At 44.2% G+C, this 144,179-nt stretch overlaps 1 long non-coding RNA gene across 1 annotated transcript; it reads right to left on the bottom strand.

Annotated features, from left to right (window-relative positions):
- Positions 1 to 29,875: 29,875 nt before the first annotated feature.
- On the bottom strand, positions 29,876 to 132,111 carry LOC120892055 (uncharacterized). Its single transcript, XR_013429710.1, has 3 exons — positions 131,829 to 132,111; positions 31,392 to 31,499; positions 29,876 to 29,997 (listed from the first exon to the last, which is right to left on the bottom strand). It is a non-coding gene; the product is annotated as an uncharacterized LOC120892055 (long non-coding RNA).
- Between the last annotated feature and the right edge of the window lie 12,068 nt (positions 132,112 to 144,179).

Below are 144,179 nucleotides of genomic sequence, written 5' to 3'. Positions count from 1 at the left end.
CTGAGACCCAGAGCCAGGAAGATGAGTAGGACTGGGAGCTCAGCTCCAAAGAAGAGCCTGGTTCTGTGGGGAGGTAGTGGAGAGAGGTATGGGGGACCCAAGGCAGAAGACACCCTGAGCCAGTAAAGACAAGTCCAACTGGGCTTTCAAAGGAATGACATCTGCTGTCCTCTTCACCCAAAGTCTTTATTCCAGCACGATCTTAAATTATTTGATGCACCTGCATCATGAATAGGGAACCAAAAATCTGTCTACTACATGGGGGGAAATTAACTTGGTGGCCAGCATAAGATGACTCAGAGCACTAAATAACAAATGCTAAAGGAACATCCAGGGGTGATTATAAATGCCCAAGTTCCAAGGAATGGGAACGCATAATAAAGAGAAAGGGAGGAATAAGAATAAGTTAGATTCTGGAAGAAGATCGAGAGTCAGGGAATGCTTACACACAACAGTGCAGGAGGAGAGGGCGAGACTCTTGGAGAGCAACCAAGAGCTTAGAACAGCTTGTTTAACTGGCAATGGGGACAGATGAGGTGAGAATATGTGTGTGTGTGTGTGTGTGTATGTGTGTGTGTGTGTGTGTGTGTGTGTGTGTGCACATTTGACAATTAGAACACACTTAGCAAATGGGAATTCTGTTTGTTAACCAGACAGGAAACTGATAGAGTGAGAGAGTCCCAATACAAGGTGATACAGAGTGACAGCTGGCAGCCTCTGCCTTCATTAAATAACCAAACCTTTTGCAGATGAGCTTCCCCAGCTCCTGCTCTCAGCTCAAGAAGTACCAGTGGGCTTAAGTCCAAGTCTCTCCCCATCTCCAGGGTCTGGTTCATTGCCAAGGATCTTTATGCTAAACTATAATTTCTCAAAGAGGTGAAAACAAAGGCTGATCCCCAGTTTGAGTTTTTAAAATTAAGCTGAACTTCACCACTTTTTAACAAGAGCAGCCCATGCCTTTGCTCCCGAGAGGAACTGTCCTGATCTGACGATCCCATATGTGCACACCAGAAATGAAAATGGTTTGCAAATCAATCCTATTGGCAGAAGAGTTGTTTTCTTCCTTTGAATTAACAGGATGATGTGGGCATTTTTGTTTACATTATGTTAGACTCTGCCGATATTAAGTACCAAATTAGCAAAGAGGCCAGTTTCCTTTGACTTGAACTACACAGCAGGTGTCTTGTCATGCACACAGCACTCATCCCAGAGAGAAGTCTGCATGAAGCTCCCAGGAGAGCCTCAGTAGCCAAAGTCATTCAATAAAAACATCACAAGAAACCAATGGTAACATCCATTCTCCTCTTTTCCCCCTAAATAAGAATCATGATTCCCCTCTCTGAAAGTGTCCAAGGATTCCTGACTTGTCCAGTATTGCAGGTCTCGTCTCCTGATGCCCCTTCCATCTCCCCTGCCTCAGGCTCTATGGAGTCTGTGCACACAATCTGCATAATCATTTCTTCTATTTTTGATGTTTCTCTCAGTTCTTAGAGATGTCAATCCACAGTGATGGAGCTACCGAGGGAAGGTAATTTAAACAACATCCTCTCATAACTGTCACCTTTCATCTTAAAGAAAAATAAATCAAACATGAAGCTTATGCATAACCCAAATGGCAATGTAACTTCATATTTAAGATATTTAATAAATGTCAGATTCAGAAACTAGGATCTTCAAGGAGGTAACATAAAAAAAACCTGCTTTTCTTGTGAAGGATAGTTACAAATGTTTCAAGTAAATATCTTATAGGATGTGAGTAGAGGGGCACACTATGGGGAGACAAGTCACAGAAACTTTTGCTAGTAGGACTCCTTTCAAATAGAAATGAAGATGAGCCCTGTGCATTTGCAGAGGTGCAGAGCTTTGTGATAGACTTGAGGTCTTTTGAGCATCCCCAGTGTAACTCCAACAATCCTTCTGAAGGTGACCAAATTAAATCAAAGAAAATAAATCATCACAATTATGTTACACAAAAATAATCTGACGAAGAGCTTTGCCTTCAGCGGCATATGCTGCTCTTGGGTTTTATCGTGGTCATTGGTCAGGGACTCCCTGGGTGTAATTTTCTGTAGGACAATTACTCATACGAGAGAGTCATTCTCTAATAAATTGGAAGCAGTAGGTGAAACGACCTGTCAACTATCTTCTCATTGGTGCACTCACACTTTTTTTTTTTTTTGAATAATGATGCCAAGTTCAGAAGGAAGGAAGACTCTAGTACCTGACTGCCGGCTACAGCACAGGCAGCCACACCTGCCAGTCAGCGATCACAGAAGTGGCATGTGGCTCTGCAAACAGGGATAGGAAAATGAACCTGAGAAACCACAGAGGAGGCTGCAGCCTCTCAACTCATTCCAGACCAACAGGGTGACCAAGAAGGTGAGGCAAGCCCTGTGAGAGGGCATCGGACACCTGCCGGGTTTCTAAGCCTGTGGCCACATGCAACCCTCAACCCATGTGCCTGACAAAGATATCCCCAGTGGTAATCAGCAAAGACCTTTATAGAAGATGAAGAACATGGACAAAGACAGGCAGGCAGCCTCCAGTGGCCCTGCCCAGAAGAGGTGATCACCCCACGTCACTGCACTCGCATGCTCTAGGTGAAGGGGGACTCTGGGCTCCAGGAACCCTCCCTCCTCTTTGGCTTTTCCTGCAGTGACTTTGGGCATTCCTGAACCAAATCCTGCCCAGGACCTCCCACAGCCCGGCTGTGCCCAGCTCAGGGTGGCACCACAAATGAGCCCCCTCCCCCACAACTCAGGGGCTGCATCTTTCCCGGGTACCAGTTGCACCAGGAGAGAAGATAGAGGCATGGGACCTGCCAGAGGAGCAGGCTGGGAACAGGCAGGTGTGGCTAGCACAACGGGGGCGGGAGGCCCAGGGACACCATCCAACAAAATGCTCTTAAAAGCTTCTCTGTGGGGCCTGGCGCGGTGATGCAGGCCTGTGATCCCAGCAGCTTGGGGGGCTGAGGCAGGAGGATTGAGAGTTCAAAGCCAGCCTCAGCAACAGCGAGACCCCATCTCTAAATAAATACAAAATAGGGCTGGGGATGTGGCTCAGTGGCTGAGTGCCCCTGAGTTCAATCCCTGGTAACCCCTCCTGCCTGCAAAAAGCTTCTCAGTAGGAAGTCACATGCAAAGGGAACCAACAGCTTCAGAGGATTAGCTCCCAGACCAGCACTGTTCATATACATAAAGTGTGCACAGATGGAGTGACCAAGGTGCCCCATGATGTTACACACACACACACACACACATACATACACGGATACACATGGACACTAATGGACACATATCCACTAAACTCTGCTTCAGATACAGACACTGCAACACAGAGCTTGACTTGGAAATATCCTACACAAAAGGGCTCAAATCAGGTTGCTTAAAAACACTCCAACACACTTCCAGATATGGAGGAGAATGGCTCATTCTGGTGAGAAAGAAGTTGTGCATTTTCTAATAGGACTTGGCAGCTGTCTTGCTTCTTGAGTGCATAGCATTCCACAGGTGGGTGTGGTCTGCGGCTCTGTTTTGCTTTCCTTTCTTCTCCCACTCAGCAAGGCCAGTGGCTCTGCTGCGCAAGATGTCTCTGCAGCTGGGCTCCCAGGAGATGAATGCCTGGCTGCAGACTGTGGTTGAAGGAACAGCCTGGGAGACAGAACACCGGAAAAGAGCATCAGTCCCTGAGGTAAGGTGGAAGAGAATCAGCTCCACACTGAGGCCCACACACAAACTCAAAGCCAGCAGCTGAGACTGCAGAGGTGAGGGCCCACGCAGCCTGCCTGCCCACTGATGCTCCACTGAGATGCCCAAGACTGAGTGTTCCCTGGCATCTCAGAGCATGTTTATAAATGGAAAACCTTTCCAGAAGTGGAAGGGTTGTTTCTAAAACCAGATTCCCAGTTTTAGGAAGAGAAAGAACCATGTTGAAAGTCCAGAACAGAAAGAAGCCATTCAGCCCAAGTTCCAAGACAGAGCTGAGTTTATTACACAAAAACATCAGGGGAAACCTTCACAGTTAGCCCTGAGTTACCTACTAAAATCCAGAGGCAGCAGATAGCGTTTCTGGAGTTACCAGGCACAGGCGGTCACCATCTGGAGGGACAGCACCTTCTTCACTTTAAAAAATGTCCTTTACTTTTTGGCCTGGATTCTTGCTGCTTCTACAATCTAGCAAGGTGAATGTGTCTGGAGACATTCCTTCTGATGTTCTTGGAAGTCCACGTGAACCGTAAAAAAGCTCAAGCAGCAGACGGCTGGTCTACCTTACCCATCCCTGCACAAGGGACAGACAGACACCTGGACACAGGTCGCTGGTGGATCCTGCCTCCCAGGATGATGTTTCTTATGCTTGGCCCACGTCAAGATGGGTGGGAGCTGTTCTTTCTCCATGAGCAGTTTCATTCATTCCTCTTATTCATCTACTTTCTTCTTAACTCCATGGGAGCAATCACTGTAAAATTGAGATAAAGCTTTGACTTTCTGCTAAATTATGAAAGATAATTCTTTGCAAAATAAAGTTAAGGTTGCGGCATTAGACAAAGGGTAAAGTTGATGGCATAAAGCAATGTCTGACTTGGAAGAGTGACACTGAACAGAATCTTAAAGCAGGTGACTGTGATTCACAAAGGTGAATTATCTACATTTACCCCTAAGTTCTCCTTGCTGAGGTTGGCTTTCTTTTTATCTCCTTCCAACCTTTCTATAGAAGACACCAACAACTGCAAAGTGTATTTTTCAAAATGCAATAAAGAAAGAGATGTTCTATCATATTGTTCTAGATATTTTGTCAATAAAAAGAATATTACCATTTACGTTGAGATTCATTTAACACCAAGCCTTCAAATTATACCAGAAATCTACTGTCTTGCAGGGGATGAATCATTTTACATGAACTAAGTGACAGCTAATAGGATGATAATAATAAATATGAGGATAAATAGTAAGACCCAGATAAAAGGCAACAGGAATCACAGAACACAGTCATCATTTGAAATGTCAAGGTAAAATGATTATGTTGTCAGAGAAGCTACGTCTTCAGTACTATCATTTCTGCCCCGCTGAGTAGATTCTGTACAGAAGAGGCAAATCTTACCTATTTTTCAGTTGGGGTCATTAATCTTCACAAGATGTTAGCAAGTTGGGACCCCAGGATTAATTGCATTAGCTCGGCCCAGGATCCCACACCACAGAGGGAATTCAGAAGGGGACACATATGTCATAAACATGCTCTGACCTTTGCCCCTGAGACAGGGAACAGGTTGCGAAGGTGCCTTTGTTTAGATGAATTCCATTTTCAAATTGAAAGGTAAAGAGAGCAGTGACTGCCGCAGCCTGGGCTGGGAACAAAGCCACAGGTCTTTACTTCTTGCTTGTTCTTTTAATTTATTTTTCATCAAAAAAAAAATTTTTCATTCAACTGTGCCCGGCTAAGGAAATAAAGGTAGCTTTGCCATCCTGAATAGACACTGTTGACTCTTTGTCTCTTCCTGTCACTGAGCGAAGGCACCCACTGTGAGAGAATCACCCAGGGCCATCCCAGAGCCTGTCAGCCAAGGCAGGGAGCAAAGGGACTCCTCTGCACTAGCTAGAAGCTGCTTGTGTGAGTTCATTATTCAGACCTTCCCCCCCGAATTCGGGAGATCCCTGCTTGGTAAAGAGGACAGGCTGTGTGGACTCAAGGGGTGACTTCCCTTGTTCCCCAAATGTCACTCACACAGTGGTAAGGTGACTTAATTTTAAGAAGTCACCACACCAAGACAAAGAGATGGTAGAGGAGAAACAGGAACAGCATCTCAGAGTCACTTACCTGTGTGTCCAGGATGCCACATGGCCCACCTTGACCTGCACAACACCCCCTCCCATTCAAGAGCTGGTGGCACCAGGTGGGCGACCAGCAGGTGATTTGAGGTGTCTGACTCCCAGGAAGGAGGCCCAGGCAGGGTTCACAGCAGCCGCTGCCTCTCTCCCACTCTAGGTAAAGTCAAGCATTACAGGTTGGTGTCAGACACCGTGTCCCCAGCCTGGTGGTTCTCAAAAGTGCCTTCGCAGCCGATGATCTTGAGTAACATATTGAGAGCCTTTCTCTGACTCAGTGGTTCCCAAATCAAGGTCCCAGGGACCACAGGGATTACCAGGAAGCTTGTTAGATACAACAACCCCAAGCAGGCCTTTCCCCGGGGACAGGCGGGGCTCCACAGGTGGGAACTGCAGCCAGCACCTGTGAACTTCCAATTCAGGTGGCCACTCAGTCTGGAGGAGGAGGAGGAGGAGGGCTTCACCCTGCTGGGCACAATCAGGAACAAACTGAAATGAGAGCCAACAGGAAGGTGCCCTCAGAGGAACCCAGGAAGGGCAGAGTCGTGTGTCTAGTGTCCACTGCACCTGCTGGAAACTGCCTGCTCCCTGGCCTCCTGAGCAGCTTCGGGGGCCTTTTAGTGATAATAATCACAAGTAAATTACAGCCAGGAGCCCATTAACCATTAGGCCTAACAAAGTGCCTTTTCAAAATAATGGAAATGGACTGCAAATTTTCCAGCCCAATGAAGGAGACAGCTTTACTTTTTTTTTTTTTCATCCAACTTTGAAGAAGTTAGAAAAGCTAAAAAAATAAGAACCCAAAGTTAACGCAAGCACTTTGGCAGCAAGAATCCTAAGGAGGAAGCTGTATTTTGCAGGGCACCAAGCAGGTGGTCCTGGGAAAGCCCTCTGCGGGGAGCGCCTGGCCCTCAGCTGAGTGTCTTTATGCCAATTGAAGCTGCTGGCGCAAGCTGCTCCCGTTCTGCACTTGCAAGAGGTTACCAGCAACACATTCAAAGCATAGTTCAGGCTCAATATTTAAAGAGTGGCAGCAAGAGAACCACTGAGACTAGCAGAGGGAGCGGGTGGCATCCCTCTCCTTCCCTCCTGCCCTCCTCCACCTGCAAGAGAACCCCTAGAAGGGCCTCACGGTGCCTTCCAGGTGACAGAGTCTTGGGAGGGCTCTGAGGAATGGAGTGTTTCAGGTCTGGGTTTATAGACTGCACAGCAAAACCAGCAACTGGGAAGTGAGAATCTGAAAGCCAAAAGGACCATTTGAACATGAGCCTCAGAAAATGTGGAAGGGGGCGGCATCCGCCTCAGGGGAGGGGACTGGACCCACCTGGCCCAGGCCCCTGTGCCAGGAGCTCCATGCTCAGTCAGGTTGCAGGCACTGGACACAGGACACAGTGCAGGGCAAAGGACCCCACGCCAAGCTGAAGGGACCTGCTCCTCAAAACAGGACTGTGGGGACTTCTCAGCTTTGTGAGTTTGTCACTGTGAAAGATTCACAATCTTATCATGATCAGGTCACATTTAATTACATATTTAATAAACTACCACCATTTAGAGGATTGATTTCCACCAGATCAGGACAGTCTTTAAGAACTGAGGAATATGGAGTTAGATCTTTTAAAGTTCATTCCTATTGATTAGTTTCCTTTCCTCTTTTCTTTATTTGGTTGTGGTACTTTATAATCCTGTGGTATATAAACTGATATAGATGGTGACAGTAATTGCTGAAAATCTGAAGGATTATTGGCTTTGAACTGAATGACTGATATGCTGTAATTAGTTTGGGGACACTTTTAAAATATTATGCCATGTTTTTAATCCCCACTAATGAGAATTAATAATTCTCACTATGAAGATTTTTAAATTTTTAAAAATAATCTGAGCTTTATTATTAGAAAAGAAAGCAGGGGAATCTTAAGATCAAAAATCTATGTATTCAGGGGAAAGAAAAATAAATATTTGTAAGCAAATCAGCTGAGTCACACAGTAGGAGGCTCAGGCCTGGCCATGCATAGATGAGGACAGGGATGTCTAAGTCTCTCTCTCTCTCTCTCTCTCTCTCTCTCTCTCTCTCTCTCTCTCTCTCTCTCTCTCTCTCCACTTTTGTTCTCTCTCCCCATGAGCTGCTGGGGGGACACTGTTCCAAGTTACCTCTTCCTGAGGCTGAGCCACCTCTTGCATGGTCCCTTTGGCCACCCCTGGTGGATGAGAGGGGAAGCCGTGGAGCTTTCTGGGCAACATGGTTGCTCTCTGATAATGAGGGTGCTAGGAGGACTCTCCTCTCTCCTCCATCTCCTGTCTGGGGCTTGGGCTTAGGGTAATCCATGGACTCCTACAGAGTATCTGCCTCCTTGGGGACACAGGGACAGACTCAGGACTGAGGGTTTGACCACACAAGCCCCAGGAAGGACAGCCAGGTCAGTGGATGGGGAGGTGAGCACTGCAACCCACACACATTCAATAATGAGCCCTGTGCTCCATCTGTCTGCCTGTCCATCAACCTGGTGACCTCGTGGGCACTCACTGGGTCATTATCAGGTAGAGGTGGCTTCTCGGTCCTCTCACTTGGAGTTGATGATTTCATTCTGACCAGCCTCTCACTTTCAAAGGAACCCTGAATGAGAAGATATCAAGTCTCCTATTTCTCCAACCACATCTCTTGAAACTCCAAATAACTACTGGATCTGTTTTCAAAATGTTATCTTAGCCTGCTGCCCACGTATTCCATCCTCAGTGTGGTGACAGGCTTTACAGAGAAGAAGGAAAAGTGGGGAGATGGGAAAAGAATGGAGTTCAATGACTAACTGGACACAGCTGTACCTGCAGCCTGATCTTCCTGATGGTTCAATTACAACAGACGGGGCGTGCCTTCCCCTGGCCCACAAGCAAGATCATCCAAATTGTTTACTTAGAACATGGAGACCCCAGTGGAGGACTCCCCAGAGTCAGAACCATGCATTCACTTGACTTCCCAGGTACTTAAACAAACATGCGAACACTCTGAGGGAAAGAGAAAGGGAGAGAGGGAGAGAAGAGAGAGAGATACAGAGAGAAAGAGAAATGGAGGAAAGCAAGAAGACAAGAGTAGTGTGGGTGTGAGAGTGGGGTCAGGGTTTATTTGAAAAGCCATGTTGCGGTCTGATCATCTTCATGACCCCCACTCCCACCCCTTGAGATGGTTCTCATGAGGTGAAAAGCCTGGTCTCTGAGGCTGACCTCTCTGAAATGTCACCGCCACTGTCACCAAGACCCAACAGCTGTAACCAGAGTGGTTTTACTTAGATTGTAATTATACGGATCAGTGGGCTTCTGAGACAATCTCTCCAAATACTGGGCTCTTTTTTTCCAGAAAAGAGCCTCCAATGACACCAGGGAGCAAACCCACAGCATGACAAGCTTTTATTCAAATGCCTGGGGCATGGGGAGCCGGCAGTCTGTCAATGGATGCCCCCTGCACAGTCAAAAAAAGAAGTGAGATTGTCTAGACTGACAAGAGGGACCAGAGGCAGGCAGCGGGGAGGACAGCCTTGGATCCACCAGGAAGCCTCCACTGTGTCTCCAAGAGCCCTGCCCTCCCCCACATAACCAACCATATGTGGCCAGTCCCAGTGCCATATAAGCTGTAAGCTGCTGTGGTGGAGATGGGTGCGTTTATTATTCAGATGCATTAAAACTCCTTTCAGGAGCCCTCCAAACCAGCTCAGACCCAGTAAGTTTTGTGGAGTCCAGCCTCTTCCTTGCAGACCTCCCCTGGGTCATCCATCTTGCTTTTCCATGGACTCCATGTATCTTGCATCCCTGGTGCAAATCGTCAGCACCCTCAGCACATCAGTGATTGTGCAAGAAGAAGGAAAACAGGGGTCAGTCAGGAAGAGAAACTATAAGGCCTCAGAAGGGGCTCAGGAACACTCTGATGAGGAAGCTTGTCCTAAAATCACACACTTGAAAAGAATTCTGAAACACTCAATAGTGAATTGTATTTCATACTTCAGGTGACGGATGGACATCTTCTCGTCTTCTCTGGATCAAGGTTAGTGCATGGTTACAACATCAGGAAAGTTGACCAATAGGAGACCTCATCCACAGAACAGTGCTTCCTTCTGACTGCCCAGGGCGAGGCAGGAGGGAAAGATTCGGAGTCCACATGGGACGGATTTTCAAAAGAAAAAAAAAATCATTAAGTTTTGTCATTCTTTGCTTTTCAAAGAACCAGAGGTCACAACACAAAGTTGGACAAGAAATGAATCAAGAGCGTGTTTTGTCAACTTAAGCAGAATCTGAACTCCTTCTAAAAGGTGAAATGGCAATTTGGAATCCCAAGACTATCTTGAAGGTGGTGACTGGTTCTCCCTGGACATCTTGTCACTGCCAGTTAGAACTGGAGTCCTCAGCCACTGAAACTGGAGGACCCAAAGCTGAGGGAGCCTGACTTGCTGGTGGTGAGCTGGGGGACTCAGTTGTTTCTGGACCCCTGTCACGTGGCTGGTCAAAATCCATCAGGTGTGTATGTAGGCTGAGTGTTTTGAGACTTTTTTCAAAAGATGCCACAAGTTAATATTTTATATAAAATTTATGGAATTCTAAATTTTGTAACAACTCTAAATTTTTTATTACATTTTTCTGGCCCAAATCAATACTTCAGATCCAGCTGAATATTGCCTGATTGTACATTATGCCCTACAGCATCTGTGGTCCCAAGGGAGTCTTCGATAAAAATGCCAAAAGGACATGAGACCACATGGTTGTATGGAGTGGGAGAGGGCCCCATGGACTCATGGGTCAATATGAGAGGACTGTTTTATTTCTTGCTCAGGTCACCATTCAGGAGAGAAGATGGAGGCGATTCCTCTCCAGGAAGTCACTCTGAGAATCCAGCTCTTTCCATCTTGCAGCCTCTTGTACTCCTGGCCTTTGTGCTTTGTAACTACATCCTGTCTGAGAACAGAAATCTGTTAAGACACACAGCTCAACTGCTTCCATGTGTGGATTCTGTTCCTGTTACTCAAATGTCCAGACTTCTTCCATTTTGGAACACTGACATCTTGAATGCGTGGCCTGCAAGTCAATCAGGAGAGGGAAACCATTAACCCACAACCTCAAGGAAATTTTGGAATCAAACAATAAGAAATTGGTACCAGTTTTCCCATATTCCCCTGGCCAGAACAGAACATGTGGTACCACCCACAGGGAGGCTGAAATTATAGCCCCACCCTATGCAAATGAGAAAGAGCCAGTTTTTTTTTTTTTTTTTTTTTTTTTTTTTACAAACAGAAAGATCAAAGAAGAATGGGTCTTTAATAACTGTGGCAAGATCTGTCCAGTGGTGAGAGAGGTGTGTTGAAGTCTCCCATGATTATTGTATGGTGATCTATTAGACTCTTGAACTTGAGAAGAGTTTGCTTGATGAACACAGCTGCACCATTATTTGGGGCATATATATTTATGATTGTTATGTCTTGTTGGTGTATGGTTCCCTTGAGCAGTATGAAGTGTCCTTCTTTATCCCTTTTAATTAACTTTGGCTTGAAATCTATTTTATTAGATATGAGTATGAATCATAATCCTGCTTGTTTCTGCAGTCCATATGAGTGGTATGATTTTTCCCAACCTTTCACCTTCAGTCTATGAATATCTTTTCCTATCAGATGCATCTCCTGTAGGCAGCATATTGTTGGGTCTTGTTTTGTGATCCATTCTACTAGCCTGTGTCTCTTAATTGGTGAGTTTAAGCCATTAACATTTAGGGTTATTATTGAGATCTGGTTTGTTCTTCTAGCCATATTTTTTTATTGATGTTACTAAACCTGATTTGTTATTCTCTTTGACTACTTTCCCCCCTTTACTGTCCTACCTCCCATTGTTGGTTTTCAATGTTATTGTCCATTTCCTCTTCCTGTAATGTTTTGCAAAGGATTTTTTGAAGAGATGGTTTTCTAGCTGCAAATTCTTTTAACTTTTGTTTATTGTGGAAGGTTTTAATTTCATCTTCTATCCTGAAGCTTAATTTCGCCGGATACACGATTCTTGGTTGGAACCCATTTTCTTTCAGTGTTTGAAATATGTTATTCCAGGATCTTCTAGCTTTCAGAGTCTGTGTTGAGAGATCAGCTGTTATCCTGATTGGTTTGCCCCTAAATGTAACCTGCTTTCTTTCTCTTGCAGCTTTTAAAATTCTTTCCTTATTCTGTATGTTGGACATCTTCATTATAATGTGTCTAGGTGTGGATCTCTTATGATTTTGCACATTCGGCGTCCTGTAGGCTTCTAGGATTTGGGATTCTGTCTCATTCTTCAAGTCTGGGAAGTTTTCTCGTATTATTTCACTGAATAGACTGTTTATTCCTTTGGTATGGAGCTCTGTGCCTTCTTGTATCCCAATGACTCTTAAATTTGATCTTTTGATATTGTCCCATAATTCTTGGATGTTCTGATTATGGTTTCTTAGCAGACTTGTTGAGCTGTCTATGTTCTTTTCCAGTTGAAATACTTTGTCTTCATTGTCTGATGTTCTAAGTTAAATAAGGAAACTATAGAACTCAATAACACAATTAACAACCTAGACTTAATTGACATATATAGAATATACCACCCAACATCAAGTAGTTACACCTTTTTCTCAGCAGCACATGGAACCTTCTCAAAAATAGACCACATATTATGTCACAGGGCAACTCTTAGACTATATAAAGGGGTAGAGATAATACCATGCATCTTATCTGATCATAATGGAATAAAACTGAAAATCAATGATAAAAGAAGGAAGGAAACATCAAGCATCACTTGGAGAATGAACAATAGGATGCTGAATGATCAATGGGTTTTAGAAGACATCAAGGAGGAAATTAAAAACTTCCTAGAGTTAAATGAAAACACAGACACAACATATCGGAATCTATGGGACACATTGAAAGCAGTTCTAAGAGGAAAATTCATCGCTTGGAGTTCATTCCTCAAAAAAAGAAGAAACCAACAAATAAATGATCTCTTACTTCATCTCAAAATCCTAGAAAAAGAAGACCAAAACAACAGCAAAAGAAGTAGAAGGCAAGAAATAATTAAAATCAGAGCTGAAATTAATGAAATTGAAACAAAAGAAACAATTGAAAAAATTGACAAAACCAAAAGTTGGTTCTTTGAAAAAATAAATAAAATCGACAGGCCCTTAGCCATGCTAACGAAGAGAAGAAGAGAGAACTCAAATTACTAACATACGGGATGAAAAAGGCAATATCACAACAGACACTTTAGAAATACAGAAGATAATCAGAAATTATTTTGAATCCTTATACTCCAATAAAATAGAAGATAGTGAAGGCATAGATAAATTCCTTAAGTCTTATGATCTGCCCAGATTGAGTCAGGAGGATATAGACAACCTAAACAGACCAATAACAATAGAGGAAATAGAAGAAACCATCAAAAGATTACCAACTAAGAAAAGCCCAGGACCGGATGGGAATACAGCAGAGTTTTACAAAACCTTTAAAGAGGAACTAACACCAATACTTTTCAAGCTATTTCAGGAAATAGAAAAAGAGGGAGAACTTCCAAATTCATTCTACGAGGCCAACATCACCCTGATTTCGAAACCAGACAAAGACACTTCAAAGAAAGAAAACTACAGACAAATATCTCTAATGAACCTTGACGCAAAAATCCTCAATAAAATTCTGGCGAATTGGATTCAAATACATATCAAAAAAATTATACACCATGATCAAGTAGGATTCATCCCTGGGATGCAAGGCTGGTTCAATATACGGAAATCAATAAATGTTATTCACCACATCAATAGACTTAAAAATAAGAACCATATGATCATCTCGATAGATGCAGAAAAAGCATTCGACAAAGTAAAGCATCCCTTTATGTTCAAAACTCTAGAAAAATTAGGGATAACCGGAACATACCTCAACATTGTAAAAGCAATCTATGATAAGCCACAGGCCAGCATCATTCTGAATGGAGAAAAATTGAAGGCATTCCCTCTAAGATCTGGTACAAGACAGGGATGCCCTCTCTCACCAATTCTGTTCAACATAGTCCTGGAAACACTGGCCAGAGCAATTAGACAGACGAAAGAAATTAAAGGCATAAAAATAGGAAAAGAAGAACTTAAATTATCACTATTTGCAGATGATATCATCCTATACCTAGCAGACCCAAAAGGGTCTACAAAGAAGCTACTAGAGCTAATAAATGAATTCAGCAAAGTGGCAGGATGTAAGATCAACACGCATAAATCAAAGGCGTTCCTGTATATCAGCGACAAATCCTCTGAAACGGAAATGAGGACAACTACTCCATTCACAATTTCCCCCCCAAAAATAAAATACTTGGGAATCAACCTAACAAGAGAGGTGAAAGATTTATATAATGAAAATTACAGAACCCTAAAGAAAGACATAGAAGAAGACCTTAGAAGATGGAGAAATATACCCTGCTCATGGATAGGCAGAACTAACATCATCAAAATGGCGATATTACCAAAAGTTCTCTATAAGTTCAATGCAATACCAATCAAAATCCCAACGGCATTTCTTGTAGAAATAGATAAAAGAATCATGAAATTCATATGGAATAATAAAAGACCCAGAATAGCAAAAACAATGCTAAGCAGGAAGTGTGAATCAGGTGGTATAGCGATACAAGACTTCAAACTATACTACAGAGCAATAGTAACAAAAACAGCATGGTACTGGTACCAAAACAGGCGGGTGGACCAATGGTACAGAATAGAGGATACAGTAACCAATCCACAAAACTACAACTACCTTATATTTGATAAAGGGGCTAAAAGCATGCAATGGAGGAAGGATAGCATCTTCAACAAATGGTGCTGGGAAAACTGGAAATCCATTTGCATCAAAATGAATCTGAATCCCTATCTCTCACCATGCACAAAAGTTAACTCAAAATGGATCAAGGAGCTTGATATTAAATCAGAGACACAGCATCTGATAGAAGAAAAAGTTGGCTACGATCTACATACTGTGGGATCGGGCCCCAAATTCCTCAATAGGACACCCATAGTGCAAGAGTTAACAACTAGAATCAACAAATGGGACTTACTCAAACTAAAAAGTTTTTTCTCAGCAAAAGAAACAATAAGAGAGATAAATAGGGAGCCTACATCCTGGGAACAAATCTTTTTTTTTTTTTTTAATTTTTTTTTTTTTTAAAGAGAGAGTGAGAGAGAGAGGGGGACAGAGAGAGAGAGAGAATTTTAACATTTACTTATTCTTAGTTCTTGGCGGACACAACATCTTTGTTGGTATGTGGTGCTGCTGAGGATCGAACCCGGGCCGCACTCATGCTAGGCGAGCGCGCTACCGCTTGAGCCACATCCCCAGCCCCGGGAACAAATCTTTAATCCACACACTTCAGATAGAGCCCTAATAACCAGAATATACAAAGAACTCAAAAAATTAGACAATAAGATAACAAATAACCCAATCAATAAATGGGCCAAGGACCTGAATAGACATTTCTCAGAGGAGGACATACAATCAATCAATAAGTACACGAAGAAATGCTCACCATCGCTAGCAGTCAGAGAAATGCAAATCAAAACTACCCTAAGATACCATCTCACTCCAGTAAGATTGGCAGCCATTAGGAAGTCAAACAACAATAAGTGCTGGAGAGGATGCGGGGAAAAGGGCACTCTTGTTCATTGCTGGTGGGACTGCAAATTTGTGCAGCCAATTTGGAAAGCAGTATGGAGATTTCTTGGAAAGCTGGGAATGGAACCACCATTTGACCCAGCTATTCCCCTTCTCGGTCTATTCCCTAAAGACTTAAAAAGAGCATGCTACAGGGACACTGCTGCATCGATGTTCATAGCAGCACAATTCACAATAGCAAGATTGTGGAACCAACCTAGATGCCCTTCAATAGATGAATGGATAAAAAAAAATGTGGCATTTATACACAATGGAGTATTACTCTGCATTAAGAAACAACAAAATCATAGAATTTGGAGGGAAATGGATGGCATTAGAGCAGATTATGCTAAGTGAAGCTAGTCAATCGTTAAAAAACAAATACCAAATGACCCCTTTGATATAAGGGGAGTAAACAAGGACAGGGTAAGGACGAAGAGCTTGAGAAGAAGATTTACATTAAACAGGGATGAGAGGTGGGAGGGAAAGGGAGTGAGAATGATATATAAGAGGAAAGGAGGGGTAAGACAAGATAATACAAATGGAAGAAATGATTTACAGTAGAAGGGGTAGAGAGAGAAAAGGGGAGGGGAGGGGAGGGGAGGGGGGATAGTAGAGAATAGGACTGACAGCAGAATACATCAGACACTAGAAAAGCAATATGTCAATCAATGGAAGGGTAACTGATGTGATACAGCAATCTGTATACGGGGTAAAGTTGGGAGTTCATAACCCACTTGAATCAAACTGTGAATGATGATGTATTAAGAACTGTGTAATGTTTTGAACGACCAACAATAAGAAAAAAAAAAAATAAATAAATATGCCAAAATAAAAAAAAATGTAGTGCACACGCACAATGAAATATTACTCAGCCATAAAGAAATTATGGCATTTACCAGTAAATGAATGGAACTGGAGAATATCATGCTAAGTGAAATAAACCAATCCCAAAAAAACCAAAAAATAAATAAATAAATAAATAAATAACTGTGGCAATACAGCCAAGGTCCTTGACTACCTCCATCCTTTGACATGCATAAAAATAAATTTCAGTTGTGGGATAGGCAGGCACTGTCCTTAAGGGTTTAGTGAGCTAATAAAAATTGATACATAATAAAACTTGTTGGCGCATCCTCCCCAGCAACTACAAGGAAGCAAGAACTGACTTTCTTGTGGGGAAGAAAAGCACTTGCAGCTGCATGGCCTGCCAGGAACCAAGATGGCGCTACCCAACAGCAGCCCTGGAGCATCGTGGGGATTTGGGCACACTGTCCTCCAGCAATACCAAGGCTGAGCTACTGTAATCCTCAGGATGTATCCCTTTAGCAGAACTCTGAGTGAGAGCTGTAGGCATGGGCTCTGCAGAGCCTTCACACAAATCCAGACATCTTTTGCATAATGACTCTTCAGTACATTCCAACACAACTTCTCCAAAAGGAGGAAAGACAAATTGGTAAATGAGTGCAATGTCATATTATAGAATTAATTTTTTCTAAGTTATAAAAAATGATGAAGGAATCAGAAATTCAAAGAAAGGTGCAAGGAGAAATTAGTAAATCACTTACACCATCCATAAATATTTTGGTATTTGTGCATTTTATACAAAAATAAAGTTGCCTGTATATATATAATTGTGTTCCTTTTATTATTAATCTATCTTCTCAAGTGCACCACACAGAAATATAACATCCATTTTATCATTTTCATGGAGACATCATTTTTATTTTATAAATGTGTGGCTATTTATTTTTTCCTAATTCATATTGATAGTATTCATGAGACATTTAATCAGTCTCCTATTTAGAGACATTTTCCCTCACTGTAAGAAGTATACTTAAATAACTGCCATACAAATTCCCATTTTTAACATATTTCCAATGAAGCAGAATTACAGGATAAAAAATCACACTTAATTTAAAGCATTCAGATTGCCAAAATCATTTCCTGAAAATCTTACTTCAAATAGAAATATTTTTAAAAGATGTATTACTTCCAACATTTAAAGGTATTATCAAAGTGTTTGGCTCAAATTGGTATTTGCTTATGCATTGTATCCGTCATTAGCGAGATAATACACTTAAAATATATGTTGATTTTTAGTTCAAAGTTTAGAAACTGACTTTGTAATATATTTTATAAATTTTGTAATGATGTGGCTCATCTTTTTTCTGATTAAAATATGATCAGATTGCCCATAAATATTCACATGTGGCCTTGGGATGAAGACACATGTAACAATATGTTTTAAAATAGGAAATCAAAGCTCCAAGTGTTTAAATATTTTTTTCCAAATTCTAATAAATTCAGAATCTTTAGGATTAAGGATAAGAACCCAGGACTCTCGCTTCCATCCCTTCTGAAATTCCCACCATAGAGATAAACTTGGCCAGCAGCAGGGGAGTGGGGACAGGATGTCAACCACCCCCACCTCTGAGCAGGACCCTCTATGTGTGCAGAGGCAGCAGAACCTGGGGTTGACTGACTCCTGCCTTCACTCACTTCCTTGGCTGTGCTTCCTTCACATTGAACACGGTGATGCTCACTACTCCTTCTGTGACATCCTTGTCCCCCTTGCCTTGAGGATGTCCTGGTGGTTAGGGACATGGATGGGAGATAAATGTAAATGCTATTAGCAAAAATGACAACATTATCCTACTACAAGACACTCTTATTAAAATAAAGAGCTTACCCCTACATAAAAAGGTCTTAAAAGTTTGTAAAGTTCAAAGCCAATATAGAGAATTAGAATTGAATGGTTTCCTCTTAGGGTAATGACCCAGGGTTGCTTCTAACAACCCAAGTGAATTTGCAAATCTTAGAACAAGCTAACGCATCACAAACTCATCTTCAGAGGCAGAACTTAAAAACTTATGTGCGGGATCAGGCACAGACATACTCCCCAGGTCTCGCATCTTTTAGTGAAAGTACAGGACACAAAATCTGTGCCTCTGGCAATGACACTTCTGCGCTTCGTGCCTGAGGCTTTCCTCCATGTCTGAGCAAGTCTCTTTGAAGAGCAGAACCAGGCTTCCAATACCACAGGGATCTTTTAAAACCTGGTGTCCTGAGTGTTATCTTTGAATCCAGATTGTTCCCAGAGAACAAGGGCAGCTCAGGCATCACGGCATGACCCTGAGGATTGCTGATGAAATTGGAGAGAAAGCCCCCAGCAAGTGACTTAGGAGTGAGTCACTCAGCTCTGTGCACTGCTTCTCTTTCCTCAGGAGACAGGTGCTTCTTGTGGGGGTGGGGACATTCACCCCACCTCCAAGCCTCCTGCTCAAGTGCAGATGGCAGGGCTCTGACACTCAGCAGGCCCTTCCTGCAAATTAAAATGAAAATGGACATAAATGATATTACTCATGGTCACATCAATGGAGTAAATTTTACCTTTATATCTCCATTAGGTGGTGAAATCTGAACAAATGCAATTAGCTCTGTGAGTTGGGGCTCTATTTTATCAGGCTTTGGTAAATCATGGGTATTTAATTCATGTGTTCTCAGTGAATAAATGAAAGGATCAATTTTTTAACCATTTTAACATATCAATTCTTAAAGTGAACAGATATTCTCCTTTGTCAAGAGAAGCCAGATAACACTATTTCGAGCAATGAAAGCCCTCTTTTTTTTCCTTAAAATGTCAATTTTTTTTAATTTTAAAAATTTATTTATGTAATTTAACTTGATATATATAACAGCAGAATGCATCTCAACTCATAGTACACATTCAGAGCACAAGTTTTCATGTCTCTGGTTGTACACAAAGTAGAGTCACATCATTTGTGTCTTCATATATCTTCTTGGGGTAATGATGTCCATCTCATTCTACCATCTTTCCTACCCCACTGCCCCATTCCTTCCCTTTCCTCCCTTTGTGAATCTTTAAAATATTATTGGGTGGCCCAGATTAAACTCTTTCATAGCCATGTGTAGCCTCTGTGAAAGGTGTCTGTCTCTTGTTCCAATGGTTTTGGTTTTCTTTATAATAAACAGGCTATCGTATTGTTTTTAATTGTAAATCACTAGGTTTGCTCTGGTACAATAGGGAGGTATTATTAAGGAATACCATGAAATTTGACCAGTTATTGGAAATGGGAAAGGAGATTTGAGATTCAACTTCCATGAACAGCACTCAGAGGCCTTCAGCTATAGTGTTGGTATGTGGGTCCTAGGACACACACATTCAACAAATGTTGAGGTTCAACCTAATCACCAATGTCATGGTATCTGGAGTGTGGTCCTTGGAGAGGTATTTGGGTCACAAGCATGGATCTTCATGGATGGGATGCACATTCTCATAATAGAGGCCCCAGGGAGCCCCCTCCCCAATCTGCCATGTGAGGTCAGAACCAGGAAGAAACCCTCCCTGGACATCCCCTCTGCAGGCTCTTTGTTCCTGGCTTTCAGCCTCAGCACTGTGAGGAATCAGTGCCTGTTGTGCAAGCCACACAATCTGTGCTGTCTGTCATAGCTGCTTACCAAGGCTAGGACACCTTCCAGGAAATGGCCAGGTGGAGAAGCACAGGGATTCTGCAGTGTGGAGAAACATGTGAGTCAGCTTGTCAGTACTGGAACAAAATACCTGACAAGAAAAACCTAGAGAAGGAAATGTTTGTTTTGGTTCATGGTTTCAGAGGTTCAGTCCGTGGTCAGCCAGCTTCATAGCTCCGGGCCTGAGATGATGCAGAACCTCACAGTGGATGGTGTAGCAGAGAAGAGCAGCTCAGGACATGGCTACAGAGAGGAGAGAGAGAGAGAGAGAGAGAGAGAGAGAGAGAGAGAGAGAGAGAGAGAGAGAGAGAGAGAGAGAGAGAGAGAGGGGCTGCAGGAAGAACAACCCTTCCAGTGTAAACCCCCCAGTGACCTGTCTCATCAACCCCACCACATCAACCCACAGTCACCACCAGCCATTCCAACCAGCATGGAATGAAGAGGTCATCTAACCACTTCACCTCTGAATATCCCTGCATTAACAAGAGGTTGTAGGGGACACCTCACACTCAAGCCATGATAGGAGTAGACTGCCACCACCACTGGACCAGAAATACTGGACTTCTTCAACACCTGTGTCCAGACAGTGGTTCCTGAATCCTCCAGAGCCTGATGCACATATCCATGATCAATTCTTACACAGCAATGTGTGAATGGTGGGCTCTATGGTCCACGTCTAACCCCCATGGCTGTGAGTCTGCTAAGGTACTTTTGTGTTTTTCAGTTCATATTATCAAGGCAGGTAGGTTCTCTATGAAGAGAAGTACTAAAATGTGCTACTTGATAGATCTGTGAAACTCAGTTTCCTTCTCCATGAACCTGGACTTGAACTACATATTTCATTCCCACTGCATTCAGGGAGTGTCATTCAGGAAAAGTCAGGGTTCCAGGAACCAGTAGACTATAGAAAGACATTGTATACACTTTTCCTGGGTTTGAGACATGTAATACTCCTACACAGTCTTGTTCCTTTTCTCTCTTCATCTTCTGATCAATAAAGAGGACATGGCAGTATCACAGAGGGCAGTGGAGCCATAAAGTGAGAGGATCTTGGTATCCTGAGTGACTGTATGGAGCTGAGCATCCAGCCTCCCACTCAGCCAATCAGCCTTTATCTTGACCATGAGCTATTTCTCTGTCTTGTTTTTCCAGCTGGCATTAAGGGACTTACCAGTTCCTACAGGTGACATTGAGGGATGTTGGCCATGAATAAGATATGCCCTTCCAAAAGGGGAAAATACAAGGGTGCATTAAAGTTCTTTCCTCTAAGAAAGAGAGAAAAACAAAAACAACAGCAAAGAAATCCCAAGACAACACAACATGAAACAAAACCAACTTAGCCACTCCAGCCATCACTGAAGAGATAATTCCAGCACCCCCCACACAGGTGTTCCAGCCGTCCAAGTTTAAGACTCATCCTGTCAGTGGCATATGAAGGTGGATGTGTTACATAGTGTGAATCAGTTAAAAAAGCACTTTGCAGAATCTGATGAAACCCCAAACTTTAAAACCACACCCCAATCAACATTCCCATATGAGCCTCTCTGCCCAGGAGATGCACCAAACTGATTTGACTGCCTGCTCTCTTCTGTGAGTATTGCATATTTAATATATTTCTTCTTGTGAAAAAAAATATGTGATTTGTTTGTGTGGATGCTTTGCTCTGTTTTTAGGTCTTGAAAAACAAGTCACTGGTCCTGTTAGTGTGGACGTGTGCCCTCCAAAATCCTCTGCTACAGGTTCCAGCCCTTTGTACCAACCCTTCCAATTGAAGCTATTGGTTCAATTGTTCTCTGTCTTCCCAATCCCAACTGCTTATCATCTTTTCACATGCTAAGAAATGTCCCAGGAGGTTAAACTCTGTTGATGGTAGTTAACCATTCAATTGATAAAATTTTCTAAAATGGGATCAAATACAAGGCAGGAAACTATTAGATCGGATTGGCTTTGACCTTGTGTTCCCTGATCTCTGTGTGTGGTGGTAAGAGGAGGGAAGTGGTGTTTGGGACTTCTCTGGGTTGCTGTGCAGGTTTGAGGGTTGTGGATATCGATGAGGGGGTGTATCCTGGATCCATCAGTTGCCTACAGTGAGACCCTGTGGGATCTACGCACACCGTACTTTTCGAGCAGTAGATTTCAGCCCTTTCCTATAGACGTGCACTGGAGCCTGCTCTGTGCCAAGCACAGGCAGCACAGAGAGGCTGCCTAGGTGTTGCCCAGCCACAGCACAGTGGGTGGAGAGGGGGGAGGTGTACGTTCCCCAGGGAGGTCCCTCTTCCACTGGGCCCTGCCTTTGATTTTTCAAAGATCAGATTAAACCTGTCTTCAGATAAATATTACATGGGCTCTGGAGGGTTAAAGGCTGGCTGATGTGCTTCCCACCCCAGGAGAATCTGCTTTTCTGGAAAACCACAGACTTGGCATAAAGAAAGTATGAATGGCCACTCAAGGTGGGACCCTGAACATCATGAAGGACGGGGTGGGGGTCCTCCTGCTGAACTGCAGAGGCTGATACATCTATCAGCTGCTGAATAAGTTCCTGGGCCAGAGACCCTTCTCCATGGGCAGGCAGACTTGAATGAGAGGCTTCCGAAGGGGGCTGACATGCTCTTAGATGGGAGTGATATAAAGTGATGGACTTCTGAGTTTATAGGACAGCTAAAGAAACAGACTTTCTCTCCTCTCGGAAAACTCTTACACATGCCTCTAGGCCCGCTCAGTGCTGCCTCATTAGGGTAAATGTGTGGTCTTGCATGAGCGGATGTGTTGGGTGAGAAATTTAGCAAAGATTCCTTTGAAATGAGGGAGGGAGCTGGGAAGAAGTTACAGTGGAGATGATGGAAATCTTACATTAAGCAGAATGATGGCAGCAGACATGCTGTGCTCAAATGCATGGGACCTCAGCAATTTTAACATATGCAGACGGTTCTCTCGTTCAAGGTACTGGTGACAGAGAAGTGTTCTGGGCCACTAAGTCCTCCATTAAGCCTCTCAAAAATAGTTTACTGGCTGCTTATATATGCCACAACTTCTGCTAGGAGCTGAAGTATGGCAGTACAAATACACAATCCCCAGTCCCAAAGGAGAGACTGGCCCTGAACAAGTCACACAACTATAGGGAAAAGCACAAACATGAAATAGTTAGGAAACTACACACATGGTACAAAGTGTAGGACTTGATCTGCTTTTCTGAATTGGCAGGTTTCCCTCAGGAGGCGAAGCTTCTGTTGACCCCTGGGGTGCACCAGAGTTGCCAGGCAAGGGTGGAGAGCCCCCAGACACAGTGTGTGGACAGGACTGAGATGGCAGCCCACAGGGAAGTTTGACTGCCTGTTGCTTTGGTAAACAGTGTTGTAGGTGAGCCTTCTATTCATGCCCCCTCCTTTTCTATGTTCCTGAAGAGGAGAGTGTGGATGGATGAGCAAAGAAGCCTGTGAATTTAAAACAGTTTCTTTGTTGCAAGGCTTTTCAGAGTCTTGGCTAATTTGTTTCTACTCACAATGCTGCAGCCTGGATCTGTGGACCAGTTGCAGCTGGCTATGGAAGATGTGGGTTTGTCCAGGATGCTACTCCACCACAAGGTTGCCACAAACAAGTGGGGAGCTTGGGTTTACCCCAGCCTCTCATTTCACCAACAGAGGAAAATGGAGTGCAGAGGCAAGAAAGACACCAGTCCCAGGTCTTCATTGCTGGATACAAACTAGAAACCTTTGTTGCATTCACTTAAATGCATGATTTGATTCATTTTTTTTTTGTTTAGCTACTCATTTTTGTTTAGCTATTTCAAGAGCAGCAACCTCCACCTACTAGGTTCTGTTGCATTAAAACCACAACTCATAACAAATTAGGGTATATCTCTTATTTGATCCTTAACAAAATGCCCTGTGCAAGGAAGCCATCCTCGGAGCTGGCCATATTCCAGCTCTGGGATTCCACAATGGAGACCCCTGTTCTGTGCAACTTTATACTTCAAAGAAAGCAGCCATCTCTTGAAGGCACCTAGAGGTGCCCTGGCACTTGTCCCTTGCTAATTAATGCTCTGCCCATGCCAAGGTCAATATTCAGTGTCTCCTTTTGGTGTTGGAATAGTAGACAGTACACAAGATTTTTTTTTTTTTTCCTGGTGCAGGAGAGAACAAAAACATGTGAGATCTAAGAATGTTAATTAGAATTTCTCACACGAAGACTCACTGTCGCTGCTCCCTTGGGGCAAAGGGAAGGGAGAGACATTTACAAAAATATAAATAGATAATCCAACATAAGAGTGTTCTATTATTTATAATCTCTGTAATGACGCCTTGGATTTAAGAGCTATAATTAATTATGAGCCATGATGAATGGTCAAGGAAGAGCCAATGACCATGGCCCTGGTGGTGACAGCCTACTCGGATATGAGGACATCTTGTCACATTCAGGCTGCTGATTTATTAGGCACTCAGTCTTACCCAATCGATCTTGCAAAGAGAAATTGCTATAAATATAGAACAACTACAGAGAAATCCATCCGGGGTAGTAAAAAGACAGAGGCAACGGCCCCAAATGTGGATTTTCAAGTTTGTTCAGGGAGCTGCTTCCCTGTGCAGTGAGCACACTGGGGCCCATCCTGGGCCTGAATTGTCCCCCCAGCCTAGCACAAAGCTGGGCCAAGGGATGATGCCTTCAATTATTTTGAAATAATTCTTTGAATTAAATAGAGCCAAGTAGGATCTAATTAAGTTTAAAGAAAAAGTGCAGAAAATAATATTCCCCCAAACCTAGGTGGAAAGAAATTCTCCCAAATTCTGGAATAATCAAGGTACAATTATTTAACCCAGAAACCCAGAGTTGGGAAGGCATGTGCAGTGCATAGGAACAGAGAGGGTCAAAGGGACCACACATTCCAGACAGCTCATGCTCCCTCCAGAATCCAGGAAGCGGGAGTAGGAATGGATTCTTTACATCTGAATTTGAAGCACAGAACAAAGATCTGTCCTAGGAGATGCTGTTTCCATTTTAAAGCTGGAAGAATGCTTCTGACGATGACCTTCCTTCCTAACCTGTGAGACTTAGAGACCGGATCATTACCCTTCATGGGCAAGCTGGTGTGTTTCCCACCTTCCTGGACCACCCAGAATCCAGGCAGTACCTTCTGTTCTTTGAACCCACAAAGGTGGCACCATGGCACCCAGGCACCATGAGACTTGCCCTGCAGAATCCTGTGGAAGGCCAGTCTCCAGGACAGGAGTCAGACTACAGCTGTCCTGGCTGTGGCAGGGGACCACGGACACTGAATGCTCAACACCAGGACTTGCTCCAAGGTGGCACAGCCACAGCAACTCTGGAAGAAGGAGCCCAGTGAGGGACAGGTGATTAGGGCCACAAGACTAAGCTGGCTGGGAGGACTCACACCAAGGGAGGACCCTCCTCTCCCACCTGTGTCCAGAGGCCACATCCTCCCACCTCCTGGGATAAAGATCAGGGAGCAGGGAGGAAGCCATATTCTCAAAGGAGAAGCAGGGCCGGCGGAGCTCTGATGAGGGTCATCAGCCCCTGGTGATCAGCCATGCCCACTGCCCACGCACGTGCATGCAAAGAGGTCCCTGCAAACCCTGAGAAAACAAGCTCCAAACAGACACTCAGGGACACCCAGATGAACAGAACACCCAGGAACAGAACACCACTCTCCCAAAGGAGTCAGAGGCCACCTCTGCGTTAGGTGCTAGAATCGTTGAGAGAGACAGAGTGGGGTTAAGGTCAAAGTTAGAATCTAAGATTTTGGCAGATATTGAAAATTTAATTTTGCCTTAGATCATTTAGGTAGTTCTGATGCAATTAAACATGCATTTAAACAGATTCTATCATGGTAATAATAACAAAATAACTATTGCTTGGGTACAGAGAAATACAATCAAAATGTTTGCAAAGTCATTTGAAGATGGCCCCAATAATCCACAGGTCTCCATGACAAATTCAAGCCAATAATCATCATTAATTATTTTGCAAATTCTATAAAGCCACATTAATCTAGAATCCATTATTTCTGCAGAATGTGTGATATTTATGCTAAGGTGGAATTAATAGCACTTTCGTCTTGCCTGAGATGAAAGGGTTCCCTATGGTAGGAACAAAGAAGTGGAGGATTTAAACTGAATAAGGATGAAAACATGTTGGAAAATGGCATGTTATTTGTTCATAAATGATAATCATAACTGGAGAAGCAAAAGGTTCTGTTCATCCTTCTCCCCAAAAGCATTTTGGGGTTTTCTGCCTGGATACATTTATTAATTTATTAATGCACATTCAGAGTCTTAATGACATCTTAAAGCTCCCAGCATGCATTTCTCTATGCAATTTCCCTAATTCAGACTTTTGCTCATTCAAATTGGCCTTCTGATTTCATTAGTCTATATGTTGTACTCACAACCCAATCTCCTGGAAAAGGCAGTTGCAGGCACTGTCTGCTGCAGGACAATCCATAGAAGGTCCTTGTTCCCTCCCTTTGGCTTTGTGACCTGGAGCCACACATCTGAGGTCTCTGTGCCTCAGTCTCTTCTTTGGTTAACTGGGGGTGATGATGAGCCTCACCCTTCAGGTTTGTTATGAGAGCTAAACAGCTGATATTAACAAAGAATGTCTCTGCCCATCTTCTCAGGAAGACTCAATTAAGATCAGCTTTGCTGGGCATGGTGGTGCATGCCGGTAATCCCAGCAACTCAGGAGGCTGAGGAAGGAGGATTTCAAGTTCAAAGCCAGCCTCAGCAACTTAGTGAAGCCCTTAGGTAATGTAGTGAAAACCTGTCTCAAAATAAAAAGTGCTGGGGATGTGGCTAAGTGGTTAAGCACCCCTGGGTTCAATCCCCAGTACAAAAAAAAAAAAAAAAAAAAGATCAGATTCATTGTGTTGGTATCCTTTTTCATCTGCCAAGGAAACACCTCCGCAGTGGATCTGCTCTCTAGCATTTGGGGATCAGTGTTCGGGGACTGTACCATTTGCCACTGCTGCTCTAAGAAGTCACCACAAACTCAGTGGCTTTTGCCGTTCAGTTATGGAGGTCAGAGATCCCTGGACCACAGTGTAGGTTGGGCTGCTGTCTTCTTAAGGCTCCAGGGAAGAGACCCTTTGTTTGTCCTGCCAGCTTCTAGACCTCAGTGTCCACTGCCAAGTGTCCTTCTCTGATGGGCCCTGCTGCCTTCCTGTGAGAAGGACCTTAAATCAGACTGCCCTCCCTGTTGCCTCTGGAAGATCTCCCGTGGACAGGTTCTCAGCTTAAGCACATGGGCAGAGTCCTATCTCCCATGTCAGGGAGCACACTCACAGGTTCTGGGGGTAGGAAATGGACATCTTCAGGGATCCTTAAATGACCACTTTCAGTCTTTAGTTTCACTCCTGTCTCCCAACCTGCTCCACCCTCCCCCAGTCTTTCTCCTCTTAGTGAACAGTAGTGACTTTTAAAGATGTATCTACAATGACAAAAAGATGGCTGTGCTACTGATAAGCTTCCCAAGTCATATCAGTCTTGATTGGCATTAAAAAAAAACTTGCCAAATAAGCAAATACACACACACAAAAAAGACGACGACAAACAAGAGGAATAATGTCTCTCATTAGCAAAATAAGGGATTTTATTTTTACCAACTTTACTTTTCTTTCTTAATGCTCATCCATAAATGAGATAAAATGAAGGCTTGGGCTAAATAATGAAACCTTCAAGCTTCCAGATGTAGGGGACAGCAGAGTTGAGACAAAGGGCACAGCAGCAGGCTTCACTCTGGGCAAGACAACAATGGCCCCTATGAACTTGCTCTGGGGTCACGTGACCTTCTGACATCTTATGCATATAAAAGAATTTCCCAAAGGGGCCTCCATGGATTCCCAGGGAAAGCAAGTCACAGCTTTGACCTTGTCCTGACCTTGTAGCCACCAACATTTCTGCCCCTGGTTCCAGCGCTCAGATGATTTGCAGTGATGGTCCTCACTGCCTGGACATAATCCAGGTTTGTGCAGGGGCCACATAGGTGATGGGAAGGGGTGAAGCTGGCTGGGGAACCTCCTCTGGCCCACACTTATATTTATAGTTTAAATACTTTCCAAAGCAAGTGTGGGCTTTCCCACTCCTGTAGAAATACCTGGCCCTCTCAGCCTATGTTTGGCTTCCCCACTTTGGATAAAAGCATAATTCTCAAAAAAGGTCTAACCTTCCTCTTAACCCTACCCCAAGAAATGAGACCACAAGAAAACCACAGCATCTCAGCTCCAGGTAGATGATGGTGGATGGTGGGAGGAGGGACTGGGCATTATGGAAGCTCCCCTTGCAAAGGGAACTTGGGCTTCTCACCCCACAGTTGGTAGCTGGGTGATAGGAAAGAAGGTAGCAGAGAAGGGCATGGAGAGTCTGGTGGCCATGAGTATTGGGCGTTGTGCCCATATTGATGCTAAGTGCTGGCAGTGAAGGACAGGCATGTGAGGACTCCCATCACTGCCCCCCATGGAAGCCTCTTTCTAGCCATCCCTCCCTACTAAAGGAGCTTCCTTCCTCCATTCTGGTGACGGTTCCCTGTGCCCCCTCTCTGCAGCCACACAGAGGAAGCCAGGTCTGTGCTCTGAACTAAGACAGGGCCAGAGGGTCTCCTCTCTGGGGAATCCCTGGACCAGTCAGGAGTAGGGAGCTGGTGTCTGAGAAAAGGCAGACTTGGGCTTGGAGGTGACTGTGAGAGCCCCAAGCCATGGAGAGGAGACAAACCAGAGCAGGGGGGAGAGTGGCTGAGAGATGGAAACTAGACATAAATCCTGGGTGACAATGAGGAGCATGATGGGAATTCAACATTAATGACCAGTCAAACCCTCATCTGAGCACCAGGCCTTACTCTTACCTGGTGAAACCATCTCTCAGTGCTTGTCTTCTTGAAAGAAAGATTTCGGTCAAGAGCCTTAGATAGAATAAGCACAAAGTTGATGGAGTGAAATGGAAGTGAGGGCCTTGCTGGGTCCTCCAGGGAGAGGAGGCAGGACAGGTTTTCAGTTTGGTCTGAAAACTTCCCTCCTCAGGAGCTATTTGGGCAGTTCCTCCCAGGCCTGGGCCTCGGGCTCTGTGGGTGCTCCAAGAGGAACAGGCCTTAGACTGGTCAAGCTCTTTCTCACCCTTCATTCTTTTCTCTCTCCCTCCCTGCATTATAATCACACATACTAGTGGGACTCAGGATGCAATGATGCTCTAATTTTCACAGGACTTGACCAATCTCATCCTTTTCGGTTTTATATCCATCTGTGAAGGAGGTGGTTTTATGGTGGGTCTTTCTTGCCACCTGAGGTGAAGTGATCTTCGTCACTCAAGATGAAATGAGCCTGATTTTTTTCTCCGTGTGTTCCCCTGTTCACGTCTAACTACCTACTTTACATTAAGGCACTAAAAAGTAGGATTGGATAATAGTAAAAACTATCACAACCCTCAGTTTACAAATAGAGAACTGGCCACTGAACCGCAGGGAGCCAACATTGTCACCTGCTTAGTGCCACCTCTGTGGCACATCAACTTTGTTCCTTTAGTATAGCTTTTTCTTTTATTTACCAAGTTATTTGGCCTCCTATAATCAGCCGATGGCCTACCATGCTGGAAGCCCTGTAGGTGATCAGATTTTAAACAGTGGAGCCGAGTCTGTTTGTCCAGGGTGGGAGTTTGATATCTGAGTGATGAGCAGCTTCCCAGACAAATAGATTTGTTCACCACATGCTTTATTCAATTGAGGGCTACTCTCCTCTCCACTCAGTTACTTAAGCTGAATATGATGCTCCTCTCTTCCTCATCCTGTTATTAAATTTCAGCATAACACACAAAGGGCACCCCAGCAGGAGCCGCCCCCACCCCACTGAGCTCCTGCACAAGCTAAGGAGCCGCGACGGAAACTCCTGCTGCCTGACACGGGAGACAGAAAAGCTTCGTTTTCATAAATGACCTTGGATTAAAATCATTAAGTTTCCCAGAACTTCCCCTAGGGGTTCAAATGTGGGAAAAGCGGTTCATGAAAGGAAAGAGATGCAGCAGAGGCTGAAAAAGAAAGGGCAGGAGTCTGACTAATGTCATTTATTTTTCATCTCATAATAAGGATGAGGCATTTAAAAAAAAATCTAACAAGTCAGAGAAGCTGCACAAATGAATGAGAGTTGCAGTTCTAACTGTACCTGGGTCCCATGCAAGACACTGGGGGCCTGTGGCCATGCCATGTGAACCAAAAGTAGCCCCTGCCCAGCCTTCCTTCCAGAGAGCTCTTTTGTTAGGAAAGGGTTTACGGGAAAATTAAATGTCCAGAGGGAAGTGTTTCTAAGGTAAAGCTGCATCATGCACGGACTGTATATGTTCAGGTTATGCAAAGGCAAGACTTAATGATATCTGCTCCCCAAAAGCCAACTAACTTGTGTTCTCAGAAATAATATTTTAATGTTTTATAGGAGGGTCATGTTGTGGTTAGAGATCACATCTGGGCTCTTGGCAAAGCTTCCATTGTGTTGTCAGGGACATTTGCCCTCATCTGAGGGAGAACCAGGTTCCCTTGGGAAACAAGAGTGAGGACCCAGTGTCCCCAAGACTCTGCTCTATGAGGCTCAAGGCTCACAGTACTGTGGAGAGGGAGACTGTTTTATATTCTGTCACAATTCAAGACTTAAAAAAGGAATCATAGTAAATTTGACACCCAATTACCTTTTCATTCTTCTTATTACATTAACTACAGTCTCAGTTTGAAGCTGATACCTCCTTAGCACCTCTGTAACAACACTCTCTGGCAACCAAATGCCAGATTTGGCTAGACTAACTGCATAGAACTAGAACTTAGTAACATTGTTCACGCTCATTGCATATTTGGAGAGGGGTGATCTTTTCCAGGTCAACTGGTTATATTTATATTTCCACAAGACATACAAGTTTGTATATGAACTACACACTCAGATAATGCCACGTTTCCCTTTGTACTTACTTTCCTTTATGCAATACATTTGGCAATTCATCCTCATCGTGTCCCCTTCAGTCATTCTCCTTGCTGTGCAGAATTCCCCTAAGTGAACACCACAGGTGATTCACTTCTTCTATAGTTGATGGGCCTTTGATGCTTCCTATTAGGGAAAGGCAAGCATGCCCTGGCTGGGGTGGGTTACCCAGAATTCTCTTAGGGAGCATTTGTGCACTTTGGGGTGCATGTGCACTTATGGGTAGAGTTGCAGTTGTAGAGCCATGAGGTGCACACATGTGTGACACCAATGGATGTCTCCAGCGTCAAGGGGGCTGTTCCCTTTCACTCTCCATCATGGATGCAAGGAGCCTGAAGCTCTATGTCCTGGCCATCCCTTCCCATGTGCCTGTATTCCCTGTTCCATCATTTTCAGGGGCATTGCTTTGCATTTTCTTGAGGACAGCTGAGAGCCACCCTTGTGTTCTTGGTCACTTACCCACTTTGGTGAGGAGGCCATTAAGTCATTGGCTCATTTTCCCATTGGGTTGCCTGTTACTTCTGGAAGAAGCTTGTGTCCTTATAACCCCATCTGTGTATAGCAGATCTGGAAACAAACGTGAGCAAAAGGGAACATCAGCGGGTCACTTTGAGCCCTGGTAGTGTTCTGCATTTTTATAGGAATGTGCAGATTTTGCAAAATTCAAGATGTAGACATTTTCTATGTAAACTGAAAAATGTAAAGGAAGGTGCAATTACCAAAAAAAAAAAAAAAGAAAGAAAAGAAAAGAAAGAAAGAAAGAAAAGAAAATAACTGCAGAGGGTGTGCACAGTAAGTCCAAACTTGCATGGGTGCCCATGAGAGGAGGAGTGGTGGAGGCAACAGCTGGGGCAGCTGGAGGACCAGAGCCTGCTGGAGAGCCTGAACTCGTGGTGAGCAGCACCTTGGCCCTGGTGTTCAGGAGGGATTGGTACTAGTGTCCCTGGGGACACTAAGATTTAGGATGCTCATGTCCCTTACATAAAATTTAGGATACTCAGGTCCCTAAGATGGAAATAATCACCAAAGGAGAAGGAGAAGGTGAAGAGAAATGCTGTGGATTCTTCCCTCACATCTTCCCACTTTCCACTGATGACCCTGACACCTCTCCAGCACGGGGATGGAAGCCTGGGAAACAGAGTCAGCGAGAACCAGCCCTTTCACCTGGGCCAGAGCAGAGGAGCAGGGGATGGGTCTGAGAATAGCACGTGGGAAACCCAAAGATCGGCCATCAGCTTCTGTCCAGGGGCAGGTGAGTTTGAAGCCACTAGCTTCTTTCCCAATTCCAGGTTGGGCTCCCACTGCACAGAGCAGGGTGGGTATGAAGCCCCATCCCATGGATGGGATGCCCACTCCCTCCGTCCCTGGTATTTCTAGGCTGTGAAATGTCTCTGGAGTGTGTCAGGAGTGGTCAGATGCAGGAAGGACAGGTGAACACAGGGAGGTGATTCTGGTGACTGTGATGCGTAGCCAAGACCCACTGTAGCTCACATCACAGCCCCATGGGAAAGCAGAGCCGGGGCCTGGATGTGTGGGGAGCCCGCCCAGGTGCTGCAGGGCCTCTCATCATCAGCCTCCCAGTCTGAGGGCAGAGGCCAGGCCGCCAGAACTCCTGAGCTGACAGTGGTGGTGGATGACCCCACTGAGTGCACTTCTCCCACTTAAACGTGAGGGTTAAGAACTTCAAACCTCAAAACAAAACACTCAAAAGGAAAAAAAAAATCCTTAAGAGTGAAGACAACCTTCTAGTTATTTATCTTTACCAGGGTATTAGTTCTCTCCAAATTACATGAGAGATAATTTGAGCATGGAGAAGGAATTGGTCAACCTGAGTGGGGCCCACAGGAGTAGAGCCAAGTCGACACCCGTGGCCTTTCCCTTTAGCCCCGTAAACCACAAGAACCTTTATGATATTTCCCAGGCCAATAGCCTTTATTAGATAAAGAATTCAACTAAGAAGAGACTCCAGGGCACTAGTGGCACATTGTAGAAGAGAGTGCTGTGCTGGCGTGCCCCAAGGGAGAAGAAGAAGGGGACCCCCTGTAGTAAGGGAATTCCCTGGATCTGAGTCCCATTCCATCTGTCTTTTGTTTTCTCTCCTGGTGCTGAGGATTGAACCCAGATGTGCTAGGCATGCTACATCCCCAACCCTTATATATTTTTTAAATTTAAAAGTCCCTGTCTCCACTTTTTGTGACTCAAGATTTATGACAAGTGAGTCCACTGGACCACCAGCACGCGCTCCCCTCCTTGCCCCTCTCAGGCAAAATACTGGTTTCCGTTCAACTCATGGGTGGCTGGAAAGATGGGAGGCAGCCGGTCCAGATGCCCAGCAAAATGCAGCTGAGGATGTGGAGGGAAACGTCACTAGAAGTATTTGTAATTCTCCGTAAATGTCCTCCGAAGGCCTCCTAGGAGCGCATGTGTGGGTCTGCTAACTCCCTCTCCAACCACACAGAGCAAGTGACAGAAATTTTATCTTCAGTCATAAATTAACTTGGGAAATTTGGAGATATCCCAGAATATCTGTGAGTTGGAGAGGTCTATGAATTTCAACCTGTTGATATTCACAAATAATCCTGAAACATTAGAATACACAGCCTTCGGAGCCCAGGACATCTGGCCCACCTGTCCTCTTCTGGCTCGGCCGTGGCTCGTGTCCCCTGGTGCCACAGGCAGGAGCCTTGTGGATCCCCGAGGGCAGTGAGCCTTCTGTCCAAGCTGGACTCATTGAACTCAATCAACGGAGCTGTTGTTCTGAGCCCGAAAAGTCTCTGCCTCATTTCTTCCCTTGGCTTCTTCTATACACAAGTATGATATTCATTTTCAGCTCTGAGTGGCAGATTCCTCCCAGCACTACAAATGAGATAGAAGAAAGGAGAGGAGTGCTGTCCGGCATCCCCGGATGTCCCTTCTCATTTCATTGGCCTCAGAGCAAACACCTCAGGAGCTGGTGGTCAGATTCTCACCAACCCAGTCAATGGCAAATGGTGGTGCTCCCATCCCCAGGTCATTCTCACTTAGCACAGGTTTCTTTTGTAATGTTTATTGCCCCATTCCTTGTGTCCTGGATACACTGAATAGGGACCTAGAAGGATGGGGGATTCCTTAGGCGCCCCCTAGAGCACACAGGGCTTGTACACCCAGGGTGACTGAGGGGGACAGTAACAATGGCAAGGCAAATGGAGCTCCTGATGGAAGAAGGATGTTCAGGTCCCTTCTGTACGGAGCCCCTGATGGAAGAAGGATGTTCAGGTCCCTTCTGTAGTACCCCTGGGCAAGCCTACATCTCCTAATAACTTTAACCCTGGAAGGAGCGGGTCACCTGGGGCAAGGCACCCTAGAGCTGAGACGGGGCATGTACTCTTCACTGATAAGAGTCCCGGCCCCAGCGGTCCCAGCACATCTAGCTAACTGCCATTGAAGAGCAGCAGTGTGAAGAAGGAGAACCTTGGGATGCTGGGCATCTGGCCCTCCCACCACACACAGCCCCTGAACCTGTGCATTGTCTCTAACTATCGCACCTACCCAAGCACTGCTGGGTGGTTTCCTTGTGTCCAGGGAAAACTGGGGCCTCTAGAATCTAATTTCAGGGGAAAAATAAGGAAGGAACAAGAAACAATGATTTATGTAGTTATGTCACCTCCTCCTCCATCCTCTCCCCCCATCCAGGCCCCCATCTACCTGAGATCAGAGAGCAGTGTGCCCCTGAGCAGTCCACATCTGGCTTTCTGAACAGTGACCACCCATACAAACGTCAGTAGTCTGTTTCCCTGGGGAAGTTGGGTCCACCCTAAGCCCTCCCCCCTCCAGTGGGAAGGCCCCAGCAACCACCTACACCTGGCTGTGGGGAGTGGTGAGCACACACAGGAGTCCTTGCTCTCTGCCTTTCAGCCTGCTTATCTGCCACAGCAAAACCCAGACCAGGTGACTTAACAGAAAGGTCTTTCTTGCAGCTCTGGGGGCTGAAGTCCAGGACCTGGGTGCCAGCATTGCCAGGCTCTAGTGACCACCTCTTCCTAGTTTGCAGGTGGCAGCCTTCCTGCTGTGTTCTCACACAGAGGACAAAGAGACAGAGCAAGCTGTCCTGTTGAGAGCCACAGCTGAAGGGGCCCCAGTAAACTTCCAGCTGCCAGCAAACTTCCAGCTGCCAGCTGATGATTGGCTCACAGCGGCCCCAGCAAACTTCTAGCTGTCAACTGATTGGCTCCTCTGCGGTGATGCTCATTGGGCTGTTTCCCTGCTGTTTCAGACCAGGGAGCTGCTCACTGGGGGACTTTTTTTGTGGGGGGGGGGGGTGAGAGGCTTGTGGGAAGCTGGTGGTGGAAGTTGGGCTCTGAAGGTTTTCCTGAAGAGCTGTGTGGTTTGGCGTGTGTGGTTCTAAAAATAAAGTTCATTTCTTTTGACAAGTGGCTCCTGAATTGTGCCCAGCCAGACTGCAGCACTGTCCCTTCTTAGAAGGGCAGGAATCCTGCCACACAGTCACCACACTTATGACTTCATCTTAACTTAATCACTTCCCAGAAATTCCATTTCTGAATACCACCGAATTTGGAAGCAGGACTTGAATACACAAATCTCAAGGAGGGCACAGCTTGCTATTGCAGCCCCAGATACTGGCATGTGGCAGGTCATTCAATAATCCATGAATGAATGAAAGAAAGAGAGACAGTCCCTAACTTGCTTTTCCTCTTTTGTTGGGACAAGCACATCTGTGTTAGGTTATTTATTTATTTTTTATTTTTTGGCTGATTTTGTCCCACCAATACTCCATTATAAACCCAGTGACTACTTTCAGAAATCCTTCAACGATGGGAAATTAAATGAGATGTCTATTACAAAGCAAAATGATAACCGTGCTCACAGAGACCATGCAGGTAGAAGGGCAGATATGTGGACTTCCCCTCCTCTCCAAAGCCCAAGGCAGCCGGTGAGAAGGCTCTGGGAGCCAGGGCTTTCCACTGTTTCTCAAGTCAAGGGTAATGGTTCCTCAGACCCCCTGCAGTTCCCAGACCTTCCCTCTCTAGCACACCTGTGGTCTAACTCCAATGTTAACCTGGTGTGACTTCAAACACCTGTAATGACTGCAATGACTCCCTTTTTCTTGATGGAACCCAGGCAGATGCTCCACCCCAAGGGACACGTTTTGTATACATTATGTAACATGTTTGTTCTACTGGGGTCTCCTCCCAAAATAGTCTACCCTTGACCTGTCTGCTGGGACTAGCTGTGATGCTAAGGTATGAGCTGCTATTTGTATGAATCAGTGGGAGTGAGACCATGTCAGTGGAAAGCACTGGATGAGCAAAGATAAACACTGGGAATAAGACCGGACAACAGACTTCACTGTGCACACCTGCAGATGCAAAGTGTGGACACCTCTATCAACAGTCCCCTAGACCAAAAGCATGTGCAGTATTGAATTTAAAAGTCTGAAGGTGCATTCAGAACTGCTTTAGACCCTTGCCAACTTTTGGGTCCTCCTTCGCAGAATGACCTTAAAGGAAGGATGGAGGAGGGGGTCCTAGCGGGAGCCCTCTTACACTACAGTTATTGCCAAAGAGAAAAATGTTGCCCAGAAGGCCGTGGAAGATATGCCCTCATGTCTGATTGGCCAAAATGAATCTCATGCTCCAATCCTTGGCCATTTAACAGCAAGGGAGTAGTGTGATGTCACTTGGATGAGGCCAATTGCAGCCTTCCCCTGGAGTGCCAGCAAGGCTAGTGCTGCCCTTCACTGCAGGCTTCAACCTGCTTACCTGCAAAGGGGACAGCACTACACTGGGACTCAGGTTACAGAAACACTGGAGCTTAACCAGCTCCAAGTCACATGGTGACAGTGACAGCTCTTTGCACAGGGCTTTGTGTTCTTCTGCCCCACCAAGAAGTAGTCAGATGATTTTCTATCTGCAAAGCCTCCCGATCCTCCCTTCTGACATAAAGGAAGCAGAACTCTGGTCTGAAGGTGGAGGTGGCTAGGTAAGGGTATTTCGTGATCATCTATTGCATTTATCTATTTTTACATATTAAAGTGGTTAACTCACATTAATTATGTAGATGAACGGGCTTCTCTGAGACACTCTGCACATGCGCACCTCCTGCTTTGTTCAATGAAGGGCATTCATTTCCATAATTACACCCTATTCTTGACAAGTGATAATGGCTTCCCATTTATACTATTGATGTAGTTTAAAATGTCTTTTTTGAATAAATTTAAGTAAAATGAGACTTTTAGAATAAATATTAAGGAGATAATAGTACAATTATGGTAATTGTGCAGAAATTATAAGAATGTTTAATCAAAGACTGGGAATAGGAAAAGGCTATTTGAGGAAGAGTGGGAGAGAAGGTTCTGGAGGGTCCTGGACTTATGGTGTGAGTAGACCTAAAGGATAGCTGGAAACTGTCTCTGATTAATTTCTAGAGCAAAGAATATGAAAAAAAAAACAAGCCTTGTTCTGGTCTTTCTTCCCTCAAACAGCATTTTGACACTCCACTATGGATCCCCCAACACAGAAATTGTTGTGATTTTAATCATCAAAATATTGGGTTTTTTCAAAATTTATTTGATCCAACATTGGCAGTTTTTGTTAACGGCTGCCACTATGGCAGGATTCTGACAACAGCTTGACATGCTCCAAGTCCTATCAACCATCTATTGATTTCTTGTTTTCAAATTTGGAATGACAGATGAATCCACAGGCTGATCTTTGTGTGTATACAACGTGTGCCTCTGCAGACATACACAAGCATGCGATTTTAATCATGTTTCTTTAACTTTGATACTTCCAAACAAAATCTGTATAATCCATGGGCATCCTTAGTATCTCCTGCCCAGGAAAGCCTTCTGCTTTTTCACACTGTGGAACTGAAACAGGCCTGGAGGCATATAGAAGTTGGCTCTGGGTAGGATCATGCTTACAGTGTTTCCACTGGCAATGTGTGACAGCACCTCTGGAAATGCCCAGTCTCACTTGGGGATGGTGTGTTTTACCACTGACAGTCCCCCTTTCCGGTGACCAAGGGCATCACAGCGGTGGAGACCAGGACCCCTGGTCTGGAACTGGCCCAGATACCTTCTTGCCCTGGGTAAAGGCTTCCCAGCAGAAAGGACTGAGCCATGCAGAATGGACTCAGCACCACCAGCGCCTGGAGAAATGTAATTCCCGTGGCCAAGGGCGCTCTGTGCATGTCTTTAAGTCTTTCTTTCTTAGTCAAAAACAGCTTCCTGGGCTTCAGACATCAAATCCATTGTCTCCCAACTTTGAAAAGAGTGTGCCTAGAAAAGGTGAAAGGAACGTTTTCTGGAAAGACCTGTCTTGCTTTACTTGCAGGCTTTTTCTTTCTCCTGGTTGCTTATGTTGGCTTCTCTATCTGTTTTAATTTTGTTTTTTCTTATGATGGTTTTTGTCTGTTTTCCTTCCCAAAGTGCCACCTGTGACTTCTTCTTTTACCTCATTGATCAGTACCAGGTCACATGCCCGCCCTTAGGCCAATCCCAGACAATGGGCACCTGTACCACATGTCTGGCTCCAACCAAACAGGTGTCATCTCTTGGGGCTGTTTGTTTGCACTTTATTTTCCATTTATGAGGATGATAGAAAGCAGAAGAGCCACTGATAGAGTCTCAGGTAGGATCCTTGAAGTCCAACTCCTAGTTCTTGGCTGTTAGAGCAGAATGCAGGACAGAGGAGGGAGAGAAGACACTTAGAGTTGCCCTTAGCTCTTCTGCATCTCCACTGAAGGCCACTCAGCCCAGGCCAGATGGAGAAGTGGCTCTGCTTAGGGCATAATTATGTACCGTGGGGATGGCCATTGCTGTGCATGTGCCCCAGTTAACTTGCCCCCAGGGCAAATGACAGCTCAGTGCTCCTGTTTGGAGTGAAATCCTGATGCAAAGCTCCTTTTTTTTTTTTTTTCTTTTCTCTTTGGTGAACAGGAGCGCTCGTTGGCCATCCAACCCAGCTCAGAGCACCCTTTCCTTGTCTGTTCACTTTCATTTGTTCAGTGAAACCTGTGTTGAGAATTGAGATTAGAGGTGTAATGAGATTCCCTGCCATTCTAATTGATGAAACATTAATTATCTATTACTTGTAATTTGAATTATTAAAAATTTGAAATCAAATATAGAATAATAACTCAAATATGGTACCTATTATATCTCAAAGAAAATTAAAAACATCACACCACATTAATTTTTTATAAACCTGTTTAATGACTAGATAATGTGAAATTGTCTCTCTTACCATATCAATGTAAGGTCAACATAATTAAACAGGACTTGTTTATTTACACCCTGGAATTGTTGTGGTACTTCTATGCTTTTTACATTTTATCTATGAATTTGAAAATATTTTCTTTCTTATGAGATATTTTCTTGGTTTATACCTTATCCTTATGCAAATTAGTATTAATTTCAAATAAGAGGCATCTGAATTAGCAAAATGTGTGGATAACAGAGAAATTTTGGGGAGCAAATGAATCTGTAATCAAGTCTAGGTGTGTATTGAACTCTGTCTGGTGATTCCTCAACTAGTCTACATTTTGTTTCTGGTAGAATTCACCAACTGAATAGGCTTTCCAAATTCCTTGGTTAATGCCTATGACAGATGCATCACAAAGGTACCTGTGGGGAAATTTCCCGGGCACTTCATGTTGTTTCATAATTCATGAGAGATACATGCAGAAATCTGACTTTGTCCTTCTTTTGAATGTTCTTGTATGAAGATACGTTGCTGGGAGGTCTGGCAGTCATTTGGGGGCAAGGACCAAGCCAGTAAAGGACCATAGCTAAAGAATATGGAACAGAAGGACGGAAAAGTCTGGGTGCCTGAAGACATCGCAGAGCTTCTGGAAGAAACCCACAGTCAGCCGGCTTTAAATGTCTTGTCATCTGAGGTCATAGAACCCTGTTTTGTGAATCTTTCTATCAGAATAGCTGTTTCTCAGCACTAATGCTCGATTGCACTGGAGGACTTCCAATGCACCTGAGTTCTGAAGGTGAAATTTCAAGTACTGTCGCATGCAGGTGTGGAACGTATTTTGAGTTTCCATGCAGCTTCCCTAGAGACCTTAAAAATTGAAGAGGAATTGTAACAAATAGGTATGTAGAGCATCTCCTCCAGCTTCAGCACCAAGGTGACCGTAGCCCAACTGTGCTCTCCTTGCCTGGGTAAAGTCCACCATTGGTTTCTCAAACCAGCCTCATGAGTAAGTATGGAGGTTCCTCGCCCTTTTCAGGCACGTGCAACCTTGATTACTTCAGGGTGTTTCCTGCATCCTGCATTGTCCATTCTATTCACCACATCAGAGGTCTGACCTGGCTGTGTGAGGCCCACAGTTTCAATAAGGAGAGGCTAATGAGTATAGTCAAAACCATAGGGATCTGCTACTGAGTCATGGGAATGAGACATCTGGCCTATTTCTTTCTATTTCCAGTGAAAAGCACAACTTCCACAATATTTTGGAATCTCCCATAAGAAAAATATTTTTTAAAATACATTTCTTATTGTCAGTTTTGGAAGTGGCCTACAAACAAACCCCAAACTCCTTTAGCAAACTGAAAATATAAAAATCATATTCTAGTTCTAATATATCCATTCTTCCCCTAAGAAAAGAAAACTTAAAAAATAAAAGATGAAATGGAGCTTTCTCAATATTTTCTATGATTTCACTTTATTAAATGTAGAGGTTTTATTAAACTATAGACCATGGCAGACAAAGTATGATTTAAGGAGATTAAATGAGCTGAATGTTATATACCTCTTGTATTTAAGGTATTGAAAAATATCAAATTAATTGGAAAATGATGTCTTGTGGACACCAGGCTATTTTTCAGCTGAGCAGCTAATAATCAGTCTTCACAATGTTCCAGATGTGTGTGTTTTCCTCTAATAATGGGGAGTTAAAAATAACACTTCTAATCCTTCCTCCAAATGATGATGGGCAGGCCCGCTGCCACAAGGCCAGTCCCTGGAGGGAGTGCCATGGGTGTCTCTGAGCAGCTCCACAATAAAATAAATATGCAGACTCATCACATTATTCAAATGCAATCTTAATTACTCCAGAACTTGCTCTAAACTTTTCCAAGTGAGCTCATGATAATGAGTTCCTGGGCTCTTGTCTCCCCGCTCACGCTTTCGTTGCTAAATGGGCTGCAACTGGACGCACTGCTTGCTGGAATGTTGATCAGTCCTGAGTCGTTTTTCCATTCAGGGCCTCGGGACCTCTGGGCTCAGCTACTTTCCCTGCTCTCCTTCCCGCTCCATTTTCTGGGTGAGTGTGTGAGGCTGGCACATGCTTCTGAGCTGCATCCAAGGTTTTGTGCCACAGATGATTGACCTTAAGGTTTTTGTTACTTGGCGGGAGTGGAAATGACCCCGTCCCTTCCTCCAGCAAAAGTGCAGCAACTCTCCTCCCCTATCCTAAGGGGGATCTGCCTCTGGCTGGGATCCTGCTGTGGGAATATATTTGGATTCTTCTCTTCTCCAACCTTCAATCTTTTAGCTCTTTGTTGGCCCCTGGGCAGGGAGCTGAGGGGCAGTAGGGTGGTGGGAGGTTGTACTTAAAAGCATTGGGATGACACAGAGAAGGAAGCCACGGCCCTGCACTACCTTTCATAGCTGAAGCAGCCTCATCCTCCTGTCTAAAGGGCAGAGATGTGACCTGCATTTGGGGTCACTGGGATGAGCCCTGGGCTGGGAGGAAGACTTAGATCCTATTCGAAGTTCTGCCAGCCACTGGGTGGAGGGCAGGTTCTAGGAGCCAGTGTTCCCACTGCAGATCTAAACAATGATATTCCGACTTCTTTGAAATGAGAAAATACAGGACATGGAAAACACTGCACATGTTAAGAAGAACCTGCGTGTTCAAGTGGACCTCTGCCCTGCCAATAGTGAGGTCACACCTCGAGGACAGGCCAAGCCCTCCCTGAGAGAATAACAAGTAGATCAGGGCTTCTGGAACAGTGCACCTTCAATCTGCTCCCCACCAGTGACAGGAAGGGCAAGAGCACCCTCCCTGTGACACAGGAAAGAAAACTAATTCTCTTTTCTCTTCCAGGTCCCTCTCCAGTTTACTCAGTGGGGAACTCTACTCTGCCCTGACATAAATGAGGTTCCCTTCTCCTGGTTGAATAATTGACCACTGTGGAGTAAAGGATTCCCTTTGGAGGAGGCAGGTCTGTCCTTTGCCCTCATACCTGAGAGGCAGCCCCTGAAGTGAGATTTCTATCTCAGGAGTGATCAGAGTATCTTGGTTTTTTATATTGGCCCATTGGACCCTCTGATAGATTATGCTGTCGAGTTGACTCATGGAAGGGCTAGGCCAAGCCAAAAAGACCAGTGCTTAAAGGTTTGGGATTTGGAGCTAGGTGACAGCACCGCACTCCCTGCAGGGTAGGTGCTGGGAGCTGAGTTCCTTCATGGTTCACTAAGGCATGCAGACAAAATGAAGCCCCAGGCAATCTCTAGACCAGAGGCTCCGGTGAGCTTCCTGGCTGACAATGGCCTCTGTGTATGGTCACATGCCAGAGCTGGCAAGGGGGACCCTGCCCAGGGCTCCAGAGGGCACGACAGGAACTTCCCCCTAGAGCCCTTCCTAAGCATCTGTTCCTTGGAAGGTTCTGCTTTGCATCATTTGCTCTGATCAAACAGCTCCTGGGACTAGCACTTTTCCTTTTCTGAGAACTAAGCATCTCTCCAGTGAGCTTTCAAAACTGAGAGTGGTTCATAGGTAGCTGGCGTCTGGTCTGAAGTATCATTGAGGACAGGCCCCTCAACCGTGATGCTTGCCTATCTCTTTATTCCCATCCATGGCCAGCGTCTCCCTGGGAGTCCCCAATCAGCCTGGCGCTTCTGATTTCACAGCACCCCCCCACACACACATGCCTCGTTCTGCCTCTGGGCCAGACCTTGTAGTGGGAGGACTTCTTGATTCTTCTCTTTTCTAGTCTGTGGCCTTTTAGACATTTGTTGACCTCTAGAACTTGTGCAGGAAACTGAGGGGTAATAGGTCAGGGGAGGACTTCTTTAAGCTGTTAACTTGGTTGAAGAGTCTCAAGCTCTAAGAATCTAGCATGTTTGACCCTGCAGCTTGGTATCCTCAAAGTTCTCTGCTAGGCCAGGCTCATCTGCAGTTGCGGGGGCTGAGTGGACAAGTTCCTGGTGGACCAGCAGCTGCGAGCGCCTCCTTTGTCCCTTGCACGGACCTCTACCTCAGTCTCCTTCCTCTGCGACCGCCTCCCTGCACAACACTCCTCAGCAAGGCCCAGGGGACCAAGCCCTAACCTTCGCTCAAACCCACATCTTCCCAGGAGCTCAGAGTGAGTCCACTTGCTCTGAGACAGTGGTCTAGCTGGAGTCCATGATGGACACACTCATGAACTTGTGGGAATGCGTCATGCTGTTTAAACACGTGTGAGAGACCAGCAAGGTGCCAGCATTGATTCCCCATTGCCAGGGTGTGATGTCTCTTCCCCTTGAGAGCCTGGGCCCCCACACTGTAGTACATGCAGGAACAGGCTTCTCCTCCCCATGCTTCCTGGGCTGGATTCCCTTGTTCAGTGTTTAACTCTTCTCTTCCATCACCCACCTTCCCTCTGTCTTGGGGCTCAACATCTCCAAAGACGTGCAGGCTTGTAGAGACATCCCCCAAAGGAGGGCTGGCTCCTTAATTTGTTTCTGGAATTCAAGATGCAATTGTTTCTGGAATCCACCATGTAATTTGTAGTATTGAAGTTGAAAATAAGCCCCCTACCCAAGCAGGCTGAGTATTACAGGGGCGTGGGTACAGAGGAACAGCTTGGGCAAGGCTGTGACTCTACATCCTCTGTGAAGAGGTGACACCTCAGTCCTTCCATCTGCCAAGTCCAGCGTCTTTCAGTGCCCTGGGCTGCCACAGTCCTGCACCAGGGTCACCTGGGACAGCAGTGAGCTTGTAGGTCAAGGTCCTCATCCAGACCTGCCCTTGGAAATGTCACCCACAGACAGAGGAACAAGAGTGCAGGCACTGTGTGCTCCCTATGCCGACTGTGCTCACCCACAGCCTGAAATTGACCTGAGAACGGTCCCCATGCACCGAAGCATACATAGAATCTGGAAGAAAAGAACATTCCAAAGTGGAATTGAAAGGGGAAGAAATCGCCCCTTGCCCCCAAGGAGGCGAAAGAGGCGTGACTAGTGGGTCAAGCCGGCAGCAGACCTGGAGGCTCTTGTTACTGCACAATTGGCTCAGATGATGGGTTGCTTTATTCCAAGCTCATAATAAAATATTAAATTGTGGATGTCCCCAGTTTTTTACATGATTTCAGAACAAAGAAATATCAGGGACAATGTCAGGTCCCTTGTGATGTCAGGCAACCCAAAGAAGTGAAATACTTTTCAGGAGTAAAAACAGAGCCCTGCAGACCCTCCATTTCCAACATGCACCTCCTTGGAAAATACTTGTTCTCAGAGAACAAAATCATTATCTCCACGCTCAGTCTCTGCAGTATCTAAGGTGAAAATCTTCAGCAAGAATAAAAAGAAATTCATCTAAATAAAGGTCCCAAACCAGCAATTAAAGCCAGAGATATTTCAGGTTCTCTTCAAACACCAGCATCGACTCATCTGGTCTGTGGGCAGCATCCGCCTACCTAGGGCAAGGGGGTGGTCCCCAGCTGGCCTGCAGCCGGGCCTAGTACTTTCTAGCTACACAGTAATGGCATCTGCTGTGTCTAGCTGGGGAGAGTTTAAACTCTCCTCTGAACTTTCCTATTTTATTGTTTTTCTAAAACCAAAACAACACCTTACCACAACCAATATAAATTGTATAAATTCAGGAAAAACATATTTAGCAGGTACCAAGAACTCCAGTGACCGAACACTAATGCAGTACTTGCACTCTGCAAACCAACTGCTAAATAAGAAGTGTTTCTTTTCTCAATTTCATTTCAAACATTCTGTGTGCCTTTTATTTTTGAGTCAATTATACTAAAAGTTATGCATACACACAGAGATCTGGGAAGAGCTCCAGCGGCCAGCAGCTCGCTGCTCGGTTTTCCATTAGAGAAAGAACTGGGTGAAGTGCTAAGAGAAAAAGACTTTTTTGAAGTTGTGAGAAGCCGTGGAGGAATATGGAAAAGCATTTTCACTCCTATTCTGCCAGCTCCCATGGTGCTTCAGAATTGGCCTTGCCTGCTCCGTCTGCATCTGTATGCCCAGTGGGGCTGGCAGAAAGGGCAGGCGTGGGGAGCAGAAGTATTAAGACATATCCAGAAATTCTAGCCAGGGTTGCCAAGATGTCTCTTTCCCTCTGCACCTGCCAGAGTGACGTGAGATGCTTCCAGGCCTGCAGACTGAGAGCATCCTGAAGGGGAGGCCTGGGGGTCTGGGCCAGTTCACCTGCCCACTGTCTGAAGCATCTTCAAAAGCCTTGGAAGAGCAAAGCAGAAGCCCCAGACCTCCTGTGATGTCTCATGTCTGTAGTTTGATCCCCCTGGGAATGCAGACCCCTTCCAGTCCCTGCCCCTGACATGCACACACACAACACAAACACACACAGACATACACACATGGACACACACATGTACATGCTTGAGCCCACACAATGCACATCAATATAGGCACAGATATACACATCCTTACTATCACACACAGTCACATACAAACACCCACACACAAACACACACATACACATAAATGCAGACAAATAGACACAAATGCCATTATACATACAAAAACATACACATATAGACATATGTATATGCACATAAATACAGAAACATACACACATAACACTCATGTAAGCACAACTACATACAAAAGCACATACAACATATAACACATGTTCACTCACACAAAGACCTACATGTAAACTCACATATGTATACACACACACACACACACACACACACACATATCCAGGCCATTAGCAAGGACAGTCCAAAACAGGAAGAGTAATGACCATCTAATAGGTGTGGAAGGTCCCCATGAGCCTCAGGTTCCTGTGCCATCTGGTTCCTACAGGACACGGGAGAAGTACTAGATTTCTTCCAATCTTGAGCACCTGGGACTCTACCTGAAGCAACCTTCCCTGGGTGCTAGAAGAAGAAAACGGCTTCTTGAAAGTGAGATTTCCCAGTGGTCTTCAGACATTTCAAGCTCACAGGTGCCTTCTCAGATCGCTAACCAGTGCCAGGCTTTCTGATGGCAGTCTTGTCAGACTATGGAGGTGCACCTTGCCCCACGCCACGCAGCTGCACACCACAACTACAAGGTGAGCTTCTCAGTCCACCAACCAGCAGAAACCTTGGGGCAAACAGGGTGTGTGTCTATATCTCTGCAGAGAAGCCCAGAGGAAGTGTGACACCTAGCATGGGGACCAGCACCCACCATAGAATGGATCGTCTCTTTTCATCTAAATATCTGAACATGACCTTCACACCTCCTGAGCTTGGGGAGGCACAAGGGCTCTGTCCCAATTGTGATGTGCCTTTGGACTTCCAAAAGTTAAAAAAAAAAAAAAATTGAGTGTGTTCAAATAATGCAATCAAGCTGGAACACATTTCATAGCTTATTCCATGTGTAAATTGATGGTACTTCATGAGTAGACGTCATCTATTTTCTGGAAAATGAGGTCACTTTATTTCTTCTCCTCTTGCTTTCTCTCCCCTCAATGCACCTATAGGTTCAAACTCCAGCACTTTCCAGTAGCCACGCCTTCTGCATCCCTCTGTTTTGGCCTTTGAAACAGAGAATGTCAACCCTGGAAACTGACAGTTCACACACTCTGCCCCAAGTGGTGGGAGCAGTAGAAGCATCCAAACTTCTATGCCCTGAAGTGCTTTCAAAGACCTGGTGCTCTCAGGAGCAAACCCTGGGATGGCTTCAGAAGGGATCTACTCCATCCTGGGTGGAGGAAGGGCCTTTGCAACTACAAGCTGTCCAAGTGGTGGGACAGCTTCCCACTAAACTCACTTCTCCTGGATCCAGGCAAATATCACTGGACCCCGGGAGTGGCATTTCTTATTCTAATCTTCCTGTTCATTTTCCCACTTTGGTTTATGCCCTGCAGAGTGCAATGCCTGTTACTACATGGAAGATGAGGATGACTAAATCTGTGCCTTGTAATTAGCAAGAAACAAAGCTCAGGAAACATCGCTTACATTTTGGAAAGCTGGGATGTATCAATGGCAAATCTGAGAAAAATTAAAAATCATATACAAGGAAACTTGGCCATTTGGTTTTTCTCTTTGAGCTTGAAAGAGTTTTAGCACCAAGAAAAAAAAATGACTTCTGGGAAGAGATGGTGTCTGGAGGACAGCTCTGCTGTGCTCAGAAGCTCATTGTGTGAAGCCCTCTGGGGGAGGTAATGCAGTCACAGTTCTGACTGCCTTCTATTCTCTCACCTCCCTGGCTCTGACTGGGTTCTTCTGGCCACCAGCCACTTTGCTGTAGGATTCCGTGTTTGGCTTGCAGCTGTCCATGGGCTCCTCATTTCTAGAATCATGCAGGTCACCTTCTGGTCCCACAGTGCAGGCCTCCACCCCGGCCTCAGCTGTGACCACATCTCCCTGTCCTCGGGGAATGGTCGCCCTGCTGCCTCTGTATGACTCATCCTGTAATTGAGTTCTGATGTTCCCATTTCAGAAATGGATTCCCATTAAGCCTGGGCCAAAAGTTAAGCATCAAAATGGAGATAACATTGCAAGTATCTCTGAAAAGGAGCAGCCTTCATTTGAATAATTATGCTTGGATTAGCAAACCCTTCTCTCTACAGCAGGGACTGCCTCCCCTGCTCAGTGGAGAGGGGCACCAAGCTGTGTCTTGGAGCAGAGGAGCTCAGAGAACCTGTGCCGGCCATCTTTCCAGAGGATCATTTTATAGCAAATGGGTCTCCTGGCCCCGTTCTCTTGTTGGACTGAGGGGGAATAAAAAGAAAGAAAAGAAAAGAGAATCGACTTTCAGTAGCCTCTCTTCTCAACCAAGATTATAACATCTGCAGGGCTCACTGAGCCCCAGGTCCTGAGATAGACCCCACTCCTGATGACCTGAATTTAGTCCCCAGTTGTTTTAGTCAGGTTTTTTTGCTTCTGTGACTAAAAGACCCTCCAGAACAGTTGTAGAGGGGGAAAAGTTTATTTGAGGGCTCGTGGTCTTATTCAGAGGTCTCAGTCCACGGAGAGCTTCTCCATTCCCCAGGGCCCCAAGTGAGGCAGAATCATGGGGGAAGAGTGTGGTGGAGGGAAGCAGCTCATGAGATGATCAGGAAGCAGAGAGAGACTCTACTGGCCAGATACCAAATCTGTACCCCAAAGGCACACCCCCAACTCCACCTCCTCGAGCCACACCATATCCACCTTCAGTTACCACTCAGTTAATCCCCATCAGGGGATTAAGTCGCTGATTGGGTTAAGGCTCTCACGACCCAATCATTTCTCCTCTGAACCTTCTTGCACTGTCTCACACATGAGCTTTTGGGGGACACCTCACATCCAAACCACAACAACAGCATATTCCAGCCCCTTAGACAAAAAGACTCAGGAAGAACACCCCAGGAGCTAGTGTGATGAGCACAGAGAGGCGGCTGGCTGTGGTGCTCCTGCCTTACGTCTCTGCTCTGAGAAGCAGCAGCTCAGTGAAGACCTTCATGAACCATTCTTGGCCAATATCTGTTTCAGCGACTAGGCCATCTTCATATATAAAAGCTGTGTTCAGTCTCCCTACCCTCGAATTCTCACTGTGCTTTCAAACTCTTCCTGTGGTTAACTCACTAACATTTAATATTTTAAAAGTCATTCCCGGAGTCATGTGATTCTTCTCTTTGCACTTAAACTTACATTGTCCATTTTTCCTAACTGTTGTTTCCCCACCTTCAGAACAGCCATTTCTTATTATGATTTTATTTTATTTTAGTTTTTAGAGTACACATTGCTTTGCTTCCCCAGTGAGCATCCCCTGAATGTTTTCTCTCTGGCAGAAAAATAATTGTGAATATTTTCTGGCCAGCTGTAGATGGTTTCCACACAGTGTGGAGTTGTAACATTGTTCATCTATTTGTTTGTAACCTGTTCTCAGGCACATGGCAAGCCTCATCTGCACGTGCTTCCTAGGCAGTTACCTTTTTGTGCATATCAATACCATTTTTTGGATTTCAGACTGCATAAGAAAAAAAAAACACATGGTATTCATGCCCTTGATGTCATTGCTGCCTCCTTGGTGCTCCTTAATGCCCAACTCAAACCTGACCTTGGCGCTTCCTTTACCCACAGCAAGAACACACTTCCTCTTGGTCTTCTGGCAAGGCTCACTGATCATCATCTCCAACTTGGTCAGGGGCCCTTGTCCTTCACCCTCTGCAACCACAACTGGCCACTGGGACTGAAGGTTTGGCTGGACAGACAGCACCATTTCATCCAATGATGAGACAGTTATGGAAAAATCCTTGGCATCATAAATGTCTAAAGGTATCACAGAGCCATCACTGAAAAAAATCCAAGAACTGACTATGGCTTCCTGAGGGAAACAAAATCAAAGCATGATCAGCTCCCTTCCTGTTTGTAAGCATGTAAGAAGTGCGATTTCCTATAAAATAGGTTCTCAAGCTAACGACTGAGATACATCAACCCTCTGTTTTAAAGTCTGGAACAGGATCGGATCTACATGGACACAGCATCAATAATGTGCTGCACCCCTGTGGCGTGGGGAACAGAAGAATAACTTCAATGGATGTGGTCATGTGTGTATTAGCTGATTTTCATAGAACAGAATTTGACTTTGATGCTTCTGAAAAGAGTTTGAAAGATCACATGACAACATCTGATTCAATTTCAGGTGCAACTAATCAGGCGGCTGCTCGAGATGCTCTCACCTCAAGCATTCTTTATTAGGCAGATTGGCTTGAAGTGTCTGAGAAAAGACGCATTCTGGGGATTGGCGTGCCTCAAAGACACAGTCACCTTGATATAATTTAGGAGGATTTGCTACAGGTTTAAAGATGGAGGTTCAGAGCCACCCAAAATCAACAAGAGCCAGCAGAAATCCTGCACCTCTCAGCCACACTTCTTTAGGTTGGCTGAAATGGGATTCCCAAGTACCAAATATTGTTTTATAAAAGTGAAGATGTGATTCTTTGGTTCATACACATACACCCGCTGGAAAGCAAATGCATGTGGACACATGGTCAGCGTAATGTCACCTGGGAGGAAAGCTCTCCTTAGATTCAATGAGGGGCTGTGAGGCTCTGTTGACTCTGTGTGGGAAAAAGCGACCTGGAGAGGAGCTGACCATGGACCAGGGGCACAGGCCTCTAGGCTTTCACCTGCTGTGAGGCCTGGAGGACATCCTGGGCAGCCACTGTGGAGACAGTGGCCCTCCAGTCCACCCTGTGAGGCTACAGGGGAAGAACAAGCCAGCTACCGGCTGCAAGCCCAGCTCCATGATGGTAACACGGTCATCCAGGACCATCACTGTCTCCTCAGCCAGGATGAAGTCAGAGAGAGGTGAGAGCACCATCCCTGACCTCTACCCACCAGATGGCAGTAGCAGCACCCTCTGCCTGGGGACAACCAGAACATGGTCAGACATTGTCAAGTGTCCCCCAGAGCTGCTAACCACCCTCCCATGGGGGGAAATAAGATTGCTCTCCTGTGATTGTGTGTGATGCTGGAGTTTGAACCTGGAGCCTGGTTCATGCTGGGCAAGGGCTCTGCCACTGAACCACACCCTTGTCTATAGTTGAAGTTTGAGCTTAGTGTCCGCTGGTTAAAATAAGAAAATTCATGCCAATAATTAAAAGTTGTTCTGTGTTTCCTTCATTAAAAAGTGTATGAGTAATGAAGATGGGTGATTTCTGTGTATTGTTTTTATTATTTTCTTTCACACAAAAGCATGCACATGCGTGGAGTTACTCACAGATGCACACTTAGATTGACCCTTACAAATGGCGGGTATGATTTGGAGAAGGGTCCATTAGTTTATAGCTACACAGTGGTAGTTCCTGGGTCCCAAAAAACCAGGGCCCTGCCCTCCTCTCCCTGGGTTATTTCTTGGTTTCAGGAACTCCATTGCAAGGTCAGTGATGTCAGCCAGATCACAACTCCTTTGTTGGGAAGGAGAGTTACATGCCACTGGTTTTCAGTCTGTGTGGCTGTCCAGAGCAAAATGATCCATGCAGGCTCTGCTGTGTCCAACATTCCCATTTCCCATCTCATGTGTTCTCGGCCACCCAGCAGGTCCTGGGTGTTCCCACCCCCTCCCATGTGTTCCCGATCACCTCAAAGGTCCTGGGCATGTGCTGCTGAGACGCTGGGGAGCTTGTGAATATCCCCTTGCCAATATGCCAGTCCACAGCAATTAAACCAGGATTCCCGGGATTGGAGCCAGTCACTGATGTTTGGAGGAGCATTTGACACTTCCAAGTGCACTCCTAGCAGGGTTTGGGCACCTGTGTCTTCATGTTCCTCCCTGTGACATGGGGAGGTTCCTGCCCCTCACAGGCCATTGCAGCCCTGAGGGAAACAGCTCATCAGTGCACTTGGTGTGAGGCCACACACTGCAGCGCTCAGTAGAACTGAAGTGTCCTTGTTAATGGTGCTGGCAGAGCTCTCAGAACTCAAGCTGCATTCTGTGGGACCACAGAGAAATGGGACTCACCCAAACTTAGGAAAGCAGAACCTCCTCCCAGAGCAGGGGAAGCACCAGGAGGAGCCCGAGGGGCAGGGCAGTTCCCAGGCACTACCTCACTGGAGCCTCACCAAGCCAGGGGGGCCAGGCTCCCCACCCAGAAATGGGGCCCTCTGGTGGGTGTTCAGCAAGTGAGGGGTTTAACCAGATTGGTATTTAGTAAAGCTCATTCTTGAGCAAATATAGTTTTGTGGTTGAAAGATGGACGGAGGGGAAGGTGACTAGATAGAAGAATCCTTGGGGCAGCTCCATGCCAGGTCCTGCGGGTGGCAGTGGGCTAGTGAGAACGGCCCCAGCTGGAAGTCCACAGACCAGAGGACCCAGCAGGGCCTTGGAGCAGAGCTTCCACACTTGTGCCTGAGCCCCACTCGCATATTCCTCTGCCCCCTTCCTACCTGGGGCCACGTGTGAGCCCCATCCCTGTGCTCCCTGCCCCCCACCTGGGTCTTCTGTTTGGTAGCTGTGAGGTGACAGGCTGCCTCTGTGTGTGCTGTGGTCTTGTCTTGAAGCTGGGTGGTTTCCCTGCACTTTCAACTAACTTGCTGAGGCATCTAAACTAACTGGGAGTTACCCAGAGCAGGAGTGTCGTTTCTCAATGAAAGCAGCATTTCCAGGGGCTTAGGGAGGTTTAGGGAAGGAGAACAAAAGTCTCAGAAGAAGATTCCTCCATTTTCAGCAAGTTAACATGTATTCACTGAGCTTTCCTCACTCAAAACCCCCAGGGAAAGAAGGTGTTGGAAAAAGTAGCCAGCGGGGGCTTCTGTCTGTATTTTGGGAGTCAGGACCAGTGAGGGACACCAGACGACAAAAGGCCTTGCACAGGTTTGGAAGGCCCAGGAACCCTGGACAAGCATCTGTCCTTCATGGTGTTGCAGTGCCTGAGAGGCAGGAGGGTGCAGGTTACCACAGGGACAATGGGCAGTGGCAGCTGAGCCAGAAGCCTGCACTCTGACCCTCACTGGCTTTGTGAGTCAGGTTGTTGGAAGGCGTCCACACCCACACCTGTGCATCTTCCTAGGTTTCTCGGGTCTTTGGCTCCTCAGGTCTCTGATCAGCAGCAGCCTCAACTGCTGCCTCTCCTGCCCTCTACCCAATGTTGTGCCAGCATAAGCCCTGGCGCCTCATTGCCTGGGCCGCATCTCTCACCATGCCTGAGTCAACAACTGATGCCTTGAAATCTCTACCCAGGAGCAGGATTACAGCAGAACCACCTGGCGGGATTTTCAGAATTAATTAATAGAACTGCTGCTTGGAACAGTTTCTGGTGGGTCGGGGGTCATGGAAAGCCTTAGCCACCATGGTTGGTGCATATGCTTCCTGGGATGCCCCATCACTGGCCTCCCCAGACACACAGGGGTCACCCAGCACTCAGCCCCACTAGTGGGACACTGCTCTTCTACCTCTTTAAGGCTGAGCAGCTGCCAAGAGAGAGACAAGCAGCATTAGCAGCCAGCTCTGTCTTCTCCAATCACACTGAGGATTTAAGTGGCTGTTAGACTTCCCAGGACATAAACACTCTCCTCTCTAATCCACTTTCTGTTTACACAACAGGATAGGCACTTTACCCCTCCATTCCAGCTTTGCTTTTTCTGCCTCAAAAATCAGACATCCAGCCCCAGGCAGTTGCAGGTTTTCTCATTAGGACCCCATGCTGGGGAATTCATTGCCTCAAAAAACTCTTGATTTCTGAGCTGATAACTATTTCTAAAGTCAAAGCAAATCAACTACAACAGCAAAATCGCTTATTTATGATGGTCTTTGGGAAAGCTTTCTTCTTTTCTTCTCCTTCTGTTTTTTTCCCTCAGGGTATTTATTCTGTCTCTTTATAGACTGCAATAAGCTGCTAAGAGCTATCACTAAAGGAGATTTCTGTTATTGTAATTTGCTCTGTGGCAATGCCCCACCAAGGAGCTCCCAGCTCTAATCCAGGCCACTGAATGTCTCCATCAAGCATTTGGCTGAAGGCAGCACATGAGCTCAGCTGCTGAAGCAGCAACTGGGGAAGCTGGCCTGCAGCTGACCACATCCCAGCACCTGGCAGGGAATGGGCCACCCCCACCCCCTCACATCCAGGAAACCACATCTGCAACCTGTCAGCAGAAATGCAGGCTTTCAAACGAAATCTCCTCTTAATATATGAGCAGTTCGTCAGGGATATTGCTCTGAAATTTTCTTTCTTTGATGCATCTCTGCCTGGTTTGGGTATCAGGATGCCTCTAGAAATTTTTTGGTGTCTTTGAGGTTTTCTATTTTATTGGAATATGAATTTTCAAAATAGTTTCTAATTGTCTCCTGTATTTCAATAATGTCTGCCATGATGTTTCCTTTTTCAATGCAAATTTAGTAATTTGAGTTTTCTCCCTCCTTCTTTTCATTGGAGTAGCTAAGGGTTCCTCAATTTTATTTATTTTTTCAAAGAACCAGCTGTTTTTTGTGTCATTATTTGAATTATTTCTTTAGTTTCAATTTCATTAATTTTCATCCTGATTTTAATTATCTCCTATCTTCTACTATTTTGATGTTGGTTTGTTCTTCTTTTTCTAAGGCTTTGAGCTATAATGTCAGGTCATTTATTTGTTGACTTTCTCTTTTTTTAAGAATGAACTCCATGCAATGAACTTTCCTCTTAGCACTGCCTTCATAGTGTCCCAGAGATTTTGATAACTTGTATCGGAGTCCTCATTTACCTCTAGAACATTGACGCAAAAATTCTCAATAAAATTCTGGCAAATCATATACAAAAATATATTTTAAAAAATAGTGCTCCATGATCAAGTGGGGTTCATTCCAGGGTTGCAAGGTTGGTTCAATCTATGGAAATCAATAAATATAATTCATCACATCAATAGACTTAAAATAAGAACCATATAATTATATCAAATGATACAGAGGAAGCATTTGACAAAATACAGCACCCTTTCATGTTCAAAACACTATAAAAACTAGGTTTAGTAGGAACAAACCTCAATACTATAAAAGTTATTTATGCAAAACCCAAGACCAACATCATTCTAAATGGAGAAAAATTGGAAACATTCCCTCTAAAAACCGGAACAAGAAAGAAATGCCCCTTTTCACCACTTCTATTCAACATAGTCCTTGAAACTCTAGTCAGAACAATTAGAGAAAACAAATTAAAGGGATACAAATAGGAAAAGAAGAACTCAAACTACCACTATTTGCTGACAACATGATTCTATACTTAGAAGATCCAAAAAAACTTCACCAGAAAACTTCTAGAATCAATTAATGAATTCAGCAAAGTAGCAGGATATAAAACCAATACCCATAAATCAAATGCATTTCTATACATCAGTGATGAATCCTCTGAAAGTGAAATTAGGAAAACTACCCCATTCTCAATGGCCTCAAAAATAAAATAAAATACTTGGGAATTAACAAAAGAGGTGAAAGAACTCTACAATGAAAACTACAGAACACTAAAGAAAGAAATTGAAGAAGAGCTTAGATGATGGAAAGATATCACATGCACTTGGATAGCCAAAATTGATATCCTCAAAATGGCCATACTACCCAAAGCACTATACAGATTCAATGCGATCCCAACTAAAATTCCAATTACATTCCTTATAGAAATAGAAAAATGAAATAATTTAGAAAAACAAGACACCCAGAATAACTAAAAGAATCCTTAGCTAGAAGAGTAAAACAGGAGGCATCATAATACCCTACCTTAAACTATATTACAAAGCTATACTAACAAAAATGGCATGGTATTGGCACCAAAATAGACATGGTCTACCAATGGTACAGAATAGAAGACACGGAGACAAACCCACATTAATACAGTTATCTCATACTAGACAAAAGCACCAAAAACATATAGTAAAGAAAAGATAGCCTCTTCAACAAATTATGCTGGGAGAACTGGAAATCCATATGCAGCAAAATGAAAATAAACCCCTATTTCTCACCATGTACAAAACTCAACTCAAAGTGAATCAAGGACCTAGGAATTAGACTAGAGACCCTATGCCTAATAGAGGAAAACTTAGGCCCAAATCTTCATTATTTTGGATTAAGTCCCGATGTCCTTAACAAGACTCCTAAAGTGCAATAAATAAAATCAAGAATTTATAAAGGGGTAGACTCAAATGAAAAACCTTCTAGTCAGCAAAAGAAACAACCAATGAGGTAAAGAGACAGCCTCCATTTAGGGAGAAAATTTTTGCCACACACATATCATAAAGAGCACTAATCTCCAGAATATATAAAGAACTCAAAAAACTTACTTAACACCAACAAAACAAACAACCCAACCAAAAATGGGCCAAGGAGCTGAACAGACATTTCTTAGAAGAAGATATATATTCAATAAACAAATATATAAAAATTGTTCAACATCTCTAGTAATTAGAGAAATGCGAATCAAAACTACTCTAATATTTCATCTCACACCACTCAGAATGGCAATTATCAAGAATACAGACAACAATAAATGTTGGTGAGGATGTGGTGGAAAAGGCACAATCATAAATTGCTGGTGGGGCTGCAAACTGGTGCAACCAATTTGGAGAGCAGCATGGAGATTCTTTAGAAAACTTGGAATGGAACCACCATTTGATCCAGCTATCCCACTCCTTGGTCTAGACCCAAAAGGACTTAAAATCAGCATACTATAGTAAGGCAGCCACATCAATGTTCATAGCAGTTCAATTCACAATAGCTAAACTGTGGAAGAAACCTATTTGCCTCTCAATAGATGAATGGATAAAGAAATTGTGGTGTATATACATAATGGAATATTACTTCATATTAAAAAGGAATAAAATCATGGCATTTGTAGGTAAATGGATGGAGTTAGAGAATATCATGCTAAGTGAAATAAGCCCATCCCAAAAATCCAAAGGCTGAATGTTCTCTCTGATAAGTGGATGCTGATCCATAATGAGGAGGGAGGAGGCATGGGAAAAATGGAGGAATTGTGATTGGGCAAAGGGAAGGGAGGGTGGATAGAGTGCATGGGGGAAGGAAAGATGGTGGAATGGGATGGACACCATTACCCTAGGTACAAGTATGACTGCTCATATGGTGTGTTGCTATATCGTGTACAACCACTGAAATGAAAAGTTGTGCTACAATTGTGTACAATGAATCAAAATGCATTCAGCTGTCATATATACCTAGTTAAAATAAATTAACTAATTTGAAAAAAAATATACGTAGGACCACTGTGTTATCACAATTATAGGCCCCAACACAAAGGCATACACTCTAGGATTTTCCATAATAACAAATATTTTATTGAGATAGCCTAGTCACCTCCACTTGACATGTCCTACCTTCTTGTCAGAGATGGATTTAGGGAAGAGGATAGGGTAGGATTCAGTCCTCTGATGCAGGATACTTCTGAAACATACTTCTTGCTATGAAAAGAGATGCCATAATAGGTTTCCCCTGGGGTACTGGAACATGTTACATCACAGAGAATCCCTGCTATAGCCTGAGGGGCAATCTGACTGTGGCAGGACACAGTGACAGGAGGAGTGTAAGAACCTGGGCTGTGGGTACAATGGGATCACAGACTTATCCAACGCTTGGGGTATTTCATGTTAGTTGAAACAGTAAGATTTTTCTATATTGTTAAGGCCATTTGAGTCAGGGTGTTCTGTTATCTAATTAATCCTCATCATGTTCTTGCAAGGTAAAGTGAGCTTGTACTTCTGAAATACAGAGACAAATGAGTCTCATCTAGGCCAAGTGGCCAAGGGTGAACAGTGAGGAAGGGATACAGCCAGCATCTGAATGTGTACCATCTGGATGCAAAAGCAGAGCTCCTCTTTATTCCTTTATTTTTTAAAAAATTGAAAAAGAAACATTGTATGTATTTGTGGTGCACAACATAATGTTTTGAAAGTTGCACACATTGAGGAATGGCTATGTGAAGTAAATAATGTATTTTCTCACATACTTATTTTTGTGTGTGTGCTAATAAGATTTGAAATATACTCTCTCAGTAATTCTTAGTAACAAAATATTGTTATTAACAATAGTCCTCATGATGGACCAAAAAAAAAATCCCATAAACTAACTTGTTCTTCCTGTTTAAAGGAAACTTTGTGTCTTCTGACCACCATCTCCCCAGCCTTTCCCTCCCAGCCTCTGGTAACTGCAGTTCTACTCTCTGCTGTATCAGTTGGTTGTGGTTTGGCTCTTTCATGGTCCCTGGAAAGCTGCTGTGTTTTGAGTGTGCTCCCCAGTGCAGTGGGGTTTGGAGGTGGGGCTTAAGGCAATGATTGTAACCTCATTGGTGGATTTGTTCATTCTGTGGATTAATAATTTGAATGGACTTCTTGTGGTAGCCCTTGGTGAGTGGGGTGTGGCTTGAGGAAGTAGGTCTTTGGGGACATGGCCAGGACTACATCTGTCCCTGGCTCTTTCCTCCTGCTCTCTGCTTCTTCACTGCCATGAGCTGAGCAGATTTCCTCTACCAGATCCTTCCGCCATGATGCTCTTCCTCACGTTAGGTCAGAGCAATGCAGTTGGTCAACCATGAACTCAACCTCTGAAACTATGAGCTCAAATAAACTTTTCCTCCTCTTAAGTTCTTCTTGTCAGGTATTCTGGCCATAATGTTAAAAAAACACAACAATTATTATACCAACTTTTTGAGATTCCACATACAAGTAACTCCACACAACAATCGTATTTCTGTGAATAGCTTATTTTACTTAATATCTTCCAGGTTCATCTACATTGTCAAAAAAGACATAATTTCCATCTTTTTGAGACTGAATATCATTTCACATGTGTATATGTAAAGTGTGTGGGTGTGACATTTGCTTTATCCATTCATCAACTGATTAGTACTTAGATTGGTTCCATATCTTAACTAATGTAAATAACGTTATAATCAACATGGGAAATACAAAATCTATCTTTGACATAATGATTTCATTTCTAAAAGGGCAATAGCATGATCACATGGTAAGCCTAATTTTACTCTTTTGAAGAACCCTGTATGTTTCCATTACAGCTGTGCTAATTTACAGTCCCACAGAGGGTACCAGGGGTCCCTTCCCTCCACATCCTTGATGACCACCATCCTAACAGGTGTGAAGTGAGAGCTCTTTGAGTTCTAATACAAATTTCTCTAATGACCAATGATGTTGATTTTTTTTTTGTATACCTATGGGTCAACTGTGTGTCTCATTTAAAAAGAAAAAACCTATTCTAGTCTTTGTCCAATTTTAGATGGGTTATTTGTTTTCTCACTATCCAGTTATCTGAGTTCCTAAACTAAAATAAATTAATAAAGTCCAAAGTGCTTTCAGAGTAAATTTTCTGTTGCCAGAGAAGTATCTTCCAAAAAGTTAATACTTATTAACATTTGAGAGCATCCTTGGAATAAGACTCAGCACAAAGTTCTGCACATGCTGATCTGTCTTCATTGAAGCATTTTCTCTCTCCACTTGAGAGATTTGAGAAGCACCACCAATGCTTGCAAGCTGAGGATAGGATCCCAGGCTCACATGCATCATGCCATCCCCAGGACAGAGTGTCTCCCTGCTGAGACCCTTCTCATGGTGCTGCTGGTGTCCTACAGAGTTGTGACCAGGGGAGCAGTTCTTCAGTTTAGGTGCCATGGGTACAGGTGCAGGGGCAACAAGTTTAGGTGCTGAGGGAGGGCATGTAAGTTAGTCATGTAAAAGGCAAAGCTTTTGGCAGGTGAAGAGGTTTTCTAGGGGGGGGAAATAAGAGGAGGGGGCTTGCAGAGTTTTGCAAATTTCTATTAAAGTTTCTTAGGACAGTTTCATTACTAAAACAAATACAATTGCAAAAATAAGAAAACTATGTAATATAGCTCAAAGTATAAAACTCCAAACACTGTCTACCTCTGTGATTTGAGGGACAGGGTAGAAAGTAATGACAAACAGTGGCCTCAAAGCACCTTCCACACACACAAAGTGCAAAAGAGGAACTTAAAAAGACTCCACCTGACAAGACCTGTCTGATGCAGAATAAGCTCTCTGTTGCCAAGAGAAGGCAGGACACCCATGTCACCCTCTCAGCCAGTATTTCTCTAGAGACCAGGCTTCCAGAACCCAGCCAAGTCCAGGTGTTCTGTGAGAAACGCTGAGAGCAGTCGTCATGCCTCAGCCTCACAAGGTTTTAGCACTGATGCACTTTGATGTCCCTCACCATGGCGAGCACAGGGTGAAACCTCTGCTTATGCCAGCCCTGTTCTGAGCTGCCTGACACGTCATATCCACAAACTCTGAATCAACAGAAATGACTCTTACTCCAGTTCTGCTCAAGTGTGCTACATGTACAACCTCCCCACCATTGCCCTGGCGAGACTGTGGCGGTTCCTTACTTTGATGATATCAACATCCACCCTAAATCCTCATCTATGTCACCACTAGACAGAAACACTCATCTTCTCTTTGGCATCCACACAGTAATTCAAGTAACAAAAAAGTAGTTTGTCTATCAATTTTCAGGTGTCTAAACAGAAGTGACATTTCACCAGGTACTTCTAGGATTAAGAAAGCAAAGACAAAAGAAATCTATGTATGGGCTGGAGAGGTGACACAACATCACTCGTGGTGCATGATAATGCTGGGAAGGTTGAGGACAAAGCAAACTGGAATGAGCCTATTTCACTGGAAGGATGAAACTGCTTCTCAGACAGAAAAGATCCTGTCCATTTTTGATTGTCGGTCCTGTCTCTCACCCAGCTGAATTCAAGAGAAGCAGTGAGTTCAGGTTGTGCATAAAATCTCTCCATTCTCAGGACAATATGCCAACAGGGAACTTCAGGACGTGGCGCTGTTGAAGGAAGGTGAGTCTCAGCACTGCATCTGGCCTGAGAGCTGCCATTGCTTGGCCTGTGGCATAATAGTTTCCTTGACAGTGGGATTCCAATGCCAGGAGGGAGAAACTGAGGTGGGTTCTATTTTGTTCATTTTGTTGTTTTTTTCCAATGTGTCAAACCACCTTAGAAACTCATAAATTGGTGCCTTGTGGACATTGTGTTCTTCCTGGCTCTCGAAGGACTCTAACATAAACAAGTGCATGCTTCATCAAAGCTGTCGATGAGCAAGCTCTGCCTTCCTGGAGAAGGAATCTGGGCCAGGCAAGTGGTATGCTGGGAATGATTACTGATGTTCTCCTTGGACAGGTACTACAGACCTGGATGGGCATGTCTGGCTGCTGTAGTTCAAGTCTAAAGTTCCTAGCTGGTCCTGAAGGTTTTCAAATCCCAATCTGAGTGTCGTTTTTCAACCACCAATGTTGCATAAACCATGTTCAGGGAACACAGCCTTAGGGATTCTTTTTTCTGGAAAGCTTTATGCCCTGTTGAAACGGCTCTCTTGAAACCTCCTGTGGATGATCTCTGGCTCTCATTTGAAGATGTTGAGGAAAGTCTTCATGGACGAGGAACTATGGCTAAACAGAAGCTGCAGAGAGCCAGCAAGGCCTCCTCTCAGCGTTGTGACTGTAGTCAGAGACAGAATGATCTGCTCTAAATAGAAGCAGGCAACTCTCAATATGTAGCAGCTTATTTTAACCATCATAGGCTGCAGATGCTTCCTTTGTCCTTCCCACAATGAATTGGTTGTCTGACTTTCACAGTGGGACAAGATGCAATATTACAATAAGCATCTTTAATATATAGACAGCCTTTCCAACCAGCCCCCAGATAAGCTTGTCAAAGTAGATTGCAAACCCTGCCTATAACAAAAGAGTCCCAGGTTCAATTAAATGCCTCACAGGTGGGAGGTCTGGTTACCATTCAAGAGTTCAGAATAGCCCACACAATATACAAAGGTAGAGATTTCTTTGGAAACTGGATTTAAGTCTTGTTTAGACTTCTGAGCCTGAGGATTCTGTGTGCCAATCTACTGAGCCAGCAGGGTCCCATTCAACACCTTTGCAGGGAGCCCAGAATGAGTTGGTGGCCATCTTCTGGCTTCCTGGGGCTGAGGTCACGTTTGCTTCACTTCATAACATCTCTCACATGCCACAGTGATAATCAAAGTTTAAATGAAAGGAAAATATCCACATTGGAGGACTCTGACATGTTTGACATAATGTCATGTACATTTTCTTGGTGGTCCATGAACCTCAGGCACCTGATCTAACATATCTACTCTCTTTGCTATGCATGCCATCTGTGATACCTCTGAGGGCCTAACATTTCTAAGACACTTCTGGGGGCCCTGAATTGTGGCTCCTAGCCCTCAGAGAGCTCTCTGAAGTGAACCAGGGATTATTTGTAGGCTGTCAGCAGTGAGACACTGGTAACCATGTATAGATTGGCACCACCCAGAGACCACCACCTTGGGGAACCAAGTTCTCCCCAGGAAGCTCAAGTCTGAAGGACATAAGCAGAGGCAGGCCTTGACTGGTCAATCAGCACACTGCATCCTCCTATCAGCACTGATTGGTTCAGCAATAGTCAGCTGATTCAATTTCAGCCAATGAAATACACAGAGACCAACTCCCTTCACAGCCCCCTCTGCAGGTGCCCGGGAACTCCAGGTTCTCCAGGGCTATGGTCAGTGGAGGAGATTAGGTGGATCTGTGGGAAGAAGCTTGTGAAGGTCAGTCCTGTAATTTCTTTTCGTTTTTAGGCGAGGGAATGTCATTGGATATTGAACACAGGACACTTAACCACTAAGCAGCATCCCCAGCCCTTTTTTATATTTTATTTAGAAACAAGGTCTCGCTAAGTTGCTGAGCTTTGAACTTACACTCCTCCTTCCTCAGCCTCCCTAGCCACTGGGATTACTGGAGTGCATCACCAAGCCCAGCCTGGTTCTGTAATTTTGGTCAGATCACACTCAAGAGTAATCTTACTCTAGACACCCTCATTATGTAATGCAAACACTTCACTTTTCTTGCTTAAGCAACTGTGCCTGTTAACTGCTTCATAACTTGCATCTATTAGCACTGATGGGTACAAGATTCATGTCAATCCTGGAGCATCTCTGTCATTTAGTAATGCTTCAACTTGGGAAAACACTGAGCATTCCGAAAAAGGACACATGTGGGGCAACTAATTAAGGTGTGATCATGGTTTAAGTGTCACTTTAAGCACCGATATATTTACAGGGGCCCATGGATTGGTTGTGCTTTTGTGGTTGAACATGTAGAGATATTCCCCAACCTATAATGGGGGTTGGGTCCCAATAAAAACATCACAAATTGAAAATATCCTGAGTTGAAAATGAATTTAATATATCTCACTTACTGAAGATCATAGCTCAGCGACACTGTGGTTCAACCTTGGACTGTGTGGCTGGGTGGCAGCCGCCATTCATCATAAAGGGAGGGTATGGGTCATATGGCATCTGTCTAGCACTGGGAAAGATCAAAACTGAAGATGCAAAGGCACATCCCTTCTCCACCATTGCAAAATCAAAACTCAAATGTCAAACCATAGTTCACAGGAAGCCTCCTATCTGCTAGGTGTCTTCTAGCACATCACACTGAGGTGACCTTGCCAGGGAACTCAGGACTCTCTTTTAATTCATTATCTGGAGATCAACTACTCAGTACATACAGTGCACTTTGGAAGAAATAAAGACAATTATCACAGCAGTTTCACATCTTATGCACTATTTCCCCAAATAAATCCAATTTGAGGATGAAACTCAGGGCATTTCCTCCTCTCTGGAGTGGTGTCCCTGACCCCGCTTCTCCCCACTCCCAGCGTGGTGCTCGGGGGCACCATTCAAAGGCCCTTCCCAGCATTCCCCTGCTTCCTTCTCTCTGGACATACTTAAAATCTATGACACTCAAGCTATAGGTTTATTTTTTCATTTGTTCAATATTCAAATTCACATTTACCCCTTTTCACCAGAATTTTACTGCCATTTACTGTCTCTATTCTTGTATTGCTGGCATTAGCTGTTACAATACGTGCCCCTTGTCTGCTGCCTATATTTTATTTTTCTCATTTGTTTCATTTATTGTTAAATTATTTTTGTCTTGGATCATCTGTACCCACTTTAGATTGAAAACCAGAGCCATTGCTATATAACAGGTGACAATATAGTGAGGATTTTCACTTCTGTGTTTCCTCTGTAGAGGCAGCCCCTCCCTCCTCCCTCAGCCTGCTCCTCCATCTCTTGGCCTGAAGCTCACCCTACAGTGATATCTACCCTCTCCCCCAAGTGCACTGGGCATTCTGCAAATAGTTAAGGCTCTGCCACTGTGAGGAAATTCTTTCTCCATGATCTTCTGGTCAGAGGCCCTCTATGGGCTCTCATTTCCTATTTTGAGACCCTTTCACTCTTTTCCAAATCACCAAAATAGTTTCTTGTAACCCTTTGATGAACTAAAATAGCACTTTGTCCCAATTTTACCTGTGCATTTAGTAAACTGCACTGTAAGCCTTTCAGAGCAGAAGAAAAGGCATCATTCATCTCTACATCCTGGACACTCAGCCTAGTGAAAGACACCAGGTGTGTGACTGAAAGGTGAGGAAATGAATGGATGAAAGGAGGAAGGATGAAAGGGCTGTGTGAGCCAATCAGAGCCCCCAGAACCCTCCCACACAGGCAGCTTCGCAGGCCCTGGCAATGGCTGACCATACCCTCCCTCCGAGTGTGTGATCTGAACTTGGAGGGGACCATCCTGCTCCTTTCTGTCCAGAGTTATAGGAAAGAGCCTCAAGGTGCTCGTGGCAGCTTGGGGAGGCTTCCTGGAGAGGAACAGAAGTGAAGGGCACAGTCTGTCTCATGTCTGGTCCTGTCACCCTCAAGGCCCAACCTGTGACCTTGCTCACCAGTTTTCTCCCCACCTCTTCTCTACATTATTCTCATCTGAGGACAGTTTTCCTGCTGGGAAACATTCAGCAACATCTGGAGGCAGTTTTGGTGGTCTTAGCTCAGGGGAGTGTTGCCACTGGCATCAGCAGGCAGAGGCTGGCATGCTGGCAGCCGGCCACCAAGCACAGGGTGGGGACCTGCACACACCAAGAATCATCGTTCTCAAATGGCAGGCTGAGGAACCCTGAGCCCCTCACTCCTCACTCACAACAAGGATCCTAACTGGCACGTTTGTTCCAGACCCCTGAGGGCCACGCCTGGCATGGAAGGCTGCACCCACCCGGGGAGGCCCCCACCAGGTGAAGTGTGCACCTCCCCAAAACTCATCCTGCAAAGGGAAAGGTGGACGTCAGGAGTCCTGACTGTCACTTGCATACTGTCTTCACTGGAGTGGACATGGACAATGTTTCCTTTCTTGGTCCTGCTCCATGTGGTCAATGTCATAGGCCTAGCTTTGACGTTAAACCCAGTAACAGTGAGGCAAGGAGACCTCCATAGGCTGTGTATGGGGTGGGCTCTTCACTGAAAGTCAAGGAATGACCTTGGCTTGGCACACAGTGGCCTGCTTTTCTGTGCTGCTTTCTCTGAGCTCTTCATCAGACTTCAGTCCCTAAAGTCCAACTGATTGGTGCAGGCCCCTGGTTAAGGAATCCAGAGCCAAGGGGACAGGAGGAGCCTCCTCCTCAAGCTCACTCGAGGCGTACGGCCTAGGCAGGAATCTGTCTCTCTAAATGTTTCTGTCCTGTCTTTGTTTCTGTCCCTGATGGGTGTTCTGGTTCTCCATGCCCTCCTCTTTGGCATGATGGGAAATGCCACGCTGCTCTTGGTGACTGCACTCTGGTTCCAGGCAGAAGTATTCCTCTCCAAGCCAGGCAATCCCAGCTCACTCTAGACACTAGTAGGCCACGAACATTCCACCCAGTGCTCCAGCACCCATCTTGAAAGGGACATACCCCATGATTTGGGGCAATGCCCACAAATATCACACCTGATTGAAAAATCCCTTGAGGTCCATTAAAGGATTCCTTAATGTATCAAATAAGAAATGGTTGATTTAGCTCAAGAATAGAAAAATACAGACTCTGGAGCTGTAAAAATTAGGCCCATTTTCTTGCTTAAAAACCAGAATATGCTCATGGGGCACTGGCTGGAGCCTTGGCCTGGTGTAGGAAATTGGGGGGAGCTTGCTCATCTCTAAGGGCCACTGTGCCATGGCTTGCTCTTAGCAATCCCTCCTGGCTGCTGCAAAGGGAGGCCCTGAGAAGGAGCTTAGGAAACTCTGTACTTCTCACTGTGGTCCTCAAACACCCTCCAATGCAACAGAGGAAGTACTTTGAAAAGAATAAGAAGCAAGGCTTAGAAGTGTTAAGCAACTTTCCCCAGTGACTGGGAGTGAGTGGCACTGGGCTGAGTCTTGCAGGGCATCTTTGTCCTTATTTACCCACACACAGCCTCCATTGTTCAGATGGTTGGAAATGCACCATCAGCAACATGAACAGAAATGGGAAAAAAAAGTGTTGTAATCCGATGGTGAGAAGAAAACATGGTTGCGGAATCAGAGAAGAAGCAGTGGGGAGCCTTGTTGTGCAGGGAGCCATGTTGTGGATAGGGGCAGGGCTGGAATTCAAACAACACAACCTCTATGACAATGTAACCAACCATAGGGAACAAATAAAAATGCCTCTGGGGACTCCCGAGGAGCAGGACGGTGAAGCAGGTTTCAGTCTTCTCAGAACTGAGCAGAGTGCAAATATAAATGTGTCCAGGTGGCTCATGGGCTGACACCCCTCTAGGGCTCTCTGTACATCCCTCAGCCACATTTAGCAAGGGGCAAGGTCACCACTGAGCTCATCATCAACTGGAAGAGGAGTTCTTCAATCATAGAACTCCGGTTTCCACACACATCTTTAAATGCACCCTGCTCTCTCCTCTAAAGCTGGACATTGAACCTTAAAATCTTCCAGGGAAAGACCAGGCCCTTCCAGATGGAGGCAGAGGGGCACCAAGCTCCACAGAGGTCAGCTGAGCTTAATCTGCCAAGCTCAGAGGGGGCAGGGAGGTACAACAGAAATGGACTGGTATCTCACCTCTGAGCATCCAAACAACCCTTTGAAACCAATGATCACAAAGGAGAAATTTGACAACCTTAAACTGTAATAGTGGCCTACAAAGTCCAGCAAAGGGCTGAACAGAGCTAAGCTGTGCTGGCTCACCATTCTGCTCTCAGCGTACCAGGAAAATGCCCTCACTTAGTGCAGAGACACTGGGGAGCCCAGAAAATTGTTCCTAGGAGAAACAAGGATAATAAGTATGTGATTCTGTTTCATTATGTGCATCTTGCAAATTGCCACATGTAGAAATGTATTACCCACCATCGTGTTCCATTTTACTTAAAGAGCCCTGAAAACACAAACATTATTTGACTGGCTGGCTGATGAATAATGAAATTATATCATATTTATATAGTAGCAGAGCTTGCTAGATGGCCTAAGCTTAGATTTTCTTGTAACAGAAAGAAGTCAAGGTGCTCAGAGTTGAATTGACTGCTGAAGGACACAGTCAGGAGCCAGGATGAGAACCTTGGGTCTCTGTATCAGAGGCAGATCAAAGCAGCAGTTATGTGCAGGGACAGCAGAACCACAGGTACTGGGTCCTGATTCCAGCTCTGTCCATCACCTGGGAAATCCTAGCCCAGTCAACTTAACCTTCTGTCACTCAATTTCCTCATCTATAAAACGGGGATAATAACATCATCCATCCCACCCTCCAGAATTATGGAACCTTAAATGGCCTTTGGGAAGGGAGCTCCTTGGAGCAGTGACTGGTCACTGTAATCATCTAGAGATAGCAGCTGAGATCCGCTCACTTGCTCTTCCTGCCGTCCGGTGCGGCAGGTTTAAGAGCACAGGGGTGATGGAATAGAAATTGTTTGACTATCCACTAATCTCTGCTTCTTTGAGTAAAATCATTCTGATTTTTTTCTGGGAAGCTCAGCTTCCCAACTCAGCCTGCACTGTTTGGTCTGCTGGGTCCAGGAGGCGGGGTCAGATCATCCAAGCACCACCCATGCCCCTGTGCAAAGCGCTTGCTTTAGAGTCAAGCATAGGTCCTGAATCCTCCTATCAGACCAGACCTAGGCCTGGTGCTGACACTCCCAGGAGTCAGAAGTCCCTTTCAACCTGGGGTGCTCAGCCTGTGGCCTGGGCCCCAGCAAGAGTGATAGCCATCTTAACCAAGGGGATGCAGAGACCATGTTGGGGACACTCAGAGTACCTGTTCGTGACCTGAGATCCAGCTGGGCCTCAGTCTGGGTCATTTAGTGACATGAGCTAATGCCCCATCACTTCCCTCCATCCCTTTTGAGTTGCATTTCTGGCCCATGAAACTGAAGAAATCCCTGTTGCTTTCATCGTAGATTCTGCAGGAGCTCAGAAGAAGGGGACAGGAAGCTGTCTCACTCTGAACATGGCCGGTGTTTATACTCTGAGCCGAGTCTGAAACAGGACTCTAGTTTGTCTTTTCATGAGCACAAAATAAACTTTTCTCCAAAAGTGAGGACAGTGTTGGAAAGGGTGGGAGGTCAGAGACAAGCTCATGATGGCTGGAAGCCCCCAAGTGAGGCAAGCCCAAGGGGAGGAGGCGAGCCCATGGTGATGCCATTAAGCGACAGGAAGCAGCTTCAAGATGCTATGTCCAGGGATTTCACTGAGGAATGCTGCTTCTTACTGGAGGTAGCCGAAATGGAAGGAAAACCAGAACTAAACACTTAATACTGAAGTTAATCTACGCAGCAGGATCAAAAGGTGAAGAAGGAAGCGTTGTCTGTGAGCCAGCCAGCGAGCACACAGGCCACATCTCCAGTTACAAGGAAAATAGGCCGGGCGCAGTGGTGCACGACTGAAATTCCAGCAGCTCACAAGGCTGAGTCAGGAGCATCTCAAGTTCCAGGCCAGCTTTAGCAACTTAGCAAGGACTTAAGTAACTTAGCTAGATCCTGTCTCTAAATAAAATACAAAAAGGGGGGTGGGTTTCTGGGGATGTGGCTACATGGTTAAGGAACCCTGAGTTCAATCTCTGATACCAAAAAAAAAAAAAAGAAGGAAATATAGGTGGCTACATTACTGAATGAAGTAAAAATTAAGCTATAGTTTGCTTGAGAATTTCTATTTAAATGCCACGTCTGTGCAGGAGGTGCTTCAAACATTTCTGGATGTTCTGCACATTTCCACACTTCCTTCCAAGCCCACAGCTCCACCAGCTGCTCCCTCTAAAACATTATTATAAGCCATGTTGAGACAGGGCCCACTGTAGGGACAAAGGGCAGATGTGCTCCCAAGGCCTTAACCTATGGCCTACTGCCCATTAGAAGTGCCCTGTGTGTCCTTCCCTTGCCCTCCACTCCACACATTCTTATCAACCACAAAACCAGGTGCATCATGGGTGTCAGGATGCCTTTGCTATAACAACACCAAAAGCCACCTAAATGAGAGAATGAGCCTGTTTGGACCATTGCAGAAGTTTCAGAGGACAACGCAGCCTGGGCCCTTGACCCACTGGCATCGCGGCCTGGCTGCCACTCCCAACCCGCCTCAAGCTCACTTAGGGGCTCCAGCAGCCCAACCCAGTCCCAAGGCAGGGTGTCTGCAGGAGGGGAAGGGAAGGGAAAGGCAGGGCAACCTGGGGTTCCTCTTCTTTCCCCAGCAAGACAAAGGCAGAGAATAAGGGTAGATCGTGCACAAAGCAATGAAACAGGACTGATTAGAGTCGTTTTATGTAACGCCTCCATTATTCTAGTAAGAAGAAAATACAAGTGTAGATGTGCAGATGAAATCCCAATTGCTTAATTTGAGTGGTTCTGTGTGTACGTCACATTGTTATGTCTGTCTTTGAGACTGTCTCTGTGCAAAGTGAACATAAATAGTAAAATTCATATGAATAATTCAAATTGTCAATATTCTTTAATAACATTAATTAGCAAATTTAAAACATCATGCCAAGTCAAGAGAGGAGAACCTGTGGAAGCAAGAAAAACACTGTGTAACTTAGAACCTTTGACAAGTGTTTTCCAGGCTTGTTGAAGAAAGGGAACTGCATTTTCATTTTATCCCATGAACTTTGGAGCCTACTCTGACCACGGACTGACATAATGCTTGTGAAACACAGATGTGATGGACCTTATGTGTATCCAGAGGTGGCCTGGCTGTCCTTCCCTAGAGCACAGAAGCTGTATTTTTTATATGTATGGTGCCATGTTTCAGCTGAACATCAACTGCTATGTGCTGCTCATCCTTGTCTGTCACTTGTATTTAAGTTCCTGCAGGTCAGATGCATATTAAATGTTTGGTGTCTTGAAATTTTCTCCCCAACCAAGATGCAAAACTCTTGCAAGGTTTTCATGTCCGTTTTCAATGCCTGGAGTGGTGCACACAAGAGGGGACATTGGGAAGACATGTGCTGATATTCTCTGCCTGCTGACCCCCAGTGCAAAGGGTAGCATGGCTCTTCTCCAGGTAACCTCCCTGGGTCCTGGAGAGAGCTCCTTGGCTTTTCTCAGAGGACCTGAAGTCCCCTGTTGTGGCATGTTTCCTATTTAGGATAAGTTAATCCTGCACAATCCTGGAGGTGAACACAGGGCCTTAAAGTTGCAATGATAAAAGTCATGGAGATGCATGTGGGGGACACAGGGAAAAATCCATCTGGAGAAAGAAGGAGATGCTGCAGAAAGCAAGAGATTAGAGCAACTAAGTACTGGAGGCCCTTCTGGTCTAGCTTTGCCTAAATCCATTGTGACCCTTCAGATCCTGGGCTGGACATTTCCTCTGGGGAGCTAGGGTGTGAGACAGACACCTGGCCTGGCATCACTGCCACACATCAACCAGTAAGGCAGCTCCGCAGGAGGGCTCTTCTCTGGCTGCCCGGGTACAGCTGCTGTACCCAAGCAGATGATTCGCCCAGATGTGACTTCAGGTTAATTTCCTGACCAGCTGGCAGCAAGTGACTTTATCCTTCTTTTCACAGAATGCCCATCAAAAGACACCCTGCCTCACCTCACCCTCCACAGAACAGGCTGGAAACAAGAAGCTTCCTGGCCCTGGCGCTGGGACAGCTTTGGAATGCTAATGCTCCTTTGAGCCCTTGCTGTACCTCATTAGCTCCTGGTCTGGTTGTATGGAAGCCTGAGAACTTAATTACTGCAGAGACATGTTGGCCTTCACTGTCTGCCAGAGCAGCAATGGGGTTTTATTTATTTATCTCAAAGAGTGAGAAAATTCGGCCCCATGCTGACAACACTTGATTGACTTCAGATTTTCTGGAAACTGTTTCACTAGCAAACAACACAGCTACTAATCCCATCAAAGCTGGAACTCATCCTATAGTCAGAAGGAGACTTTCCAAGGATCATCACACCCTGCAAATTGCATTTTGTTTTCTTCCCGTGAAGATGTTCAAAGAAACTAAGAATAAAGAAAGCTCACTTAGGAGGTGGTGTGCTTGAAAAGGCAGGTGTTTGAAAAAGTGCCTTCCAATGGACTGAGCTCCATGACCCACCAACTGGGGGTGTGTCCAAGGAGCTGAGGAGGCTTCTGTGCCTTTGAAGACCCACCTTGACTGGAAGGATGTGCAGAGTCAGGATATCGTTATCTTAGATAACATTAAAACCATGACAACTACACAGCAGCTATTGAAAAGATCCACTCAACTTGTGCAGCCTCAGGATTTGAAATAGAGGCCAACATCCTCAGCTCTGGAAACAGAGCCCACATCCAGTCTTTTCCTTGAAGGTCAGGTCAACCTGTGAACCTCGACTTTGGCACCATCTTTAAGCAGTTGTAAGTGAGGTCATCACATATAAGACCATTGTTTTCCAAAACCATTCAGCTGTGGGACTGGGCACCAGTGTTTTAGTAACTCCCACAAATGGGTGATGAGCACGAATAATGCAGCAGGGAAGGGAGTCTTTGGGGCTGGGAGGGCCTTGCTGGGGAGGGACTTGCCCTCATGGGAAGAGTGAGGAGTGCATAGGGCAGCCACACATGGGACCTGGTCAGAGGAGAGACAGGGATGTGAACCTGCAGCATCCTCAGCCCCTGAGCAGACCTGGTCTTTCTAACCCTTGAATGCCTTAGAACATCAGATCTCTTTGATCCAAGCCTGTCCTTCAAGTTTATAGATGTCAAAGTTGTTCATAGTGTGTCTTTAGGAAAAGGAATCTTCTAGTAAACAGATCATTCCAGGTCAGCATCTCTAAGGGTTAATAAAGCTTTTGAAAAGGGTCTTTCATAAATCTCTTGTTTAATGAAAATCACTGGTGACTTTATAGGGTAGTGGCCTTCAGAAGCCATAAGTTTGGATTAAATTAGTTGATATTTCTCTCTCTCTCTCTCTCTCTCTCTCTCTCTCTCTCTCTCTCTCTCTCTTGTTTGTGGTGCAGGGATGAAACCCAGGGCCTCACATGCGATAAGCTTTAACATGAGCTACATCAGCCCCAATTAGTTGATTATTATTGTTGTTTCCTTGTAACCATGATATGCTATGTGCCAAGGTGCCTGGAGAGACTGAAACATAAAAAAATTACAGAAATGGAGAAATATCACTTGCTCCCCTCAAAGGCTTCCCAAGACCCTGCGTCAACTTTTTCCAAGAGAACTCTCAAGGGGGAAGAAGTTCAGCCTGCAAAATGTCAAATTGAAACTGGCCTGAGCTGTTTTTTCTTATACATTTCTTTGTAGCCATATCCATCTTCCAAATTCCCCTGTAGTATATCTGTACCTTTTCTCTCTTTTCTAGAGCCTCTAAGAAATTCCAGTCACTACCTGCTTTTGATACAAGGAGAAAACTGCTTCTAACTCTTCAATATTCTCTGCTTATCAACAGATAAATAGAACACTGAGCCTTAGCTTTGTACTTATTTTTGAGCCAGTCTTTATATATTTTTGTTGAATAAATAATCATAAGTTGGGGGGCATGGTAGTGCACACCTGTAATCCCAGCATCACAGGAGTCTGAGGTAGGAGGATAGTGAGTTTAAAGCCAGCCTTAGCAACTCAGAGAGAGTCTGTCTCTAGATAAAATATAAAAACGGGCTGGGGATGTGGCTCAGCAGTTAAGCTCCTGGATTCAATTTTTGGTACCCAACCCCCCACCACTATATATATTTCTGTATATATATGAAATGTATTTTATATATACATATATGTATATATAAAACATTTTAGGTGTTTTATATTTATATAAGTATAAATATGTAATAAATATGTGTATATATATATATATATTTATGTATCTATATTTATGTGTATATATATGTGTGTGTGTGTTTGTGTGTGTGTATACTTGAAAGCAAAAGTAAGGAAAGAAATTGAAATGAACCAGGAGGGATGACCAAGGATGTGGATATTTGAACTCATGTCAGTCTGATTTCTAAAATTAAAATCTTCATCACTAAGTCGAATGGACTCTCCCAAACTAAAAGAGAAAAATCACACTGCCAATCTGAGTGATTATTCCTAGCATTTCAAGCCAAATCCTGCTGAGGGTCAAAGCTGGGGCCCCAGAAGAGAGGGTCTGCCCATCTTGCCCTTTCGTACCTGAGCTGCCCAACCCCTTGGTCCTGGGAAGGAATGCATCATGGCGTTCCTTGGCATGCGTCAGCAACATGGAGATTCAGCAAAGCACAGCAGCACCCCTTCCTCCTGCTCCACACTTTAGTCATTGGGAAAGTGTGCCCTTGCCAATGCCAGGCAGCACAGATACCAGGAATAAACTAAACCTGATCTCAGCTCCTGGACATCAGATCAAAAGGAAGGACTAAAACAAGCATTTAACCAATTGAACACATAAACCACTTATATATCATGGTATTATAAAGAACTTAAATAACACCTAACGAACGTTTAATAAACCCTTCGTTGTGTGCTGTGCCCTGTGCTAGGTAATTCGTGCCTGGCCCTCGGATGCTCACCTTGTGTTACTGTCCACAGCCTGCTGGCAGCCCACCGAGATGCGGCAATGCACTCAGTGTCTGTAGTTTGGTGAGCATCTCAGCAGATGATCGATACTCTTATCATGATCTCGTAATCCTTACAACATCCTCTTAAGAGCTTAATGCTTCAGTGTTCATTTTAATAACAAAGGATTGGAAGCTCAAAATTGTGACATGATGTTCACTGTCCTGCATTATCCTGGCCAAAATGCAGTCTCCAGTGATTGAACCAAACACTAAGCTAGGAGCTGCTGGGAAGGGATTCCATAGGTGTGATAGATAGACTCTGAACCCAGCTGAACTGAAGTTAAAAAAACCGCCAACAACCAAGCGAGCTTAATCCAGTCAAAGGTAGAGTTTAAGATCCAAGCTGAAATTTACCTGAAAAAAGAAGAAAAGCCCCATGTTTTACAGCAACACCTCCTGCCTGAGCTTATAGCCTCCACCATGAAGGCTGTCCAGTGAGTTTTGGATGTGGCTATCCAGCCTCTGTAGTCCTGTGGCCAACTGCTTGCCATGCAACTCGTAATGCATGCATATTATATTGGAGGCTGATACCACTGAAGTATCAGTGGCTACTTGGTATGACCAAGATCAGTTTGAAGTCCATCATCTTGTCTAACAGCCTTTTCTTCCCCCTCTCATGGCAAAAGATAAATGAAACTAAAATTGCATCTTATCTAACTAAAAACAATCTTTGAGTGTCAATAATTCCAAAAATCTCGATTTAAAAAAAATGCACACATACTGATTATATGTGTTCCCGTGAATTTCTGTAAGTCACAGGAATTTCCCAGAGACCAAGAGCATCTTCCCCAAGGCTTATGGATGATTCCATTTTGGATTCTCCTGTATCCAGAAGGTCTCCAGAATGACATCAGCTCTGAGAAGTCTTTTGCTCCTCTTCTGCCAGCTGAGTTCCGGGACCAAACTCTGAATGTGACTCTCAGGATAATGTCTGTTTATTTCCCTTTCTTTGTCCCTAGGACCCTCAGTTCCCACTTCTAAAACCATAGGGCAGGGATAAACTTCTGCCAGAGAAAAACTAGGATGTTTGTTGCTTCAGTTTCAACAACATTGATTTTCAATGTCTGTGGTGGGCGTGAGCTGTCTCTGCAGTCCGCTGAGTCTGCTATTTAGACTCTCTTCTTGTGGCCTCTGATAATATGCCATCACAGCGGCATGTACTCTCAAACTCAGCTACCTGTTGTTCCCTGAAGAAAACGAAGAAAGCTGCTTGAAATATGATACCGCTTGGGTAAAAATCCGATAGAAAACCAGCACTGCTCAAAGCACAGTTCTTATGTCAAGTGGGTAACAGGAAATGCAGAGAAGACAGACACTGCGGAGCTGCTTCCCTTCCCACCGTCCCTGTGGACAAACGCATCCACCAGTAGCTTAGAGTCCCAGGGAGGTAGCTGACTGGCCCCAGGAGGGTCACTACATGGGAAACAGCTGCCCAGGGGCGCTGCATTGTATTTGACAGGTTTTCTTGATTAGGCAATATTCACCTCTTGCATTGACAAAATGTGGAACAGGGCAGCTGTGTCCTCTGTGGAAAGCTGGAGAAGCAACTAGAAAGACAGACCAAGGGGAAATAAACTAAGAAAGACCACAACCACCTCAAAGCCCAGAGAGCCAGACCAGCTGCAGCATGGGGCACACAGTGAGCACCCAAGTGAGGGTCATGGATGTGAGGCCATCGAATAGCACAGTCCTGATCACCTGCTGGAAGGCTCCTTTTCTCATACCTGTCTCCATGGCCAGGTCAGCAGGGACCCTGGAAGCTGTTTGGGGGACATGACTCAGGTGACCCGGACATGCTGACTGATCCATAGAGGAGCAGCCAGGACATACATGATGAGGAGGAGGTAATGAAGGGAAAGTCTCTGTCTCGGCTCTCTCCTTGCAGGCAGGCTCCTGCACTCAGCAGCGGTTGCTGCTCCTTTTCTGGCACAAGAGTGGGAAGGGGGCTTTTCTGTAGGCACAGCCCTCATGCAGCACATCTGCAGAGAGGCAGCAGTCAGAGCTCTAGTGCTGCCCCCAGCTCTTGGTGAGGGGGCTGGCCAGTCCCCTGCCCAGATACCTATGAAACACTCTTCCATTATAATGGCACAAAACTATTCCTCTTGAGTCCCCAAGGAGGGTTCCTGATCTAGAGTCTCTTCCTGTTTCCTATTGTCCTGAAGTGGTTAAGACAATGCTCTGGCCCTTGTTTCCACATATCAGCCAGAGAGGAGTCCAGTCCCTACACCCTCAGCTGCAGGTCCTTGGTGTCACTGCTAGGAGATAGCTGAGTGAGCCTAGCAGGACATGAACCGAGAGGCACAGACATGGGCTCAGCTCAGTTACTCTGCTAGCTTCCTGGGTGGGCCCATGTCAGCACGAACCTCACTGGTCTCTGGTTCCTCATGTGCACCCTTGGGAGAAGTAACATATGCTACTGCAGTCCCCAGGGGCCATGTTGAACTGACAAGGAACAAGGGAGGGGAGGGAGAAGGGAAGAGGAGACACAGAGAAGGGAAAGAGAATAAGGAAAAAGAGGAAGAGGGCTGGAGGAGGTGAGCAAGAGGCAGGTTGATGGTAACAGAGGAGGAGAGCGAGTGGGAGGAAGAGGGTAGGAAGAGAGCCATCATGGTGATGAGCAGAGAAAGGACAGTTTGGAACCCTGTTCCTACAGGGCCCACAGCACAAACACCCCTGAGGCCCAGATGGTGGCACATATGAGCAGAGCAGCCTAGTATAGACCCTGAGGGACAAAGCAATGACCCTCAGAGGGTGGTCTGGATCCCCCCTGTTTAAAAAAGAAAAAGAAAGAACACTGACTCAGAGACAGAAAGTGATTTATCTAAGGCCACCTGCCTGATCAGCAGCTAAACTGGGACCTGCCCAAATCCAAGCTCAGGCACCTGGACAGTGTGCACCAGCCCTTGGTGGGATCCCATAGAGAGTAGATGCCACTGTCCATCATTGAGGCTGGAGGCCAGATGGGATTGCCCTTGGCCTGGCAGCGCCTGAGCAGAATCCTACTATGTCACAGCAACTAACCACACAGGAGAGATTGAAGATGTACCCCGTGGCTCATCATCTGCATGAACAGAAAAGCAGCAGCAGGTAAAGAGACACCTCCATGTCCTGCCATCATCCAGGCCCTGGTCTTCTGCCCAGGCTGAGCAGAGGCTGACAATGCCTGTGAGGCTTTTGAGAACAGGAAAAGTGTTGAGAATCCTCTGGGGGGCCAGTAGGGCCCTGTGAACTGACCCCGGATCCCAGTGAGTGCCAGGGAGGGTCAGAGAGGACAGCTGGGTAGAGAGGAAGGAGCTGAGCCCAGAGGGAGAGAGAGCCCCGGGGCTCACAAAAGCAGAGGAGGGTGAGATAGACAGAGAAGGAAGGGACCCACGCCATGCTCAGCTAGAGCACCACACAGGAGAAGAGCACAGAGACCACAGAGCCCAGAGCCGGGGGTGGGGGTAGGGGGGTGTCTTAGAAACCGCAGAGAGAGCGGGTGGCACAGAGCATGGTGAGCTGGGCCTCTTGCCCCTTTGCCTCCTATGGGGTACTGGGCTCCTGCCAGCTCAGGGCTGCCTAGCCACACAGCTCTGCTCTAACTCAGAATGATGAGATACAGAAAGTCCTAGAAGGAGGTGATGTTGCCACACCCGCTTTATAAAATGGGAACCTGAGGTGGGAGATACTACTTGGCAGGTCCAAGGTCACATGTCTGGGAGCAGCAGGTGGGAACTGGAGAGAGACCAGATTGTAGGGACTTGGCCTGTGGAGCTTGTGCAGTCTGCTGTGTGCATGAGCCACTTCACATGCCCAGCGCTGCTGGCCCAGCTTGCTTCTTCTGCCTTGGGCATTGTGAGGGCACATGAGGACCCATGACACCCTCAAGTCCCAGGAATGAAGACAGTGGCCAAGGGCTCAGGGCACCTTCACACAGCCAGGCACCAGGCTTCCTCTTCAAGGAGCTGGGATGAGGTTTGGGGAAGAGGGAGGCACTCACTGACTCATCACCAAGTGCCCTGGGCAGAGAAGCCACAGGCCAGGCCTCCATCATCTCATAGCCCTGGGGGCTGGAGGCCCGAAGTGGGGGGACACATAGCAGCATTCAGGTGAGGGTACTTCCTGATGTGCAGACCATGACCTTTTGACTCTGTCCTTGAATGATGGAAGAACAGGCCACCTAGGGACCCCCTTTGTCTTCTTATTCAGACACCAGTCCCACCACTAGTTCCTGTCTCCAAACGCCATGACATGGAAGGTGATGTCTGCAGCAGAGGCCAAAGGGGAGCAGATGGGCATTCCTCATGCAGGTCCCTTCTTGTAGAGTGAGGGGGAGCAGGGACAGCAGGGGACCCAAAGTGCTAAACCTCAACACCCCAACCCAACTATGTTGCTTCTGTGGCAAAAAAAGATGGGGTGGGGTTTGCAGACAGGAGAAAGCCAGGGATTGCAGATGTGTTATCCTGGATTGTTCCTGTGGGCCCTAACGAAACTGCATCTGTCCTCTCCGCAACCTGGCCCTGCCGACACCAGGGCTTAAGCCTGGATGAAGTGGGTTGGCTCTCTGGCCACCAGAACTATGAGAGGACAGCTTGATGCCACTTGATGTCACCTGGCTCGTGGCAATTCATCCTAACCAGAGACCATCATAACCTCAGAGTGTCAAAGGCAAACACAGGAGCTGAGACAGCCCCAGGCCAGGCACAGGCAGCATAGCTCTGAGGACTGGAGCTGAGTGGGAGGAAGTGGGAGAACAGGGAGTCCACCCAGGATGCCCTGGGCTTCTAGCCTCTCGTGGGGAGGGGGTTGCTAACTTGTGATCCCAGAGCCAGCACTGAGTAATCCCCACACAGGTGTTTATGCCACCTCCTCATGGAGCCCGAATTTGTTAGCACTTAGCACAGAGCTGGCCCACCCATCTCCCTTATTTAATTAACACCTGGACCTGCCTAGACACACTCTGAGGGGAGCGCTCCAGCAGATGGCAATCCTTGTGGCTGTGGGAGCACCTGTCCTGGACTGCGGCCTGTGAGCCCTCAGGCAGCTCCAGCAAGCCAGGGAAGGCGCAGATCTCTGGGTGACTCTCCATCCCTCGGGGCAGGTCTGGTGTCTGGATGTGTGACAAGGGTATGGGAATGGAAGACAGGGAGACAGAGACCAAAATGGACAGAGAGAGAAAGAGACCAAGGATCTGAATCCCTCTGCAGAGTTAGAAAACAAAAAGACTGGGAGAGAGGAAATGTAAATAAAGACAAAAAACAGAGACAGAGAAAATCCAGGCAGAGACATAGAGGCACAGAGATGACCAGAGGAAGAAGAGGAGGTGGGGGGAGGAGGAAGAGGAGGAGGAGGAAGGGGAGTAGAAGAAGGGGGAGGAGGAGGAGAATGAGAATGGCAATGGGAAGGGAGAGAAGGAAAGGCCAGTCTGGTTTTAAAAGGAGACCAAAAGTTCCAAAGAAAGAGAGAGCTAAGTAGAAAGAAAGGAATGAAAGCAGCACAGAGGGATGGAAAGATGGATAAAGAGAAATGTCCCAGAGGTAGAGAGGACTCTAAAGGACCGGGGAGTCAGAGGAAGACTGACCAGCTCCCTGGAGGACGGTCGCAGCTAGCAGCCTGAAGCCAGGTCCTCCTGCTGGCTCCTCACACTGCCCTGTGTGAGCCCATACATCAGGCTCCTGGCACACACTCAGAAGCATCCCAGGTAGGAATGATGTTGGGAGCTGGGAAAAGGAAGGCCTGGGAAGAGCAGGAAGGAGAGGAAAGGGTTCCCACATCCTGGGACTGGCGCTTGCCTGTCCTGTGAGGCTGAGGCTCAGGAGGGTCAAAATTGGAATAGGTTTTAAAGGTTGTCTGTCCCCAAGGCACTTAGCAGGTGGGCATTACAGACAATTAGTCAGAGTAGGAACTCCCATCAGCCATTCCTGCTTCATGGAATTGCCCTCTTTCCTAGCACCAAGCCGTAGCACCAAGCATTGCAATGCAGGGCCTCAGAGCCCGGATCCAGGGCAGGTAGCCTGCTTCAAAACCCACTTCTAGTTGCGTCCTCAGTTTCCTCATCTGTTAAATGGAGATAATAGAAGTTTCTATATTTGAGACTGTTAAATGATTCACAGTAGCTGGGCATTTAAACTTGTAGAATATGTACTCTATAGAGTTGCTTCTTGATGAAAAATAACTTGATTTTTTTACTGCCAGCTCCTTTTCCCTGGCAAACTTCTATCCAACCTTTAAAACCTATTCCAATTTTGCCTTGACTTTATGTTTTTCTCAGATGAGGTATTTCCTCTTAGGAGAATTAGTTCTTTCTTCAAATATACTATCATGTCATTTCAAAAATATCCCCTCTTCATACCACGGGGACATAGTCAGCTGAAACACCTGCCTCTCACCTTTCTCATCAACTTCTGAGGGGAGAGATGGGTCCTTATGCCTAGAATTAGGTTAGGACCTGATACAGGGATGCAGCTTGAATGGATTAATAGATACACAAGTAGAGGAGAGCTCTGTGGGGTGAGGGCTGTGAACCCGTGGGAAGGACAGAACGGAAGGTGCAGAAGGCCTGAGCGCCCAACCCTGCACCCTGAGCCCTGAGCGCCTCGTGGTCCTCCCAACTCTCCCCTGCTTCCCATCAGGAAGGGAAACTCACCACAAGAGTCTTTCTATCTAGGACACTTTTGAAAATACCTGCACATAACCAGGTTGCGTTGTTACAGTCAAGTCTGAGGCCAACCCTACTTGGATCCCCAGAGCCCTTGCAGTAACTGCCTCTCAGCAAGGCTAAAAGAGGCAGCAATTGCCAAGTTCCATGAAGACAGCATCTCACCTTGGGTTCTCTGGCCCGGTGCCAACCATTAGGAATGGGCATCCTTCCTTTGTGTCCCTTCAGCAATGAAACTTAAAAAAGAGATTGTGATGTATTTTTTTCTATGTGATAAATATTCATCACTTTTTTTTGACAAAGAAAGAAGTGTCTACTGAACCAGCTGAACAGATAAATTAGATGGCTTACTAAATTATGATAATCCAAAGTGACTTCAATGGGCTGCTCCAGCTTCAGGGCAGAGATGCTCTGGATGGACCTGTGGCAGCACAGGGTCTTGGTTTCTGGCATTAGATCAATGCCTGCTCCTTCCTGCCTCTCCCTGCATCTAAGAGGACTTATGATGTATCCACGCGATGTTTGCTGTTGCTGGCTTGTTGGTTCAGGGTATCTGGAACTCTGGCTGGGCCCTTACTCTGCTCCTTCCCTGCTCGGGGCCTCCTTCCCCACTCATCTTCTGGGGGTAAAATGTGTGGCTGCACAAAGCAGAACAGACACTGATAGATCCTGGTATTTATCTTGCTGGAAATATGCGCACACGTGCGCACACACATGTATACACAGGCACACTCACCACACTCCCCTTTATGAGAGGAAAAACCTAATTGTTCTCATCCTCCAAAATTAACATCAGTGATTTCAGGAAAACATTGGGTTTGCCCTATTCTGCGAAGAGCTCTTCATTTGCAAAACAACCATTTCTGACCCCTCATCATTCCAGGGAAGGACACTGGACACAGCAATCCTCATAAGGATCATCACAAAGGTCTGTCTTTGCTTCAAAGCATCTACCCCAGAAAGGGACCCTGGCTTACTTTCACGAAAGAAAAGGAGCCTCAGGTATTTCCCCTTTTCCAGCACTGTCACCAGCAGCACAGGGTCCCTAAAACATGTCCCTAGCTAGGGCATGGGATCCCTCTGCCTGCCCAGGCCTCCCACAAGTGAGGATGGGCTGCGCAGAGCTGCTGTGACCTCCCCAGAGAAGTAAAATGAGGACACTTGGGGAAAAGGGAGCAGATGACCAAGCTGGATTCAGCTCCTTTCTCCAACTGCTGCTTCCGAGAGGAACGCCTCCGTAGCCTATCTGGAAGGAGGTCCCTGGGGTACTGGTTCTGCATGTTTAGTTTGGGCTTACCCTGCTGGGAAGTCTCCCACACTGTCTCCTATACCTGTGGCTGGACCAGTCTCTGGAGGTCCTAGATCTCTCCTGTGGCTCAACCTGTGGACCCAATGCCCTACAGTGAGGGTGCCAGCACCTGCTATGAAATGGGCACCATCCAATGCAGAAAGCATGAGATGCAGAGCTCCACCCAAGAGGCCAGTATTGTTGGGGACAAGAGTTCAGAGGACTTGGGCTGTGAGAGGGTCCCACAGGGGCATGCTAAGAGTCCCAGAGATGGCCCCTGTTCTTTCCAGGTCTCCTCCCAGCCAGGACCTATCTACACGCCTCTCACATCTGCTTCTGGGTGCAGACAGCTTCTGGCCTGTCACCTGAAGTCTGGGAGCTGCAGTCTCTCACCCTGCACTGAGGGAAGTGAGTTTTATAGCTTGGACTGAGGTGGCCACTTACCTCTACCTGCCTACATTAGTGACCACCCTGTGCTTTGGGGAACTAGCCAATGTCAAGGTGTCCATACTGGAGAAAACCTAGAATAAGCGTGTTTGTTTGAGCTACTCTGGTTCACTTGTTCTGCTACTGACAGACGAGAGCATTTCTAAGAGAGACTGGCAACAGACAAGGGGAAGTCCATGATACTCAAGACCGTGGAAGGGAGGCCAGCAGGACATCAGCCCCCTAAGAACACATGGGAAAAGTCAGGAAAGAGAGCAGGTAACTCAATCAACCACAAGAAGTTCATTCTGAGACAAGTTGGCCGCGGATGACACAGGACCTGCTGACAGTGAACCAGGGGGAGCGTCTAAGGTAGTCAGGCATGGACTTCCTTGGCCTCTGCTCTTGGAAGTTAAAATGGACAGTTCTGGGTTTAAATTTAGCCCCTACCTCCTTCTTCCCCAAGTGCAGACATGTGCAGGCTGGCAGGGAAGTCTCAGGGTTGGTGCTGCCCTGTGGATTTCTGCAGCCTCCCCGTGCTCAGAAGCACCTGGCCTGTCCTCTTCCATCTGGGTCCTCAAGGCCACCATCCTCCTGAACTCTCCATGGCACCTTAGTCTAAAGAAATCCGTGTGGGAGGATGCTTCTCTGCTGCCTCACAGGCGGCCCCAGTAGACACCACTGCTGCAAAGAGCTCACAAACCCACTCTTGATCCTCACCTCCATCTCCAGAATTTTTAACCCTTCAAAGGGCTGTGCAAATTGCTTTTCCTCCCCAGTCTCTAGAAGCGAAAGAGAAGCTGCTTCCACCAAAGGACACAATGCGCTCCTGCCTTTTAACAGTAGCCACAGACCTGCAGGGGCAGTGACCTGGACCACATTCTTCAAGGGCCTTCTCACCTCTGGTGAAAATGCTCCTGCAAGTGTGGTGGTTAGCCACACAGCCAAATGCCTGGGGTGGCTGAAGACCCCTGCATTTAAAACAGAGGCTGTCTGTGCCAGTTGGTGCCACTGAGGAGCTGAGCTCCCCGGTGAGCTATGCCTGTCCTAGTAGGGAGGAGGACAAAGCATCCTCTGCTCATCCAGTCCCAGTCCCCTCCACATAAGAAGACAGGCACAAGGGGTTATGACTGGTCCCCTGCAGATCTCCACAGGGACACACACCAGTGACAATTAGGATGGTGGATCCATGACCTCTTGCAGGCGGGCACTGGCAAACCTGAGGGGCACCCGCCTGATGGAAACCCCTGTCACCCAAGCACCGTCATCCATAGGCACAAATTCACTAGAGCCAAGAGGCCTCCAGAATATCACTACCTTGTACTTTCTCCAAGTGGGCCCAGGCCTAAGCTCACTGGCCACAGTGCACCTCATGGCTAGTGACAAGCACCCAGAAGACCTCAGTCTGCTCTGCCAGCTTTGTTGGATTTTCTGCTACACTTTAATTTCAGGGACATGAATCATGTGACATATATGCATGTATAATGTCTATTTGTATGTATGTGATGATTGTGTGTTGCTGGGAAATGTGTCCAGCATGAGCCCAGTTTGATTGCTAAAAGGGTGGATGGTCACATACGATAGTGAAACAAGCTCCAGGCCCAGCCAGTGATGCCCTGTGCGTGTGCCTCTGTGTGCACAGGGGACACCAGAACAGATCCACCATGGAAGAAGAGTGAGGGAGAAAGGAAAGGGCCTCAGCACTGGTCCACTTCTCCTTCACTGAGGCCAAGATAGACAGTGTTTGGCCCATGGTCACACAGTGAGGCAGAATAAGAGCAGGTCTCCTGCATGGAGTCCAGGGCTCAGGAGGCCCCCTAAAAAACACTGCCTGGTGCATGGGTTGGAGAGAAGGACACAGTCATTCTGGGAGAAGGGGCTGGAGAGGAGGATGTCGTACACATTGCCTGCCCTGTGGGCCTGTGGGTGGCATTGGAGAAGGAGCTCAGGAAAGAACCTGGATTTGCTAACAGGCACCACCTCCAGGAATGGAGGCTCTGCCCTGTCTCTGGCTCCCTGAGACCTACAGCAGCATCTCCTAAGCAGGCAATCCAGGCACCATTTCATGACTTCACCCTGATAGTAAGCCACCTGCATTGTTATTGATTACTTCATATTTCCCTGAGTACAATCTCACATTTTATTTGCCCTGTATATATTCACTTTTAAAAGAAAGCTTACTGTTATTTCACTCAAGTATTCCAGCATCATTTGTTACAAATAGAAGTAAATATAAAATGATGTAATGAAAGAAAAACAGTGCTGTCTGATTGCCAGAGAATCTAACCAAGGCTCTGAACCCAAGACCTCGTGGTTCTTTTTAAAAAGTAGGGGTATTTTTACTGAACAGGGCATATAGATGGCATGTAGATATGAAAAAATACTCAGCATCATTTTACATTATAGAAATGGAAATGAAATGCACTGTGAGATACAACTTCACATTTATTATAATGATTAAAATTTAAAAAATATTTTAACATCCAATGCCAGCAAGGATGCAGGGCCTGGGATAACACATTCAATGATTTTGGAATGTAAAGTGAGACCACCACTCTCAAAAGGGTGTGTCAGGTGTTGTATAAAACTAAACATGCAGTTATCATCCAACCCAGCAACTGTATTCCTGGGCAGTTCCCAAGGAAATGAAAGCTCATATTCACATAAAAACCTGCACACTTTATTCTTAATAGCCTCAAACCAGAAACAACCCAATTGTCCTTCAACCACTGAATGAGGACATAAACTATGGCACATCTATGCCTGGAATACCACTTAAGGATCAAAAGTAACCAGCTATGGATAATACAACACTGTGGATGAATCTCAAGGGAATTAGGCAAATGAAAAAATCCAATCTCCAGGTGTTATACACCAGATGATTTCATTTATAGAATAAGCTTGAGTCAGCACAAATATAGACATGGAGAGAGATGAGTGGCTGCCAGAGTCAGGGGTACCATTACAGTATGAAGCACAGGATGAACTTATGTGATAGAACAGCTGGGTATCACAGTTGCAATTGTGGTTGAATGCAGTTTGCATTGGTAAAACTGCAAAGAACTAAATGCAAGGGTACACAAGGGTATAAAAACCACACTCAAATATTAGTAAAACTTGTGAAATTTGAAAAAGCTTTGAATTGTATCAGGTCAATTTTCTTTTGCTGATATTGTACTACAGTCAGGCAAGATGGGAAAGAGGGTGAAGGGTATATGGTAGCTCCCTAGACATTTTGTGCATATTTTCTGTGAATCTATAGTAATTGTTTAAAAAATTAAGGAAATTTAACGAACACCTGTTCTCAACAAAAAAAGGGGGAGAGGAAGTTAAAGGGGTGAAAATAGCACGTGTAGAATCTAGGTATGAAGACAGAAGACCTCATTAAGACTTTCTTCTTGACTGCCCCCAAAATATTTGAAGATCTTTCTCTCCACGGAGCACAGAGACCTTCTCCTGCTCTCTGCTTTTGTTCTCTTGTCCATGTGATTGCATGACCTGACACCCCTGCCCACCAGGGGCATGGACCTTCACTTTGAACACACTAGATCATAAGGGAGAGCTCCCCACTCCTTAGTCTAAATTCTCTGGCTTCCTCCAAGGACCCCACCCACAGCTCACATCCAACTTGGACCATTACCACTGAGTCCCCAGGGCCCTGGCAGAACCCCCCTCTCTTCTACACTCTTTGTGGCGTCTTTGGCTCTTTCTTCATCTTGGCATTTGGGAATTAAACAGTCTCAGACTTGGTTGTTCATTGTCTGTCTCCCCTAGAGCACACAATCCTGGTATCAGGGGCTCGTTCTTTGTTCCTTTGATGCACCAGGGTCTGGCTTGTAAGAGGCCCAGCCAACATTTTTTCAAATTTCATGGTATGAATTGTTGCTCAGGCCATCTCAGGAGTCAATGTATTCGGTGGCCACACAGTGACCTCTCCCTGCCCATTACTACTAGTACTATGAGAGACCAAGTCCCCCTTCGCAGAACACTTCACACTCATCTGCTAGGAAGCTGCCATTTATTTGTCAGAACAGAACACCATGCTGCCACCTGCCACTAAATTGTACCCCCAGCTGCTCAACACTAGTCATATAAGATGTGCAGAGTCTCTGGCATGTGACATATTTGTGTGCTGCACATTGGCAGTGTCTTAATGGCGTACTTGGGCATGTGTTCAGGTGGCATTGGTCAGGCAGCCACCATAAGGAGGCTTCAGCTGGATGGCTGAAGTCCACAGCCTTAGTTGCCTTCTGACCGTGGGATTGACAACCCATGATGACCCCCTGCTCTGGATGGCCTTAGGCCCCCGTGTGCCCCTACAGAACCTGCATATAATGGACGCTCCATCATGACCTTTTTATATCCAGATAAATGTCTCACTTGAAGACTACAGAGGATGAAAAACCAAGGCAGGAAAGAAGAGAAAACAGGGAAACTGCTGAACTCCGAACTGGCCACATCTGAGAAGGCACCTTTGTTCAGACCAGGCATTATGGGACCTCATGCAGAAAGATCTGGTGAGTTTGTGGACCAAGGGAACAAGAGGAGGTGAGCCCTTCCAATAGCCCTGGGCACAGGGGAGGGGTGGAGGAGACATGAGGAAGAGATGGGTTCCAAGAGTTAGTTTCCTTCCTTCCCAGGGAGGTAACAGCAGAACAGAGGGCTGTGGATTAGGCAGATTCCAACCCAGGACAGCCAAGTCTGGAGATGTTTCTGATTGTCAGAGTTTCCATGGAAGGGACCTGGCACCTGGTGGATAGAATCCAGAGGTGATGCTAAGCTGCCTGTAATTCAGAGAACCCCTCACAACAAAGAATCATCCATCCCCAAACAGCAGCCCTGATGTTGAGAATCCTGGTGGAGATGACAGCTCTGATTTGGACTGTGGAGACCATGGATGCAGCAGGAAGGGCAGTCTCCCTTGCATTCACACGCACCAAGTGATGCCCCTCCCCACTAACTCAGGGAGCCCACACTGTTTCCTCTTAGCTGTGGTCAACCCTCTACTCTAGTAGAAGACTAGTCACATCTTCATCATAATCTCTATCTGAATCTGCAGAGGTTATTTTATCGGATTGTGTTCGGAACTGGTTTGAGTGTTCCTATGTAATGGAATGAGACAAGAGCCCTTACTGTTAATAATCTGGAGGAAAATGAGAAGTTATTTCTTACTGGAGAATGCAAGAGACCCAGGAGAGGTCACAAGAGGGGTAAATGGCTTGTATTTTTTCTTCTGAGAGTAATGGCCTTTCTCTCAAGTTCAGATATAGATTCTAGAGTCACACATGGAACAGGGGTTGCCAGTTAAGGGGCATCAGAGGACATGCTGGATTCACAGGACACCAGGGACTAGGGTGACATACCCTAATTCTCTGCACTTTCCCATGTCCTGGGTCGGGTGCAGGAGTTCTTGGTTGTGACCCTGGTTTTCATGTAAGATCACTGAGTTCATAAATAATCACTGTCCAGTGCAATAAGACCCTTCCCCATCCTCCTCTACAGAGCTGACCCCTCTCTTGTTGCTCAGGAAAAATTAACGAAATTGTAGCAGGGCTGGTGCCATCCAGCTCACACCCAGGCCTGTGCCCATCCACAGATCTTACCAGCTTCACCTTCCAACGCTGAGAGCCCAAGGCTTCCATGGCCTCCACTGCTGAGCCCAGGCCCAGGTTGCCCACCTTCCTCCCCCCTGGAGGAGTGTGTGGCTTCCTACCTGCCTGCTTTGATTGGCCTTTGCTCTCCAGTCACCACAGCAGCTGGAGTGCAGCAAATAAGGTATATAACAAGATGTTCCTCAGCTCAAATCCTCCCATGGCTCCCTATTTCCCACAAGGAAAATCACCATCCCCAGGTCCATGGCTCTTACTGAAACCTCTGCCAGGAATCCTTGGCTCCGCTGGCACTTCCTGGATTCAATCCTTACTCACATGCCACCTTTTTGGACAGAATTTTCTTAGACTGTATAGGCTGAGCCTTCTTTAGACCCCTAGGAGAGCCACGAGCTACCAATATTGCTCAGCTCTTTTATTTTCTGTTGCCCAAAGAACAGAAACTTTGTCAGGTGTGATGGCACATGCCTGTAATCCTAGTGACTAGGGAGGCTGAGGCAGAAGGATCACAAGTTCAAGGTCAGCTTCAGCAATTTATCGAGGCCCTAAGCAAATCAGTGAGACCCTGTCTCTAAATAAAATATAAAAAAGGGCTGTGAATGTGGCTCAGTGGTTTAGCAACCCTGGGTTCAATCCCTGTTATGAAAATAAACACACAAACAACAACAAAAAAAAAATCAAAGAACCAAACAAAAAGAACATTTTTTGATGCGATTGTGGTTCTGAGCCAATGTTAAACTTCCAGAGCCTGGGATCATGCCTGCCATGTACAGGAGGCTTTCAATGAAAAGATGCAATAAACTATCGAAAATTAGACAAGAGGTATTATTTATGTGGGTTCATACAGGTGCTATTGCTACAAAGCTCTAGCGGGCTGTAATACAGGTCACACTTCTCAAGAATATCAGGAGTCAATCAGCACAAGAATCTTTGCCTTACAAGTTAACAAAGAAATACAAATAAGAGCAATATGATGCTTCATCTGTCAAATTAGCATGTATTTTAAAAGATAAATTATTACTGCCTAGCACCAGTGTGTGTGCACATGTCCTACATTATTTACAAAAGGAAATTGATACAACTTTCCTATAAAAATGTTTGACAATATATTTTCAAATGTTTTAAAAATATTTGTATATGTGGAACTAATCTTTCCATTTGCAGAAATAATCTAAGGAAATAAGAAGTAAACAAAGACACAGGAAAATATTTGCTAAAGTGTTGCTTATAATAATAAAAACTTGAAAAAAAATTATTATATTCAGTAAGACAAGTAATGGCTAAATGAACTAAACTTCAGCCATTGACTCTGTACAGTAAGATCCATGAGGATTCTTGTCTTTTCCTTGGTATACTGGATATTCTACATCCACAGTGACCATTGACTAAGCCAGATGTAGTTGAGTCTGGAATTCAACAGGCATGACTAGAATGGAGAGCTTTAGCTGGGGTCTAGCAATTCAGCAATGGATGTGAGATTCTCTCCAGCTCGGTCCTTATTCCCCCGTCACATCTGTGTCTCCTCTAGGTCCCTAGGTCAATGTAGCAGTGTGACTCACGTCTGAAGGGTTCTCAAGGTCTCTGTGGAGCCCCATGAGGCACACAGCTGAGCCATCAGCTGGCAACCTGGGAGGAGGGAGCTAAATAGATGGCCCCACAAAGAGAACACACCTTCTGCTATTAAAAGTGAGGGCTTCTCTCCCAGTGGCCCCCTAATTGTTAGTCATTTGAGGTGAGTGGCTGTTCTGCCAGGATGGGCTGTGTGACCTGCCTGTGGTGATGGCATCCAATGGGGACATTCTAAGGACAACAGAGCCTTCCTGGTATAGGCCTTGGTGCCCCTCCTGGGGAGGCAAACACTACCCAGAAGACCAGGACCTGGAGATTCAGACCTGGGGTCCTCCCTCATCTGTAGAGCTCAGCAGTCATCAGCACTTTCTCTCTGGACCCTAGGAAGAGGGAGAGGGGACGCCAAAGTGAAGGATAGGAGGTCACTTCTATTGGGAGAACTTCAAGTTCCCCATCCAGAGCAGACACTGTCTGGGAACTTTCAGCCTTCCCACTGCAGCTCCTTGAGACAGGGCACGTCCTGCATCGTGGAGAGTCCCCATAGCCAAAGGCCTGGTGGGCAGGGCGAGCACAGAGTTCCACTGTGCTTTTGGTGACCTCTACTTGCTGGCCATCTGACCTTGGCAAATTTCCCAAATACATGTGTGCGCCATTAGCACGTCGGCTGCAAGAGGATGCTGTCAGCAGCATAGCCCAAGGCTCCTGGACATCAAGGGAGGGCACCCTGCAGCCTGGACCTACTCCTGATAGAGGATGCTCTCCCTCCCCTCCTCCTCTGACTCTTCCTCTTCTTCCTTCTTTGTCTCCTCCTTCTTCTTTTAATAATATTACCCTCAAGAAAAATTCCTTAAAGAATCAACATTTTGAAGGTCAAGTAAAAAAATATGAAGACATTGGGTGGCATCCACATACAGTGTGCCCAGCACACGGGCTTGCAGATTTCAGTCAGCATCGTGTAATATGAAACAAGTACGCACCTTACACCTAGGGTGACCATAGTTGCTGCCACATCCCCGCGGGGACTTTGTGTTTGACAGGGCAGGACACCATGGGCATGTTGCTGCCACTCTCGCAGCACAACATCATCTCTACTTGGTAGATGGAAAATAGAGGCCTTAGAGAGCAGGTGATTTGGCCAAGGTCACACAGGAGGGCTTCGACCCCCCCAGCCTGCCTGTCCCAGAGGCAGTGTCCACACAAACTCTGCTCCTAAGTCTCTCCTCCCACTCTTACATGGTACCACTTCCCCTCCTCTCCTTGGGACAGAATATGGCCAGCTAAGCTGGATGTCTCCATTCAGGGCTGGTAAGGGGCTGACACACATTACCCCAGGTGAGGTCACCTTGAGGGTGGGAAAGGCCCAGGATGAGATGGGACTGAGCCAGGCAGCTCCCTGCGGCAGTGCTCCTGATGCACTATCATTAAGTAAAAGCTGCAGTTTATCCTTCAAATGCAGCTGTTCTGCCTGTGTAGTCTATTCTCTGTTCAGAAACCCCATTCAGCTCAATGTGCAAGCTGGCTCAGAATGTTCCTGAAGGCTGGCAGGACAGAGTTTTCCATCTCCATCAGTATTCTCTCTGCGAATTCCCAGGCAGCCATTGACCACGGCAGATTTCATTCATCCTATCAGGTGACCCTCCGTCTTGTCTTCAGAGAGTCCAGGACTTTTTGTAAATTCTCTTTCTCTGTCTCATAATTAGCCTCAGACTGACGGGCTGAGCCAGACAGGGTGACAGAAGTGTCAACTCCATGTGTGACTTGAGCAGCCACAAAACCAAGACTCTGTCATGGTGGATGCCCATTCCTGAGGCCACCAGGGTGTCCACTCAAGGATGTCAGAATGCACTGGGCAAAGAAGAGTGTGGAGGTTTATCACAGAAAAACAGCAGGAGCCAGTGGCAAGGAAGCCAACCTCAGTCACAGAGAGACTTGGGCTCAAGTTATGTTTCAGCCATTGTATCATCTCAAGAAAGTAATTTTTGGGGGAGGTTTGCTGATTCTTTAGATTTTGAGAGGTTTATCTTATAATGTTCTCGAGAATTTCTTTTTCCATTTCAAAACATTTATTGAATAGATGCTGCCTGTAGGTAATAAATGAAGACCTCTGTGGGGTGACTGTATGCAGGGAGATCATTCTCTGGCTGGCAACTTCCTGTTTCCTAAACTGTGTGCTAATTGTACAAATGCTCCTTAGTGTTGGTCTCACAGCTCGAGTGCACGTGCTCTGCCTGCACAGATTCAACGCTGTCAGGAGATTCTCGCTGCTGCTGGGTCAGTTTTTCTAATCCATCTTAAGAAATTGCACATCAGCAAGGGTTTTCCTGAAGAGATGCGGGTCAGTTGAAGCAAATGCCTTTATAGTTCACTTCTCCCCTTGGTTTATATTTTGCTGACTCTAGTCTGCTCTCTGGATCAATCTTTCTGTATTTATGTATTTCCAAATGTGTGCTAGGAAGTGGTTTACCATTTAAGTGCTCTTCTCTGGCCACTGCTGTAGTAATTTTTGTTACTAAAGGTGCTGGTTGGTACTGCCATGCTGTATAATGGTAACTCTGGGGAGGTGATGAGCCCCCTCTCCACAGCAAGTGCATACAATGGCATTTGCAAAATGCCTGGCTTTAATCCTGGCCAACAAGGAGTGCTACTTCTGGAATTGCACTCTGCATTCACTGGGCATACAGTCTCCTTGGGATGTGCAGTTTCCTCTTTCAGCCCAGGACAGGATGGATCCACTAGTTAAATCCATGTGTACATAACTGAGCAGACAGGAGTTTGTAAAATATCTTTCTTAGTCAACACAGAAGCATGGAAGGTCTATTTGTCTCAAGTTTATTCTGGAAATCAACAGCCTCTCAGCAAACTCCTCTCTGGTATACAGCCTTAAGCAAATGCTGACAAACTTGCTTTGGGACACAGATCTGCAAAATCCTATGATGTGAGTGTTAATCAATTTTAATATGAAAATGAAACTGTTATCACTAATCATTATGAAATGCATTAGCCATTGAGAGTCATTTCAGGACTCACTGGAAACATGGAAGGTGTAGGAAATTTGCCCGTCATACCAGATCCAAGGGAGCAAGTCCACCACACACCTGTTATCTGCCCTACTTCTGCACCCAAGGTGAACAGTCCCAGCACTCTGTTCAGCAAGGGCCAAATTTGTCTCCAGAATCCATTATATCCTAGTGTTCTTATTATAGCTGTGACACTTAGATTAAGGGATTAAACATATTTTTTTTCGCCCTCAAACCAAAGCAGACTTTAAAGACTGCAATGAGGAAATAACATTGGAAATGTGATAATCTAAAAGTTCAACCAAAGAAAGTCTAGGTGCCCACTGCTAAAGATCCACAGCATAGAATAATATTCAAAACTTTCACAAATATGAAAAGGATCCAGGCTTGGTGGCACATGCCTGTAATCCCTGTGATTTAGAAGGCTAAGGTGGGAGGATCCCAAGTTCAAGGCCAGCCTCCTCTGCTAATTAGCAAGGTCCTAAGCAACTTAGTGAGACCTTGTCTCAAAATTAAAAATAAAAAGAGGCTGGGACTGTTTCTCAGTGATTAAGAGCCCCTGAGTTCAATTCCTGGTACAAAACAAACAAGCAAACAACAAAAAATAACTATGAAGAGAAACTCTTGTGCTGTGTTGAAAAGTTCTCCAGGGAGCACTGCTGGGTCCACAAATAATACAAACAGCATAACACCTCATCTTCAAACACACCCAATTCAAAATAATTCCATAAGTTTTCCATATATACAATGTATAGTAATGTAAACAGATGGATTAAAAAATTGGATTAAAATGCCATAATGGTAACAGTAGTTAATTTTATAATTTTTTATTAACATTCTTCAATTAAAAAATGGACAAATGTGCATGAAGGAAATGTTTTTCCTATTTACATATCTATTTTGCAAAAAATTGTGCTGGGTAGCTGGCAGCACTCCATAGTTGGAATGAGTAAAGAAATCCCAGTGTTGAAGAAAATGCCACAGCAGGACATGGTGTCAGAGTGTGTGGAACTTAAATTAATCTAAATGGATTAATCCCCTTTCCGAGCCTTTCGGCAATATTGCACATTAAATGTCCATCTGCTTACAGAAGGAAGTCAAAACTCATTAGTCCCTGCAAGAAACAGGATTACACACAAAACAGCTTAACTGAAATGAAAAGAGAATTATTTACCCATGTGAAAGAAATAAAAGAAGAGGCATTTCAGCACCCTAGAGCTAGGACTAACAGCAGGGGACCAGGGAGGGCAGAAATGGTTTCCCCTGATCTCAGCCAGGGCTGGGCCTCTTGGAGGACAGGCTGCCAGGAGCTGTGGCTGTCCACAGATTCCAGAAGCAGGAGAAGAAACAGGAGGTGGGCACTGAATGCCCCTTTCTCTTCTCACACCCTGGACCCTAAGATGCTACTCAGATTGAGCCCCACACAGCCATCAAGAAGGAGACCCAGGCAGGCAGGTGTGGGCCAGGCCCGCCATCACAGGGCAGAAATGGAGGGGGCAGGGGCTAACATGTTGGGTAAGTGGCCAGCATGGCTGCTATTCAAGGAACTTTTTTTCTAACCTTGATCTTCCTTTACAGTGGTACCTCCTCCAATGCCATTTCAAATCCCATAAACTTGAGAAAATGTTCTCACACAGGGACCTTGATAAGTTGCTTCCAAATCGGAGAGATGGACCTGGGTGCTGGACCCATCCATAGCATCTGGTTCAGGATGCACTTCTCCTGAGAAGACTGCCTGAGGAGGAGTCCTCTTTTTGAGTCATTTTCCAAGTTCACACCTTACTTTTCTAAAAGTAGCCCATAAGAATAGACTCCAAATGCATATCCCACACCCATCTATCATATGGATCTCTGTGGTCTTAGGAAAGTGGACCAGTGACAAACAACTGAGCCACCAGGAGTCATTGATTGGTTGTCAAGGAGCCAATCAGGTTTTGCATGGAGATACATAAAGACTGCTGGGAAAACTGAGTCAGAGGAAGGGCATAGCATTAGTAAGCAGTTCCAGGACAACTTCCTCCAGGTCTCCTAAACCCCCTCCTGGCTTTTACTTTCTGATGCCCCGTTACTCAGTATAACATTGGGTTTCCTAGTTTAGCATTTTTAAGAAGGTTTGTTTGTTGCATGTAGGAGTTTTGTCTGGGTTCAGGTCTACTAAAGGATTCAGATCCTGTTTTTTTGGAATAAACATTTTATCAGAACCCCCAATTAAAATAAATCCATGAAAGCAAATACTGTAATTTTATCAAAAAATAAAAAAAGGAAAATCCAGAGTGTTCACATGATTATGTTTGAATTTTTTCCCAGTGCTCAAAAATATGCTTGGGAAAAAAATTAAATTCAGGTTCTAGAATATATGTATGTATATTTACATCTAAATATGGATATATATGCTTATGTATATGAATTTTACTGATGATAAATAAGGTGAAGCAAAAAATTACCTACATACCTGAAAAATTTTTCAGAATTCTCTTCAAGGAAGAGAGTGGATTGAGTGAGAAAGTGAGAATAAATACCATAAATAAGAATAAATACATTATTCCATTATCTCTTTCCCTTAGTTTTTTCCTGAATTTTTGTTTTTAGTTAGGAGGAGATGGATCATTTTTTTTTTACATTTAAAAAGATTTTATAATACAGTCAGCCACCTCTAAATGATAGTCATATACATGTATATACACACACACACATATATACATACATACATGTATATATAATTCTGAAATGAAGAATACAAATTCAAGTTCGATTCAAAACTTGATGAGAAATATGGAGTTGCATATTTTGTGACATAAATTATAATTTGTGATGGTTGAAGAGGGACTGGCTCTGATCAGATGGTAGTAAATCAGGATGGGAATAGCTTTCTGCATCTGAATGCAAGTGGGAAGGCACTCTCTTCTCAAACATACTTGGCACTCCATATATTAAACTCCCATCCAACAAAAACTATAAATCTAGGTGAAGAAAAGGATTACATTTTAGCATACTCCATACAAACTACTTCCAAATTCTAAAATGGCTCAGGTAATTAGGCTGAGTTCTCCAAGCCTTCCAATCAATGGGTCCATGCTGGTGAGGAAATTGAGCTGTGAGCAGCAGTGGGCACCAGGGGACAGGAGGTTCAACTGTCATTGTGGACTTTGTATTGAGCTACTGCTTCTCATAACTGTGTTTAAACATCATCCTTTTTTTCTCCTTTTACTTTTCTTTTTTACTGTTAAAAAAACCTACATAAGTGCATATTATCATGTGTCTTTGTACTTCGTTTTTAATCAGTCTCTCCAAATCTTAATTTGAATGTGTTGGGTTTCAATGACAATGTTTACAAAATATATGACCTTTTCACATTACCAACCCCCAAACCAGAACTAAGTCAAATTTACAGGTACTCTGTATTCAAGATTTATGAAATCGATATTGGAAAAAAAATTTAATTAGTGGCCCAAATGAAACCACAGTGCTCTGAAGACATTGAATTCTAACCATCTGCTTGGCATAGGGAAACAAACAAACAAACAAACAAAAAAACCTTTCTATTATCCTTATAAAGAAAGGTACAGAGGGAACTAAAATATTTCTTCAATCTTTCTTCCTGGTCTGGGATAACTTTAAAGAAAAACTGAAAGTCTGGAGGCTAAAGTTGTTGAAAGTATAAATACAAACAAACAAACAAAAACCCCAAACACATAAAACTGACATCTCCTGCCTGCTCTGTAGGGATGGGAAGCTTGCTGGCTGCGTGAGGCTCACCTCCCTGATGTACTGCTCTTTCACCATCTCCAGACAGGCATGTGCACACTGTCCCAGCATCCCTCAGCACCCCAGGGTGTTCTGTTGACAGCCCATGTGGATCCCATCACTGCCCATGATCTCACCCCCTTGCCATGGACGACACCCATTCAGCCTATTCAGGCCCCCATGACTTTGGGTTCAACCACATCTCACTTTGGCCAACAGAAAGAGACAGAGGAGTTGGTGTTGCACCTCTGAGCCCAGGTTCTGTGAGGCATGAGTCTTCTCCTTGACCTCTTGGCTTCTCCTCCATCTGCCCAGCAAAGCAAGGCCATGAAGCCTGCTGGTCTGAGGGAGGCAAGGGAGAGGCACAGCAGGACCAGCTGCCCCAGAAGCACAGCCACACCAGGAGGCCAGCCAGCCTACAGACTTGAGTGATGCTAAATCAGTACATGTAATAGGTTTTCATTAAAATGTATTTAATGAGCTTAATATATTAACATTGATTATAATATTATATAGTAAATATAATATTGTATTTAATATTATATTAAATAAAATTCTAGGAGTTCTTTATGCTCTCCATGGGGAGTCTGACTTCAGTTTCTTGGAGTTTTATTAATTAGCCATTCTCCATCTATTTCACTTTATGGCAAATGGCTTATGGTTGTGGATTGACCCTTAGCTCAGCTGCTTCCCAGATGTAAGCCCATGGGGTAGCAACTCACCTTTCCCTGCCTCTTATTACTGATGTGTAAAAGGGACACTGGAGCAACTGAGTGGCCATATGGGGCCCTGAGCAAGAAGCCCAACCCGTGTCCTGTGTAACAAGTGTGGGGGTCTGACCCTCAGCATTCTCCAGGAGTCTAAGACAGCCAGAGCCCATGGCGCTTCCCCCAAGGATAGGAAAAAAGAAAGGGAAAATCCATCCTCCAAATATTCTGATATTTACTGAATCTCTCAAAGTTGCTATCTAAGACATTTCTGAAACAAAATGCTGAATTTGGAGTTTATCTAAAAGAATGGTCTTCTGTGACTTACATTTTATATTGCTACAGAGGCATTTTTTGAGTAGAACAGTTTTCCATTAAAATAAAAATATTAGTCTGAGAGTAAACATTAAGCTTGTCACTTAATACTTTTGATTTACATAAGCAAAATAGAAATTGTCAATGTGATAGACCATATTATTTTCAGTGACTCCATAAAAATCCTTTTGAATTAAATTGAGCTTATTCTCTCTTGATAATTTCATTCAACAAGAAAATAAACTTATTAAGCTTTATTGGGCAGTATTTTTCAAAACTGCAATCCATGGTCAGGCCGTCTCTAATTCAGTAGATTCCTCGTTCACTGCATGGAATATTGACTAATCACCAACATGGGGATTCAAATACAAAAGGTACAAGGCATGTCCCCAAGCCCCTAAACACTGCCTTCCTTGGTAACTGCCTGTCTTCCCTTCCATTTTCTCTGATAATTCATTAGCCCTGGTGTCTGTTAGCTTTTTGTTTAATCTAAGCTCAGCAGAAAGCAATTGGAAGATGAGACTACCCTGGTGCTGCTGTTGGACAAGGAGCTCTGTTCCTTGGAACGGCTGCCACCTCACAACTTATGGCTTTCTGTATTTTCTTTTGTTGCTGTATTATAATTATATGTAATGATGAGGTTTGTTTTAACAAATTTGAACTTGCACATCATATGACACTATAGTTTGCCAATATTATTCCTCACTATTTACGATATTCCTCCACTTCTCCCTCCCCTTCCCTTTCCTCTACTGCTCTCTCTTCAGTTTTCACAAGATCCCCTGACAGGTTTCTTTCCCTTTTTCCTCTCTAGTTTCCACATATGAGAGAAAACACATGACTCTTGACTTTCTGAGTTCTGCTTATTTCATTTAACATAATGTTCTTGAGTTTCATTCATTTCCCTGCAAATGATAGAATTTTATTCTTCTTTATGGCTGAATAAAACACTATTGTGTGTTAGTGCTCTATTTTCTTTATCTATTCATCCATTGATAGACACCTTATCTGGTTCCATAGTTGGGCTTTTGTGAATTATGCTACTATCAATATAGGTATACATGTATCACCATAGTGTAATGACTTCAATTCTTTAGTATAAATACTGAGGAACTGGGTCAGAAAGTAGTTTCAATCTTACTCTTTTGAAAAACCTCCATAAGGATTCCATAACAGTTATACTACTTTACAATCCTACCAGCAGTGTAAAAGTGTGTTCTTTTTTCTCCTATGGACTTCCCAGCATTCGTTATTGCTTGTAGTCTTGATGGCTGTCCTTCTAACCAGTGTGAGATGAAATCTCAGTGTGGTTTTTATTTTCATTTCCCTAATTGCTGAAGATAGTGGATAGTATTTTATATATTTGCTGGCCATTTGTATTTCTTCTTTTGAGAATTGTCTGTTTAGTTCATTTACCAATTTATTAATCAGGTATTTTTTAAAGTTCTTTATTGTTTTAATCAGCTTTTTTGGCTGGTGTGACTAGGGATTGTAGGGGAGGGAAAGTTAATTTAAGGGCTCACAGTTTCAGAGGCCTTAGTCAATAGAAGGTCAATTCCATTCCTCAGGGCTCCAGGTGAGGCAGGAACAACATGGTGGAAGAGTGTGGCAGAGGGAAGCAGCTCACATGACAAACAGGAAGTAGAGAGAGAGTCTACTTTCCAGATACAAACATACCCAAAAACCATGCCTTCAATTCCCACCCCCTCCAGCCACAGCCCACCACTTCAGTTACTATTCAATTAATCCTTATCAGGGAATTAAATCACTGACTAGCTTAAGACTCTTATGACCCAATCATTTCTCCTCTGAATTTTCTTGCACTGTCTCACATGTGAGCTTTTGGGGGACACCTCACATCCAAGCAATAACATTTATATTCTGGATATTAATCATCTATGGAAAAGTAGCTAGCAATGTTCCCCCCATTTTGTAGGTTCTTATTTCATACATTCCCAGGTCTTTTTACATTTAGAGTTGACTTTTGTGCAGGGTGAGAAATAGGGGTCTAGTGTCATTCTTCTACACATGGACAACCTGTTTTATTAGCACCATTTGTTAAAAAACTTTCTTTCCTCTAATATGTTTCTTGCAATTTGTCAAGGATCAGATGACTATATCTGTGTGGGATTGTCTCTGTGTCTTCTATTCTGTTCACTAGCCTATGCCTCTCTTTTAATGCCCATGCCATGCAGTTCATATTACTAAAGCTTGTGTATAATAATTTGAAATCAGGTATTAAGATGTCTCCAGCATTGCTTTTTTGGCTTAGAATGGCTTTGGCTATCCTGGGTCTTTTATGCTTCCAAATAAATGTCAAGACTGTTTAATTTAATTCAGTGAAAATTGTAATTGGCATTTTAATGGAGACTACATTGAATCTTATATTGATTTTGGTAGTATGGTCTTTTAACAAACATTAAGTCTTCCTATCCATGAATGTGGGGGGTGGTTTCTCCATTCATGAACATGGGGGGGGATCTCTCCATCTTATTGTGTCTTCCTCAATTTTTACTTCTGTGATTTTTTTGCAGAGGTCTTTTTCTTGCTTTAATAGGTATATTCTTAGATGTTTTTGAGACTATTTTAAATGGAATTGTTTTCCTCATTTCTTTCTCAGCATATTTATTATTGATGCATAAGAAAAATACTGACTTTTTGTTGGTTGTAACATGCTACTTTGCTGAATTTGTTTATTAAGTCTGGAAGTATTCTGGTCGATTTTTTGGATCTTCTAGTATAGGGTTATATCTGCAAATGGTGATAATTTAAATACTTACTTTCCTATTTCTGTCCTTTTTGCTTTATTTTCTTGCCTAACTTCTTTGCCTTTGAGTAGTGGCTCTTCTATGTAATTAGGTGCACCAACATTTGGGGCATAAATTATTTACTACCATTATATCTTCTTGTTGGATTGTTTCATTTTCAGTATGAAGTACCTTTCTTTGTCTTTGCTGATGAATTTTGGCTTGAGGTCTTCTTTTTTGGATACAGCATCCCTACTCCTACTTGTTTTGTGGGTCCATTTGCATGATATATCAATTTCCATGCTTTCACTCTCAGCCTGTGATTGCCTGTACCTGTAAGGTAGATCTCTTTTAAACAACATATATTCGGTTCTTGTTTTAAATCCACTGTGACAATTTAAGTGTTTTAATTGGAGAGCCAAGACCATTTGTATTCAATTCTACAACAGAGATACTCCAACTTCTTTAATGCTGATGTTTCTTAAATATTGTCTTTTAATATTGTCCAAGATTTCTTGCATATTCTGGTCATTGTTACTTATTTTCTTATTTTTGAATGTTCAAGGCTGGCAACTTTGCCTAATAGCTCTAAGATTCTATCTTTAGCATGGTCTATTTTATTAAAGAGAATTTCAACTGAACAGTTTGATTTGTTGTGTATTTAATTTTTAAGATTTCTGTTTGGTACAATTTCAATATCTCTATTTTCTTATTTAATTTCTCATTCATATCCTATATGATTTTTTATGTATTCAGCTGGATTTGTATTCTCTTGGAATGCATTACTTATTTTTCTAATCATTCTTCTGAATTCTTCATCTTGTGTTTGACCTCAACATCTTTGAGTTAGTGGTGAATTATGAACTTTAGGGAGTTTTATGTAACTTACCTTTTTTTTTATGTTTTTTGAATTCCTACATTTGGTTTCATGGGATGATTTTCTCTTCCATTCTTATCTGTGGGTATTTTTAAGTCACAGCCTTCTCTTGTCAAAGTTTTCTGGATGAGGTTTTTTGTAAATTTTCCAAAATATTTCCAAGTGGCTTTTGTAGTGTATTTTCCTGCTTATTTATTTGGTGATGATTAGTGTATTCTGATGAGTATATAGGGTTTCAGAGCTTGGAATTTTGTTTTTTCTGTAGGTCTCAATAAAGTGGTGTCCCCTTTCTACGTGTGGCAATTGTGTCACATACAATCATGCTGCATACAGGGGTACACCTACCGTCACTTCTTTTCTTCACTCAACTCTGCGTATATTCTAATATTGTATGGAAGTTATTTAGATTTTGACTTCTCATAAATTTTGCACACATAGCCTTTGTGTTAATTCTCTCTGATTTTCCTGTAGGCATGGACGTCTATGAGTTGGACCTGCAGGTTCCGACAGTTGTTCCTACCTGGGGACTGCTCATTTGCATGGGAGTTCTGTCTATTCTGTTTTTCATATGAAAGTATTATTGATGTTTGACCATGATTAGTTTGTGTGTGGAGCAAAGTGCCCTGTCATTTGTCTGGGTTTAGCTGAGTAACAGAGTCTCTACTCTGTGAACTCATAGTATCCTGATACCAAGCATCTCACAAAAAAAGGAATAACAAACAACAGCATCAACAGAAGAAAATAATATAAAACACTATAATAAATACCCAGTGCCTATTTTGACATCTACAGCATATATTACCACAAACAGAAATGGTGGAGTCAGAAATTTCCAGCAGCAAAACAATAAATAACCATGAACATGATCTAGCCTTAAAGTAAACAGCAGGTGTCAACTATGCCATTTACAGTACTAATAGCTGTAGTAACACAAATGGTAGTGACAGGAGTTTTATAAGCCATATCATTTTAGAAGATGGTAAAATACAGTTCATTAAGAAAAAATAAAAGGGGATGGGAATGTGGCTCAAGTGGTAGCGTGCTTGCCTAGCATGCCTGAGGCACTGTGTTCGATTCTCAGCACCACATAAAAACAAAATAAAGATATTGTGTCCACCTAAAACTAAAAAATAAATATTTTTTTTAAAAAAGTCAAAAGAAAATATGATAGTAAGGTGAAAGAAATCTTCTAATGTTTAAAATATGAACATAGAGAAAACAGAACAGATGTATCAAGGCATGACTGTAAAGTAGAAGGAGAAAAAAAGCAAGTAAAGAGAGAGAGAATTTGGCTATTAGAGGGAGGAGAAAGAAAAGGAAACAAAAGAAACAAACAGAAATCAAACCAAAATGAACAAAAACCCTAACCCTCAATAGACAAGGCAAAGAAAAATAATAATAATCAAAAAATGTTTAAAATAAAAAGAAAGGAGTGTGTGTGTGTGTGTGTGTGTGTGTGTGTGTGTTCACAAATCTTAAAGAATTTTCTTCACTGAAGAAGTCAGAACTGTCATTGAGGATGGATGGACAGTACCTATGGCTGACTGTCCTTTCCATTTCTTTTTGGGTTATGCACCCCTTTGAGAGAACAAGGGCTGGGTGTTGTTAGACCCTTCCTCTTCTTGTGTTGTTCACTGAGCTGCCAGCTGGAGTCACTTAACACTGGTGGCTGAAGTAGTGCCCAGCTTCCCTTCTCATCAGTGTAAATTAGGACAGAATGGGAAACAGTGTCAACATGAGTTTTGCCCAGACAGACCAGAAGGATGCACTCCCAAGGTAGGGTTGTTGCAGGGTTCTAAGTGGAGAGTTCTGGTGACTGGGGCTCAGGTCTAATCACACCCTTTTTTTAGGTGGTCACAACAAAATCCTCCCTGGAGAGATTAGATCAACACACCCCCAGGGCCCAGCAGATGGCAATTTCTTCTGGGAGTCTGGATCTCAGGAGCCTCCATTCCTGAGTCAACTCTCCCAGGTCTCTCAACTCTGCTTCCCACATATGTGACCTTCCCAGATTTAGGACCAGAGTGTTCACACCCACCTACTTCCTGTCTTACTGTTCACATGAGCCACCAGACTCAAAGATAAAGTGAGTTTCCACCTCTTTCATATCTCTGACTTGAACCCCTGTAGGTGCCATCTTCTCTGTGCCTGTTCCACTCATGTTCTGTACCCAAGGTCACATGACAGACAGTGGCTGGGACAGAATGGCAATATTCCCTATGACCTCCCGACTCCCACTGCAGCATGATCTTCTCAAGATGGCTTCTCCTCTGCTCTCCACTTGCCAGTTGACAAAATCAGAGCACTTTTCAAACAACTAGTCACTGTGCAGCCACTGGATCGGCTAAGTCCAGGCTGCTTTTCTGTTCTATATTTTGTTTTTTCCATATTACATTTATCGACTGTGATTCTCTGTGTTCTGTCTCCCCTCTGCAGGAAACCAGCACCTGTGTCAGTGCTGCCACCACTCTCTTGGCTTCAGTATACTCTTTCCTAATCTTTGTTCTATGCACCCAAATATCGGAGTCTCTAAGAGTGTCTGACTGTCCAATATTGAGTTTCAGTTGATTTCCTCTTTGATTCACTTTGCTGAGAAAAATTATTCCTGCTCCTTGAGTTGTGAGCCACAGAGCAAGTGAACACACACACCCTTCCTCTACTCCAACATCTTGAATCATCACATCACAACTTATGATGTAATATGATACACAAGTGGGTGTATGGATGGATTGATAGATACATTGATAGACAGAAAGACAGGTGGAACCAAGCACATCAGAAGGACATTATTTTTACAAAACTAAAATAGTGCTCCTTTTTAAAGCTCATTCTACAAATGTGATGTGTTTGAAAGACATAAGTATTATCTCCACATGCTGAGCTGTCCCAGCCATCGACCAGTCCATGTATCTCCACCTTAGCCTTATGGTATCATAGTGCAATAGACTGTTTTCATAAACAGAAAACATCAGTTGAGCACCAACTATATGTCAAGTATATATCCAGACTTAGATAATACAGAAGTGAAAGAGAGCATTCAAAGAGCTCCTTTGGAGTAAGACACACCACAGTCAAATCAATATATAACATGCCAAGTGACAATAAATGCAAAAAATCTAAATAAATCAGCGTAAGGGAGGAGTGAGTGAGGACAAGGATTATTATTTTAGGTGGGTCATTGATTATTCCTAATCAGAAAATCTGAAATCTAAAAGGGATTCAAAATCCAAAACATTTTGAGCACTAACATGACACCACAACTTGAAAATCCCACTCTTGACCTGAAGTGATGGTTTGCACTAGTAATCAGAGAAATGCAAATTAAAACCACACTGAGGTTCCAGATCACTCCTGTAACAATGGCAGTGATCAAGAACACAAGTAACAATAAATGTTGGCAAGGATGTGGGGAGAAAGGTACTCTTACATATTGGTGGTGGAACTGCAAATTGGTGCAACCACCATGGAAGACAGTATGGAGATTCCTTAGAAAACTGGGAACAGAACCACCATTTGACCCAGTTATCTTACTCAGTCCATATGCAAAGGACTTAAAATCAGTGTACTACAGTGACACAGCCAAATCAATGTTTGTAGCAGCTCAATTCATAATAGTGGAGCTATGGTAATGACCTATATGTCCTTCAATGAATGAATAGATAAAGAAAAATGTTGTATATATACACAATGGAATATTACTTAGTCATAAAAAGAAGGAAATTATGGCATTTGCTGATAAATGGATAGAACTGGAAAATATTATGCTAAATGAAATAAGTCAATCCCCCCAAAAAACAAGGGCCAAATGTTTTCTCTGATATGTGGGGAGGGGAAGAATAGAAGTCTATTGGGTTAGAGAAAGGGGAATGAAGGTAAGGTACGAGGAGGAGAATAGGAAGGACAGTGGAATTAATCAGACATAAGGTTTCTAGCCTTGTATTTGAATACACAACCAAGGTAACTCCATATTATATATAATCACAAGAATAGGATCCTAATTAGAATAAGTCATACTCTATATATTTATAATTTTCCAATATATTCTACTTTCATGTCTAACTAAAAAGAACACATGAAAACATTAAAATATTATATAAAAATTACTATCAGGCTAGTATAGAAAGTGAATATAAAATATAATTGAATTTAGAGTTCAAAGGAGGGTCCCACCCACAAAATATCTCATTATACTTATATTCTAATATTCAAAAAATCTGAAATACAAGTAACTCAAGTAAGTGATAATTAACCTATAATGCCTGCTTAAAAAAGCAAATACCACAAAGATCACACACTATTAAAAAATGCCCAAATGTATTAATTATTAATGACCTGTTTTAGCTGTGTAGTGCTTCAATTTTCAACTGAACACTAATCTTATAGTAGATTCATAACTCGCAAAGACATCTATGATTTTAGGACTGTGGCCAAAACTGGAAACCCCTCCAACAAGCATCTTTTACACATGATATGGAAAGTCATTTTCCATAGACTACCAATGGTCAGGATCCAGTGAAGGGAAACAAATATGGTAGACATGGTGTTGCAGAAGCAATTTTTTGAATCATGGAAGCATAATGAAGGAGATTTGTCTGCCAGCACCAGATTCTAGAGGGACCATCCAGTCTCTGACTCTCTTGTTAGCTATCAAGATATACTCTAAGTTGGACTAGGAGATTTCCATTGACTGATGGTATGTTCAGATACTAGTTGTACCAATCATGGCCTAAAACATTCCTTCAAAGTCAATGCCTAACCAGATAACTATATGATTAACATATTAGCTGCTCTGTTCTACTTACCTTTATCAATACCAATGTTATCAACACTGAGTATTAGGGTGGGAAGTTTTTGTCTCCATACCCTGCAGAACATACTAAATGAATGATGAAATTAAATTGGACACATTTTCCAGGCAATTATTGGTATTGGGAGGGCTCCTAGATAGAGGATCTACAATGAGGTAGGAGCAGCAGAGTTTTCTAATTCCTCTATGACTTCAAATCAACTAAGAAGTCACACTGGGATACTGGCCAGGAAAAGAGTGTATGTTAGATTGGGAATGTTGAAAACAAACCTCAGGCATCTGGAGGAGGAGAGGTCATATACACAATTACTCACCTGCATTTAATTGATGCCCAGAGAGTTTGATGAAAGCTGAGTACAGACTAAGCTAAGTCCAACTAGTGACAATAGCAAATCTGGGATACCTCATGCGAGGAACTGGTCTGAAATGACCAGAGCAGACTTCACTGAAATGTATGCTGAAGATGGTTTAGGAAAAAAATACATTCCCACCTCAGGGAACTCTCTGCTATTCCCTCTGCCTTGAAAGCATTTATTCCAAGATTTCTATAACTAAAAAGTCTTCATTATTCCAATTGCAGTCAAAAGTTGCCACCCTAACAGACTTTTCTCCCCAACTATCACCCCTAGGCCACCTCAATTATCTTCCCTGGTTGTGTTTGTATAGTCAATTCATTCCTCATTTATTTTACTTATTCATCTATATGTTTTATTTGTCCTTTTTACTATATTATAAGCTCCTAGAGATAAGGAATCTTGTCTTCTTCCATTTGTTGCTGGTTTTCTAATGCCTGTAACAGTATTGTCACACACTAGTTACTAAATGAATGAATGACCCACTTGTCTTATAGATAAATAACCTGGAGGCAAGGGATGATGCATACCTTGTTTAAGGTCACACAGCCCTAAAGCGTAGAGTCAAAGACTGGAAATTAAGATTCTTGACTTCTGCTGAATTCATCTTTTCAGGTCCTGGTAAAACAGACTATTTGGAGGTGTAATATCAAGTATCATTCTGAAAGCTGGTGTTTTGAAGACACATATGTATGTGGAATAATATAATTAGTTTTATTTAGTTTGTGCAGTCAAGGCTTGTCACCTGGGAAAAGCAATTAAAACTTTCCTGAAGCACATACATTTCACCTCCAGAAGGATATTTGGAAAAGCTTTTCTGACATGGACTAAAAAAAAAGTAATTTAGAACATGGTTTATAACACAAAGGTATTTCACAGTATTGCCAATAATACTTAGTAATTATAATAATACTAATTTGGAAATTATCACAATTCTATTTCACTGTAAAACTATTATTATTAAGTCAGAGAGTATTTGTTATTTAGGAAAAATAATCACACTATGCTCCTCAGGGCATTGCTAATTTGGTACATTGAGCTGATATTCTTGCAGTCTTGTCTGGAACTGAATTTGATAATCCTATGTCCAGGGCTACTCTTGGGGCAACTGACTGCTATATACAAAAACAACATGCTCAGCAGCACTGCCTGGGGAACTGAGGGTAACACGCCAACCCACATCAGACCTGTACTCAAAGGGACTGTAATTATGACAAACATGACATTAATTTAACAGAGACAAGTAACTCTTATACTTCCAGCCTGAGAGGAACACTGGGAGTCCAGGCCCCACACTGCACAGCTTATTAAATATGCCTGTGACAAAGAATCAAAATAGGGACTAAAAGACACAACAATATATAACTATGATATCTGAGAGCATTTGAAAGATAGTTACTCCAAAACATAAACCAGATAGGATTTACACACTGTTAGTTAACTAGCTCCTTTTCAACTACTCATTAGAAAGAGGGCTGGCCAAGGACCTAGGAGACACTGCACCTCATCGAACAGTCAAAAGAGAGCTCAGACTCAGGTGGTCCCCAACCCTGGTCCTGCTTCTGCCCAGGGTTGATGTCCTGTGTCCTGGAAGGTGATTTCTGCAGGAAAGAAGGAGGTAGAGGGTTCCTGATTGATATGACTTTCCATTAGCATTGGGACAACCTTTCAGAAAATGGATACCAAGAGCATTTATCTAGTACCAGAGGGGAAAGGAAGAAATAAAGTTGCAGTCTCCATCCCTTCTAATTATGTCCCTGTGGCAAAGACAATTTTTAGGTGGGCTGTGACTGGAAATTTCCTTTCCCAGGTGTGACTTCAGTGGCTCTGCACACATGAGAGCAGATTGTTCTCTTATGCACTCTCGTGTGCAGCCATGGGTTTCCTAGGACCATGCAACCACAACTGTAAAAGTGAAATGAAAAGTGTTCAGAGGGAAGGAAGGAGTAGCTATAGACATCAGGGGAGGCTTCATTATTGAAACATGAGAGGAAATGTGATTCTGAAGTGCTCATCATGCTGGGAACACACCCTGTTACCACTGTCATCTCGTGATGAAAGCATTGATATTGTAACTCAGATGATAAGGTGAGATTTCTTGTCAGTTTCCTGAGTACTTGGCTACACTATGATCATGCATTCCAAAAATATTCTTCTACTAACAAGATCCTGCTCATTACTGAAGTAGATGTGACTTAACTCTTCTAGGTCAGGAGATGGAAAGAGTCTTCAAACAAATGTTGACTTAGCCCCTGATGATGGTCAGTTACTTTTTGCCATACTTACTATCTAAGAGCTCAGTTCTTGCCTGACTGGCTTTTACAGGTGAGCATGACACTCCTAACATCACAGTAATAGGGTTGGGGTTGTGGCTCAGCGGTGCAGTGCTTGCCTAGCACATGTGAGGCCCTGGGTTTGATCCTCAGCACCACATAAACTAAAGATATTGTGTCTACCTACAACTAAAAAATAATATTAAAAAAATCACAGTAATATTTCAGGCTTCAAAAGAAGAAGGCTTCACAATAGACTTTCTAGGGGGAAAGTCGATCCAGCAACACAAATTTCTACTCCTCACCTTCACTAGTTAGTTCATTAAGAAGGGACCTGAAGTCTTGGCAAGAAGATGAAGATTACAGGAAAGGCATCATCTGTATCCTCCATGTGCCTGATTTGCAGGATGCAAGATGTTGACATGAGATATTTAAGCCTTTCTTGCAGAGGAAGAACTTGCAGTTAGTGCTGGAGATGTACCTCAGTGGCACGTCTCCTGCCTAGCACACACAAGGGTCTGAATTTCCTCCCCAGCACCATAAAAACCAAGTGTAGTTGTATTGGTGAAAATCACATTGAAAGAGTTCTCTGTAATACCATAAACTCTTCATTTCCATGGAATGGTGCTAGACTTAACGTAAGTTTGCTTGTAACTCAGTGTCCATTCTGAGTCCAGTGAACACCCAGAACCACAGCTCATCCACAGTTCTTTGGTGGTGCCTGCTCACTCTTCAGATCTAAGTTCACCATGGACTATCCAGGAAAAGTGCTGCTATCTTTCAAGCTGTGTCAGCATTCTGCTATTCTCTAGAGTGATCTCTTGTTATGCACCACTGCCCATTTCATCATTGTTTTATATGAAATAATTTCAGATTTACAGAAAAGCTGTAGGAGAAAATGGCCACCTCACCCAATTCCCACTGATGCTGACATCACACACAGCCATGACACAACAATCAAAAGCAGGAATTAGCACCGGTGTGTCATCAGACATTACCAGCCAATGGAATTTCACCACTAATAATTTTGCTGGCTGCAGAATTCAATCCAGGCATTTAGTTTTAGCATCTCCTAAGTCTCCTGGATCCATGACTATTCCTTATTTTTGCCTTTGATAAAATTTACATGTTTCAGGAACACTTTTCAATTATTTTGAAGAATGTACCATTTTCCACTGGCATTTTTACATGACTATGTTAGAGTAAAGCATTGCTAGTAATGCCACAGAGGGATGCAGTGTCTTGTCATATCCTTGTCATAGCCTATGGTGAAGGTAAGTCTTCAAGATTTTGCCACCACAAAATTATTGGTTTTCTTTCTCCTTTTATTTGATCAACATATGTGGGGGGCTGCTCTGAGACTATGGCAATGTATCAAAGTGTTATCATTTAAAGAGATTCTAACGGAGGGGTGTGGGGGGCAGGAATGGAGTCACCATTTCTGCAGTCTTTCATTCCTTCATGCAGCTCCGTAGGTCCATGGGACACTTTTCTCCTGCATGAAGTATGTCCTTAAGTGATCCACTATATACAGTGGTGACTATAATAAAACAGAAAGCATTGTATACTTCAAAGTGGCTGAAAAAGTAGATGTGAAACATTTTACCACATACAAAAAAGGCGACTCAAGAGATTTGATAATTAGTCTTATTTAAACAGTTTACATTATAAACACATATCAAAACATAACATTTTGCCCCACAAAGGCCTATGTTCAGTATTTGTCACTTACAAATAAAATTTAAATTAAAAAAATTATAAAGAAAGGACTTTTGAAGTGAATGTCTCCTACTGGCAAATTACTCCACCTGTCATATGTCTGAAACATAATTAGCATTGTTTTAGCTTGTGAAAGGTGTTCACTGGTTAGGATGCTAGGTGAACAGTTTATTTTGCTTATTTTTGAGCTTTCAGGACTGTAATTTTTGGTTTCTCTGCCTCCTCATCTGCAATGTTTCCAGTGAGAAAACTGTACATAACTGTTGTTATGTACAGAACCATGAAGATAATGATGGCAGCTGTTTGTTTTTATGATTTTCTCTCTTTTTTTATTGGTTGTTCAAAAACATTACATAGCTCTTGACATATCATATTTCATACTTTAGATTCAAGTGGGTTATGAACTCCCATTTTTACCCCATATACAGATTGCAGAATCACATTGGTTACACATCCACATTTTTACATAATGCCATATTAGTAACAGTTGTATTCTGCTACCTTTCCTATCCTCTACTATCCCCCCTCCCCTCCCCTCCCATCTTCTCTCTCTATCCCATCTGCTGTAATTTAATTCTCTCCCTTGTTTTTTCCCTTTCCCCTCACAACCTCTTATATGTAATTTTGTATAACAATGAGGGTCTCCTTGCATTTCTATGCAAGTTCCCTTTTCTCTCCCTTTCCCTCCCACCTCATGTCTCTGTTTAATGTTAATCTTTTCCTCTTGCTCTTCCTCCCTGCTATTCTTAGTTGCTCTCATTATATCAAAGAAGACATTTGGCATTTGTTTTTTAGGGATTTGCTAGCTTCACTTAGCATAATCTGCTCTAATGCCATGCATTTCCCTGCAAATTCCATGATTTTGTCATTTTTTAGTGCTGTGTAATACTCCATTGTGTATAAATGCCACATTTTTTAATCCATTCATCTATTGAAGGGCATCTGGGTTGGTTCCACAGTCTAGTAATTGTGAATTGTGCTGCTATGAACATCCAATGTGGCAGTATCCTTGTAGTACGCTCTTTTAAGGTCTTCAGGGAATAGTCCGAGAAGGGCAATAGCTGGGTCAAATTATTTTCTCTTATCACTGGTTTGAATTGGATTATGATGGGCCCTGCTATTATTTTCTTCATGAAAATAATAATGTTTCTTGGGCTTCATTCAGTTTCTTAGATTTGAGGGTTTATAGTTCATTAAATTTGGAAAATTTCCGTCTTTATTTTTTTAAGTGTCCTACTCTCCACTTCTTCTTCTCTTCCACTGTTTTTGGAATTATTGCATGAATCACTTAATGTACTCCTCTGTATTTTGGTTTTCTCTAGTTTGTTTTGGATAGCTCCTATTGTTATATGTTCAAGTGTACTATCTTTAATTCCATGGCATGTAATCTGCCATTAGCCACATCTAGTGTATCTTTCATCTTGCACATCATAGATTTTATTGCTAGAAATTTGAGACTTTTTATATCTTCCAAGTATTTAGCTAACTTTCAAACATATGGGATACAGTCCCAAGTCATTTTATCTAATTGTCAATTATAACATCTGTGCTATTTATGAATTGGATTGATTGATTGGATTGATCTTTCTCCTCCCATGGGATCACATTTTCTTGTTTCTTTTCATGACTCGTGTTTTATCCCTGGGTGGCAGATATCATGCATTTTACTCTTCCAGGGAATGGATATTTTTGTATACCTACAAATGTTCTTAAGGTTGGTTTTGGGGAATTAAATAAGTTACTTGGAAATAGCTTTGCCCTTTTTGGTCTTTCTCTTGATTTGTTGGGAAGACATGGACTAGTGCTCAGTCTAGAACAGATTGTTTCCCATTTCTGGGACAACACCTATCTGTGAAGACTACTCAGTCCCCATGAATCACACAATTTCCAGGTTGCCTGTGGGGGACAGGAGCTATTCCAACCCCAGGTGAGTGTCGCACAGTATTCACTCACCCTTTCTGTAGAGGTGTGGGTCACTTTCTCACATCTCTGCATAATCCCTAGTCTGCTGAGGACTCAAGGAGGTCCTACTGAAGATCTCTGGGGTTTTCTATTTCTTATCTCTCATGGTCTGCAAGATGTAGTCCCTTGGTCTCCCTAGACCCCTATCTCTCTGTGTTCAACTCAGATGGTTCACCATTGTCTCCTTGGGTCCCCCTCTAGGAGCTGGCAGTTTTGAAACTCAGGGCAATAGTATGGGACAAATATAAGGGACCAGCTTGCTTGTTTCCCTTTTCTTGGGGACCACTGTGAAGTATTGACTGACCAATGTCTCAAAAACTATTGTTTTCTTTCTGAGTGTTTCAAATGAAGGGTAATTTCAATTCATATTACTCCCATAGCTTGGAGGGTACTTCCTTGTATCATAATTGTATATAATTAATTGCATCTTTATGAATTATACTTTCTGCTAAAATTACAATGCTTTGGGTAAAGAAACCATACCTGAATTGATCAACTATATGGTTATAATTCAGTGGAATTACTGGTACAAAAGAATATTCAGTTTCAAAAACTGAATAAATAATAAACAGGAGACATGATGGCATATTTATTTTTAAATTTAAGATGCTTGGTTAAATTGGCAAGCTGATAGAATATAACCCAGCATTTCTAATTTAGTTGATGGTTCAAATGGATGAATTACCTATAGTTTTAGCCAACTCGACAGCCACTCTCCCTTCTCCTAAATAAAAAAGCACTGGTTTTCCTATGGCCAACCATCTCTTCCCAATTCCTAATTACCTGGAATTAGTTTAGTTGTAACTAAAATAAGTGCCAACCACTGCCTGCACCAGTGGCTTGAAGCCCAGGATAAGCCATCAGTTCAACCTATTCCATCATCTCAGTCAGGGAGAGACAATTACCTCAACTAGATCACTAAAACCAAGGTTGATCCTTTTGTAAAGAAGCATTGAAAAATAAAAGCCTTGTTGCTTCCAAGTATTTTAAACTGGTTGAATGGAATCCTCTTGCTTGTGGGGTCCAACTTGCTGCTACAAGGAAAAATAATGAATCTGGGAAGCTAAATAAAGAGGGATCCTAATAATCTTTTAATATCTGGATTCATATATGTTGATGACTTTGCCCTGTGCATTCAGCTAGTTATGCTTGGGTGTCTGTCACAATCTTAAATGACATACAAATGAAATTGGAGAATATTATAAGGTGATACGTAAACTGTTTCTCCACCATGTTTACAGTGAAGGATAAAATGATGTAAGAGGAGATAGGATCAATGCGGGTGAATAAGTCAGCTATTGCCGAATAACAAATCACTCCAAATGGAATGGCAGAAATAATAAGCCTCTATAATCAGGCATCCAGGTCTTTGTATAAAGCCAGAATAGCTTTTCAGAGTGCAGGTCTATGCATCTGTGGGTCAGCTTTAGACCCTGTCTTATACTATTTTATAACAAGCAAACCATCTGGAAGAGCAAAGGGAAAAGCTGACTGCAGAGTATTTTTTCATACTTTAATCCAACATATTCACTAAATCTAATGAGCAAATTCAAGTTGTACAGCTAAACTCAAAACCAAAACACACATCCAACAGATGTTCAAACATAGACACTTGGACAGATCCAGCGTCACAGAGTGAGGAGATATGTCTGCCCATAAGTGGGGGGCTAGAAGTGACTGCATACTTGAACAGACATCCCGTCTGTCAGCAGCTCTCCCAGAGGAGGCTAAGATTTAGCTGCACTTTAGACAATGGGGGAGATGTTCAGATGAATAGAAAGAAAACTCTGTGTATGTGCATAAACACATAAACACATGTGTGCTTGCTTGTGCATGCATGTGTGTGTGTGTGTGTACACACAACTATGGGTGTGTGTACACATGTATGCATTGCAGAAGGGACTATGAGAACAACAAAATGCATAGTGAAGAATAAATGAAGTGAGAAGTTTTATGAGATCACAGCAGAATAGGTTGTTTTCTGGCCACTTCATGCATCTTTTCCTGAGATGATGTAAATAAGCAGATTTTTCTATGACTGAAATATTTTAGCACCTGAGCTGTAAGCAAGAGGTTTTTTCCTAAAATTTCTCCATTGGAAATTGCCATGTATATAAAACATAACTAATGGACACACCAAGCTGGGGGCTGGCACCTGGGCACTGGCATGAAGAGTGCTGTTGTTTCCAGACCCTGGCCATCCAGGGAAGCGGGGAGTGACAAGCCACATATGCCTTCTCCTTTTGCCCAGCTTCTTTTGCTACTGTTTTGCATAACAGCTGCCATCCATGGACTCACAGTGGAAAACTCAGGCCAGAAAAAACTCATTGAGGTTTTCTTGTTATGTTTGGTTTCCTCAGCGATCTCACACTGATTGCTTCACTGTCTGCTCTAAAGTCTTACTCTCATTGCTCACTTGGATGGGACTGAGCCAGAGGTAAAGCATCTTTGTGATCCAGAGAGTGGGCTCCATTCAGTTCTCCAGAGCCAGCTGCAAAAGAGTCACTGAGTGGAGAACAGGCAGGCAGCATCTTCCACCATGTCTGCCCTGCTGGAGCAGGGAGCCAAGAGACACCAGCACACAGGGACAGACAGGGCAGTGTGTCTGATGAGGATACCCGGAAGTGACACACCTGAGGCAGCTAGGGTCTCTGCACACCATGCTGAGAACTCTTGCCTTTGCTGCCATATGATGTCAATCATCTCACCAAAAAGACAGGTTTACTCCAGGATTTATCACTGCCTTGAGTATACCAACAGCCAGACCCTGTCATGGTGCACTTAGGGGTCTGTTCACATCCATGACACCCAAGGGCACCAGTCTTTAATCACATGCAAAACTGTTATTTGAAAACTAAAAGGAAACAAAGAAAACCAAGCTCACAGACAATAATGACAATCAGCATGGGGTGAGGGCCTATGGTATACTGGCCAGCTTTCTAGAGACCTCCTATGCTTCTCTCTCTTTAGCAGAGAGACTGTGTCCTCCTATCTACTTTCTAGATTCCACAGCCAGGTGCACAGGGGCCAGATTCCATGTGAGGTAGCTAGCTGGCCAAAGATGCACCTGGTTACAAGTTCAAGACCACTTCACACAGTACTGCACCACTAAAAATGCCAAGAGACAACTCCCTTGCGGGAGCAAGAAGACAGCCCATCCAGAGTGGAAGCTATTCACCCCCAAGGGAGAAAAGCCAGCCCAGTGATGGGCTATCTTAAATTGATGCACCTGCAAACCTCACACATACACACAGAATAAACAAACTGACAAGGACACCCTGTAGGTGTCCAGAGATGACAGTGCACAAAGTGTCCCTGCATCAAGGGTTAACTGCAGGCAACAGAGAGGGCCCATGCTGGCCTCACTCACAGCCTGCCCCTGCAGCTCTCACTGTCCCTGCACCCCACGCTAGTCACCCACATTCAACAACACTGAGCTCTACCTGAGGCCTGTCTTCCCTCCTGTCCCCATTCTTTTGCTCACTATAAAAAATAAAAATTAGAAAATCACAAGGCTCCTCTATATTTTCCTGTGGCCCCAGTGTGAGCCACAGCTGAGACTTTACTTGTTTCAGAACCAAGCACAAGAATTTCGACTTCAAGATGTCTCTTGATGGATTAGCTGAGAACATAATTGCCAGTTCCTCTGAGATCTGGACTCGAGGCACACACACACTGTCCAGCTAAATGACAGTGTCTAGAACCTTGTGGCCCTCAACTTTCAGATGTGTTGTGCATGCCCAGTGAGGCAGGTTAAACCTGGGTAAGTCGCCAGTCTATGAGAATACAGAAATTTTCATACTAATGGAATTCATCACCATTCATCAGAAACTTCCCACAGCTCTCAAAAAATCACAACTAATGCTTTACACTTGCAGATCAAATGTGGACAACAAAGAAAAGCGCTGCTTCTCATTTGACTCGTGTGGGGTGTCACTTGGGAGTCACTATTGGATCTGCGAGATGTCAGCAACTTCCACACAAAAACAGCCTTTTCATCTGTTGAGGACCATTAATTGGACATTTTCTCTCTTCTGATGAATTACACTAAATCTTTAAAATAGGTGATTTTAGCTAATGCTCACAGCTGGTAATGTGGGATACAGGGACTCAGAAGGCCGAGTCACCCAAGGTCACATGGGCAGGACTGGAACCCAGCTCTGTGTGGATGCAGAGGCAACTGATGGACCTGCCAGGGCCCCCGTAGTCATTCTTCCTTCCAGTCCTGTGGGCACATCTTCTATACACCTCAGATTTGGAAAACTCCCCTTGTGTTTCCATTTAAGCCACAAACTTCTTTCTTTCCCCCAACAGTCTGTTTTTTCCCCTTCCCAGATGCCTTCTCAACTTGCAAATCCTCCTTGAGCATTAATAAATGTGGTCTGGGCCTCTGGCGATACTGTCACTCACTGCCACTTTCTGAATAGGTGTGGGATGAGCTGAAAACAGTCTCTGGTAAAGAAAATACAACACAGCGTGAACCTCATGAAGGCCGGTCCAGGCATATGCTTTCAGTTGAAAACAACACCAGGCCTGCACTTCAGGCAGGGAAGGAGACCACCAGAGAACATGCATTTGACCTCGTCTCTTGCAGGCTGGCAGTGAGGAAGGAGGAAGGGAGGCTGAGTCCCTGGATAGCTCCCTCTGCAACTGCTAGGAAACACCTTGAGAGTCACATATTGAAATTGTGAATTAAAATGCAGGTAGTTGATAAAGTTAAAATGAAAATTACACAGTTTTCATTAACCTCAAAGTTTGGAAACTTATGCAGGGAGACATGACCATTTTTCCAGGCAAAGTCAAATAGCAAAACTCCACCCTCCTCGCCATCCATTTTTATCCTTGTCATCTCCCTTAATCCTTGTCTTCGTAGAACTGTAAATGGGAATGGGAGACATATTCATGATAAATTTCATCTCATGACTGGGAATCAGGATGGGAGTCCCAGACTTCTAGGTAGATGTGTTATTATTTCTCTGAGTATCCTCTGTAAGCCCCATTTGTCCAGTGGGCCCCCCACACCAAGAATCTCCTACATTCCTGTGAATTGTGGGCTTGGGAAGAAATGGCTGAGTTTTCAATACATCATTCACAGAAGAAGCCAAATGTTCAATAAACATATAAAACAACGCTTGGCTTTCTAGTATCAGACAAACCCAATTTTAATGAGAGAGCATTCCATACTTATCAGATTATTAGAAAAGAGCTAAGTGTGTGTGTGGATAAGTTTATAAGAAATAATAATTCCGCACTGTGCTCACTTTAAGAAGTTTTAGCAATCTCCAATCAAGCTGCAGAGGCACACATACTTTCACCCAGTGATTCATTGCCAGGTAGACTCAAGTGCACACAAGCAGACTTGTGAAGGAAACTCGCTTAAGAAAGAACACCAGCCCAGGCCATCTGGAAACATCTGTTTCCCCAGGAGCAGCCCAGGACCTGACATCCATTCCCTTGGCTGGGCGTTAGTGTCAGGACACTTGCAAGCTTGCCCGCTGTTCTGATCTCTCCTTTATCATCACATTGTTCTCATCTTCACTATTCATATTTCCTCACAAAAAGTGTTCACTAAAATATTTTAAATTAAGACCATTCCTGCTCTTCTAAATCAGTGCACTGGGTCTTTGCATTCAGGGACTTTTTGAATTCTTATCACAGTATTTCAGGCAGGTTGTATATTATATTCCATTAAAATGATTCTGTCTAAGGTTGTCAAAATTCAGAGATTACAGCTTCTGCAGCATGCTTTGTCAGGAATATATTCATATATTCACTTTGTTAGCCACTAAACACATCCCACAAGCTTGTATTTAACATCTCATTTGGTAGTGTCATTCAACAAGGAGGATAAAAAGAAGGGATATTTACTTGTGTTATAGAATATATTTTCTAGGAATGTTAGATAAGCACACACTGTCATTCCAAAGCAGGTGTTTCTGTACTTCTAATACCACCAGCAAGGTCAAATACAAAAAGGGAATGGGCAGAGAAAAGAGAAAGTCAGAGAAATGTGATAACTTCTCCTAATTATGCAGCTCTGTTATATAAAAAATCCTCCTTCTTATCCAATCTTTATCATCTTTTCTAAAAATATTACAAACACTCTCACAAAGCAAAAGTTGTAACCCTCATCTGAGTTGCTCTTTCAATTTTAAAATATGACCAATTGATCAAATAGTTTCAGAAAACATGTGTTTCATAAAAACTCCACAGTATTGCCACTGTATCCAGACAGGGATTCCTGAGGGCACAGAGTACAGAGTGCCCACTGGCCTCCTCCAGAACAAGGTCAGGGTCCCTGAGACTGTGGTGACTGGAGCATCCCCCTCTAATGCACATCCCCATCAGTGTCCAAAGCCCACCAGTGTGAGCCTGGCTGATGGTCCTACAGCTGAGCCTTGGCGAGGCTTGACAGAGAGGGTTGGGAGACTGTTTTTGGTAGAGCTGGATTTGAATCTGGGGCACCGGCTCCCAAGCTCACCCTGGTAACCACACCATGCAGAAGGCTCCATAAACAGCAAGTAAGTGACAGGATGGGTGTTAAAGCCAGGTGTGCCACCTGAGCTGTGATAATGAGGCTGTGCTATTCTTTCCCCAAAGGAGAATAATAGGACCCAATCCATATATTATTGTGAGGGTTTCATTAGAACAATTTCTAGTGCTAGCAGTGAGGATGTGCTACGTATGAGTCCACAAGTATTCCATCGTACTGCCATGGAGAGAGAGAGGGAGAAATGAAGGAGAACTGAGAAGCTAGTCTGTTTGGGGAAATGATGGCATTCCTACAGATAAACTAAAAATTTTCAATAGAGCAATTAAGACCAGGAGAATATATTCACATTACTTTTGCTTCTGGAGGATTGTTTTGGGGTGTTCCCACCACCCAGGAGGCTGGACACATATGCCTACGGAGGACAGGAAAATATGAGAGGTAGTGGTGAACAGAGAGCTGTCCAGAGGAAGAAACCTGGGTTTTAACTCCAGCTGCAAGGTTGGCCAGCATTGAGATGTTTTGAGAAGGCACTTGACATTGCTGAGCTCCAATTTCCATGCAAATAGGAAGATAATAATACTGACCTCAAAAGTTGCTGAAGAACTAAGTTAATGTACATCAAGTGCTGAGAAGAGGGCTTGGCACATGAGAGGTGCTCAAAACACCACAATGAACATTGTTATTTCTCTAAAAATGAATTCCATTCATGCCTCAGATATCTCGCTCACAGGCCCTTTGCAAGGTGTCTTTTAGGACTTCTCTAGGTCTCCTGCAAGACCCCACCCACCTCCTCTCCATCTCTTATGCACTTGCTCTTGCTCTTGGGTAGATAATTCCTTACACATCACCAGCCAGGGGAGTGTCTCCATTTGCCAAAGCAAATTATTTTCAAGTGTCCTTCTTTTTTCCATAAAATTCCTATAGTTGCCCTTTAGACTTGTCTCCTTAAACCATTCACAAAGCATTTTTGTGTCATTTTGCAACCAGAACTTCCTCTGGTGAGATGTTCCTCTGAACCACTTCTGAATGGTTTGAGAAGAGTCAGGTCCACTCTTGATTGTGTTGTAGGGAGGTGGAATACCCTGCGTTTGCAACACTCCAAAATACGAATCACATTTGCAGCAAGAACCTACACTGACCCTGGCTCCTAGGAAGCATAATAGCTACTGGTTTGAATGAAATATCTGTAAGATGCCAGCTCTCTTTGAACACCTTAGTCTGTAGCTAGAGTGACCAGCATGCTGGTTTTCTGGGGTATGAAGAAATTCTTAATATGCAGGATTTACAGTGCCTAACAGAGTAAACTCAGCCAAACCAGAGGCGTCAATCCTCTATGTGACCCTAAGAGCTCACTGGTCCACAAGAGCTCCTAAAACCACTAAGACCAGAGCAGAGGGACATCAGATGCAATGTGTCAGTATTTACCACACTCTCAGGAACACTGGCACCATCTGGCAAGTTGGAGAACGACACCAATTTCTGCATTCCACTGCCACAGGCTCTGATTCCAGCTCCTTGGGGACAGGAGTCTGGGCATATAAACAGCTCCTCAGCCTTTGGAATACTCCCCAGGAAGTCCTGCCTGGGATGAATTTCTTCACACCACACTGTCTACATCATCACATCCTTGCAGTCATCAGACATTCTGAGACATTACCAGCACTGGAAACTGAAGCACTTTTAGATGGTGATTAATGACAACTGTAAGGACACTTCTAATTTGGATTCCCCAGCAAACCACATTCTCTGTGATAAATTAACCACAAGGAGGCAGAAAGAGGCTTGCAACTCCCTCTGGGCAGCTGAGCGGCTGTCAAAGGCCTGCTTCCTGGGAAGGGAAAGCTTTTTTTCAGAACAAGATGGATAAGGCAGGGAAGATTCCAGGGAAGTGAACTTTGGAGGCGCCCCATGGTACAGGAGCTGCCACAGGTCCACAGAGCAGAGGGGGAGCCTCACTCCTGCCCAGTCAGTGTGGGGCACAATGACCTGGCCATCAGGAACACCAGATTTGGGTTTCTGAAGCATGAAGTGAGTTGGAATCATCTTGAAAGAAAATCAATTAGTGCCAGAAAAGCAGCAGCCTACGAATAAGCATGCAAAGTAGGGATTTTAATTCTGATACCTGGACGCATGAAAGGGAATCTCTGTGCAGATGTGAACCTTCTCCAGTGAACAGTGATTGCCTGAGATTTCTCCCTCTTCCCTTGTTTCATCATTTATCATATTTTTTCTTCTAAGAATGTGAAACTCAAAGCTAATCTGTTCCATGACTTAGATATATGTGTATATGTGCCTCTATATGAAATATGTACATACAGTATGTATATATGTTAAATTATGTTTAAGCATAACATAAAATGTAATAAATACATGTTAAGTTATGTGTATATGTGTATATAGTAATACTATCCTTTTTGCTAAACGGTTGTATTCAGAGGTGAGTATACATTGAATTTCTTATACAAAATAATTATTTAAGATTTCCTACTAGAAGTAAGCTGCTGAAGCATTTATTTTATGTTATTTTCCAAATAAAAGACAGACAGACCTCAGCTGCTGTTCAACTGATGTGGAAGGAGAGGCCTCCGATTGGACCACCAAAGCCTGGCTGCTGCGTTCGGTGGGCCTCTCCATGAAGAATGTACTGGCCTCCACCAGTACATGACCCATGCATCATGATGGCTGAGCCAGTGAGGAGAGCTATGCTGAGACTGATGTGAGGTCCAGGGACTTGGTCCCAGGATGTCATTTAAGGTAAACACCTCTCTCTGCTCCAATGGCTTTTCAGAGTGGGAGGCAGGGGTATTTACCCCCGACACACACACACACACACACACACACACACACACACACACCCTGCACTGCTTCATCAGAAGGCTCCCAACTCAGGCAGAAGCACAAATCTGCATACTACTTTTCTGAAGAAATTACTGGAAGTAAATTGAGATGGTCATAATATGTAGTTTTGTCAGGAAAATTAATGAATTAAAACCACATGTATTAATGTGAGTCACACAAATATAATATTTAGTAATAAACACAAGTTGTTACTTACTTAAAAATGATTACATTTTATAACATTTTCAAACATGCAAAATACTTCCTAAATGCACAGATATAAGTCACAGTGGCTAAAAACTAACAGGAAGGACAGACACACAAATGCAGGGTAATGATGACCGGATGGGACTCAAAAAGGAGATGGAATGAAGAGGTGTAACAGCATCGGGGGGCTCTGTCTTCATAATGTTTTATGTCTGAAGCCTCTTCCTGAGCACCAGTGTACCCCAGGGGTGCAGATTATCTACCATGTTTGCCATTATCAGTCTTCATGCTTTTCTTAGATATTGCATCATAATTTTTTTTAAAGCCTCAGTTTTGACTGACATCCACACAAGCAAACACCTCCAAGTCCACCAATGTCCCCTGTCACTGACCCTGGATGTCCTCAACTCCCCCTACTTCCTAGCCAAACATCACAACCACCAAAATCAGATGCTGCAGAGGAAGGCTAGGTTTCTGGCCTGGGATGTCCTTTCTTTTTGCATTTATGCTCCTCTGATGTTTCCAGGACATTCCTATGCTGCTGAAGCCTGTGACAAGAGTAAGGAAGATCAAAATAAATGGCCAATTCAATCTGAATATGAACTTGCTCTATCAAAAGCAGCTTCCTTGCACAAAGCAGTGGTAGGACACCAAGGTCTGCATGTTCTCACCTTGTCGGGCATTTTCTGCTTCAGAAAGGATTAGTTTAGATTTCATCATAAAAAATATCTTTCTGAAAATCACTCCCACCAGTGGAGCTCTAGCATTTAATCTTGCTCATCCCTGCAATTTATTCTCCTGCAATTCTCCCTAACATCTTTACATCATTTTCAAACTGTAAAAATCTTTCAGTTGTATGTCTTTGGCAGAGTCTGAATCCGTACAGAATGAACATGAATTATATTCTCTTGTGTCTTTGAAATGCAGACATTAGGAATGGAGACTAAGTTAAAGGTTGGTGAAAGCATCCTAAATGTCTCTGAAGCCTTGGATTAGCACCTCCCTGTCAGCAACACTCATTTCTATGTCTCCAGCCAAGACCTCCCCTCTGAGCTCCAGACTCAGGTGTCTTCATCCCTATGAGAACTCCACCTAGATATTTTGTAGGCATTTTAAACATAGCAGGCCCCAGATTCAAGAGCCATCCTTTAACTGTCCCACCAATAAGTTTTGCTCCTTCTGCATGTCCATCTGCACAACTGCATCCAACCAGGTGCTCCAGACAGGTTCTTGGAATTTACTCTAGAACCCCCTAGAGCTCCTCAGTCATCAGAGCCTTGGTGTTTTACCTCCAGGTGGGTACTGAATCCCTCCCACTCCTCTCCTCCTCTGCCATTACCACATGCCTTCCACCAGTGTGGCCACAGTCCCAGGACTCTCTCTTTCTACTGCAAAAGCCTCCGGACTCACCTCTCATCCTCCATCTGCCCTCTTTCTACATTCCTGTTATCATCTCTTCAAAATAACAATTCCTCTGCCTAAGACTAAAATACCCTTGGGACAAGGCTGATGCCCTGTGTGAGCGGTGCCTGCCTCCATGTGTGCCTGGCCTCCGGGGTTGTCCCTTCTCCAAGCTCCAGCCACATGGCCTTTCATTCAGACCTCTGTGTGGCAGTCACTCTCCCATCTAACACTGTAGCCAGCCTTCACTTTCCTTCCCATTTGCACTGCAAAGGTTGGCAGAGATAAATCCAGTTTCTTCTGGCTCAGCTGAAACTGTGTTTAACCCAGTGCTCGGCTCCCAGCAAGGAAACCAGATGTTTGTCAGGTGCCTGTGGTACAGATACACACTCTCAATATAAACGGGAAAAATGTCACTGGTGACACCCCTTCCACATTTCTACTTGCTCTGAATGTCAGTGTCAATTCAGGAAGATGGTGCCTACCTTGTAACCATGAGGGCAGAGTAAGCCAGTGGGAGAAGCTGAGGAATTGTGGGCTGTCTGCCGGCAGACTCATGTTATATCCTTATTCTTCATGATCATATTTGTCATTACAGAGAATTAAGAGTATTCGGGACAATTATCAGCCTTAATTAAATACATTACCACTGAAGTTCAGGTCTTCATCTGCAAATAAAAGTGGGGCTCAGACTGGCTCCTAGAGCACCTCAGACCTGAAATGTTATGATTCCAAGACAATGGCATTACAGTTACATAGCTTCTGGTCAGAAGAGAATGAAGATAATTAACTCCTAGAGACATAAAAGGTGCTTTGATTTATGTGCTGCTGATATCACTAAAAACAAGCACACATTCTTTCTGTGGTTCCCAATCCTGTTACTATGGATACTGGTGGTAATGGCAGGTAAACCTGCAAAACCATGCATTACAGTGTTGTAAAGAAAGTGGGCAGACAAGGAGATAAAGAGAGTAAGTAGTCGCCAGCTATTATCTAGGCTATTTATGTCCCTTGACATCAACTGTTGAGTGTAATTGGCATCCAAACACCTGAGCCCTGATTTTTTTATTTCCTCATGTCAGGTCAGTTTGTATCCGGACAAAATATTAAGAAGGATGCCCTTCTACTCCATAATGCACTATAAATAACTCAAAAATACATGTCCATTAGCAATGGAAGCATTTGTTCGTGGACTGCTGAGGGTTTGTCAGGAAAGCAGACTGGTGGGCATGAAGTTGATAAGGTGGTGGGGCATGTGTTCTTTATTCTCCTAAAACTCAGCCATCCTACCCTAGACACTGAAGAATGACTGAATGTTGCTATACTTCGAATCCCTTAAAACACATTTAGATTCACAGAACAACTGATCCGAGAGCACAGAGTTCCCTGTACCACCCTCACTCCTACCTCCACACTCTATTTCTAATTGTGAACATTTACAGTAGCCTGGTGTGTCAAGTACAATTAATGAACCAATACTGATTAATTAGTTTCATATAAACTCTGTTCCTTAATTTTTACCTGTTTTCTCTTCTAGAATCCCACCCAGCCTGCCATATTGCATGTGTTATGTCCTTAGCTCCTCTGGGATATAAACCATCTTGGACTTTTCTAGTCTAGGACCCTGATAATTGTAAAGAACACAATTCTGGGATTTTGTAGGATAGAGACTGGAATTTTTCTGATATTCTCTAATGATTAATAAACATGGGTCACAGGTTTGATTAGAGAGGTAAGATGCAATGGCCATCACATCATCCTCATTGTTCCCACAAGTTTTAGGACTGATGTGCTGGCCTTGGTCACTTGGCTGAAGTAGCAAAAGTAGTAACTTTACCTCTGTAAAGTTACTCTTTCCCCCACCTTTCCATGCTGACTCATGAGAAGAAAGCCCACTATACACAACCCCCACTTAAAGAATCCCTACTTTAGAGTGAGAAGTTACATAATTCTGTTGGGATTTTCTACATGAAATAATTGTCCATTCTCTATCATTTAATAAATCATGTATGTATGTCAGAATGTACTTGTAGAGATTTAGTGCTCTGGTGTATAGTATCATACTAATTCATTTAACTTATCTCCACAATTGTTCCAGCTTTAGCAAGTGGTAATCACTTTGGCTGGGTCCTGTAACCCTTAAATATATGTCCAACAAAGGAGGTGTGTGTGTGTGTGTGTGTGTGTGTGTGTGTGTGTGTGTGTGTAAGTATTGTTTTAATGCTAGTACTATAAGAAACTCTGGAATCATCTTTTGTTTTCTGCCCCAGTCCTAGAACTAGTCATTTTCCCAAGGACCTCTGATTCCTTTTTTTGGAGAACAGTGTTAAAAATAAAACTGAGTGTGAGGTGTGTTCATGGGCTGCATATTTCTTGTACATCATCTTGGTTGTCCAATTCAGCTGACAAGGAAACACATGTATGTATACTAATGCATGCACATACACATGTCTGTAGATATTTCTCTTACTAAGGCTCTGTATCTGTTAAGTGAAATGTGAGTTTTCCATGGTGACTTCCACTCTAACCCACTGCCATATTATTATTATTAATTATTATTATTATTTCTAGCCTCTTATTCTTTGTTACTCGTCTATAAATTCTCACCCTGTGAGAGATTTAACTTCCAGTCTCCACTGCCCATTTTTCTCAATTGTTCACTTCCAGTATGTATGTATATCAGAAATTTAAATATGTTCCTCTGGGAAACTTTGTCTACTTCATTAGTTATGATAAGTCCCTTTTGCCTTTAATCTTAAAGACTTCATTTACAAAGATATTTAGGTCAACATCTTTGTCTACTTACTGTAAGGCCATTTTGCATATTTGTAATAAGCTAGAAATCTTAACACAGCATGTATTTCTTTCTGAGATACCTTGCCTCCCAAATTATTTTCCTTTAAATTTGCTGTAAAGATCAATTGCTGAGAGCCATAGCCTAGTCCAAATGACGAACGGCATTTTTGCCAGAATGGAGTGGTTGAGAGGTGATGCCAGCAAGCCATTGAGATGATAATGGTTATGTTAAGCTGTGTATATTAGACCCCTGCTGTCTGCCTCAGCCTGCTACTTTGGAGTTCTCTCTGGTATTCCCGGAGAGTTCCCATTGGTTGGGGAAGTACTGGAGGTGGGATTTCCAGTTGGTGTGTGGTGTCCAGAGAAAAGGTCCCATGCATGGCATTCAAGGGAGTGCAGAGAATAAAGGAGTTCCTATTTTGAACCTACAAGGCTGTGTGGTGGCTCGGTTATTTTGTGCCCAGCCAGACTGTGGCAATAAATTGTATTTAACAAATAGTTATATGTCCATAATTGCACTGCAGCAAGCAATAGTTTTATTACCCTAAAGTTTTCCTGTACTTCACCTTCTCATCCTTATTCATCACAAACTCTTGGCAATTGATGGTTACTTTACTGCCTCTAGGGTTTTACACTTTGGAACCACATAGTATAAAGTCCTTACAGTCTGGCTTCCTATAATGTGCACTTAAATTCCTCACCTTGCCATTGCTCGATAGCTCATTTCATTTCACTGCAAAATAACATTCCATTTTAGAGTGGTATCATGTTATTTTATTAACTTATTGAAGAATATCTTGGTTGATCCATGTTTTGATTATCACATATAATAAAAGTGATATCCCATCATCTTGCCATATTCCACTTGAGCAATTTCCAGATACTCTCCCACTCATGGGCAGGGGAATATTGAAAGGCATGAGCAACGGATCACAGGAATCATTAGTGGTCACCATCTGGAGTATCTCCACCACATAAATAAATTGCTATCTTATCATTTCCCATTATAGGGCACCTGGGTATGCCCATAACCCATGAATCAACTGCTGGATCCAGAGTCTGAAGGTGAGGTCTTGAAAGAGCACCCAGGGAACTATCCTTGGTGCTGAGATCCAGAAGTGAGTTTTCTGCCTTCTTTGAGCTCATGATACTGATGGTCTAGTAGAGGAACTCAGGGCATAGATACATACATAAATTTATGAAAATAAAACTAAGATTATTTCAGATTGACTGGATAATGGGGCAGGAAGAAACTGGGGTAGGGATATCTTAGAATGGTCAGAGAAGACTGTCCAGGACACAAGTTGGGATGTGACAAATGGGGAGAGGTCAACCCAGAACATCTGAATTGACAGACTTTTAGCCTGATAAAACAATGAAGAAAGAGTTGAGATGAAAATAAGTCTGATTTTCCAGGAAGCAACTGATGCCTTTGTAACCCTGACCAAGACGTATAAAGTGTAAGAAATAAGTGGGAAAGAAACAAGGTTCTGAAGAAATCTTAGTCTTTGTTATTACTCAGCTTAAAGACTATCTCAAAGAAAGAGTTAGTCCTTCAATTCACAGACAGGATTCTTGAATATTCAGAGGAAAGCCATGCCCTTCTAGATTTGTATTCAATTGAAATTATAAATAGGGTTTACAAATCATCAATGGCCTAACCTCTCAATGGTGTGTATATGTATTCCAGGTCTGTAGTTTAACTACCAACATATCTCAATTAGGAAACTAGAGAAGATAGATAAGATTCTCAGCTTAAGAAACAACCTCTTCAACCTCAACAGAAAGGTAGGATCAGAAGTCCCTGCAGACAGGACCAAGAATTTCCTTAGAAACAGTTCTTAAACATGATGAAAATGCTGTACAATTAAGTGTTATAATGAATAAATTCCAAAGTGTTATGAAGACAGTGAGCTGGATCAATTAATGCCCTAGAGAAATTTTAAGGAATACTTCATATATGAAATCGCACTTGCATTAAACCTTAAGGATTAAGGGGTAGTTTGCCACTCATAGAAAGGTCAGTATGGTGATTTTCCCTTCATGCTGTGGGAATCTATTTCTACCTTAATATAAAATAGAAACTGCAATTAAGGTCAACTTAAGTGGAGTTCTTCACTCCTGATGTAGGCTTTTGGTTTTCATTTGCAAGTAACTTAAAGGTTCATCCTAAATATTTTGAGATTATCATAGGTCCCAAGACACAATTTTTTACATGATAAAGGCCTATAACCAGCATGTCATATTGGGAAACTCTTGGCTTTGCAAGTAAAGACTAACTTGATTCCTAGGAATTTTCTTTTGAAGACAGAAGGTTCCTGCAATTATTATATGGCAGCTCCCAGACTGATAAGGTCTTGGGGGAAAAAGTGTTTATGCTGATAGTAACCTCTTGGTGTTCAAACACTACAGTGGAGGTAAAGAAAAAAATTAAAAAGACGACAATAATTAATGGGACCCCTGAAAATTGATTTAATTTAACAAACAGTTTACAAGTGAGCAATATAAATTCTGACCCCCATTGGCTTTGAAATGTCATAGTCCTCTAGGAATTGCCAGTAACAACTCTGAAAGAGCCACAGATAATTAACCCTGAGAAAAGTTACCAAGTTACAAATGAGTTTGAGGTGCTGCCTAAATGTCAACCGTAGTGTCCTTACAGGGTCCTTCCTGCAGGGTCACAGGGTTTGCTCTCTGGGTAGCTAAGGCCCAGGGCCTCCTCTCCCTTCAAACCCCCAGCCCTCTTCCCGCTGTGGGAAAACTGCGAGAGGAGGGTGAATGCGTGTCCCATTCAGGCCTGGCACCCCTGTGGCTGAGACCCCCAGCGCCCACACAAACCTGAGTGTGGTTCTGGTTTGGGCCAGGCTGGCCTGGGCCCCAAATGCCTCATTCCCCCACCCTAGAGGAGGAAGCAAAGAATGAAGACCTGCTGAGCCATCTCCAGCATCATGAGAGAAGCCAAGGAGGCCATGGAGCAGGTGCAGCCTGGCTGTGTGCACCCGAGGCCTGGGAAGGGCGCCCTCCCACATTCTCAGGGCGCCATCTTGGCCAGCAGAAGGGATCTCTGGGGAAGAGTTTCGGGAAGTCCCACCCACTAACTTCCGCCCACACCTCATTGGACCCACCAGTCACATGTCCACAGGGGCTGCTGGGAGGTTTTGCTTTTGTCTCCTAGGTGCTTTACAATAGCAGAGGAACACAACCAGGGTTCTGTGAATGAAGAATAGAATTTAAAAGACTGATAACACAGAGTTGGCAAAGAGGGCCAGCACCTGGAAACTCCCATGCATCCTTGTACGGAAGGTAAAATGGCACAATCACATGAAGACACTTTGGCAACTTCCTATCAGCTTAACTCACTAGTTACCAGGTGGTCCAATAGCAGTGCTGGGGGCTTACCAAGTAGAGATGAAAAATGCAATACTTAGCACATGAATATTTTGTAGCAGCTTTGCTCATAATAACCCAAACCTGGAAACTAGCCAAATGAGTGTCAGCATGTGACAGGATAAACAAATGGTGATAAATGTACTCCCAATAACAAAATTCTGCACAGCTTTATAAAAGGGCTGAGTTTCTGGCCTAGGGTGCCATTTCCTGCCTTATCTCTCCTTTCAGGGCTTCTGGGTGGAGAGCCACTTCTGCCCTCCTTCCTGACTAAAATAGTTGAAGCCCAGCTATAAGCTGGCAGGGAAGGAAATTGCCAAGTGAAATTGAAAAGTTGCTTCTGCTTTCTAAAAGCATTAGACACAGTTTGGAATCCCGTGGGAACCCACTGTCCTTGAGATTGAAGGTTTTCAGACAGAAGAGGGAGACCCAGATTTTCACAAACATGCTCTCTGCTACTTAAAAGCAGGGCCTCATTTCCCTCTAGAACTTTAAATTTGCATAAGTGGGACATTTTTCTTCTTTTATGGTAATTTGAAAAAGCAAAACTGATGTCCAGAAGCAGACAGAATGAACCAGATGAGGGAATGGTAGATGGAAAAAATTTTAGAGGGATGGTCCTGAAGGCTGACTTGGAGCAGAGACATAAGGAAGGGAGCGAAGAACTTGGGAGGAGGCTTCCAGGCAGCTAGGAGAAGACAAGTTAAGCTATGACCAGCTTGGCATGGTGGAGGATAGTTAGTTGGTCAGGTGGCAGAAAGAGGAAGGTGGAGAGTTGGAGAGATGGGATAAGGGAGGAACAGAGACCCCTTGTGGACCCTGATGGATCATTTGTGACTGCTCCCAATAGCCATCCTTCCCTTTCTTCCTCAGGAATAGAGATAGATTTTTCAGCTCTGCTAAATAATGGCCATATTTTCTTGCTTTTGTTTCCCTTCAGTTAGGTGTGCCTTGTGAGTAACTTATGATATATAACAAATATGAGTGCTTAAAGTTTTCCTTGATGTGTTCCTAATAGCAGTGGTAGGGCTTCTTATTTCACAGTAGCTGGTATGTGGGTATAATGGTTTGAGCTCCAGTGTCTGTCTTAGACCATGAGCTGACTTAGGAGTGGATTTTTTTTGCACAGTACAGTAACAGGAAGATCTTGAGGTCTAATACTAGATGTGGTATTAGTTTGGTAATACTAGTCTACCACAAACTTTTGCTCTTTAAAGCTGTACTTGGGACTTTCCTGTGATTCACTGCTGAGCATAATCTTTGATATATCAAGATAAAAACAATTTTTGTTCTAACCTAGAGGAAATGTTGGAGATTTTTAAGCCTAGAAGTAACATGACTAGATACACAGATTTTAGAGGTTCATTTTAGCTGCCATGAGAGGTCAGGCATGAAGGGCCATGGAGTGGGTACACTAGTGGTACACTAGAGCTAGTTCCTGCTCTCTAGGCAGAAGTTGATAGTTGGATTAGACTGTGGTGGAAGTGCTTTGTATGATGAGTGGTGATATTTGGGATGGATGTATGAATTTTATATATTTAGCTTATCAAATTCATGGAACTTTTTTAAAAAATAAAATTTATGGAAATAATTTTTATGCAGTATATTATATCCATTTAAATGTGTGGCTTCATGCATTTAGAAAAATATATACATCTATACTGCAAATCCACCATCAAAATTAAGATTTTGAACATGACTATCATCTCCCAAATCCACTAATTTCCTCTTTCAGTCAGCACATACACAAACCCTTGTCTCAGGCATATGCTCACTTGTTTTCTGTCAATCCAAATTAGAATTTTTCCTGTAATATCACGTAAGCAGAAGCATACAACACCTGTGTCTAGGTTCTTTTACTCTGTTCTTTTACTTCAACTTCAGAGGTTGAAGCCATGCTTCTGTAGTCCTCCTGTGGCCCTGTGGCCACTGAGCCCAGGGAACCACCCTAGGTGCACCTGCACTTACTAAAGACAGCCTGATATTGTGCCAGTAATACTACTCCAAGAGAAAGCTCCAGTCACTGTACTAGGTTTGCCCTTAGAATTCTCTACACACCAAGAACCTGTACATTCCCATGGATGACATGAAAGGCCTGCAGGACCAGGGCCTGGGAAAGATGGTTCTGTTAACCAGACTGGCACCTCCTTCAGCAGACAACAGCACCACTGAGCCCTGCAATCTCCATCTACAACCTAAAGCCCATCTGGAATCCAGCTCAGCTGCTGGCGGGGAAAACCCAGAGTGCAGTCAAGGCAGCTGTACTAGGAATGCACGTTGCTGGGTGGTGCTTAGACCTACACTGAGCTCCTTCGACCTGCATCGCCAGCCCAAAATGGAGCATGGTTGTAGGGATGGAGTGCAAAGATTGACTTCATCTTCCACACAGAAGGGTGACTGAGCTGGAGCACCTAGGGCTGAAGGGAAGATGAGCCAGGAGCCAGGCTCTTCTTATTCCTAGTATCACAATTTTGCTGATTGGAGGGTAGCAAGTGCGACCCTGGATCCCGTTCCCTGGAGACCATCCGCTGAACTTTTCATAGCCACAACTTTTCATGAGCTCCAGTGACCCTCTGGAGACCTTGGACCAGCTGAGCTTGCCCTATGCACCTAAGAATTCCTTACAGAAGCAGCTCAACCAAGGGAAGTGAGGCTCTCAGGTGCCACCAGCGCCCTCTCTGGCAGTCCAGACAAATCCACAGCAGGTCCCTTCCGGTCCCTTCCAGCTGGAGGTCCCAGGAGACTTCCAAACGCCTGGCCCCCGCCACCCAGCCGCTCCTGCGATCCCTTAACCCTGCAGCGCGCAGCGGAGCTGGGACCCTGCACAGGACACCTCCCGCCCACGCTCGGAGAGCTGCGCTGGACCCGCCCCACAGCTGCTCAGGTCACTGCTTCCCAGGAGTCCGCGCTGTCCCCGCGCCGGTCTTCCCTAGGCGCCGCCTGGGGATGAGCTGCACATCACTGCAGGACTTGCATAACTTTCCCTGAGCGCCCCAGTGGAACCTGCGGGGGCCGCCGCGCCCCAGCCCACCTGTGCGGGACTCCAGCCCTCTTCCCTCTCCCGCCAGCTCCTGCTGGATCCCGCCTGATCCCCACCCGCTCCATCCCCGTCAACCAACAGGGTGCCAACAGCCCGCTCCTGCGCCTCTTTTCCTGCTCGGTCTCCGGAATCCGCCCTTCTCCTGGCTGATTCTTCACAGCGGCCCAGGCCCCGCCCCCGACACTGGGAGCAGGTGGAGAGAACCCACCAGGAAGGAGGAGAATGTGAGCGCATCCTCTGGCACCCAGGTGTCCGTGCAGGGAAAAGAAGTGGTGGAGGGGAGGGGGTGGCTTCTCCGTAGGAATCCGCTCTTCCAGCTGAGGAACTCATTTAGCACCCCCATCATTTCTGCTAGGAGTGGCAGCCTTGGAGAATTCTGCCCATGACGCAGCGATGTGGAGATGAGCACGCCTCTTTCCTCATTCTGAGTCCCTGAGGGACAGTGGTCAGGCACTTGTCAAACCCAACTGCAGGTTCCGACTTGCTCTGGTCTTTAGTACTGCTGGCAGAGAGATGAAATGTCCTGTGACTTATTATGGAAAGATTTGCAGTTACTTTTTTTTTTTTTTTTTTGGTCCTGGGGATTGAACTCAGGGGCTCTCGCTCAGCCAGTGAGCCACACACATCCCCAACCCTATTTTGTAATTTATTTAGAGATAGGGTCTCACTCAATTGCTTAGAGCCTCACCTTTGCTGAAGCTGGCTTTGAACTTGCACTCCTCCTGCTTCAGCCTCCCAAGCCTCTGGTATTACAGGCATGCTCCACAGCGCCCAGCTGTAGTTAAATTTTTAAACAGGAAAAAAGTAAGATATATATTCCATATTAGACCTGTTGACTGATATGTCAGGGAAGGAAACAGGCACACAGGCATGTAGAAGGTCTTCAATGGATGCTCTTTCTGTGCTGTCTGGTTTCCTAGTATGCTTGCATTGTCAAGTGAGGAAAGCAAACATGAGTTCTCCTCCGACATCCCTGCCACTGTTGTTATTTCAATCCGGAATCAGGCAAGGGAGACTGGACTGCTCTCCCCACCCTACCCCAATGCATTTTTCCCCCTGATCCACCCAGTTGCCACCTGCAGTTTATGATGCTCAGGCCACATGGACTCTGGGGTTAGATGTGGAGATGATCACACCTCTTCCCTCATTCTGACCTCAGTCTGGACCTCCTAAGAGGATTAAACCTCCTGAGAGGTTTAAAAAGAAGTTTCTGGGCAACCAGAAACCTGCAGAGAATGGTCAGAATGTAGCTGCAGCCCCTCCCCAAGCCAGCAGTGCTGGCCCTGGTCCAGAGCTAACAAAGAGCAAACCAAGGATATGACCCAGGCTGTCAGAATGACCGCGGTGAGTGAAGGGTGAGCGGGCTGACACCAGTCCCCTGACGACCTTGTTTTCCAGATGCTGCACTGGAGGATCTCTAGGGCCATCCTTGGGGACAGGCAGCAACTCAAGAATGTGAATCTCAGGGGAGACATAATTGAATGAAGATCTGATTGTGTTGCCAACTGCTGTGTGCTCAGCCTCCGAGAAGAAAAAGAGTAGCCATTGTATCTTTGCCATGACGTGAATGAAAGTAACAGCCATCGGGTACATGCAGTATTTATACAGTAATAAGTTTCAGGGTTGGTCCATGTGTTGAGATGCCATGAGAGTCATGTGTGATGGGTCACATGACATGGATAGTCATCAAAGAGGTCAGAACTCTTTGGCTCAGAAAAGAAATGAAATAATTGCTGAAGCCAGGCAAAGCCAAATAAAATACTCACAGTTATTATTAAAAGTTCAAGTGCCAACCATTGGGTTGGGGATGAAATGAGATTTACTTTTTAATAGTAATCTGTAAGACAATAGCAAGAAGAGTTTGTTCTTACCTCTAGTTTTATTAGCTGTGTGACATTGAGAAAGTTGTCTAAACCATGCCTGACCTAGTATGGCTTTCAGATGGAGGATGTTATTATGATCACTTCTTCCTAAGGCAGAATGTGAGCATTAAGTGAAATGGTTATGCAGAGTGTTTAATGCTAGCCCAGAATAACTGCTTTTTAAATGTTGGGGAGTACTACTCTTTCTGACCACCATGCATATATATCCACTCCCCTCTGTATAGTTCCTGATGAATTGAGTATAAACTCTACATGGGTTTTATTACTTCACTTAAATGTCAGAGTGAGCCTGGCAAGTGCTAAGAAGATGTGTTAGTACAGATTTTCCCCAGAAGTAACAACCAAGAGAGAATGCCTTAGAACTATAAAAGATTTAGGGGGAGAAATACCAATGGAGGATAAAAGGGATTGCAGGGGTACCAGAGAGAATGCAGCGAGTCTTCAGGAAGGAGTGCAGGACTGATACCTAGAAAAGGGCAGGAGGCAGGCAGGGGACTATATGGCAGTGTGGTCAAGCCACAGTCCCTGCTCAGTGACTCCTAGCAAGTGGGAAGGCCTGCCTTAGCACAGGGCCTTTCTTGGCATAGTCTGGGAGCAGGTTCAGGAAGTATGGTTTCTGTAAACATATGGAGTGGAACAGAGAAGACAGTGGCCAAGCAGCCAATCAGAGCCCAGCGCTTCCAGGCCACACAGATCTGCCAGGCATACCTGCCCAGGAAGCAACCCCTCTGTGGCTCTCATGAGTCTGTTCTTCTGAGACTAGTGAACCAAGGGCATCCCATATTCTTATAAATCTCAGGGTTTCCTCTTCCACTCTGCATTCCAACTATCCCTCACCTTAAGTGCCATCTCAGTAGCATGCCTTGTGGCAAGAGGTGAGCCTGCATTCCTGAAGGGTCTGAGCATGGTCAGGTCTGAGTCACAGTGGCACCATTCTGTTAAAATGCAACAAGGCACTAAAAGAGATGTCTCACCTGGACCCCACACATTCTTCTCCCTCCTCTCATTGGTAGAAGCAGCCTTGCCTGTTCTTGTCGATCAAGGTCAAGTACCTTCTTTGAAGTTCTGCTGGCCTATGAACACAAGGAACCCACAGTGCCCTGGTGATAGCTGCCCCTTGCAGTTCCATGGGACATCCACTATACACCCTGATAGGGTCATGTGAAGAAGCTGGGGATGGGGGCTTATACAAAGCCACTGGGTCTCATGAGGGTCAAGGGCTTCTGCTCCTGCCACTTATTCAGTGCCTCTGTCCTGCTAAGATGAGGCCCAGATAAGTCTTTTTCTTGTTTTAGAGAAAGGAGTATTGCTGGGCCCTTCTGCTGTGAAGATTCTGCAATTCTAACAGAATATGCTCATCATGAGAATGTCCATAAACATGGCCCCTTGTTTCTGGGGGTATACTGCTCCATATCTATCAGGGCCTAACAAGAGCTGCTTCTTTAAAAAGTGTAATACATTGCTTGGACCTCAGAAGCCCAGTGCTTGTCTTGCGATTCTCCTAAGGGGATTTTCATAAGTTTCATGTGGCATCTTCGTTCCCACTGACATCCCTTACACTACAGTCCACAGAGGTGTTTAGCTCAACCACCGGAGTGGATTGCATCAAGTACTACATGACTGTGGAGCCCTTTTCTGTCATTTCCCTGCTCATAGCCAGCAGCTAGACATGTCACATGGTCCTGGGTGCTAGAGTAATATCCCTGAGTGCACAGTGTGTTTTCTCTGAAGCACAAAGAAGCCCAGTAGTTGTTGTGTTCCCTCCTTGGAACAGACACAACAATATGTTGTTCAACCCAGAAAGGATGCTTTGCAGGCCTGTGAGCAACGGATACCAATAAATTCTGCAAAGTGCATCCCTGAGTCTTCACACCCTCTGGAGCCAAGGGGTCTGCCAAGGCCCCCAGTATCGTAGTCATTGTCTACAATTTTATCATGTTGATGCAATGGGCACAGGAGATGTTCAGTGGAATGCACAGAACACCTGGACATCCAGATTGTGAGTGTATCCATCTCTGCTAAGATCAGGACAGAGACACCTAAGACAATGTTATAATTATTTTCACCTAAGACAATGCTATAATTTGCCCATCCCACATGAATCCAAAAAGAATCTGAACAGTGTCATAGAGTGCAGTTGAAGAAGTGGTGCTAAACCTTTGGAGTCCACACACAATTGAAGAATCCCTCCATCCTTCTGTATTCGTATCTTTGATTTTTCTATGTTGCCAAATTGCTTCCCAGAGTGGTGATGTCATTTTTCAAGTTTCATTTGAAGTTAGAAGACTTCTAAACTTTCTGAAATAAGAGTATATTCCAGTAACAAGTCCTTGTATATCTTAGTTGGGGTGACACAGTTCTGGCTTGATTTGATAGCTCTGCAGTTGGTGTTTTGTTTTTCAGAGAAACACTCCTCTTTATGGCTCACCATTTAATTTCCCTGCTGTCAAGAGGCAGAATCAAGTTATTCCTCTTTTTTAAAGAATGATCTAAGAAGGAATAATGAATGCAAAATGCTGTAGTTAAACATCAGCAGATCAACTGATGGATCGGCTGTCACTTAGATTATGCTATAAATGGAAAGAAAGTGATATGTAATCATTTGCAAAAAATAGAAGCAGTGGTGATGGATTTGGTGTACTTTGACTGTGAGTGACTCATTATGGCAAATTGTTATTTTCCAGTTAATAGAGGAAATAAAAAGGGCAAAGCAGAGAAAAGTCATTGCTTTCAAGAGCATGCCACGTCCCCTGAGCTGTTTATATATATGAAGTATTACTGGTTAAATGTTAAGGGCTGGAACAGGTCTTCCCAAGTTCATAAGTCGAAGTCCTAACCACAAGTGCCTGAGGTGAGAATATATATGGAGAATAGGTATCCAAATAGCTAAGAAAGGTAAAATAGGGTCCTTACGGTGGACTTGATCCAACATGGCAGATGTCCTTATAAGAAGAGAGTTGGTCACACACACCCAAGGTTGGCCACGTGAGGACACGGGAGAAGGAAGCCATCTGCAAGCCCAGGAGAGAGGTCTCAGAAGCAATCAGACTCACTGATCTTGCACTTTTGGCCTCCAGAGTTGTGAGACAATAAATATCTTCTTTCTGACCCCCTCTTTCCCAGTCTACAGCACTTGGTTTTGGCTGCCTGAGCAAACCAGTAAATAACATTTGCAGATTTGGAACCTCTGGGTGGCAGGGTGGGTTGTGGGATTGGCATCTCATAAACCAGCTTTGTTCCCCTGAAGTGTAAATGATATTGTTTTCATTTGTTTCAACGTTGTTCAAAACCAGATTTGAAAAAGTAAAAAAATATATATATATATATATATATATACACATTTCAGGAAACTCTGGTTTTTGACCACAGCCAAGATGTCTAGAGCTGATGGTGGCCATGCCCTAGGGACGAGGCCCAGGCTCTCCCGCTCACCGCAGGCCCTTCTATGGCTGCTATGTCCCAGAAAATAAAGTTGGACCTTAATTGACATTTACCACAAAGAATGCAGTAGTGTGTGTGTGTGTGTGTGTGTGTGTGTGTGTGTGTGTGTGTGTGGTGTGTGTGGTGTGGAGTGTGTGTGCTATTTTTATAAGAAAGATATTTGTCATCACCACTTATTAGCAAAGTGTCCTCAAACAAGCTATTTTAAAACTCTTTAGACCTCTATTTTTTCACATTTAAAATAGGGCAAATATTGTACCAATCTTTGTCTGACCACAAACTGACCACAAACTCCATGGCCTTTAAACAGGAGAAAACAATCCTCTCAGTCCTGCCTGGGGGCTGGCAGAGTAACGTCAGTTTCACTCACTGGAATGCAGGACCACCAGTGCCCTGAAGGCGCCACAGGAGAATCTGTTCTTGGTGTGATTCTGGTGTTTGTCATAGCCTGACTTACGGCTGCATCCCTGCAGTCTGCCTCTGTGGTTGTCTTGCCTTCTCCTCTCCTATGTATACTCCTTGCCCCTTCTCTTTTAAGGACGTGTGTGATGGCATCCAGGGATTGTATTAATTTCTTATGGTTTTATTAGGGTCAGCTTTTTCTAACTGTAACAAAAGCACCGATATAATCAAATTACAAAGAGAAAAGGTTTCTTTTGGCTCACAATTTCAGAGTTTTCAAGGAGTCATTTGTCCCTGCTGCTTGGGCCTGTGACCAGGGAGCATATCAGGATGGGAGCACATGGCAGAGGAAGCTGCTCAACTCATGGCAGCTGGGAAGCAAAGGAAGAAAGAGACCAGGGTCCCACAAGCCTCTACCAGGACACACCCTGATGACCTAGGACCTCCCTTAGGCCTCATTCCCTCGAGCCTCCACCCCTTCTCATAGTGCCATGGGCTGGAGACCAGGCCCCAGTTCAAGGGACTCGGGGGAATATTCAGGATCCTGACTATAGTGCATGGCCTGTGTTGACAGTGGAGAATAGGAGGACAGTAAGACACCACGTCCCTGAAGGGTCCCTCTCCATTCCAAAGAAGTTAACTGGGTTAAAGGATCAATGAAAGCAATCCTGGGAGGAGAAACATCCAGATAAATGTGATCTCCGAGGACACTAGTGCTCCCTCTCAGGTGCTGAGAATCAGGGCAAGTTCGCTGGTGTCCCTGCAGAAAGCTGCTTCTCCCCCACACACCAAGGTCTTGGGATGCTGGCCACACAGAGGGCCAAAGCCACCCACTGGCGATGCCTCTGCTTCTGGAGCCTATGAACCTTCTCTCTCTGCAGTGACAGGAGCAGAGCAGAGCACTAGGAGAGATAAGTGCTCTGCTACCTGCCACCACTGCAAGAAGCATAGGAGGGACACAGGTGCTGCTCTCTGCTGAAGGACCAGAGGCAGCTTGAGGAAGAGTATGAGCCACCCAGTTCCACGGCCCACCCCATAAGTGCATTTCACGCTGCTCATTCTTTTCCAGTGTCCTCTTTAGTCACTCGGTGCCCTGTCCTATGCTCTAGCACAACTGGACTGCAGGCAGTAGTGTCCACACAAACTAAGAGACACTCAGTGCCTTGAAACAAACTAGACTTATTCCCTCACAGGGACCAGAAGCATGAGTTGTGAAGGCAAAGTGCTGCTCCCTCTGCAACTTCTAGCGGGGGTGGGGGGCTCTCTCCCTGGGCTTCCCATAGCTGTCAAATGTCTGAGTCACCCCAACCCCCACCTCCACTTTGCCCTGGCTACTCCTTGTGGCCTTCTCCTATAATTATGGGGGCACATTTTGGACTTAGGGCTCATCTGGGTAATCCCAGATCTCAAGATATTTCACTTACTTGCCTCTGTGAAGGCCCTGTTTTTAAAAACTCTCACAGTCACAGGTCACAGGTTTGTGATAGGGCTTTGGTGGGGATCTTACCTAGCAAGTGCTCAAGCAGAGTGTCTGGCAGAGTAAGTGAAGCATAAGTACTGACAGAGTCAATATCATTACAGACCACCTCTGCACCAAACATGGGGCAGGGAGAAGGGAGCGAGGCAGATCAGCGCGAAATTCCACTCCTTTGTCGCAGATAACGATATTCCTGATATGCAAACCAAAGTTCCTTTTGTTGAAGAAACGGTTGCAAACAGTCATTAGAAATCTACCACTGTGATAAACACATGGCAAACATATAGGACAGAAAATACAATGAACCAACACAGGCTTAGGTTTCAACAGCTCCTTTCCAAATGCCACTAAGGTGAGTGTCGCTTTTGTGAAAGCACTCTGGTGGGTTGCACCTGTGGGCGGGCTCCCCCCACGCCAGGGTGCTCTGGGTCCACATGCACTGAGCCACCCGACATGGGGCTGGGGCGCAAGCAGCCCCCTATGACTTGTAGGGATCACCCTGTCCAGGGATGAGGGGGCTGTCTTAGAGGTAGGTTACCTGGGACTAGAAGTCTACTGCTGTCTTCAGGGGTGGCTTTTGCTGGTCAGTTGTATGAATTTAGTTAGAAAACAGAAGCTCTGATTTAAGATTTGGTAGCAGACTTGCTATGGATGTTAAATTAATTAATAAATAAAAAGCAAATCAGCCTTGGTAAATATTGTTTTCCTAAAATTTTATTGGACATTGACTAATTATCAGTGTACACATTCCTGGGGAACACTGTGACGTGATATGGCTACATAGTGATCTGACAGTTAATCAAGTTTAATTAAGTTAATCAGGGCTAACCTATAACCTCAAATATTCTTCATTCCGTCCTCCTAAGTGATACTTTGGATTCATTGCCGACCTCTTTCCATTCTCCACAAGCCCATCCCTGGCACCCCCAACCAATTCCGCTCCTGTGAGTTTAAAGTTGAGTTATGGAATCAGCTTTAGCTAATCAACAAATGAACACATTAAAGAAATAGGTTATGTTTAGATAGCATGATTCTATTTAGCCTCTTATAAATTATGTCATTTATAATAACATGGCTGAACCCCAAGATTAATGCACTAAACCACGCACAAAAAAGCATTTACATATGAGATCTAAAATGGTTTGCTCTTCCTTCAGCCCAAACGCATCTTAAAAGATTTGAAAAATATTTGAATCCAAATACAGGGTGTTGGTTTTCTATTTAATTTCTGCCTCAACCATGGGGCAAAACTGCTTGTTTTAACTGAAGACACAATATTAGTGTGTCTATAATAGAGCCTCAAAGAGAACTTCATTCAGTATTGTTTATTTTCCCAGAAACCCTTTTGAGATCTAATTTTACCTGCTGCAAAAGAAAGAGCAAATGAAGCAGCTGCTTTGTCAGTGCCCCAAGCCTCAGAGAGCCAGCTCTCAAGCTCCACCTGGAGCAAGGGGCAAGTGTCTGCCTAGGCGTGTCACCTCATCTGAGCCAAGACCCTGGAGGGTCCTTCCCTGGGTCCCGTCTGATGACCATGTACATGTCTTGGACACGGAGTGCAGTTTGAAGAAGTGGAAATGCATGTGTTTGTGTAACATCCACAACTTAGGATGCCACAGGGCTGAATGAGCCAGACAGAGCAGGCTGGAGTCGGGGTCGACCTTTCTTCTGTAGTTGGCAATTCTTAGACACAGGCCTTCCCAATATGTTGAGAAGAAACAGTTCTGTAGCTGTTACCCTCCCCAGAGAGAGGCCTGTCCTAGGTCCCAGCTTCAGGGAGGCAATCTAGGAGAGCAGTGCCTATTTAGGGCTGCTGCTAGCCATACGGCCACTGAGGGTGGGAACTGGCCATGCAGAAAGAACGATCATGCGATTAGGTAAGATTAGGGTCGTTGGTATCAGTGGTCACGGAGACTATACAATCAATCATGATGTCATAACAAAGCCTCAACAAGATCTCTGAGCAGGGAGGCTCAGGGGAACTTCCAGGTTGGCCGTGTTCTGTGCACATTGACACATGTCAACAGGTCGAGGGTGCATAACCTGACTCCACAGGAGAGGAGCATGGACCCACACCAGGGATCCTCTGTGCTAATCACACCCTTTGGCTGAGGTTGAGATGTATTCTTCTCTGTTAATAAACTGCCACAATGAGCAGAAGAGCATCAGTGAGGTTTGCATTCTTAAGCAAAGCTTTGAGTCTGAGGGTGGTTTGGGGGAAATCCTGTGCTTGCAGTTGGTGCCAGGGGAGGTGAAGGTGGTCTCTGCAGGCTTTTTGCCCTGTGAACTTGGATGTTGGCCCTGAACTCTTGCCTAACTCCAGGTGTGGGCCAGTGGCAGATGTGGTCCTCCAGGTTCTCCTTATTCCAGGATATATTTGGATGTTCAAATACAGGTTCAATTCTTTTCCCCTGTCCAAGAGCACCTCAAACCCCAGAGGGCCTTCCTTGCTGAGTTTCAAGTTGGGAACAAGAATTTTCTGAGCATCTTTTCAGAGAGCTCTCTGCTCTGAGTGAGGCCACCTGAGGTGCTCCTGTTATGATTCTTCCTGAGTTGGAACATGGACTTCAGTTAGTATTCCTGTTATTTGTAGATAATGAGAGACCCAGGTGTGCAGTGAAGGACGCTTAGGAGAAGACCACCATTGTCCCCTGTGAAGGGTAGAAGGGCTCATTTGTAATTTTCAGGTTTGTGAGTAACACATTCACAAGGGTCCCCTTGGCTGTCTGCTCATTTGCTAAAGCATAGCATTCTAGAAAGGGCTCTGCCTTGGAGAACTCCAGCTTAGCCGAGGACTTCAGGAGGATGGGGACAGGAGTTGATTGGTCTCCCTTTGAGGAAATGTTGGTCTCTGACTTTTCAATGGCAGTTGAGGGCCTTTTCTGGGAATAACTGACATGGCTGCAGGGGGTCCGGCAACACCCACCTTGGAGTAGTTTCCCTCTCCGTGTTGGAGTGGTAGGTCTTTATTCACAAGGAAAGTGGATTTATCTTAGATATAAATGGAGATTAGTTATAATTAATGATTTGCATTTGAAGCATCTGTATCTGTGATGCAGTGGCATCTTCCACATGAACAGATGCCACCGAGGTGTAATACAGCCCTGGAACTGCAGGAGAAATATCTATTATCTATTGATAATGGTTTCTTTATTCCATTTGTTTTCTTTGGTGCCTCAGTGACAATAAAATAGAAGACAATCAAGTGCTGTGAAATTGAGCCAGATTGGGAAGAGCGGGGTTCCTGAAGTGCATTCCCCTGTGGAAATGTATTGAAGATGTCGTTTCATCAGTGGGGAAATATTCCTCGATTTGTGGTGTTCGCTGGTTTGGAGAGATGTCCTTTATTTGCTATAAATACTCTCACCTCTTTTTTCTTAAAGAAGAAGTTAGCCAATTCCCTCCTTGTGAATGTACGTCTTAGATTTGTTTCTGAATTAAATTCTTCCAGTTATTGAAATAGCATCTCACTCTTCCTCCTTGTGCCCTCTATTTGGAATGTTTTCTGTGTTGAACTTGTCTTATGTTAAAAGGAATACAGAGCACGATATGACCCAGTAATGACACTCTTGGCCATGTATTCCAAGGAATGAAAAAATTACATATACCAAAAAAAAAAAAAAACCTGTAATGTGAAAACTCACAGCAACTTTATTCACTTAAGTCCCCAAACAGAAATAACCCAAATGCTCTCCATATAATGGAATGCTAGTCAATGACAACAAACTATTTGAGCACACAAACTGGATGACTCTCCAAGGCATTATGCTGAGTATTCAGAGCCAATTCCCTGCTCTATGACATTGTGATGAAATTCTTCAAATGACAAAATTATACTTTGGGGAGATGATCTGTGGATGCTAGGGGTTAAGGTATGAGCAGGATAGGGGATTGGGAAAGACTGCTTCTCATGCCAATGGTGATTACACAAGTCCACATCAGTGAAAAGAATGCATAGAACTGTGGGCATGTAAATCTGGAAAAATCAGGAAATGTCAGTGGACTGTGCCAATGTCCAGTTCCTGCTTGTAATAGTGTACTATGGTCTTGCAAAATGGTGGCACCGGAGGAAAGTTGGCTAATGGTGCATGGGCTCTCTCTATTTCTGACTACTTCATGTGAATGTGTAATTATCTTAAATGTAAATATACATATATGGAAAATTGTAAGGTCACTGTTGCAAAATTAGAGAGCATAAAGTACAAACAAATATTAATACCTTCCTCTGGTTCCATTCTGTGTCTTCATTCAAGGAAGGTGCAGGAGGTATCTTTAGACTTTTTGTTGTGAAAGATAATAATACCTTTCTTCATTGCTTTGAAAACTCTTGTTATTCAAAGAACAAAACATCCTAATAGATCCAATTGCTTATCTCAAACATTTCCAAGTGCTTTCATCCTTTATAATGTCCATTGAAGTAAGTGACTCCTCTCCTTTGTGAAATGAATATAGAATTTTATGTAATGAAATATAATCATCTTGTTTTGGTACTAAGTTATACCAACCCATAGCAGCTTAAAACAAAAATATTTTCCCATCTCACTCTTCCTGCAGAACAGACATCCAGGAGCACCAGGGCTGATGGATCTGGTCATGGTCTCTCAGGGGCCTGTGGTTGAACTGTCTGCTGGGGATGGAGCCATCTTTACTTGGCCAGGGATGGAGGTCCATGTCCAAACCACTCACATGGTCACTAGCAGGCCTCAGTTCCTCAGGTTTTTGCTGTTCATTAGATACTCAAACAAATGGAGGAAAGATGATTTGTGTTTCCTCTTAGTGTTAAGTGTCCTTGGAACCAGGGAACTGGCTTTCCCAGAATGGGAGATCCAAGACGTAGAACAGGCAAAGGAGAGGCCTAAGATGAAAGCTGTGGTTTGCATTAACTAATCTTGGAAATGCCACACTGTCCTCACTTCTGCCTTCTGCTGTTGGTCACACAGACTGATCCTGGTAAGACATGGGAGGGGCAGGGACCCCGGTAGCCATCCTGGAGGTTGTCACCATCATGTCCAGGCATGGGGGCATGGCCATGTCAGCTCTTGTCCACCGCACAATGGACCCTGATGCTGCTGTCAATGGGCAGGAAGACAAGCTATCCATCAGGTATTGCCAATATCAATCAGATATTGCCAAATAAAAAGTCTACACTTGTGAAAGAAAGAAGGGGAGATTTTTTTTTAAAGTATGTGTTTTTGCTTATCCTTAGGAAATAAAACACAGGAAAATACATTTAATAGCAATGAAGTCAGCTACCCAGGAAAGGAAAGCATGGACACTTGGGATAGATGGGATAGAGAACTAGTGGCACCTCTTGTGTAATTTCTTGAATACGTATTGATTTCTAGAAGAAGAAAACAAG

The sequence above is a fragment of the Ictidomys tridecemlineatus genome, chromosome 2 (assembly GCF_052094955.1).
Source record: "Ictidomys tridecemlineatus isolate mIctTri1 chromosome 2, mIctTri1.hap1, whole genome shotgun sequence".
NCBI lineage: Eukaryota > Metazoa > Chordata > Mammalia > Rodentia > Sciuridae > Ictidomys > Ictidomys tridecemlineatus.
Note: the sequence above shows the minus strand (reverse complement) of the source record. Positions and strands in the feature narration are given on the sequence as shown.